General features: G+C 37.1%; 4 protein-coding genes and 1 non-coding gene across 6 annotated transcripts in view; 2 read left to right on the forward strand and 3 right to left on the reverse strand.

Annotated features, from left to right (window-relative positions):
- Positions 1-4813: 4813 nt before the first annotated feature.
- Trnas-cga (transfer RNA serine (anticodon CGA)) lies at positions 4814-4886 on the forward strand. The gene has a single exon. It is a non-coding gene; the product is annotated as a tRNA-Ser (tRNA).
- Positions 4887-5803: 917 nt separating this feature from the next.
- On the forward strand, positions 5804-56584 carry LOC134754622 (potassium voltage-gated channel unc-103). 2 transcript variants are annotated; one of them, XM_063690953.1, is made up of 18 exons: positions 5804-6523; positions 20168-20682; positions 23764-23850; positions 24401-24548; positions 24631-24812; positions 41584-41738; positions 41818-41931; positions 42001-42122; positions 42342-42460; positions 42543-42733; positions 45392-45534; positions 45701-45894; positions 46132-46260; positions 46893-47037; positions 50208-50285; positions 52002-52408; positions 54855-55100; positions 55182-56584. In XM_063690953.1, the coding sequence occupies exons 2-18, from the start codon at positions 20431-20433 to the stop codon at positions 55365-55367; spliced, it is 2898 nt and encodes a 965-aa protein (XP_063547023.1). In that variant the 5' UTR covers positions 5804-6523; positions 20168-20430; the 3' UTR covers positions 55368-56584. The 2 variants fall into 2 exon arrangements, with proteins under 2 accessions (XP_063547023.1, XP_063547024.1); XM_063690954.1 differs by lacking the exon at positions 20168-20682.
- A 24608-nt stretch (positions 56585-81192) lies between these two features.
- Positions 81193-88403, reverse strand: LOC134755050 (bystin). Its single transcript, XM_063691529.1, has 9 exons — positions 88312-88403; positions 88046-88208; positions 87401-87524; positions 86921-87161; positions 84687-84843; positions 84331-84522; positions 84032-84240; positions 83354-83504; positions 81193-81320 (listed from the first exon to the last, which is right to left on the reverse strand). The coding sequence occupies exons 2-9, from the start codon at positions 88178-88180 to the stop codon at positions 81234-81236; spliced, it is 1296 nt and encodes a 431-aa protein (XP_063547599.1). The 5' UTR covers positions 88181-88208; positions 88312-88403; the 3' UTR covers positions 81193-81233.
- A 1700-nt stretch (positions 88404-90103) lies between these two features.
- On the reverse strand, positions 90104-98730 carry LOC134754023 (uncharacterized). The gene is made up of 5 exons (XM_063690085.1): positions 98592-98730; positions 92939-93077; positions 92626-92778; positions 92250-92401; positions 90104-90394 (listed from the first exon to the last, which is right to left on the reverse strand). The coding sequence occupies exons 1-5, from the start codon at positions 98699-98701 to the stop codon at positions 90196-90198; spliced, it is 753 nt and encodes a 250-aa protein (XP_063546155.1). The 5' UTR covers positions 98702-98730; the 3' UTR covers positions 90104-90195.
- Positions 98731-108299: 9569 nt separating this feature from the next.
- The window catches only part of LOC134754647 (very-long-chain (3R)-3-hydroxyacyl-CoA dehydratase hpo-8), a 24277-nt gene continuing 22402 nt past the window's right edge, over positions 108300-110174 (reverse strand). Inside the window, exon 4 of the mRNA XM_063690988.1 lies at positions 108300-109621. Within this exon, the coding sequence (XP_063547058.1) occupies positions 109366-109621 (256 nt within the window). The 3' untranslated portion in view covers positions 108300-109365. The remainder of the gene's footprint in view (positions 109622-110174) is intronic.

Raw genomic sequence — 110174 nt, forward strand, 5'->3', positions numbered from 1 at the left:
GCATATTATGCACACAAATTAGCAGACACTTCATTAATTATCTCAATTCCACCCCGCTTTTTACTTTCTTAAGGGAAGATTTTGGGAATAAAAACTATCCTATGTCCTTCTCAGGGACTCAACCTATCTCTATGCCAAATTTCATCTAAATCGATTCAGCGGTTTAAGCGTGAAGAGGGAACACACAGACAGACAGACAGACTTTCGCGTTTATAATATTAGTATGGATATAAATCTGAGTGTTTGTTATGAAATACCTACATAAAATATTTGATGTGCTTTCTTACCTGAGCCTATTACTTATTCTGTGCCTGACCTGACCTATATAACTCACAATATAATGATTTTAATTGTTACTTGTTTTTATTACAGTTTCTGGTTTCCCACCATGCTTGTTTGTCTGTCAAGTTGTCTTCGACTCTGTAATAATTCAACATCAAAGACTTTTTAAAGTAATTTTTAAGAGCTGGAAAGGGTAATTTTAAAGCATCGTCGGGTAACTTGTTATAAAAATGAATGCATTGCCCAACGAATGACTTTTGGACTTTACGGACACGAAACTTTTGATAGCAAGCTTATTTTTATTTCTAGTGTTATAGTTATGGACATCAGAATTCTTAGTGAATGAGTCTAGATTCTAAACAACATAAATAATACCTACTATCATAGACGTATTGGGAAGCTGCAGTTAAAATATTAATTTCTTTAAAAAATTATCTTAGTGATTCTCGTGTTCTTAAGTTATATATAGAAAGAGTGGCTCTCTTTTGTAAGACAAATATAGTCTGTATGTCAGCTGCTTTGCCCCAAACCAGAATACCATATGACATTATACTATGAAAATAACATTAGTCAGTTGTCTAATTCTCCTAACGGCGTAAGCGGCCGAACTTAATTTGTTAGCTAGTGTTCTTATATGAGGACTCCATTGTAGATTGTTGTGCAATGTTAAACCAAGAAACAGTGCTTTATCTACCATCTCTAAGCATTCATTATTCAAAAGTATCTTGGTATCGACTTGTTTAACATTCGGCAAAGAAAATCGAATGCATTTGGTTTTCTTAGCATTAAGAAGCAAATAAAATTGTTAATACAAGTATACATACCAGTTAAGTACATCAACGAATGTGCTATTAATTACACTGTAAGCAATAGATTTCCGATCAACCTTAAAAAGTAGTGATGTGTCATCAGCAAAACAAACTATTTCACAAAGGTTTCCTAATAACATGGCAAATCATTTATATAAACCAAAAATAGGAATGGACCCAAAATAGAACCTTGTGGTACTCCTAATTGAACTACAGTTCCGCTAGACTGGTTTTTGTTTACAACAACAGTGTGTTCTATTGCTAAGGTAAGAAGACATAAAGAATAGGGCATTTTCTGACAGACCATAATGTTATAATTTCAAAATGAGCGTTCCATGATCCACACAATCAAGTGCTTTGACAACATTGCCTATCACCAAAAACGGCTTAGGGTTTCGGGCTTAAACATTCGAAGCTGACAACCTTCAAATGTTTTACCCAACTGCGTGAGTAAAAGAAGGTAATGTTTGTACACCAAAGTAGCTTTATTAATATACCTATATACTGTGTTTCATTTCTCTCGTTTTCCTTTGTTTAGATGTTTTATCCTTTTGACGTATGAAAAATATAGCAAAATAGTAGATTGTACAACAAGGGCATAAAGCGATCCATTTTTATCCGAGGCAATTTATTGGTCCGAGCTCAGCGAGGACCAATATAGACGAGGATAAAAATTGACATTTATGCCTGAGTTATACACTGCTTTTCACTTCGATTGTGAGTAATGGTCGGGGAGCCCAAGAGGGAATTTTTGGAGTCACTCGAGCGCATCAGATTAAGATATGGGGGATACCTTGCATCCTGTAGATACCTCCACCAAGTATCCGTCCTTGACACCGAGCAAGGAGTCAAGGACAGCCCGTCAGAATAGTTAAAAAAATGGGGATGGTGGATTAATTACTTGTTAAACAGTGCCCATTTCAATAATCTGACGATTTTAGCGATCCGTAAGCGAGTGACAGGGTGACAAAGTTGCAAAACAAATCGCGACCTTGACTTACTCGAGCGCGTTCGATTTCTATTTTATTTTAAAGGGAATAATGCAAGAATAACTAAATAAAAAAATCTGACGATTTGAGTAAGCAGAAGTGTCAAAAATCGTTTATGTAGTTTAGTGCACCCAGATCTTTTTCCCTTTAACTTTTTTGCTATCTCCGACTCCTATTTGTAAATTAAGCTCTTGTATAGATTTTATCTAGGTTAAGTATAACTTACGGGTGTAAAATTTTACTGTTATTAATATTTTTAGTTGTTGCATTTTTTTCCTTTCTTTCTCTCTCACACTGTCCCTATATTAATAATACGCTTTTAACGATATAATTAGGATATAAGGGGAGCCCAAGATGCTACATTTGGAGTAACTCTAGCTTAAAAAAAAATCGTTGTTAACCAACATTTATTTAGAAATCTTCAGACTGTAATATCTCGTGAATCCCATGGTCGATTTTGATCTATGTAGCGGCATTCTCCTCAGTTTTTTAGGAACAAAAAAGGTTACAAATAAAATAAATACATACAACAGGAATTTTTAAAATTGTCTTGAAAAATGAAGTTTTTTTTTTCAAATCGTCAGAATAAGGATACTGCTCCACATTATCGTCAGGTTTTACATAACAGGGACATCAATCTGAACCTGTCTGTATAATAATCTGACACGCTCGAGTATTTCAAGATGGCGGTTTTTTTTAAACTTTGTGACTGCCATTTGCTTACTGCTCGCTGAAATCGTCAGATCGCTGAAATCGTCAGATTATTGAAATAGACGCTTTTGTAGGGTCCTTTTAACAACCCCTTTGAATATCTGACGCGCTCGAGTTACTTTACGGACTTTATTATTCGACTTTATTATTAAGTCAATAAGGGTCGTAATAAATGATTTTACTTTATGCTCTAGAACATAATAAGCGACTTTATTTCGTCTAAGCACGAATTAAAGTTGAATTTTACGAGCATGCGAAGTGAAAATCATATTTTTTTCCATTAAACTATTGTAACACATTTTTTCAATTGTGACAACCCCAACACTTTTGCAAATGCTGTGCTGTGCGACTTGTAAGGAAAAAGAGCAAAATCGGTTAGATAACATTGCATTGCCGACACATTTTGTACAGAAGTTTACGTATTTAACCCTAAGATGTTTAAATCGAACGCCAGCGCTAGGCGCGCTACTAGGCGCCGGCTTATCCTTTATCTTGAAGTGACCCTTTTTTAGGGTTCCGTACCCAAAGTGTATCTCCAGCACCAGGCTGTATCTCATGAAACCCGATAGCTAGACAGTTGAAATTTTCACACGTGTTTATGTTGCCACTATAACAACAAATACTAAAAACAGAATAAAATAAGTATTTAAGGGCTCCTGGGGCTGGGGTGATTTTTTTGCCGTTTTTTGCCGTTTTTACGGAACCCTTCGTGCGCGAGTCCGACTCGCACTTGGTCGGTTTTTCAACATCTTACGAGCTGTATTTCCATACGAAATTGACGTGGACATTGATGAATCACACGCTACGCTCGGAGTTCAATTTTGAAATTGAGTCGCTTGCTCGGGTATCAATATATAAACAACAACTTTGCCCAATTGCCCCCTTGTCAAACCAATAACTACTGTACTGTTCTAATCTCGAATAGAATTTGATGTTTTGGTTATGTATAAGCTATATTGAACCATTTGTACCGTACGCATTTAGGGGTTAAAATGTTCTAGATTCTGACGTCCTGTAAATAATCCTCTGAGTCATATCATAATTTCTTAAAGGCACGTATATTTAACCGGTCAACTAATTAATCGGATATCGGTAGCTTAAAAAAATAGGTACTAAAATTAATACTTTGGCAACTAAAGCGGAGCATCAAATTATTCCAATATGAGTAGTATTTTAATGATATTACATCTTTTGTTTATTTAAAGGCAAGTACCAATTATTTATTTGGCAACTGAATTAGAATATTGAAGACTATTTGTGAAGCACATTTTAACAAGAAAACGACTATATATTAATTAAAAAATGAAGTTCTTTTAAAATATTTAGATAGCAAATTAAGATAAATGCACACTTAAAATTTGTATTTCGACCATCATTACTTGAGCTGTTATTTTAATATAAAAAAGGATCCTCAAAAAGTTATTGTGGGCGTATAAACTTTGACCTATGGGTAGAAAACTGAAGGTGTTTGATTATGTCGTGGTTAAGATAACGTTTATACGTGGTTAATAACGGAATGTTAAAGTGTGTACAAACATCAGTTTTATAATTTTAGTAGGCTATACTATACTACTAGTGCGCCAAGAAAGTTCCAAGCGCGTGAGATACGTAGACTATTAGGTACAGTCGAGTTCATAAATATGTAGGTACCTATACTTTTTTACAAAAATGACGTTTGATTACGTCTTTTTATTACTGTATCAATTAAAGCGGCAAGGATAGTGTAAATCATGCGCGAGATACTGTCTATTTAAGTTTTCTTATTACATATTATTATTTTGTAGGTGTAGGAATAAAAAAAAACAGCACCAATCTTTTATTATTTCTACAGAAAGACTTAATAATATTTATATAATTACAAACTGTAATAGATGTCATATAATAAAGAAAAAGTGACGATATCGTAAGTCTGTAAGGAATTCGTATAGGAGGTGCAAGCGTTACTGCTTGCCCTTAGAGTTGGTCAAAGACGCCAAGTCTTATTAAGATGGCATATAGTCGAGAAATTCAGACGGGTACGGTGGTGGGGTGGCCTAGGGGTTCATGGCGTTAGCCGCGATAGCTAAAGACGCCGGTTCGAATCCGGCCTTCACCACTGGAGGGCTTCGTCACTTTTTCTTTATTATATAACATCTATGACAGTTTATAATTTATATATAGTAGTGTGACTACTTAAAAAAACAAATCAAAATATTTAATAAAATAATTTGATTTGTTCCCAAAATTGAGAATATATATATATATAATTAAAAGACTATAATATTGTTTACATTTATGACATTAAAAAAATATAATTAAGTTTTTTTATAGAAATAGTCTACACCTACAACAAAAATATTAAGAAAACTTAAATAGTATCTCGCGCATGAGTTACACTATCCTTCCTGCTTTAATTGATACAGTAAGAAAAAGACGTAATCAAACGTCATTTTTGTAAAAAAAAAAATATAGGACAATAATAAACCAATACTCATTAAATTTAGCGACTTCCGCAATTTAAATACTACCTAAAACGATGTGCTCAATATGATTACTTAGGTGTAAACAACTATATGGCAACAAATATTAAAAATCATACGCTTTACAATAATAGATGCCAATTTATTTTTTAGTCGCCAAACTATCATTTTAAGATCCCAATTTGATGCCAGTTTTTTTAATAATATGATGCTTAGATTTAGAGCTAATATAAATTTTTAGGCTCTAAAATATTAATGCACGGCCAAATTATGTTATTATATGCGCAATGAAAGTTCCTGTTGTAATAAGCCTTTTTTAAACAATCACATTTTATAAGCTAGCTTGAGTTCCTTAAGTAAAATTACCTAACATGTAATTTTATAAGTATTAAAGATTATTTTATTAATGTGAAATTGTTGTTCAATCTTATCGTGTTTCTACTGCAGTTTTAGCAAGAATCTAGTGTAAATTACACAAATAGAAACAACAAATTTAAGCACTATGCAATCCATTTAATATAATGTACGGATGATAAATATTACCTAGTCAGTTTGACATGGCAACATTAGCTACATGTACCTACTGTCCAAAATATCGGTTGTAGTGCGAGTGCGAATGCGTGAAGCGCGAGTTTGCGCCGTGGCGCGCTCGTTCGGGCGGGCCCGGCGGCGGTCGGCGCCCGTCGCGCCCCCGTCCGCGCCGCGGAAGCGACCTCTTGCGCCAGCTCCACAGTCCTCCCTCCAGTTTACGTCCGGTGACCACGCTGCCGGACTCCGCCGTTTCTTACACTGCCATCCAATTGTTATCAAAAATCGTTCCTGGGCCGGGCGCCTTCAGAGAACTCGGACGCGATCTTTCACCCTAACTACCACGCATTTATACAATTTATTATACATTACGAATTCTAAAGTGAAAACATACCTTAAAATAGTCAAGCGCTTAATCGATCGACCGCATTGAAAAGTAAAACTGTTATTATCGTTTTGCAGACGAGCTTTGCGGTTTTTGTTTCACTGCGATAGGCGTTTAATGCTTTATTTACACACATTGAGATGTGTGCCCGAATCTAAAAAATAAACCAGTGCGTCGTCCCGTGCTTAGTTGACTCAGTGGAAGCTCAGGCTGTGTTCAGTGCGTTAAAGCTCAAGAGAGTGTCGTTGTCGTTTCTTTATTTGCGCGCTTAAGCGATTATTTTTCCCTTTGTATAACCTTTATTTTGATTTGCTTTAATTGTGAAAAACGCGATCCATGCTTGGAGTTATGACTACCATGGTATGGTTTTCTTTGTCTATGTTATGTAGGATTTTTAAACCGTGAGAAATTATTGCACTATCTAGTCATACTTTGTCCTTACGCCATAGAAAATAAAATCTATTTACATTTTATAGGCCTTGTAATTAGCTGTTGACTGCATTTCTCGTCATTTATAAAAATACTGTATTTTGTATAAGTATGTTTATTCTAATGTATCCATATTACATAGTGTGCATTATAGAAACCAAACATTCATTTGCCACAACTCTGCACTTACTTAATATTATTATACATTTATTTTGCCTACTCATTTTTATTCAAATTTTATATACGTATTTAATATTAGGTAGTTACCTATAGATAACTATATGCTATACCTAGGCACGTTATCATGCAGCTTGTTGCTTAGGGGGTGGTCTTAAGTAATTATTTGGATGCACGTGTAGGTTTTTTCTATACTTAGGAGTTACTCAGCCCACAGAACACATCATAGCTCTGCTAAGTTGTATTAAAATTTGCATCCGTTAAAGAATTAGTCCGTTTAGAACACACATGTGTCACATGTGTAACATTCAATTTCGAAACATAAGCAATTCGGTCATTCAGGGCTTTATATCGAAATGGATGCAAGAAATGTACAAGTTAATACGTCTTTTTTAAGTAGAGCTGGCAAGTGTTCAACGGGTAGGTATGTGTCCTCCCCCTCCCCGGGCGTCGCAGCGTCGCCGACGACGCCGACGTCGCGGGGCGCCGAGCTGGCAGACCGACTGGCGGCGTGCGGACGCCGGCCCGGCCTGACATTACGCAATCATACATCACACCCCTACTCCCACCATACAATACATGTTGCCAACATCTTTACATACCTATAGTAGCATTCTTCATACTCCATAATTCATGTTGCCAAAATCTTTATCTCATAAGTCTCATAACTTTATAAAATTGAAGTTATAGGAGCGAGCTACAGTCAGCAGATTCAGCTGAACGAACGAGGAGTTCAAAATTATGTAGGTACACATGCTCTTCATACCTAAGTACTTACTTATGTTCATAATCGTTTTGACCGCCCTAAAGCATAACTACTCGTACTTCAGCTGCTGCTTGTAAATCCACTCAACGATATTAACCCTGAAACTTTATCTAGCAATGTTTACAGAATTATCGCGTACTGCCCTTATTGGTACTTCGAATGATAACTAAACTATTTATCGTATGTTGTTGCAAAGAAACGTAAAACCAAGTTTTCTAAAACTCTGAATCTTAATAGCATTTTGAGTAATATCTATTATAGGGACCGTAAAATGAGGTGAGTAGGGTTCGCGGGGAGAGTTGGGTTATGAATGGGGAGAGAAGGATTGAAAGAGGGGTGAGATGGGTTTTTAAGGCTACTGCTACAAAAATAATGTATTCCAATTTAAAATGGAGCTATAGTAATACTAATAAAAAAAAGATCCAACAATCTTCCAAAATCACCTTTGTATGAAAACCCATCTCACCCCAATTACGAGGGACTACGGGATGAGGTGGGTTTTCCTGTTTATCGTCAAAGCTATGAAATGGAACTACCCAAAATAAAATAAAAACTAAAATACAAACGTCCGGAACACTTATTATACACACCATTCAGTTTGCATATGTAAAAATAACATGTTATCGAGGTTTGACTGTCAGTTTTGCTCCTACTCACCCCATTTTACGGTACATATGATTGAAATTATCTCCACGACCAATCTGGGCTAAAACCGGCTCTGATTGACGGCCCGATTCGAACAATGCTTCTAAGAAGTAACATCGGTACGATACCGTACGATGAATCGACTCTTCGTGATGTTAACTAGGGGTGCGGTTCACTGTATATAACAACTATGGATATATTATCGGTCGAAATAACGTTCAAGGGATATAATTTATAAAACATATACATACTGAAATTTATAATACATATACGTATTGAAAAATAAATAAATTGAAATACTAATGACAGTAGGTAATGACATATTTTATCAGATTTGATATCGAGTGTCGTATCAAGTATGGTATAGATTAAAAAATAGACATGTATCCCCATGTCTAAAGAGGACGGCGGTTCGAGGGGCTCGCATAACAAAGAAGAGCATGTACCTATACAACCGCTATTTTAGGTTGGGTTAGGTTAGGTTCGTTAGTTACCTTTTATCTCTCAGAGCAGAAAAAAGAAGCTCCGCGTAGCGGAGCTTCGTCGATGTGTCACCAAGTCGTATTTGCTATGTTAAAAACCTATATTAGTATGAGATATATACATAGATATTATGATATAGTAAGCTCTCCCCATAAATTTCATAATTTCACACACTACTATAAATAACAAAGGAACATTTTTCTGTGATTTACAAATTGTGGGTGATTCAAGTTTATAGACGAAATATTTAATGTACGAGTAGATATGTAACATCACATATATTATACCGCTAGAAATTATGTCATTAATAACTTTTTCAACACACTTGCTCAAAACGACGTTTTTGTTCCACCAATTTTTGGCTCATAATCCTAGATATTAAACACGCGTGCTTTTTCTGTCGAAGACTGAGTTAAGAAGGTAACTGATTGCTAATAATATGCATGGAAATGGAGCCTTCTTAATTTGGTCGTGATACATTTTTTTTAAACCAACTATTAGGTTTCAAATGTTAGTTCAAAGAGGTATTATCTCACTAAACATAATTTATAGATTAAATTATCTCGTAAATTACATTAATGAATAAACATAAGATTTTATCGATTTCATCTCCATCCATCGGTTATAAATACGAAAATAATAGCTTTTTTACATTTTTTAATTGGCTGTTTGTCGATTTCGTTCGCGCCTTTGCCTTGCGCGCGCATAGGAATCGTGCGTAAAGCGTAAACGAAAAATACCGCCCCAGCCATTTTCCGTATTTGTCATAAAATTGGAATAGTTATGCATGTTTTTACTTTATATATTGACGAAAATGTCATTTAGGCCAGGAAATGAATGCCCAAATAAAGTTGTAGAGAGAAATGCTTGGAACACAATTTTTGACTTCGTAGCTTTGTTTGGACTAGTTAGGAGGTAAATATATCAAAAGTCCCCGGCCGTAATGGTTTGAAGGTTCCATTTTCGGTTTTTCGATTATATCTCGGAAACTATGCGTCTGAGCGACTTGGCCACTTATACAAATTGAAAAGAGATTTAATTTCTTACAAATTTAATTAAGTCAAGTTTTTCGATATCTATTTAGGGCTCTCATTTTTATCTTGGTTATCTACATCAGTGAAGCTGTTAGGCCGGGTTTGGTATCGTTTTCGTATAAATCGGGGGTACTGAATTCATTTATGTTATCAACATTGACGTAAGTAAAAACATATAAACTTTAAACAAATAACTTCTCTTCACGCTTTAACCGCTGAACCGATTTAGTTGAAATTTGGTAAATAGATGTTTTAAGTCCCGTCCCGAGACAGGATATAATATAGATTTTATGAAAAATGATACTTGAAGGTCTCTCCCCCCTCCCCCTCCCCCAGCACCAGGGTTACGGTCGGGGACTTTTGATATGTTCATCTCTTAACTAGTCCAAAGCTACGAAGTCAAAAATTGTGTTCCTAGCATTTCCCTCTATACCTTCTTATTGCTTGGCCTCATTTTCAAGCATTTAAAGTGAAGAACACACAAAATTGACGCTCCCAGTAATAGTAATAGAGGCAAGAGCCTAGAATTAGCCTTTTACCATCAAAATCGGGTGAAAAATAGTTGGCGGCATTTACAATGGAGAATCAGCAAAAACGCCCAGTCTTTTTTGAAAAACGTGTTGGTAACTTACTTCAATGAACTGGCGAATAAGTGCCTACAAACCCAGCACGCTTTGGTGCAATTATTCGACGTTAAAACTGTAAGCCACCATTTTGAGAATTGTTCTTTTACTGTTTTGACAAAAAATTTATAAGTTTTGTTTTTTCCTCGCAAGTGTGTTGAAAAACGTCGTATTAACGCGTGTGCATTGGTCATTAATCGGCTTTTTTATTGCGTAATATCGCCTCGTGTGTGATGACCAACGTAGCACACTGTATCATAATGTACTATTATATCTACACTTAATTATGCCATATAAAATTATTCCTCTTGTTGGTATACACATTGTTGATTATATTACCGTATAATAAATATATCTTTTAAAATTATAGCCTATAAATTAATTTTTAACAAGCTGAAACGTCTGCGAACGATGCTATTAAGCTTAGAATAAATTTAAAAGTGTAAAATGACTGCCTTGGGTGAGACTTGTACTCACCCAAGGCCCATAAAGTGGGAAGAAAAGCTGACTATGGATGAGGTCTTGGTGACTCAGTTGGCAGAGCGCTGGAGTATCTATCCAGAGGCCGTGAGTTCAAATTTCACCCAAGGCAGTAATTTTTCCACTTTTCAATTTAATATACCATATGTTGTTATATCGAATGAAAATAGATCATTTATTGTTATAGCGATCATTACACACCCGTTAAACTGTTTGTCTTCTGACAAAATTGGTTTCCCAGACTTTCTCATTAAAGATAGCTCATTCATATATGAATGTGTTTTTAATGATTAACCAGTCACATTCTACAGAAGTTAATTAATTAATTCTTGATTAAACAAAGTTTCCTCTAAGTAATGTATCGATACAAAATGTCTTTTAAAATAATCGCTAGAATTTTAATAAAATAATTATATGTAGGGAGAGTGGGTAAATAATTTGGAAAATACTAAATCTAAAAGTCTGAAATCATTAGGAACGCAAATAAATATTTATATAACTTATAATTATTATACACAATCTACCTACATAACCTTAAATGTATCTAGAATGTAGGAGACGTAAGCGGCTTCCACTGTTACAGTAACTGAAATTATTAATAATTTTTAAGAAAAAAAACCGACTTCAATGGGGGATGCCGCTGAAAGTTCACTTATTGTTGATGGTGCACTCTTAGATTCCAGACAATGAAATGAAAAAGCATCTTTTGCCTAATTATGTAGAAAGGGAGGTAAAACCACCCACTTTTCTAGTAGCATTTCGTCTTTGTAAGGGTCACAGGACTAACCTAACCTAACCTACTTTTCTGATAGCAGTTCTGTTCTGTGAGAATCGCAGTTATATATATATATATATATATATTTGTTAGAACTGCGATCTAACCTAACCTAACCTACTTTTCTGATAGCAGTTCTGTTCTGTGAGAATCGCAGTTCAAAACCCACCCACCCACCTAACCCACTTTTCTAGTAGCATTTCCGGGTCCGGGTCTGGGTCCGGATCCGAGTCCGGGTCCGTGTCCGGCTGTCCGGGTCCAAGTTTGGGTCAGAGTTCGGTCCGGGTCCGAGTCCGAGTTGGGGTCCATGTCCAGACCCGGGTCCGGCTCCGAGTCTGGGTCCAAGTTTGGGTCTGGGTCCATAAGGAAGAGAACAAATCGCCAAACGTGAACTATGTGTCATTGAAGAGTTCCATTCTGATCATCATCAGCAGTTCCACTTCATCAAATGTCACTTTTTTAAATGTAAATGCTGGATTTGTTGTTGAAAATGCAAAAATCACTATATGTATGCCTTTCACATTTGAGGAGTTCCCTCGGTTCCTCGTGGGTCTCATTATCAGAACTCGAGCTTGACAAAAATATGTCCTAAAAACTTAAGTTAATTAACAATCATAAAGAAGAAGACAAATCGCCAAACGTAAACTATGCGTTATTAAAGAGTTCCATTCTGATCATCAGCAGCAGTTCCACTTCATCGAATGTCACTTTTTAAAATGGAAATGCTGGATTTGTTGATCAAATACAAAAATCACTAAATGTATGCCTTTCACATTTGAGGAGTTCCCTCGATTCCTCATGGATCCCATCATCAGAACTCGAGCTTGACAAAAATGTTTCTTGAAAACCTAACTTGCTTAACAAACATAACGAAGAGAACAAATCGCCAAACGTGAACTATGCGTCATTGAAGAGTTCCGTTCTGATCATCATCAGCAGTTCCACTTCATCAAATGTCACTTTTTTAAATAAAAGTGCTTGATTCATTGATGAAAATACTAAAATCACTATATGTATGCCTTTAACATTTGAGGAGTTCCCTCGATTCCTCATGGATCCCATCATCAGAACTGCTTTTTGACAAAAACGGGACTAATTTGTATGTATATAAATACAATAAAAAAAAGAATTTTCAAAATCGGTCCAGATATGACGGAGTTATGGAGTAACACACATTTAAAAAAAAACAACCGAATTGAGAACCCCCTCCTTTGAAATCTTGAAGTCGGTTAAAAATATGGGAGATTTTTGTCAGCCTCTGTTAGAATATTTTTCAATAAATTCGCCAGCAAAATAGTCATTAAAAACGTACGTATACATTAAAAGATAACTTAGTTACAATTCAATTATTTATTTCGAATCATTTTGATCCATATAGTGTATATAGTGTTAGTAAGTACAACAAAACTTAAAATGAATTACACACACACACACACACACACACACACACACACACACACACACACACACAAAATTTATATTGCAAAATCTAATCGATAATAATCTATATATGAATACGTGTGTCCTGACTGACTGACTGATTCATCATCATCATTCGGCTGACAGCCGAAATTATACAAACGAGAGAAAGTTGAAAATTGCACACCAGGTTGAATTTATAAAGTGTACAAGAGATAAATAACAAGCGATTTTGAGAAATTCAACAAAGGAGGATAAAAAGGGGATGAAAGTTTGTATGGGATGCATGTTTTATTTTAAGCTAGGAATTTAAAAATTTGTAAAAAGGTAAATTATTAAAAAAACAAGAAAATTTCAGCGTTTTTTAAAATTCATCTAAAGTGCATATTATTAGAATACAAGAAAAACAATTTCAGCGTTTTTAAACATTCATAAAGGGTTGAAAGTTTGAATCCATTACACATACTTTTAAACTTCTTAGAAAGGCATAATATAACATTACCATACCAGATCTGGCGTAAGTCAGGGCTCGATACTGGGTCCCTTCTTATTTGGGATAATGATTAACGACTTGGAATCGGTCGTCAAGTATGCAAAATGTTTGCTATATGCCGACGACTTGAAACTTATTTATGAGGTTAAGAGTAGCGTAGACTGTGCCTCTTTGCAAGACGATATTGCTTCGGTGGTCAACTGGAGTATTGCAAACAAGCTTCTTTTTAACACAGCGAAGTGTTGTGTATGTACATTCAGTCGTTCCTCTACCCCTCTTCTTGCCCAGTACACACTGGGGACCGAGACTATTGATAGAGTTTTCTCTGTCAAAGATCTTGGAGTGGTTTTTGATGAGCGCCTTACTTTTCATGAGCATATGCGGACACTCGCTAAAGGTTGTTTTCAAAAACTTGGGTTCGTGATCCGCAATGTCAAGGATTTCCGAGACACTGGGGCCATTGCGATGGTTTTCAACGCCTTAGTGAGGAGCAAGCTTGAGGCTTCATCTATTATTTGGAACCCGTACGAGTCCTCGTACGCCTTACTTCTAGAGAAAATCCAAAAGGCCTTTTTGAGATTTCTGTACAAAAAAAGATATGGGTACTACCCCTTTTTGTACCCAACAAAATTCTTACTAGGCTGCCTTGGATATAATTCTCTAGAGGTAAGGCGCAACAACATCTTGCTGACTACGGCTTGTCGCATATTGCGCGGTGACTCGGACTGCCCGGAACTGGTAGCTGGAGTCTTGAGGTTGTACGTCCCGGATATTCCTCGAGTCTGCTTGAGGCCGCGGACGCGTCCACTATTGTCTGTGCCGGCAGCGCGCACAGTATCGCACAGAAACTCGCCACTCCTCCGCGCGTTATCGCTGCTCAATGCACTCCTGACATCAGCACCAGAGTGCGACTTGTTTGCGTGGAGATGGGCGAATGTGTGCCAGGAGTGCCTGAGGTTTTGTGAGATGAAGGATTATAGGCTTTCCAGCACTTGCATTTGACTTGACTATTTGTATTTTACTTTATATATATTTTGTATTTGTAATTTGTATACCTGTAACTAGTTTAATTATTCGGTGTATTGGCCTATGCTGTGATGCCGTGTAAATAATTTAAATAAATAATAATAATTACAAAAAAATTATTTAACGTTATTGAAAATTCAACCCCTAAAACCCTTAAAAAAGGGATGGAAGACTATGAGATTCAAATTTTATTTTAAGGTAGAAACTTAAAACTTCTTAAAAGGTATTAAAAAAGATGAAGACTCATTTTAGTGTTTTTGAAAATTCATCCCCCAATGAGGTGAAAAAGGGGTTGAAAGTTTGTATGGAGATGAAACATTTTTGTGAGTGCGGGACATGAATCTTTGTATAATGGCATATTTTTAAAATACAAGAAAAGTAATTTTAGCATAATTGTTTGCTCATTATGAGAAAAATATTAGAAAAATTATAACATCGATTTTTTTATGAAAGATCATTGTTAGAAGTTGCATAGGCTAAATCATATGTACGTAAATATATAATTTTCAGTGAGAGATATATGAAAAATCTTACTGCCATCAAGGTACACTTTTGTGATACACCTATGATAAAGTTTTTAAATATAAAATAATTACAAACCCCGAATGAAACATCCAAAATCACATACCTACTAAAAATCATCAAATCCTGGATTTTTTCAAATTTTCGGACATTTTGTCTTAATGCGAATGTAATTTTTATAAATAAAAATATTGAAATAATATATAGGAACAAATAGATTTTATCTAATAAAGTATAAAATTAGATGTTTTTGTTGTGTAGGCTGCATCCATCACTATGCATTTAAGGGTTAACGTTCTTGATAACTCAACAACAGACGAAAACTGATATCACCGTTTTTGAAAATTCATTTCCTAAGTGGGTGGGTATTCCGTGGGTGCAGCCACGGGGGTGAATTTGGCTAGGTTGAAGTCAGTGTCAAGAGTCGAAGCGGGAGCGTGGTTGCAAGGTTTAAATCGTTTTTATTCGCGTAATTTTCTTTCGTAATCGATTTTGTGTTAAAAAGTTACTAGGTAATATGTATTTCTTATGTCAAAAATTTCTTTTCATTAATTTATTAAAATAACTGATTCGAATTACCGAATTCGTTGAAATCTAAATTACTATAAAATAAAAATGTGTCGTCACACCAGGGGGGGGGAGGGGTTTGCCAAATGTGACCAAGTTTGACTTTGACAAGGAGGGGGGGGGGAAGAGTTTTTATTGTACAATAGCTCTCCCCGTGACTTTGTTAACCGTAATAGACATTGATCTGCCATTCATTTGAGTATACATCTTTTCCTTCATACAGTAACAGGAAAATAAATAAAATTATAACTTTATGAAGCAAAAAAAAATTTGTAACATTACTTTAATCCGCTAAATCCAGTTAATATAAAGGTAAAAGCAATACCTACCTAGTTCTATAAGTACATAATTAATCAATTCTCGAAAAGGGCAACATTTCGAAAGTTCACAATGTTAAAAAGTGATGTTTTTGGTTTAAGATAACAAAAAAAACGATTTAACTTGTTTTCAAAGTCAAATACTACGGCGTAGCACTTCGTAGCGAATATGTGCGTGTGGTACGTACCGTAACTGTATATGCGTCGTCGCCTTCAAGTGAATATTTTCATTACAAGTCCTTTAAGTCGGTTAGTAGATATTGTGAGAGATGACGACTGCAAGTCAAACCGCGAAGTGAGCAGCAAAGATCTGCAGCCTCTCAGCGTAGTATTAATCGATTTGTATCTTGCTGTATAAGCCACGACTGGGTGCTGGCAGCTTGCCAACCAGGTTTATAACTGAACATACCTATTTACTATATATATATTATCGTGACATATCTAAAAAACCGGCCAAGTGCGAGTCAGACTCGCGCACGAAGGGTTCCGTACCATTACGGAAAAAACAGCAAAAAAAATCACGTTTGTTGTATGAGAGCCCCATTTAAATACTTATATTATTCTGTTTTTAGTATTTGTTGTTATAGCGGCAACAGAAATACATCATCTGTGAAATTTTCAACTGTCTAGCTATCACGGTTCATGAGATACAGCCTGGTGACAGACAGACCGACGGACAGACGGACGGACAGACGGACAGCGGAGTCTTAGTAATAGGGTCCCGTTTTTACCCATTGGCTACGGAACCCTAAAAATACAACGCATTAATTGTGACACAAATTATTGTAGACCTTAACCTGCCTTACGGCCTGATTCGAACTTTAAGATCGTCAAATATTAGCTACAGATACGATATGGATCGGATATATCATTTATATATATATATATATATATAAATTCGAGTCTACAAGATTGTAATTAGGCCAGTTTTGATGTACGGATGTAAAGCTTGGACGCTGACTCAGAAAGAAGAGAACCGTCCATAACAAAACAAAATATTATCAGTTCTCAAAATCAGCTGTTACGTTATATAGCTTAGAAATATATGTACATACTTGACGACCGGTCTGGCCTAGTGGGTAGTGACCCTGCCTGTGAAGCCGATGGTCCTGGGTTCAAATCCCGGTAAGGGCATTTATTTGTGTGATGAACACAGATATTTGTTCCTGAGTTTTGGGTGTTTTCTAACGTCTACTAAAGTTGAAAAGCCGCTAATACTCGTTTGTCCCTTTCCGACGTATTGGTATGATGGAAAGGGACAAACGATTATTAGCGGCTTGTCAACTTTAGTAGACGTTTATGAATAAGGGGTTATGTATTTATGTATTTGTATATTATATACAGGGCGTCCCAAGACTATGGGACATGATCACATGAAGGAAAAGTACCTTAAATATCGTAGATAGGATATTTTGCTGAAAGAAGAGCATAACTGCATTCAAAGATTTTCTCAAAATTACTTGCTTCGTCTGGGAATCAAACCGACTTAAATGTGAAAAAAACCACCCGTATTTTTATGATGCCAATCGAAAGAATGGACAAAAAATAATAATTCTTCTTAAGTAACATAGTATCTTAAAAGAAAGGAATAACGTAACATACTTGAAAACTTGAAACTGCCGAAGTCAATTGAGTATTTTTTGTAAATTAATTAATTAAACGCTCAAATACTAAGTTTTATCATTTTATCTGCACGTGTACTTATAATAACGAAAACTATGCCAGGAAGTCGTTTAAGTGGGTACTTATTTGCGAATAATCAATGCTATCTATGGAATGATTTTTTCGAACGTCGTCGTCGGCAATAAATAATTATTGTTGAAATTTGAATCAAAAATTTTACGTTATTCCTTTCTTTTAAGATACTATGTTACTGAAGAAGAATAAATATTTTTTGTCCATTCTTTCGATTGGCATCATAAAAATACGGGTGATACTTTTTTTCAGATTTAAGTCGGTTCGTTTCCCAGACGAAGCAAGTAATTTTTAGAAAATCGTTGAATGCAGTATTGCTAACTTGTAAAAATAACATAAAGTCGTCTTTCAGCAAAATATCCTATCTACGATATTTAAGGTACTTTCCCTTCATGTCCCATAGTTTTGCGACTCCCTGTATATCGTTGTCTGAGTACCCATAACACAAGCCTTCTTGAGCTTACTGTGGGACTTAGTCAATCTGTGTAAGAATGTCTTATAATATTTATTTATTTATAGATGCTTTAAAATACAAACAATCTATATATATTGTGTGTGTGATGATGTGTAGTGTGCCTTGATATACTCATAAAACCAGTGGTTCCTATCGAGAAAATTCATTTTTTTGAGTTGCCATGTCACCCAGATATAAATTACTCGTATACACAGATTAGTATATGTTATTTGCTCGTATACACTAGTTACATCAACGAAAATCGGTCGCTTTTATATAAATCAGTTTAAGATTAGCCGCTGGCGCAGATTTAGTTATTATGTTAATTATTTTATCGTATTTCTAGTTACATCATAAAACGTGTATGTCATATATATCACTTCGAATAGTAAACAACAAATCTTTATACAGAGTTACATCTCATTGCTCGTGAGTTTATAATATAGTCTTTTGAAATAATACGTATACATATGTAGATAGTTAAACCGGACAAACGTCCGCAAACAAAGGAGCTTTACGTTGTTTTCCGGTATATAGCCGGTTGTAAGGAGAGACTTACTAAATAGCTCCTTTATTCTTATCGAGGCTCTCTACGACAGGGCAAACTCGCCTCCTTTATGACCTTCGATGAAATATTTGAGCCAATACTAATTCTCCAAATTTTGTTCAAAGTTTTGATTGGTGCGGCAGAGTTACCTAATTCTAACTTATTAATTTCCTCGGGACAGTCAGATTAGGTTTATTCATTTACTAATCAATTTATTTTACAGTGCATATGGTGCTACTTTCTCGCACTAGTGCGTAAAAGAGCACTTTTCGTGCATATGTCGAAAGTTTAAAGGGCCATATGTACTGTAAAACGTTGTACGATACACGTGCGAATAGGTAATTCGCAACTCGTGTCGATTTAAAACACACCCTTCGGTCGTGTTTTAATTTATCGCCACTCGTTTCGAATTTCCTCTTTTCCGCACTTGTATCGTAAATAACTATTTTAGAAAAAAAAAAAAACTATGAAAACGGATTATATCGCGTATATTGAATTTATAATACATCCCGACGTTTCGAACTCTTTACAGCGTTCGTGGTCAACGGGTGACTGAGGAAAAATTACAAATTGCAAAAATACCCACATACTAAAATAATGAACAATCATAGACTACAAACTTTAAGGCTGGTTGTACATGCAAAATCGGTTCATAAGGCTAGTTATACACTATAATTATTTTTCAAGTAAAGATATATATATATATACGCGATAAAAATAAACTATGCCGGCTCCAACCCTACACCACGGACCCGAGAAGATTTAATTCCCTCCTAAATTGTAGGAGGGTATCCCAATATGGGACCGGCAACAAACTCGGCGGGACACATCTTTTCAAAACATCAGAATGTCCAGCATCATCCAACACTACGGTCTCACAGTCTATGTCTCGCTTGCTCCTTTATCAGGTGGACTACAGGATCCCAAGCTGGTGGTAGAGAAAAGCCATCTTCCCTATTAAAGTTTGGATATTTCTTAATCTCAATGGCCTCGCGCAGCATTCTGGGTATGTAACGCTTCTCCTTGGCAAGAACCAGAGGCTTATCAAACTTGATTGAGTGATTGGCTTTATCCATGACATGCTCACAGACAGCAGACCTAGGTCGACGGTGCTTGACATCAAATCTTATCTTGAATTAAATCTTCTCGGGTCCGTGGTGTAGGGTTGGAGCCGGCATAGTTTATTTTTATCGCGTATATATATATATCTTTACTTGAAAAATAATTATAGTGTATAACTAGCCTTATGAACCGATTTTGCATGTACAACCAGCCTTAAAGTTTGTAGTCTATGATTGTTCATTATTTTAGTATGTGGGTATTTTTGCAATTTGTAATTTTTCCTCAGTCACCCGTTGACCACGAACGCTGTAAAGAGTTCGAAACGTCGGGATGTATTATAAATTCAATATACGCGATATAATCCGTTTTCATAGTTTTATTTCATGAGTAACTATCGCGGTAACCGAAGACAATATTATTTTAGAAAAGTTTATACATATATCTAATCACAAAACCATACCATTGTAAACATTCATTTCACTGTTGTCAGAACCAAAAAACTTTAAAACGTATAAAAACAGTTCAGTTTCACCACTGTTCTGATCATTAAGCATTCGAGATTTAATATCCTCAAGAAACTAAAGAACACTTAATTTGTGAGTATTCGGAGAGACGAGTTACGCATCTATGCAAAACTCGGCAATCGCTTTACTGGAGTCGGCCACGGCATTCGAGAGGGCGGTGCTGGAATGTGAGCACCTGGAGGCGTCCGAGCACGGGGGGTTCCGGTGAGAGCGTTGGCGCGGCAGCGGTATGGAAGAGCGCGGGCCCCCCGATGTGCCGCTGATCGTGACGCCGCCGGGCGCGGGCGCCGGCGCGGGCGCCGCGCTCACCACCTCGCGGCGCACCGCATCCGCGCGCGGCTCCCGCGACGACCAGCTGCCCTCCGCTTGGCGCTCCTCAGTCCGTGTGCGCGACACCGGTTTCCGCGGCTCTCGCAAGAGCGTCGTACGTCTTGAACCGCCCTGTAATGGTCTCAACGGGCTACCCACTATCGGCAAGGAGGTAATAGAAATCTCTTTGCTTACCTAATGATACCATAATCGTTATTTAAAATTTAAACAGACGTCTAACATAGGTACTATAAAATATCATTAAAGTTGATAAACGAATCATTCAATACTTATGGCATGAGATGAAGGTAAATATATTGGAAAATAGCAATATCTACATACCTCTTAATTTATACTAGTTGTAGTTGAAAAGGTTTTCGTTTTATGTTAGTCAAGTGTACCTAAGTAGCATAGGCGACAAGTTACCTGGGGTAAACTATCAGGGGCAGCTATATTGTAGGAATATCACCACGGCTGGAGCATTCCATCGTTACGTAATCGACATTAAAAAACGGAACCCTGTCTGTCCGTTTGTCACAGCCTATTTTCTCCGAAACTACTGGACCAATTAAGTCGAAATTTGGTATACTTATGTAAGTTTGTGACCCAAAGATGGACATGTAACGTAAACAAATGAATTTTAAACATGGGGGCCACGTTTGGGGTGTAAATGAGAAAATTAAAAAATAAAGTATTTCAAAATATATCGTGTTACATGTCAAATGAAAGAGCTAATTGTGAGCATCTCAATTTTTTTTAAATATAATTTTATGATGAACAGTTTAGAAGTTATTCAATAAAATAGGCAAAAAATTACCATTCCCCCCTTTATCTCCGAAACTACGGCATCTAAAACTTTGAAAAAAATACACAAAATATTTCTTTATGACAGGAAAACCTATTAAAAAGGTGCAGTCAAGCGTGAGTCGGACTTAATTACTTAGTTTCTGATACGACCCCTACGTATTTTTAAAGACATTTCACTCACGTTAAACATAAAAACCGGGCAAGTGCAAGTCGGACTCGCGCACCGAGGGTTCCGGGTACTGTTTAGTATTTGTTGTTATTGCGGCAACAGAAATACATCATTTGTAAAAATTTCAACTGTCTAGCTATTAGCTATTATTGTTCATGAGATACAGCCAGTAGGCCGAGCACATGATTGGCGCGACAGTATCTCGCCGCGAGATAGACTACCTGTCTTTTACTAACTGTATGAATTAAAGAGGGACGGATAGTCTATATCGCGGCGAGATACTCTCGCGCCAATCATGTGCTAGCCCGGCTGGTGACAGACAGACGGACAGACGGACAGCGGAGTCTTAGTAATAAGGTCCCGTTTTTACCCTTTGGGTACGGAACCCTAAAAATGCATTGTCTAAATTGTGTAATGTACCTTGGAACGCGAGTCCGACTCGCACTTGGCCGGTTTTTTTTTTTACTTTCCAAGCCTGGTACTCTTTTAGCTTGTCTTTTTATCCTGTACCTATTATTAGTATTATCTTAACGCCGCTTGTGTTCTTAAAAAACTTTATAACCTTCTTTTACTAATAATTCATACGTAAGTTGACAAAGAAATTCGGCATTAAAGTAAACGTTACGTAAGCGACTCGTACTCATAATTACGCCAATAATCTGTGAGCTACAATTAGACATTGCTCAAATAATGGATTTTGTTAAAAAAACTAGATGAAAATGTTGCCTTTTTCATGGAATGCTCCAGCTGCGTTAAAATAAGGTGAAAGGTAATAGCTATTTGTGGGGTATATATTTATTTAGCGTGCCAAACAGTACTTAAAGAAACATATACGATAGGTAACTGTTTTCTATTATACGTTTATACTTGATATGTTTTGTTAGGTACCGAGATACTCGTATATGCCATTATCGGGCCACAGCGGGCTTGGCTGATCTTAAGCCCAACCAGCGTCATAGAGGGTTAGTTACAATTTAGCTGTGATTAGCTACAACATATACAGTGTGGAAAGATGAGTTGGGCCCTGGAGGGAAACTACCTTAAATCCTTAAGCTGGCCAGCTTAAGGATTTAAGTCCCGGGCGAGGCAAGCGAGTTTTAGGAAATCTTTGAATACAGTTTTGTTTCTTTTTAAAAATAAAGGAATGTCTCCTTTAAGTAAAATAAGCCAGCTTAAGGATTTAAGGTAGTTTCCCTCCAGGGCCCGACTTATCTTTCCACACTGTATATATACTATGAAAATGGCATTTTATTTTAGTTTGTACTTATACTATATTTTGTTCACCACTATTCACTTACTACATTAGGCATAAAAGGTAACTCGATTGATTCGCGCTATATACTGGTAAGCTTCTAATTTTTCCTCTGAGAATCTTTAAAGTTTCGATTATACATACATATATTTTCTTTTTTATAAGTCTTCAATCTAGCGTAACCCAATAGCTGGGTCTTTCATTTTAATTTTAATGAAAAATTCACGTGAATCTAGCGGACGAAACTTTGTCCAAAATGTTGTACTAGATCGATAAATGATAAATAGATAGATGGCAGTCAAATCTACGCGGTTTACTAAAAAGTATTCTCAGTTCTGAATGGTATAAGTTGAACGTAACTAAATGTTTTAACATAAATATGCTCTAATAAAGAGAATTCATACATTTGAAACTACTCTAAGTACTCTAGGTAAGTGCTTGACTAATGTTACACTGATTGTCACTCCATTTTGTAAAGTGTAATGGTTCACAATCCTACAGCGTAATTTTAAAGTAAACAATAGTTGCAATAAAGTTACGATCATATTTATTATTATACAATAAAACGTGTACATTGTTTATAAAGTTTTGTATATATTATATGAGTCAAAACCTTTATGAATTAGCCTAGGTATCAGATCCGCGTTTTTTAACGTTATATTTTAATAATCTTTAGGGTTTCATTAATGTTTATGAATTTCATTAGTCTCAGAAATTGTATTTAAATTTCTAAGTTTCGCTCCTCGCTACCTAACCATTATTTAGTATACAATAATAAAATCTCAGTAAACATTCTAAGACGAGCATGCTGTAAAAATTGGCGTACCCTGTAGTGTTTTGATTAGAGGAATGTGTTACAGATTTATTTTTCATATTTATATAAAATACATTAACAGAATTTTGATATATAAATAATGTTTCAGCTGCAAGAGCATATATCCTAGTCGTAGATCAATGAGCGTGTACAAGAACACGGTCATACGAGTAAATAATACTTGATGAAGTAGCGATGATATTGTTCGCAGGTACTGTCACTGGGTACGGCGGCCGGCCACAAGGGAACTACTCAGCCTTCTCCCCCCTGTACCATCCTTCACCATTCTCCTTATAAGGTAAAGGTTGCAAGGTTTAACTTCCTCGATTTAGTCGATTTCTTTCGAGGATTTTGACAGTTTTTAGGGTTCCGTACCCAAAGGGTCAAAACGGGACCCTATTACTAAGACTCCTCTGTCCGTCTGTCCGTCGGTCCGACTGACCGTCTGTCTGTCACCGGGGGCCCGTTTCTTAAAAGCTTGTAGCTTGTAATACAAGTGGAAGTCCCTTTCTAACAAAAGCTGTCAAAAAGTGACATCCGCTTGTATTACAAGTTACAAGCTTTTGAGAAACGGGCCCCTGGCTGTATCTCATGAACCGTGATAGCTAGACAGTTAAAATTTTCACAGATGATGTATTTCTGTCGCCGCTATAACAACAAATACTAAAAAGTACGGAACTCTCGGTGCGCAAGTCCGACTCGCACTTGGCCGGTTTTATTTTATTTTAATAGCAAAGCCAATTAACACGCATTCATAGAACTTTGGTAAACCTTATAGAACGGTTGTATCTATCTACTAGTCGATATTTTTGAAATCTATGTGACTTTATTATAATTTTTTATTTCAGGCCGCTTGGGATTGGTTGATCCTAATATTGGTCATCTACACTGCAATATTCACTCCATACGTGGCCGCGTTTCAACTTAATGAGCCTGACTTCGATAAGCGCTCGCGGGGCTTTGGCGAGGATCCTATTGTCATTATTGATATGATCGGTATGATATGATTATTTTCATTTAATTAGTACACCATAAAGTTGATTGGCTTCTATTTAAATGAGTATTAATATGCTTACAGTGGACGTGACCTTCATAATCGACATTTTGATAAACTTTCGCACGACGTATGTGAACGTGGCCGACGAGGTGGAGTCGGACCCGGCCAAGATCGCCATGCACTACCTGCGCGGCTGGTTCCTCATCGACCTGGTGGCCGCCATCCCCTTCGACCTGCTGCTCTTTGGCACGGACACCGATGAAGTGAGCTACATTCCCATCCTTCCACCCATTAAGATATTAACTTCATATCACACACAGAACACACACATTAGAATTAGATGACAGCAACTCACCAGACTGTCATTTGTCCGAAATATTGACGCCTAGGTACACGATGGAGGTCGTAGTTACGTAAACAAGTTTTAAATTATATTGAATACTCCTGCTTAAAAACTGCAGCCATACGAGTAGCAACAAGATTGGAAGGGCAACGCAGCGCGACGCTCGCGATTCACGCGCCGGACGGTGAAATGGGTCGCAAGGCCACAAACTTAAACTAGGTCAAGAAGGTGGCGATTACCTATTGCATTTCTAAATGTTTCAATCGGAATTTTAATTTTGTTGCAATCATTTTAATCTAAATGAAGGCCCAGTAGGTTCGTGTTCTTCTCTCCCTCTCACTAAGCGTAAGCGTGACCGAGATGGATGTGTGTGCTCGGGACCGCGGATATCATGTTTTTGAATTTTAATTTTTATTTTAAAAATAAAAAAGAAATCGCTGAATTTAAGCATATTGTTGCTAATTTTTAGGAAGAATTTTCAGTTTTAGTTTTCATACAAAATTCATTATAAAGGCCCTCCACACTCATGCACGAATCACGGCCCGAAGCCGCGAACGCGAGTCTGGAGTCTAGTTCGCTAAACTGCGAAATCGACTCCACACTCGCGTTCGCGGCTTCGCGCCGCGTAGTCTGGAGCGGGCTTTATAGTTTAAAGTACATTTTAGACCTATGGTCGTGTTTTTTTTTATCGAGCGAAAGTCAAAAACAGGATTCGAATCGCTGAAGTCCCTAGAGAAAGGCCTCAAGATTGCTAATTAAATTTTTGGCAACCGTATTGTGATCTAAAAAAGCGCTACGTATTTTCAAAAACTTCGTTCTCTGAGCCTACTGCACCCTAATAAGCGTTTTCGGACAAACGGAACTCTGGATGTTATGATAATCACGTAGGTATCCGTAGTGAATGCATATTCTGCAACCACCTTGCAAAATCAACTACAATCTAAAAACGAAAGTGATTATAAATCAATCGATATCAGTTTTTCACTTCATACCACTGATTATTGATGGCAATTAAATAATAATATATGAATTCTCAACTATGTATGTAACTTTTTTCACTAGTTTTTCATTAAACAGCAGTGTTTACTTTATTTGTATGCAACATTGTATAATTTGTGTGTAGGTAGTAGTGGACTTTTATTACAAGTAGTCGTCCATTACATAAATACGCCATTTTATTTGATTTGGACGCAGAGATCTGAGTGATGTTTCATGTTACGTGTTAAGCTCGGTGGTGAAACCCAAAGGTGGGTGCGTATTGAATTTGTAATACCATTTCTTGTTACAGCAGGGGCTGGAAAGTGATGAGGTATACCATCTTTGAGAATTATTTTTTTGTTGCTGCCACTCGATTTTCTTACATAAATTTTAGTTGACATTTTATTCATAATCTCCACTAGCCGTTTAAATCCACCAAGCATTTCGTTAATGGAAGATATGGACGCTTCCCTTGAGCAACATGTTTGTACGTTTCCCGTGAGCCGCCAGCGTGGACTGTGCCGCAGCAGCGCTCGGCCGCTCCTGCGCTTACGCCCGCGCTCGGCGGCGCGGCGCACACCTCCCGAACTAAATTATAATTTACCTATGTACTTATTTGACTGCAGTACTGCTCAACTATAATTATATAGTTAGAATGCCTTGTACTCCAACTCACTAGAGTAGCACATACCTAATTAATTAGATAGCGTAGATATGAGTATAAAGTTAAATATCAATGGGCGTGACTCACGTATCTCGTATAAGTTATGAAAGATCATCTCAAACCGAAATTATTAATAAATAATACAAACACGCGCCTGGTTGGTGTAGTAAGTAGGTACCTAATACGTACACGAGTAACACTCGAATAACTTGGACAGCTAAAGTTTGGCCGTGGCGGGGTGGTAACGATCGTCGCGGTCGCAACTGTCGCAAGCAAGGTCACCTTTTCATTTAAATTCACGCATATGTGAATAACAATTTAGTTTCGTGTCAACTCTACACCAACAGAATTACCTACAACATTCTGGAATAGCGATACTAGGAGCCTATGTAGAGCAAATAAGTGCAAGAACCTACTTATTTAATGGATCACCATCGACTGCATCTACGTAACTTGTTAATTTGAAATATGTTATGCAATGAGTTCACATTTTAAACATGAGTTTACCGTTTGGAACATCATCATGGGCTTCTGTTTGTTAAAGTGCCAAGTTCACAAATCGCACTGAGCTTCGTAGCAAATACGCTCACACTTCCCAGACGATCCTTTGTTTGTACAAATCGATACAGTCGCCTGCAGTCACGACATGAAAAAGCACAAGTTATGCGAACAGTGTTTTGCAGAACAATTTCAACCACACGTTTTAATTTAATACCTACCTATCACTCTTTCATGTTTTAGATGTACGCTGACACTATCAATGCTTACTCTGATGCGTTTATAATTCTGTGTATTGAAACTGTCGCCGTGTTAATATCAGAAGGTCAATATCTATCCTGTAGCCTCTCTGTCTATCTTTGTACATGACCCTCAAACTAAAGAATAAAACTTCCTTGAGCTCGGGTTGGACCGGCCGCTCCGGCCTGTGAGCTTCTAGTGGAAGTGGGTATCCCGATAATAACCTACTGGCTCCTGCTATTCGTCAACATTAATTCACGTACCCACCCACCTTCGAAGTGGTATATTATTAAGGTTCTGTAGATGGACATTTTCAGTTAAAAGTGTTACATTTACTTTTTTTCGAAAAACCATCAATTTTTGGGTTACTACTAATCAGAATCAGAAAAAAAACAGTTGATACCTACGCATGTTCACATAGATGCGAACACTTTTTTTCGTTGTTTCAAAAATAGTCGTCGTATTTCTGGAAAAAGTCAAAAGTAAATGCTACACTTTTTTTCTGAGAACCCCCTGATACACTGTAATATGTTTACTTATTATTTTAACTAACATGTTATTTTTGTTTTTTCAATTAGTATTTTCTACTACTGGGATAACATCAGACAAATTTTCGATATGTTGAGAACCTTCCGTTTTTGAGTTCCGTACCCAAAGGGTAAAAACGGGACCCTATTACTAAGACTCCCCTGTCCGTCTGTCAACAGGCTGTATCTCATGAACCGTGATAGCTAGACAGTTGAAATTTTCACAGATGATGTATTTCTGTTGCCGCTATAACAACAAATACTAAAAACAGAATAAAATAAATATTTAAGTGCGGCTCCCATACAACAAACGTGATTTTGCCGTTTTTTGCGTTATGGTACGGAACCGTTCGTGAGCGAGTCCGACTCGCACTTGGCCAGTCTTTTGTTATCATTATTTATACGCACGAAATATATTTATATTTCTTGTTTGTTCTCATTTTATTATAGGCGGATATGGGATCAAATATTTTTTGTTTAAAAGAGCATACTTCACAGCTGGTCTCATCAGGAGCTGATAATGCAAACCTGAAGAATTTTAGGAAACTTCAAATTATCTACCTATAGTAACTACCTATATAGGTAGATAAATTAAGTATAATAAATTAAGTATTGCCTATAGTAAACATCTCTATAATCAACGTGACAGCAACAATGAACGTAGGTATAGTGCGACATAAAATAGTAGAAATTAAATAAAATGAACTTAAAAAAATCCATACTAAACTGTTGCCATGTTTTAAACATTTTACGTCAAGAATATGACAGTTACGTAGGAAATGGCGCCCTCAATAATTTTCTACAATTTCTTATCGGACTATATATCACAAATCCTGTAAAATAAGTATAGTTTGTCAAAGGACTGTCTCAAACATAGACAGAGAGAATCATACTGTTTTTGTCTTACACTAGTACTAGCACCCAAAAGAAAAGGATCGTTTTTTTTTGTTCTTATTTACTGACAATTTGGTTTGACCAACTTTATTTAACATCAGTTTTTGGCAACAGTTTACCAAAAACATAATTTTCATTTGTTAATTATAAATAGGTACGCCGAAAACATAAGACGAATAAGATATTCAACGTTTAACGCGCAAAGCGGGGAGGGGGAGTATGATTTACAAGTGTCGGTGAAATATCAAAAATACTCCAAATGTTCTCTTATATGTCAAAATTATTTGTTTGAATATTTAAAATCAGTGTTGGCTTAATTGCTCCTCCACACTATCGGCGATGATTGTTGATAGCTTCATCGTCTATCATCGGCAAGATCATCGTGCAAACATCCACACTATAGTAGCAACCACCCTTTGATGTGTGCCTGAAAACCGACAACTCACAGGTCGCAGGTGATGATAGACTATGACTGGCGGGGACTGCCGAGTATGCCCTCTACACTATCGTGCCCGCCACAGTCATGGTCTATTATCGCCGATAGTGTAGAGGAGCCATGACGCCACGACAGTATCTCGTCCGCGAGAAAGACTAACCGTCCCTCTAGTTAGTACAGTTGCATACCCTCTCTAATGGCTCCTCTACATTATCGGCGATGATAGACGATGACTGACGGGCACGATAGTGTAGAGGGTATACTCGGCAGTCCCCGCCAGTCATCGTCTATCATCATCAATGATCGCCTGCGACCCGTGAGTTGTCGGTTTTTTGGGCACGCGCACGCATCCAAGGGAATCGCCGGGTGGTTGCGTTGTACAGGCGATCATGTGGATGCTTGAACGATGATCTTGCCGATGATAGACGATGATACTATCAACGAACATCGCCGATAATGTAGAGGAGCCATTAATAATAGATACGTGGTGACGCGCCCCATCGCGCGGCGAACATTTTTTTTCTCATTTCTTTTGACAACATAATAGTCAGTAAACTGAAATAAATGTCATATACGAAGGAAAAAATGACCAAAAAATATTTTCATAGAAAATAATTTAATTTGTTGTTAGAGTATAATAGTCAGTCATTTTCATAGTCACACTGACTGTCAACCAAAATGACGCATTCATGTTAAAAAAAGAGTAGGTACAGTCGCCATCAGATATATCGGAGCGGCCAAGGTGTTCATAATATCTGAACATCACTCACTCTAACACCTTGATAATAGAGGTTTGTGAGCGCCTTGACCGTTCCGAAATATCTGATGGCGACTGTACAATAAAACATTGCACTGCCAGAACTATTATCTATTCCTTTTTTAGCTCCTCGGCTGTTTTTAAAGATTTCAGCAAGCATTACTTACAAATAACACGTCGCTCACTTAGTTTTAACGACTAAGATATTATGAGGTGCAAGAAGAGAGCGGCAGCAATCGATAAAGTCTGCTGTTATCCCAGTACTCGTAATTTAAGTTTCATTTTATTTTTAGTGTCTCCTGGTCTATTTAGTATTATTTAGATTAGATTATTTTAACGAAATAAACGTTTGTTTAAAACTCTTCGATTATTTTACACCTTTCATTTCCTTTTAATTAAAATATCATTTTATTATTGAGTTCGCCGTACATTAACGAATATTATACGAACAACTTTAATTGGGCATATTAAACCAATTTACATATTACTTATACAAAATCAGAATTATTGTGTTAATTTACAGACCGACTCTTTGTCGGGGCGTTTGCTCGACTATGCATGTTCTGGTAGCGTAGTCGCTTATAACTACATAAGTACGTACTCGAACCAAGAAAACTCAAGTACCTACCTACCTACATTACCGTCAGCTGCGGCCGCTTCCAGACCACCATGTATTCATTTAGATGCTTTTGGATGCCTTGGATAGAACAGAATGATATGCATTGTGGCTAGTTGCGGCTTGCGGCGACTGCTGCTGCTGGTATCAAAATAATACAACAGCATGTTTTAGAATCTAAACTACGCAATTAGAGCCTGATTTTATTAGAGCAATAGTATCCTAAAGTAACTTACTGTTAAATACATTACTTAACCCGCAACAAAACATTATATTACAAAATAAACGTTGATTATGGGATTATATACAATACAGATGGACACAAATGTCTCTTGTCTTAAAATAAGCTGAGCTCACTCGCAAGTGCCTAAGTGAAAAATCGTTGTGATCTGATAACCCCCCACATTTAGTGGCTATCGGAACATTTAGTAAATCATCATTAGCAATACGATTTTAATACCTCAAAAAACAAACTTTTTAACAGTGAATATCTGAATGTATTTGTTCATATAATAAGTAGGCTAAGCACGAAACACCACTGTATACGTATACGTATACGAGTATGTGGTATGTATTTATATGTATACGTTGAAAACATCCACTGCTCAGAAAAATATATATTGGGCCCTTCGCACATTTACCCCTTACCGGAATCGCAACCCGAAAGCCTTCGTAGATTTAGGGTCACCCACTTGTACTGGACCCGTAAAATGAATACCATAAAATACCTTTAAGTAAATCATATCATATTAAAATAAAAGTCTCAATATATGTAATTATGTACCTAGTTAAAAGGTTTTCCCTAAATCCGTATGTTCCCAGACAAAAAATATTAACTATTCGAGCTACCTACTCAAAACTAGTTTTCATGTGTTACCTACTGATTTGATAAACGTGTATGAGATACCTGTTGTCTTTATATTACAGTTTTTTTATTACAAACTTGTTACCGGCATATTTTCTATCAAGCTCATTTGAAATATTGTTGCGCATTAGAAAAGGATCGCTTTCGAAGTTTTTTTTTTTAATTCAAATGCCGCTACAGGTAGTGCATGATTGTTTGACATCGTATTTTCACGCAGACGCACGCACGTGTTATGCTATTTCAGTCAGTCTCAGTATTATACAATAAGTACTGAGGTTGACAGAAGTAGCATGACAAATACAAACGTTTCCGAGATAATACGATGGCAAACAATTATGCACTACATCTGTAATAGGATGTATTTGATGGAAAAGAAGAAAATGGCTGACGGGTTGTTAAATTTGCCACCGCTTCATCTCACAGAGTACCTATAAATCTTGAATTTAGATAATAATTAAGTATAGGTCTACGACTTATGTCAGGCGGTGGAAACATGTTGCGTGGTGATTTTCTAGTAGAAAGTAACCTAGCTTTGGGACTAAATCTAGTTTAGGTGTTATAATTTGACTTACTTCACATAATACAAAACAGTTAAATCGCAGTTAGCCATATTAACTTTTTATCAAGCGCGTCTAATACTAATATTCAAAAAGGTAAAACCGGCCAAGAGCATGTCGGGCCATGCTCAGTGTAGGGTTCCGTAGTTACCCTTCCGTGACAATAGGCTAAACTGGAGTTGGTATAGAAGATTGTTAACAAAGGGATGAAATGATGTTTGGTGCCTTTCACCCGAGTTCAATCTACTTTTACTTTTCTACCTTTACAAAAAACAAGACACATTTGCATTATCAGTACCTACTTTATTAAAGTAATAGACGTATAGCCATGATTTTTTCCTTAAAACTTACTTTCAACCGGAGACCTTGCGTGTCTGGTCATAATAATCCATAGCAAAATACAATACAATATTTATGAAAAAAACACATGTATTTTAGGAAACTGCAGTAATTTCAAAATGACTTGTTAATTAAAGTATGAAAATTAGCGATCTTACTTTTAAACTTACTTACTTACTGCCAATAGTCAACGGCATTACTCAGTCAGCCAATGAAACTGTTTGAGATAAATTAAATATTTTAATTTTTTTATTTTTAGGCTTTTAAACTATTATTAAAATTAAGTATAATCTAATTAAATTAAAAACTAATAAAATAAATAAAACATACCCACCTATCTTGAGTCCCCTAAATCTGTCCCCTGCGAAAGGGTGCCCATAAGGCTGGCTACATTCTCAAGAGCAATTTTTATCTTACATTTTACTTTATTTACATAAATAATGCTAAATAACTTTAAAAACCCATTTAATATCGTAATAACTTTTAACTGTGGCTGTACGTGTTTTTTAGGTGAAGGGGAGACTTTTTGCGGTAACTAAAAAACGGGTAAACTGATCATGTTCGTTATAGTTGTCATTTATTGTCTTTCTTAAGCTCTATATTTACGATTTTTTCTATATTTTTTGGACCCATTGTTCAAAAGTTAGAGGGCGCGGGAACACAATTGATTTTTCTTTCGCAGCGATTATTTCCGAATCTATTCACTTTATCAAAAAATGTTAATTGTAGACCCCTATCGTTTTGAAAGACCTATTCAACGATACCCCACACTGTAGGGTTGAAGCGAATAAATTACTCCCCCACTTTACGTTTTATTTTATTTTATTATACGACTTTGTTGGATTTATTGATTTATATATCCATGCCAAATTGCAGCTTTCTAGCACTAACGATTACAGAGCAAAGCATCGGACAGACAGACGGACGGACATGGCGAAACTATAGTTGACTACGGAACCCTAAAAACGAAGCGCAACTTCGACGGCTAGGCCGGGAGGCCAATTCGAAAATACATTTTGATGTCAAAATGATATCTAAATGCTGTCATTTTGCTAACATTCGCGCAAAGAGAATATGTAGGATAGAGGGGTACTGTCATAGTAAATTTTGCAGTCACAGTAAATTTACTGCCATCTATCGACACACGATTAAAACTAAAAATAACAATATCAAAATCATTTTTATTTGTATTTATTATTTTTATATGATTTTGACCCATGTTCTTTCACTAATATGTGTTAAAATTATTAAATAACAAACGAAACCGTCGACGCCATCTAGCCGATAATAGGCCAAAGGTTGGTATTGGTGGTAGCGCCATCTGTGCGAGAATCAAATTTTCATGGTTTATCAGGCACGTTTTTTTCTTACACATTCATCTTATACGGAGTTACATAGGTGTTTGATTCGCGCGTGCAAATGACATCATTTTAACATCAAAATGTAGGTTTGAATTGTCCTCCGGGTGTGAACCGACCGAGAAGGTCAAGGAATACTATGATCGTTAGGAAGGTGTTTTTCTCTTTGGCGGGGTACCTTTTTTTTTTAACGATGTGGTAATGCTGTTACGCATACCCCCTGTGACCTAATGAGGCGTCGGGGGTTATGTGGGACTCCCATCTCCCTTTCCTTTCTCTTAGCGAGAAAAGGGGGAGACATCCTACCCACTAAACCCACATCGGCTTTACCTGCATTGCCGTATAGGAGACGTCATGGGATCGCGAACATTCTGCCATGATGCCCCCGACAGACCAACCAGCTTAGGATGGTTGGTCAACCGCACCAGAACGAAGTTCAGGGACGCTTTACCCGATGAGTTAAGGACACGCTCCGAGGTGCAAAGGGGAACCTTACACCCTATATCGCGCCTCAACCCATCGGCTCTACTGAGGGATCTGGCGCACATCAGCTGCGTACTGTGCTCGCCTTCTCCCCCTCCGTCTACGCCGAAGCGGATGCGCGTCGACGTCGTCCTCGCGCAACCTCTCCGCTGCCTCCTTTTGCGACATTATCGTTTCACAAAAGGAGGCTACTTCGTCCCAGAATCTCTCGTTGCGCAGCATTGCAGTAACAACGTTTCGCAGCGAGAGGTCTCCTCCAGTAATTCTTGCACTATTTACCAGGTGCTGTCGCTCCATTGCCCATCTATTACAGACCTCTAGATGTTGGGCTGTGTCGTCAGGATCTCCGCACTCATGGCAAGCCGGAGTTGGTTCCCGCTTAATATTACACAGGTAATGACCGAAGCAACCGAGCCCGGTCATTACCTGCGTGAGCCTATAAGTAAGAACTCCACGTTTCCTATCTATCCACTTATCTAATGATGGGAGGATTGCCCCTATGGTGCGGACTCCATACGGGGAATCCTCCAGTGACCTTTTCCACCTTCCCCTCAGGCGGTCTGTCGCAAGCCGCTGAGCCCGTTAGTGCTAGAAAGCTGCAATTATGGCATGGATACATAAATCATGCATGGTGACAGAACAGTAAAATAACAACTACGAGTACAAAAAAATTTTTTTAGGGTAACCTAAACAGAAGAGCATTGCATACAACATGTTTTTTTCACTTCAACTCATTGGTATGTGGTATCGTTGGATAGGTCTTCAAAAACGAATACGGGTCTCCGTCAACCATTTTTTGATAAAGTGAGTGATCGGAAAGAATAGCTCCGAAATAAAAAAAATATGAAAAAAATCGAAAAACATAATCTTACTAAATAGTTTCAATGAAAAATAGTGGACATGATCGGTCCAGCCGTTTTTAAGTTATTGCAAAAAGTCTTTTCTTCTTAGTAAAAAAACGTAGGAAGCGCTGCAAAGCCCTAATGCTTGTAATTTACATGATACTTACTAATTCCGTTTAGCCTATTCCGACAGAATGGTAACTACGGAACCCTACACTGAGTATGGCCCGACATGCTCTTTTAAGATTTTTTTGTACAAAACAAACAACCATGGACTTTTTATTAGAAAAACTTTGCAAAAAATGTTACCAGTTTATGTTCCATCTTAGAGAGCACTTAATTAATAAAGCAACAGCAAGCAGATAGTAATATACAATAATAATATAAATCCGTTTATTTAAAGACAACATACCAATAGTAGGACTACAATAGTAGGACTACTTGTCAAATAGGTTACACGCAAACAAAGAATGTGTTTTCGTTTCATAAATTTCAGCAGTAGATATGTGTCATGATTTATTTATGTTTACATGAATACCAGTTGAATAATAATTTTAATGTGGCAATATTATTGCGTTACCCCAATAAATAGAAGGGTAGTTGGGAAAATAACTGGCAACACGGTAGGTAGTGGGACACACGGAACAAGTTGGGCAGGCTCATAAGGCTCGTCTACTTGGATCGAGGCAGTCAAAGAGGACACATCGTGAAGGATCAGTCAGATCAGAGTACCAGCAAGTACCTCCATTGTTCTATTAGTATCCCACACGAGAAGAATCATCACATATGTACATTTATTACTCGCAGTACATCTCACATGTACTGATACATAAGTACGAGCGAGGTGAGCTTCGAATACAATATCAAATTGCTGGTTTACCGCTACATTATAGAAATATGCTGCTACGGGCTCAGGCTTGCTACGCGGCGTAGCACTGGACCTCGAATGTGTTTAATATATTAGAGAAAGTTAGATCCTTATATAAGTCGTTTTCAAGCAAAAGGTACCACATTGTCGCTTGCCATAAGGACGCTCTGACAGGTTATTCTTATAAAGATACAAGCAAATTTCGTCCTTATGGTAAGCGACAATATGGTACCTTTCGTCGTCAAACGTCACATATTATGTACAAACAAAAAAAGATTAGCATCATTTTGTCTCAGATAACCTTCGTATATAAAGCGGACTATAAATACAATGAAATAATATTAAGGTTTAAAAATACTGTTTTAAAATAACAGTTATGGAAAAAAGTAGCTAATAATATATTTGATACTTTTTCGGTTTGGTATAATAAAGAGTGACATTTCTGTCAATTTTATTAATATTATCAAGCTTATATATTTATACCCAATTAAGTTACTAAAATTGTTAGCCAGTAACTATTCCGTATTTATATGTAACACAAGCTAAACATCACAAAGGTATCGTTTCAAGTATGAAATGTAACATCCCAGTACGACATGCAATCTGATAAAGCAAACTTTGGACTAACGGTGATAATCTAGACATTATAACACAGAAATGCGCAGTGTCAGTTCAGTAGATGCTGGTCTCTCTGGTCTGGTACTACAAACAGAAGATTGTTAATAGGACATAAGAGATTATGTAGAGAATACAGTAAGATGTTAAAGATTCGTAAGATACAGCCATTTCCTACTTAAATAATTTATTGCGTTAGGGACAAGAAGCATTTATATTTCTTAAACTATTTTGTTTACAGATATCCAATCAACTGGTTGATCTAAATAATAGTAGATTATACACCGAGGGGATAAAGCACTGTTTTATGTCACGGGCGCGATATTGAATCTTAAAACCGAGTCCTGAGTGCAGCGAGGGATTCAAGCTCGCTCAAGACGAAAACAGCTTTATCCCAATGGAGAATACTCTACATTTCTCACCTTTTGCGAGACATTAAATAGCAAGGCTTATTAGAAACGTTTTATAGAAATTTAAAGTATTACCTTATTTTTAAAAAAACGTACAAATTATAATCTATCGACTTCTACCTCATGCTACGACACTTGCGGCTTTTGTTTTACCTATTTTCTTTGTTTTGCGTATATGGCTTGTAGTGGCCAGTTCGATTTTCAAATAAGTTCTCATTTCGCCGGGTTGTAATAAATCTCATTATAACCCGCCAGGTCATAATATGGTACTGAATCTCATTATAACGCCCACTGGTTAATAATGAGATTTGAATTCGTATGAAAAATTGTTCCATAGAGACCTACAGCGATAATGACTAACTTTAGGTGAGGTTTGCATGATATATAATTGGTGCTGTCGAGCATGTGGTGCGAAAAGTCTTTTAAACTACTGTTTACTGTGAGAATTTGAGAATAAAATTTTCGATTACGATTTTTTTAAATCGTGTTTTCTTATTTTTCTGAAAAAATGGCTGTACAAAAAAAAGCAAGAACACCTATTTTCCGCTGTATGTAAATTCTCTACTTATACAAAGTAGGTATGAAAATTGTATGGTTTATTTATTGAAGAAGACTCGTTATAGAAGATCGTTGATTATGGTGTGAGTTTCAATCGTAATTCATTGTTATTCTAGTTTACAAATTGTAGTGACTGGTGATATTAGTTGTAATAAATCGTTTTATAGTTTAAGTCTAATACTTAATACATATACACGGTGGCTAAAAAATAAGTGCATACCCGTTGCCAGGGAGGTTTTGGAATTATACTGAACAAATTTTACTGTGACCAACCACGAAATCGCAAAAAAAATTTGTCAGTTTCATACATTTTGGCTGGTCCATTTTCTATAGGAGGGTAAATGTTTTTTTTTTTTCGCGATTTTGTGGTTGGTCCCAGAGTAAAAGTTACTCACTATAATCCCAAAACCTCCCTGGCAACGGGAATGCACTTATTTTTTATCCACCCTGTATAATCTAGTATTTTATGCACAATCTTTCTCACGATGGTGAGTTGAAAATTATTAGTTTCCTTGGGCGGCATAGTTGTTTCTCGGCTTGTATATAGTTTTTTTTTTTTATGATGAATAGGCAGGCGTTTGACCACGATCCCACCTGATGGTAAGTGATAATGTGGTCTACGGTGGAGCACGCTTACCTATGAGATACCTATTAACTCTTGCCTTGAAGAGCCCCAAATTGTACTCATGCGGAAACACAGATTCGGGCAGGGCGTTCCACTCCTTGGCAGTTCGCATAAGAAATGTGGAAGCAAAACGCTTCGTGCGTATTTTTGGAGTTCCTACCATGAAGCGATGCCGGAGTGCCGTTTGTCTTGTGGTCCGATGGTAAAAATGGGACGGAGGAATAAGGTTGTGCAGTTCCTCGGCAGTCGGCACACTCTCCGAAATGTATCCTATAAAAGATCGACAAGCTGGCAACCTTGCGACGATGCTCCAGACTTTCGAGTCGAGCATTCGTCAGATTGCTGTCATTGATGCTTCTCTTGGCCCTCCTCTCAACTGACTCGAGCGCCTCAAGCTGGTACTTTGCAGAGCCATCCCACAGATGAGAACAGTATTCTACACACGCTCGGACTTGTGATTGGTAAATGTCGAGCAGCTGCCTAGGTGTAAAATACTGCCTCACCTTGTTGAGGATGCCTAGCTTTTTTGCCGCTAACTGTGCTTTCGACTCGATATGCGGGCCGAAGTTGAGTTTCGAGGTCAGCGAGATTCCGAGCAGCTCAAGATGGTCGGTTAACGGAAGGGATACATCTCGGAAAGTAGGAGTGAGATGGAATGGACTCCGTTTAGCGAAGATAAGACACGCCTGAGTCTTACTTCTAGGTATGCCAGGAGTCGGTTGTTCAGTACACGTTCCATACTCTTACAGAGTATGGATACTCTTACAGAGTATGGACGTGACCGAAATCGGTCTATAGTTGGCAGGGTCAGCTCGGCTACCTTTTTTCGGCACTGGTTGAAAATTAGCAAGCTTCCAAGACTTCGGAACCTGGCCAGTAGCCATAGAGAGGCGGAAGAGGCGCGTCAATATGGGACATAGCTCAGGTGCACAGGTTTTAAGAACTATGGCTGAAATTCCGTCAGGACCACTTGCTTTGTTCACGTCCAGGTTTTGCAGCACTTTGCGAACCTCCGTCTGACGTATGCGTATGTCCGACATAGAAGTCTCGCAAAGTAGTGGACTAGGAGGTTTAGTGCCAGTTACATCTAGACGTGAAGATTCAGCGAAGATAGAAGCAAAATTCGCTTTCTCTTTAGCAGTGTGGGCAAGTGACCCATCCGGTTTCAGCAGTGAGGGTAGTGAGGGGCGGCAGAAGTTCGATTCGACTGCTTTCGCAAGGGTCCAAAACGCTTTACTACCTGTAGGGTGCGCAGCAAGTTTTTCCCAGCCCGGCGTATGTGGTCAAATCGAGCTTTCCGTAGAGCCTTTTTACTGGACTTGGTTGCCCTATTGTAGGCTCTCTTCTTATCTGGTATGTCACTAGCTTTACGGTTTCGAGCATCAGCCCAGGCAAGGAAGGCCTCGTGTTTCAGTGCTTCAGCACGTCGACACTCAGCTCCAAACCAGGGCTGTGCTTTGCTAGATGTGCTCGCATCGGAAAAAGGAATAAAGTATTCCATACCCTGGCGCAGCACATCTGTTATAGCATCCGCACAGACTGAGGGGTCACCCGAAGCGAAGCACAAGGGCCGCCAAGGATAGAGTGCAAAAAACGAGCGCATCCCATCCCAGTCTGCCGACTTATATCGCCATATCCGCCCAGTGCCTGTGGGGCTAAGGTCGGGTGGGCAATATACCGACACAGATTTCACTAGACAGTGGTCAGAGCTACCTAAAGGGGACGACACTGACACTGCGTAGTGATCCGGGTCGGTAGTCAGCAAAAGGTCCAGGCAATTAGCTGTTTGGCCGTTACCTTTAAACCTGCTCAAGACCAACTATAAATATCACTTTTCATCGAAATTGAAGTTTTGTTATCTGCCTCTCTACCGCACGAATATGAAAGAGTGATAGAGAGGCAGATCACGAAATTTCATTTTCCGCGGTAAGGCCTCTGGTGTTGTACCTAACCAATTCAACGACAAAAACGACATGTTTTGGAATATTTTAAAGCGGTAGGTCCGAGAATTTCTCTCCAATTCAATTAATAAACTCCTACAAAAACACAGCTAAATTAGCAACTCGGCCTAAATTCTGTGAGAGCACTGTACCGATGTGTAGTGAAATTAAACAAACGCATAGGTATAGAATACAATATAACCGATATTGATAACTACACTTGATATTAACACTTAAATGCATGATTTTTCCTTTTTGCGCGAAATTAATATATAGTTTGCTAAAGGACGGTCTCATTTCAAACATAGAAAGAGAGAATCATACTATCTTTGTCTTTGCCTAGTACTAGCACCCAAAAGAAAGGGATAAGTATAGTTTTTTGTTCTTATTTACTGCCAATGTGGTTTGACCAACTGAATGTGTCACGTAATTGAATATTGATTACTGATTCTGGGAAAAATTATAAATAAAATTAAAACATCGACTTTCACTGCTAAATCAGTGTTAGAATTTACATAGTGGTAAATCATAATTTATTACACATACAATTATTGGTAAAAGACATATGAAAAATCAGAAATTTACACTATTTGTTATATACCTATAATGTATGAATTTTTACTATCAAAATTATTATAGGTACAGGAACAAATCGACTTTATCTAATAATGCATAAAATATATGTTTTTTGTTGTGTAGGCTGCGCTGCATCCATCACTATGCATTGAAGGGTTAATGATAGTGCATTGCATGGTACAGTAATTAATCGACGGCTTATCATCGTCACTGATCCAGAAAACATTCTGTTAGTCACCTTTATATTTGATAATAAATATCGTAATTGTGTATCTCATCAAATCAACACACAGAACAGACAGAACAGGGTGTATTTCAATAACAAACTAATTGAGCATTAACTAAATATAATGTCTCAGTAGCCGTCATCTTTTGGCCTGACCGCTGTGTATCCACCCTTAATATATGTATGTTTCCTTGCATACGCAACTGTTTGTAATTGTCCCTTATTAGTGCCTATTAAAACACTATAATACTATGTATGTATATCAAAACTAAAGAGGCCCACTGACTATCAGTTCGCCGGACGATATCGGCCTGTCAGTTGTTCGGAACTGTCAAACTTTTGTTCTAACTGACAGGCCGATATCGGCCGGCGGACTGATAGTCAGTGGGCCCCTTTAGTAAAACAGCTTATGATAAACTTCAGTCGCCCCGCCCATACGATCCATATAACTCATACATATCAGAACCCAATACAGAAAACTTTAATCATAATGTTTGTCAAGTACAATACGGTTACATGCACTGCATTCTGTATGAAGCCAGCTCATTTTATAGTTTTGAACTAATCGCTTGTATTACTGCAAAACCTTAAATCTAAGTTTGGTTGAGCTCGAGAAACTCTCGCATAGCATAATCATAGGCAACTTTATAATAATTCTCACCTTGCTTGGTTAGCGTGGTTTTCGCTGCAAAGCCTCGTTGATGCTATTTATAGTAATATACGCAAACGATTCATACAACGCTTGAGTTCGGTTTGCGGCTAAGTTAATTTGCTGGGGGCGCTAGCGCAGGTTCTCAGGTGTGGTTGTGGTGGTTGCAGACGACGACGCTCATCGGTCTGCTGAAGACAGCGCGCCTGCTTCGGCTAGTGAGGGTGGCGCGCAAAATTGACCGGTACTCCGAATATGGCACTGCCGTCCTTCTCCTGCTTATGGCCACTTTTGTGCTTATTGCGCACTGGCTAGCCTGTTTGTGGTGAGATCATTTATCTAAAAAACATATTGTACACCGTTTTCTAGCGCATCGTGTTAATTATGTAATTATTTCACAATAGGTATGCTATAGGCAGCTGGGAGCGTCCTCAGCTTCACGCTCCTATTGGCTGGCTGGATGCTCTCGCTAACGATGTCCAAGCGACTTACGACAATTCTACTGGCCCATCTATGAGGTAATTAATTTAAGGTGTCTTATTTTTGCTTGTGGACAAATAATACATTGAAGGTCTCTATGCTTTCAGATCTCGGTACATAACCGCTCTGTACTTCACTTGTACATCCCTGACGAGTGTCGGTTTTGGCAACGTCGCTCCCAACACCGACATGGAAAAGGGCTTTACAATATTCGTGATGCTGGTTGGATGTTAGTAATTACTCTATAGCGTGCTGCGTATTGTATACATGAAATATTAATTGTTGGTAGTTCTTAATAATTCATAGCAAAGCGATTTCATTGCAAGGGTGTCCTTGACAAAAAGCTTTAACGCATAATCGACTAACGTCGAAGTCGATTGCATTGTATTATTACGAGTGTTTTTTTAGATAATTATCTATCTCTTACTATTGTTGATATGTATTCCAGCTCTTATGTACGCCAGCATATTTGGAAACGTATCAGCGATTATACAGCGACTGTATTCAGGGACTGCTAGATATCATACACAGATATTAAGAGTGAGAGAATTCATTCGATTTCATCAGGTAAAGGCCTATACTTATATTTTAATGAATAAATATTACTAAAACTTGGTGAAACTAATATTTTCTATTACCTTGCAAAAAGATCGCGAATCCACTTCGGCAGAGGTTAGAAGAGTACTTCCAACACGCATGGAGCTACACGAATGGCATCGATACCTCGAGCCTTTTAAAAGGATTCCCGGAGTGCCTTCAAGCTGACATATGCTTGCACCTTAATCGCAATCTACTCGCCAATTGTTCCGCTTTTGACGGTGCTAGTCCCGGTTGTCTAAGGTGTGTTTCTTATTTCTTACCTTAAATCAATCGACTTTGTTCATGGGCAAATTTAAAAGACCAACTCCTCAACTCAAAGGCTAAAATCTATAGAAGAGAAACCATTGCCAGTCTGTAAATAATATAATACCTACTAAGTATTACATCTACATCCTTGACTTACAACTAGGGAATGCAATCTCGATTTCGTAATTTCGAGAGATCTCGCACACATTTTCAAGATTCAATCTCGTTGACAGGAAATCTCGATTTTTGCAATCTCGGTCGAGATCTCAATAAATATTTTCGAGATCTTGACGACGAGATTAAAAGATTGATCCGTGAGAACTACTTTATTTTGAGCAATCTTTCATAATGTAATGTTGTCAGGCAGTGCTATTGTTTGCGGCAGGCTTTAGCTGACGATAAAAGCACTGTGGGGCGCTCTGTGCAAAAGAATCGGGCAAACTTAGCGTACCTACAATGATTTATATGATTTTTGCTCGCTCACCCTACATTCTTTATAAGTTGCTTAGTGCTTGTCAAAAATATCAACTGAGCATGTTAGTGCCTCTGCATCGAAATCATTTTCAAAATACATACGTAGAGAACTAAAATGCAGATTTTTTTACGTCAAATACAATTACAATTATAATCAAAAATAATGGATACCATTTTATTTTACTTACATGCAAATTAAGCTAATTCATTTCTTGTTTATTTATTTTTTAATAAGTTGGTTTTATTCTGTTGATTTAATTATTTTTTTACACACTTTTATTTAGCTTCACTGCGTATATACCTACCTTTGTATATATGTATAGTTCTTCAAATCTTGTAACTAAAATTTAAACCACTTCCCGGTAAATGATTCAGTTGAAATTTGGATTACTGTCGTAATTCCGGTGACAATGCAATAATTTGCTAACATGGAGGTGTTCTGATGATGCAGCCGGTAGGTAGCCAAAGGAACTCCTCGATGGAAAAACACAAAGACATCAAGTTTAGGCTCATTATAAAGGCCAAAATATTTATCAGTACGGTTTTTACTCACTATTATTTTTAGTCGCTTACAACCGCACGACGTACAACCGCCGCGGACACTCGTGCCTGAGGATGGATTCCCAAAGAATCCGAAACATGTCGCCAAAAGCGACTAAAAATAATAGTGAGTAAAAACCGTACTGATAAATATTTTGAAATATGTCTCACGATAGTTTAAGTGCGATCATTATAAAGGTCTCAAGAATTACTCGATAGACATGCAAACGAGAAGAAATACCTACAGTCAGCAATAAAAGTGTGTCACAAAAAAAAATTGACAGTTACTTGTTTATGTTCAAAATATAACATGACGTACCGTAAATAAGTAGTTATCCGGAATTCTTAGAGTTTTTTGATCAAAATAACACATTTATAATTACATACAAATCTCAAAAATAAAAATCTCGTCAAATCTCGATCTCGTCGAGATTAATCTCGATCTCGAAAGTCGGACGGTCGTGATCTCGAAACACCCAATCTTGATTCAGATTTTTCGTGCGAGATCTCGAATCGCCAATCTTGGTGCGAGATTACATTCCCTACTTACAACGGCCTTCGTCGGGGGCTCAGACCGATATAGGTATTACTAGTTGGTAATTTTTTTACAATTTAGAGAAAATTACATACACTGGTACGAGTGCTAATAGTAGTATAATAAGAATTCTAAACTTAAAATGACCTGACAGTTTCATATCTGCATACCACGATCTATTGTTTTTTGTGTACTGTGTGTGTGTGTGTGTCAGATAAGATAATGACTTGAATTTACACAACCCTAAATAGCCGAAAGGGATAGTGCCCATACATTAAATTGTCATATTTGTAAGTGAAACCGATTATTTTATCCTATATTTCATCTATGCCTGGTAACGAAATAATTTTTTGTATTTTTTGTATTAGAAAGGGACAGCATGATTCGTCCCTGAATCGTTGTCAAACTTCCGTTTTGTAGGAAGTGTCCTTTCTGTACGGTAGTACTACTATTTCAAGACGTGAGTGTATGGACGGTATAGCGTGAGTGGATGAACGTGCTATGTATGTAGTAATAACTTTCAGATTCAGATTTTTTGCTATAAATGAATATTTGAAGGCTAAATGAATATTTTTACATTTTCATATTTTGTGTTTTTAAGCCATAAAAGCCTAAAACTTAATAGATGAACATGTTATATACATAAAAAAGTTAAATTCTCCATGGATGAACGTGTTTGTCGCCGTCGCCGCCGTTTCAATCTGGTTCCAATGGAAGAACATGATATGTGAGCACATAGCATGGTCTTCCGTGATCGATATCGTAATACTTTTATTATTTAACTCTTTTGACATGTAACAAGTTGTTACATGTGTTATGTGTCATTAAAAGGGCCTTCATTTATTATGTGCTGGTGCTACATTACAACACTAGGTGCTATAATAAGCACATTACGTAACTACGTCGAAAATTTAAAGGGCCATATGTACTATAAAACGTTGTACGATAGATACATGTGCGAATAGGTAATTCGCAACGAGTGGCGAATTTCCTACTTTTCGCACTTGTGTCGTAAATAACTATACAATACTTATACTGCATACTGGTACCACGCATGCAGTTCTTAAAAAGATATAATAAAGTTACAAATAATCTGTTTTCAGAGCACTGTCCCTGAGGTTTAAAACTACGCACGCACCTCCGGGCGAAACATTAGTTCATCGGGGTGACGTCCTCACCTCTCTTTATTTCATTTCAAGAGGATCTATAGAAATTTTAAAAGATGACATCGTTATGGCTATTTTAGGTAAGAAATAGTTGTTAGCGGGTATCCAAAAATATTGTGTTATTTTAGATTTGTTATTGTTGTTTTGTTACTTCTGAAAATGTACTAGTGCAAATAAACTTGTTTCACCGGTAGCCGGTAGCGATTTGTTAGCGTTGTCGTTAACAACCTTGCTTGTTGGTCGCAGGCAAGGACGACATCTTCGGTGAGAACCCATGCGTGTACCCGACCGTCGGGCGCAGCAACTGCCGCGTGCGCGCGCTCACCTACTGCGACCTGCACCGGGTGCACCGCGACGACCTTCTCGACGTGCTCGACTTCTACCCGGAGTTCCGCGCCTCCTTCGTTACCAATCTCGATATATCCTACATCATGCGTGACGTTAGTACTTTATCACATTATAATATGTTCTTTGACGCCTTCAATATGACAGTTGTACCTACATTCCACACTCTTAAGGCGAGACGATTGATGAAGCCAGTTGTCCATCTTTTCTCAATTTAGACATCCGAGTTCCCTATTCGTCTCGAGAATTCAGACAATAGGCTATTTGTACATTTATGTAAAACTGCCTAAAATCTAAAAAAATATAATTACCTAATGTTGCAACGTTTGCAGGAAGAGTTGAGTGGCATCGAGCCTAGACGGCGCATGCGCTACGAGAACCCATGCGACGCGCGTCTGTTGCGCGAGGCATACGCGCGCAACACTCGACGGCCGCACACCGAGACCTTTGCCGAAAAGGTGGTGCGTTCTGTACGCCACATTTCCATCCTTAGCCAAACAGAAATGGGATTTGTCTCTACGTGAACCATCCCAAATGAGCTCTTAATTTCAGAGTAAAGCCCTCTTCTACATACGTACCTACCTACCTTCCTAAATTAATGACATTAACGAAAAAGGCTTGTGATGTGGGTACCCAGACAACGATATATATTAATATACAAATACTTAAATACATAGAAAACATCCATGACTCCGGAACAAATATCTGTGCTCTCTCATCGCACAAATAAATGCCCTTACCAGGATTTGAACCCAGGACCATCAGCTTCATAGGCAGTGTCACACCCACTAGGCCAGACTGGTCGTCAAAAATATTTATGATAACGATAAGGTTATTTATTTAATTTTTCAAAAGACGCAAAAATGAACTGCAAATACTTTAACAAAAATTATGTTCGGTAATAACTCAATGCATTCGAAGTAAATATAGGCAGTTTCTTGTATAAGCTTACGATAAACCAATTAATAAATGTTTCTAAAAACATACGCTTCAACTGATTCCAAGAATTGGAATTGATTCGTAGAATTGGAAGAAAATTGGCGTCCGGCAGATTAAATGCCGGCGTAAAAGGTATATTAACCTTACTTAACAGGACTCGCAGTGCAGTGACGACGACACGGAGTCGCCGCCGAGTCGCGGCATTCTGGAGTTCTCGGCCGAGAAGGCAGGCCAGGACGTCACCCCGCTCAACTTCAACTTCTCCAAGCAGCGCTCCACCACGCTCAACTCCATCACGGGTGAGACCTCCCGCCCAAACTACTGGAATGAAATCATTTATTTTACAAAAAATATACTTCAATATTGAACTGACACCACTTCCATTCCTTATAATAAATTTGAATAATTATTAACGAACTCCCAGGAATTTGTGGTGTTATTCAATATAATGCGACCCTTCTCATAGAGTAGTTACACATAGACTCAAATATACGATGGCAAACCCTCTTGAAATAAATCCTTTCTATGCGTCCTCTGTTTATATTTTTCAGATTTAATACTTTCTCATTTTCTTGAACAATGTAACCATAAATTACAAAATGATAAATCAAAACGTTCGATCTATTCAAATGTATTTACACAGGTAGAACTTTAAAATAAAATTAAAGACTTGTTTTTTTGTTAATAGTTCGAACTTTTTGCTCATACATTTCAGTAAAGAAATAAAGGGTCTAGCAGGCTAAGCGAACAAGAAGTGCCCCCAACGACGGATTTGGTCATTCTTTCAGATGGTCTACTGGCAGGACCTAAGAACACTCTATGCTTAATATCAGTCCTCGATCTTCTTTTGTTTTCGAGTTATTCAGAATAATGTAAAATAATCAGCGTATCATTGAAAGTGTCATATTTTGTAAACTGTTCAAGTTAGATGAACCAAACAAAATTATATTTGACAATAATAAAATAGACTACAAAATGCATATTTTTAACTTTCATCATGTCCTTATGCTTCATTATAAAAAAAACTTTTTTTTTCTTTTAATTTTTTTATGACTTTTCGCGGAGGGTACACCTACAAAAAAAATATGAATGAGTAGCCACTAATACCCACATACACATATAAAAATATTTGCATAAATCTTCGTGCGTCATGTCAAAAAAAAACATTATCGAACAAGTATAGTTACTAGCAAATATAAATAAAGTACCAGTGCAGTGTGAAGATAAGTTAGTATGTAGGTATACAATCTCGTCTAATAAACCTATTTATAATCATAATGCATCGACGATGACATGTCAACATTGATAACATTTGACAAATAGTATCTGCATTTGTTTTTTGCATTTAAAGCAGCCTCTTGCCCAGTTTTTATGCATTTTTTCTTCCCATCCATATTTTTTAATGTTTTTTTCACAAGACTGACACTTAATGTTATCCATTTTCCAACACAAAATGCAAAAAAACAAATGCAGATTAATATTAAATATATTAATAACGGGTCACTCACGTGTTTTAAGTCGATAACGCTCGACATGTCCCCGTCGACGCAAGCTCCTGATGACGCTCCTCGGTACGGAGTGAAACATGAGCGTTTTCGACTTAAAACACGTGTGACCTGTTATTAATATATTTAATATGTCTGTGTCTCACGGAAGTTTTGCAGATAATATTATGTGTCAAATATTATCAATGTTGACATGTCATCGTCGATGCATTATAAATAAGTTTATTAGAAGAGATTGTATACCTACACACTAACTTATCTTCACACTACACTGGTACTTTATTTATATATGGTAGTAACTATACTATGATTTGTAATTAGATTCCAAAAAACTAACCTCACTTTTTCTCTTTTTCGTATGTTTTAAGAAACTAAACAAAGCTAAAAGGATACATTTATATTTATTTTAAATGCTAGAGTATGCAAAAGGGAAATTTGAGTTTACTTCTTTACATATTTTCCATTATTACGAAAGAAAAAGGATCTGATTGAGGTTAGTTTTTTGGAATCTAATTACAAATCAGAGTTTACAGTTGATCGATAATTTTTTTTTACGAAGATTTATGCAAATATTTTTATATGTGTATGTAGTGGATATTAGTGGCTACTCATGCATTTTTTTTGTAGGTGTACCCTCCGCAAAAAGTAAAAATTATTAAAAGAAAAAAAAATGTTTTTTTTTTATAATGAAGTATAAGGACATGGTGCAAGTTAAAAATATGCATTTTGTAGTCTATTTTATTATTGTCAAATATAATTTTGTTTGGTTCATCTAACTTGAACAGTTTACAAAATATGACACATTCAATGATACGCTGAATATTTTATATTATCCTGAATAACTCGAAAACAAAAGAAGATCGAGGACTGATATTAAGTGTAGTTCTTAGGTCCTGCCAGTACACCACCTGTAAGAATGACCAAATCCGTCGTTGGGGGCACTTCTTATTCGCTTAGCCTGCTAGACCCTTTATATACAATTTTTATTTAAAAAAAATGTGTACATAGCGAGCAATAGAATAATTTTTACAACAATTTAAACAAAAAATAATCTGCATATATAGGTAATATACATGTAAATGAGTTATGTTAAAAACTTATACATACCTACTAATTAATTAAATCTGATATTTAAAAGATTTTTATATTATTAACTCGTAATTTTTTACCGCTGATTACCTACACTGTACCTACAGTTTCACTGACATTCAACTCAGAAGGACTATCATAGTCATAGTCTTTAACAAATAAGAAGTTAATTCACTAAACAGTTTAAAATACCGTCATTTGAACAGGTTTACATCGCAAAATGGTACCTTTTGAGAGCAAATGCGTGTTACTTTAAAGTATATTGAAATCGCTATAGGTATGTCAATAAAGTGAGGAGTTCCCTCGATTTCTTTAGAATCCCGTCATCAGATACTAACTTGATAACAAATAATGGGACTAACTAGAAAGCATACCCTTTCGAATAAAAAAAAATCGAAATTGGTTTAATGTTTAGTCTCCGAGTAATCGGTGAACAGAACATACATTACAAACATTCTGACGAATTGAGAACTTCCTCCTTTCAGTGCAGTCTTCATACATTCATTCTGTTGCTCGTAGTATTATTATTACTCATATCGAATGACCGATTATAATCGCCAGAACATTACTTTTATGGGGTACCTGCTAAAAAATCGAAACCTGTAGTATTATGCAAGTGATTAAAAGAGTACAAATTTTATTGTTATAAAATCTTATTAACTGCAGCATGTTTGAAGCTTATTTCTTACTACTTATTATTTGTTTACTCCTGATTATGGGCAACGTGGGCAAAGAGTAAGCGGAGAGGACTTTGAGCACTGTGTAAATGTGATCCTTTGGTCAATAAAAAGTATAAATACTATCTGTGAGCCAAGTATCCCCCTCTGCCGCGAGCCCTGTCCCGTGCCCGCTCTGAGCGCGGCCCTTGTGTGCAGGCATGCTAGCGCAACTTAAACGGAGCTTCCCAGACCTGTACCACCATAAAACACATCAGCCGCTGCACAACAAGTACTGTAAGTATGCATTACCTGTTAGTGCATGTTTCAGTTCAAATTCACCTTAATGACTTTCGCCTTATATTGATTGCAACCAACCCTTCTTTTCCAAAATTATAGAGGACCGGTTTTTGGTCTAGAAGTCTTCTAGAAATCGATTTTCGCTCAGTTCGTCGCAGACATGGATACATTTGGTACCAGTGCATTCAGTGTGATGTCCTGAACACAAATATATGAGAACAAGCGCGAAAGTGGTGGGGGTAGTTGCTGTGACGTCAAAAAGTCGGCAGTACAAAGATTTTTACTTTTTTTTATCATACCATGTGGGGTACCAAATGAAAGGGTTTTGTGAGTAGATCACAAATATATAACATCCTGTAACATTTTCACTACTTTGTCTAACAAATTATTAGAAAACGTTCAAAAATTTCACAATCTACAGTTGACTTTGAACTGCTCTAAATTGAAAATGACTGAATCGATCATTAGTGCGGCGGTTTTTGGTCTAGAAGCCTTCTAGAAATCGATTTTCGCTCATGTCGTCTCGGACTTGGATATTTGGTATCAGTACATTCAGTGTGATGTCCTGAACACAAATATATGAGATGACAAGCGCGAAAATGGTGGGGGTAGTTGCTGTGACGCCATAAAAGTTGGCAGTACAAAGTTTTTTAGTCTTTTCTTTTAAACATACCATGTGGGGTACCAAATGAAAGGGCTTTGTTAGTATACTGAACTTATATACATACCCACGCTCGAAAAACATAATACCATTTTATACAATTCTTTACTGGAAACGTATTTTTACCCAACTGCATCAGAAGGAGGGTAATGTTTTTCGAGCGTGAGTATGTATTTATTTGGCACGCCCTACAGCTCAGACGATTACACGTTTTTTGACATATGAGATGTGGTTGAATTAGTCAGAATTGTGTTAGTGACATAGGCTATATAAATTCTGAAAATGGCGCCCGCTAACGAAAAAAAGGGGCGGGGGATTGTTTTTTTTTCTTACTATAGCAATATGGGTACCAAATGAAATCTAGTGAAAAGACCATTTCAAAAATTTATGTAAACAGTCTGGTTTTTTGTTTGTTTTAATAATAGTTGCAGTTTAATGTAACAGAAAATTATCCTTTTTTTAACTTGATGTACTTTTCTTATTGTTGGTTATATCTGGGTTATTATTTTTTAACATTATATAGAGGATATTTACAGTCACTTGGTATGTATTTTTGGAATGATCCATTCAGTCATTTTCAATGTAGAGCAGTTCAAAGTAAACTGGATTGTGAAATTTTTGAACGTTTTCCAATAATTTGTTAGACGAAGTAGTGAAAATGTTACAGTAGGTTATATATTTGTGATCTACTCACAAAGCCCTTTCATTTGGTACCCCGCATGGTATGATATGAAAAAAATAAAAAACTTTGTACTGCCGACTTTTTGAGGTCACAGCAACTACCCCCACCACTTTCGCGCTTGTCATCACATATATTTGTGTTCAGGACATCTCACTGTATGCACTGATACTAAATATACCCATGTCTGCGACGACATGAGCGAAAAGTAACCTAAAGCTTGTTCCGCCAAGCTACTATTATATGTGTTTACCAGAGTTATTCAAAATTAATATATTCTTTAAACTGAGATTCACCTTTTTTCATATTGCAACTTATTATCGAGTAACTTATTAGATATTTTACCAATTACCAATTGTATTCACAATTTCAGCCCAATCTACGCCGCAAACTTATAGAAGTAGAGCAGGTGTCAGGCGGCAGTCGTCAGTGGGGCCCCTGAACGACACCTCGCCACTGACTGGCGGGGCGGGAGCGGGTACGGGCGCGGGGGAGGCGGCGGTGAGCACGCCCGCGCATAGCGCCACGCTGCCCGTCTCCAGCCTCAGCACCAACCCCAGCTCCTACTACACGAATGCGTCTCCCAGCCCGCCCGCCGTGCCCGCGCCGCCCGCGCCCGTCCACATCTCCTGTGACGACATCCTCACGCCGGCGGCGCCACCGCCCACTGCACCCACGCCCTCTTCTAGATCTGCGCCTCATTCCGCCCTTAACCTGCATCAAGCCGGACGTCCTACAGCGCTCATCTTCACAGCCGAACGCCAAAACGCCTCTTTACAGGTCAGAGTTAAATTCACAAGCCGATTACCCTCTCTCTGTATATCGGTTAAGGCATATAGATTAAAATTTTATGACATTATGAATGCGATGTTTTAAAACAGATTTCCTATGGCTACCTGGGTAACCCTCATTTATAAGACCTACTTCTTCATATTTGTCCAAGAAAAAACATACCTAACGAAACCTTCATTGTAAACAAATATCCTTAGAGGATCGCACGAAGTTATAAGTGTGTAGACGCGGATGTCGAACTTATACCCGTCGACTAATTACGGCTTGGCGAGGTAAACCTGAAAACAATCACTGACAAGTGTTCAATTAAATACTAAAGTACCTTTAATTCATATTATAGACCAATCACAGTAAGCTCAATAAAGCGTGTGTTGAGAGTACAAGACCAAAGGTAAGTCATGGAGTCAGTTAAGGAGTTCAGGGATTCTTTGGCCTCCTAGTAGTTTTGTTTTGTGTAGTGTTTATTACTCGTAGCACATCGGTGTCTACAGAAAACTTGCCAATCGATTACGCTCCGTAGCGAACGAAACGCAGCGGTCTCTGTCGCACTAATATAGAAGAGTGATAGAGAGAGATGACTACGCTACGCCACGGAGCGTAAGCGATTGGCACGTTGGCTATAGGCACCCAGATGTGCTACGAGTGCTACGCCGTAGATAGATATATGTAGGCCTGTAATGTTTTCCCGTAATGAATCTAAAACTGTTCGTTACAATTTCGTTGACTCATGAGATTGACTCGTGTCGTGACCTAGTAGGTACGTCTAGTCTAGGGTAGACCGAGGGCAATTGAACCACTTTTTGAATAATGGTTCCAAGTTCAGAATTTAAAGGTGCTGAACCAAAACTGTTCGTACATGTCAAATAGTAGGTTATTGGTCTCCGTATTTTTGGGGGTAAATGTTAACTAACGGTAAGAGTATGGGCAGTATGGTTGAAATCCAGTTTTTCGTCAATGCACGTCGTGCACTTGAAATTATAAACATGGACCTTATTGTGGTGTGTATATATCGGCCTACGAACGGTGACATTGACTTATTTTTCTCTAAATTATATCAATTATTTAATCTAAATGTAATATGTAATAATAGTTGGTGATATAAATATAGATTTTCTTACTAAATGTTATCAAACATTCTTTTGATGTACATTTCCCAGTGAGGAAGTGTCCCGTAAAAAGCAGGCCCAGTGTGTGGGCCAATGACACCTTGCGACAATTGCGTAACCGCATTCGTCTTTGTAAACAAAGTCTGTCTATGGGTAATGTCGATACATTTTCGCACTTGCTAGAACTCGAGTCCTGTTATTCCCTGGAACAAAGACAAACCCGAACCAAGTACATAAATAAACAAATAGGATTATGTGACGACATGTGTCGAGGTGTGTGGCGTATTATAGCGTCCGAGACGTGCAATAACAACAAACGCGGGAGCGGAGCGCTAGACGTACTCGTGAGCAGGTCGGACGTAAATAAAACCCACATAATATCTCTATCGTCACTATAATTCTAAAGGTGCGATATAAAGGTTCATTATTGTAGACTTTAACCTTAATTTATCTTCTCAGTTACATCAGTTTTAAGAAGGAGAATGTTTAATAACATTAATTGCTATCAGCACAACACTAACACAACACATACACATTGAACTAACGTTATTATGAATATCTCACTTAGTAACAAAAATATAGTTTAACGATCAAAACCACAGCCGTAAATTACTTACAGTGTTCTAATTCAACATCAATTAATACTAAAAACTAAAAACGAATCGAGTTATTCAACAATCATACTTTCTATACAGTTACTATTGCCCCGTGTTACAATCAAGCCCGCCTCAAAATACTGACATTATAATTTTTACATCAAAAATATTGACATCTGTAACGTGCTCAACTCTTCTGGATTCTCAATCTACAATGATAATGACTACTACTAGTTTTTATGCGCTCTTGCCTAATTGATGCGCCACCCTTTCGTTGTGTATACAAAAAAAAAAATTAAAAAATAGTAAGGGGGTCATTTCTACCGCGGTGTCAATTGTAACGGTACTATTGACCCCGGCTCACATGGCACTAATGCCCCCTAACACCCAAAATTACATAAAGTATTCATATCTCGATTACTTTACCTCAAACTCATCGACATACTGTACCACAAAACAAACTTTGGCACACACTAGGATTACTTAGTTTTGAGCAATAAGACAAAACATTCCTCAAATACATAGTTTGATCACCCGAAAACAAAAATGGTCTCCTAGCACCTCCGTTCGCGTAGCAGCGAGTACTCGAGCAGCTGACTGGTGAGCGGGTTCGGACAAGTATTCCATGGTGTATACCCACACATACATATTTCGTTGTAGTTGTGAAGATAATCGCGATGGTACTATTGCCCCGTATTGCTGTTCGTTACAAATGTTGTTTTTTTATTGCAGGATAGTATTTCACCTCAATATCAGAACGTGGGGACCGCGGCCACGGCCGCGTCGGTAGCGACGGTTCTGACGAGACTGGATGAACTGAGCCGTCGAGTGGCCACACTGGAAAGCGGTCTTACCGCTGACGTGCGTCGGATTCTGCACCTTTTGCAGACACGAGACCAGGCGACGCATCAGAACTCTCAACCAGTGCACACTCCAGCGCAACCGATTCAAAAGACTTCATTGTCCGTGCCACATGATGTAAGTATCATAGAAAAGGAACTTGAAACCGGTAATCAACAAAGTGATCAAGTTACATCGTTTGCGTAATTTTGTGTACAGGATCAATGGGATTGGAATTGGAACGGTGACCGCGAGAAGGGTAGCTTACGGTGCGGTCGCGGCGAGCGCGGCGGGCGAACAGAACGCGAGCGCACGCCGGTGGTGCAGCGGTCGGCGTCTGAGCCGCATGCGCCCGTGCCGCCGGTGCTGCCGCCACCCCCGCACTCGCACTCCTTCTATAGGTAGTGGGAGGCAGGCGAGACGAGCGCTTCCCGCTGCCGGCGCTCGACGCGCTCGCTCGCCGAGTCCGCGTCGTGCGGCTCGTTGGCCGGCCTGCCCGGCGCGCCTGCGCCCCCGCTGCCACGCGCCCGCTTCCACTTCTGCAGGCGCATCATGCGCGCGCGCCATGATGACGCTCGCGGCTTCCTCTGAAGCCCTTCCGGCCCCCACCATGGACCAATTTTGTACTTCCATTACAACTAAATAAACACGTCCTCGCACTGTGCGAGCGGGTGGATACACTCGTACCAAGTCCATTTGTAATAAAGTATATAATAGTACTAATATATCTCAAAAACCGATTAGTACCTAAATTAAAAAAAAACATACAGTGATAATGCTCTGGTGATGGTAGGCACCTAAAAAAATCACGGGCTGGAGCTAATTGAAGAAGCATCTTTGTTATGTGATGTAACAGCAGAAGTGTTACGATTAGTAGTGAATAGGTATTATAGTACCTAAAACTGAGTTTTGTTTATGTTTCGTTGGTTTTTAAATGGCTTATAAGAAAGCTCTTTACAAAATAAAATTAAGTATGCATACTGAAACGAAATGACAATGACATATACAATAGCACTTATTGGACAGTATTATCCGTCGACATGGTAACCATTTATGAGGCTTACTATATACCAGCAAAAAATGTAAAAGTTTCAAATTATTTAAGGTTAGGTAAATACATGTAATAATTTTAGATCTCAGCTGATCAGAATGAGGCTAATAAGACTGAGAGACTACGTAACTACCGTGAACTTTTCCGGAAGCGAGGAACTATAAACGCTTTCTACCCGTCCTTGCTTCTTGCCTTTACATATAGCTAGGTAAAGTCTTCTTCTTTATGGTAATACTTACTTCATTTCGCATTATAACGTATACTCGTATTACTTAACCAAAGATGTCTTCAAAGCTGCTTACATAGTCTAAAATATTATATGAAGATATGCTTTACTTCTAAACTATAATTTAACTGTCTAATCTTAAAACCGTATCATCGGTAGTTATGTTATGAGTTATGATAACTGGTAAAAGGTACGTACAGACTCTAAGAGGCCACACAGACTTTTGCAACGCGCGTTAAAAAAGCGCTTGAATTCGCCCGCACGCTAAATTCGATTTAACGGCCAACGCTTAAAGTCGAAAATCCAACAACGCTTGATAAAAAGCGCCACCGCCATCGTGTGAATATAGTACATTACTACAGAGGCCGGGAAGTAAGGGGTTGCCGGCCGAATGCATATATACGGCCGAACGTAGTGAGGCCGGATAGTTATGAGGCCGACAACCCCTTTTCACGCCGATGTATGTATAGTGCTTTTCTCAAACATGCAATGAAATAAATAAAGAAATCTCCACGAAATCAAAGTTTTAATTCTAAAGAAACTAAAAGTAAACTAGGCACAAAATATAACTACCACCTGTACCTATCTTTATCACACGTGTCGTATATTTTACACATGTAGTTAATCAATTTATTACACAAATGTTCAAAGGTATATTTATGTATCTTTGATTTTTCGCCTTGCATCCTTCTGACTGTAGTTTTAGCCACATAACTAAGATTACATCGTTTTTTATGTTGATATTATGCTTTACATACATCGTTGCCTTAAACATGGAGTATAATTAACAGGTATTCATTTAATATTTTCGTCGGAACTCATATTAAATAACACAATAAACAACGCACAATAAATCCAATAAAATAGAATTACAGATACACAATGAAAAATGTTCAACTTTACCTCCAAAACGATTAAAAAAACACCAACGCGTGTTTGAGTAGACATTTTTACCGCTAATATTTAAATGAAATATAGTTTGTCAAAGAACTGTCTCATTTCAAACATAGACAGAGATAATCATACTATCTTTGTCTTACACTGGTACTAGCACCCAAAAGAAAAGGATGAGTATAGTTTTTTTGTTCTTATTTACTGACAAACTGGTTTGACCAACTATATTTTAAATCTGTATTTGTAGGTAAATTTGCAATTCAATATTATTGGAATTTGTTAATAATGTTTTATTTATATATTTTTTGTAAATTCGATACAAATAAAACTGCAAAATATATTAATTATCGTTTATTGTTTTTTTTTAAGGGGCAGAATGTCATTCCGAACCATAAGCAAATATTGGTTATAGTTTTTTTTTTGGCTGAATGCCATGATGCTGTGTCACAAATATATGTGATGTGGAAATTAAAAAAGAGCCACTTCCCGGCCTAGGCCTGCAACTTTGTATGAAATTTCATTACAGGCCCCTCGTCTAGCCGCGCCGGAGTCGTGATACTTCTCAGCCTAATATAAAGAACGTAATATCAATATTACATAGCATGTTTGAGAAAAATCCATTTGTGTCATTGAAACGCTTTTTTAACGCGCGTCGAAAAAGGGCTCGTGCTAATGAGGCCTTCGACTCCGATGAAATTTAAATCAAAGTGCATTACTTATTTAATTATATTTATAAGGAACTAGATAACCACACTTCCGTTCGGCGGGAAGTAGGAGCAGGCGCTCGCGCCCCTGCGCCTGCGGTGGCAGCTCAACAACACTTATGTTATAATTTAACCTAGTTACGGGTACATTAAGAAATTGCCAATATGTCATATAAGCAATAATAAATCCATCATACTTTAAGGGTTAACACTGTGAATATTACAATCTTATTTAACATCTGTACCTAATAATTTAATTTAAGAAAACAGAACTATTTCTATACCTACATACTACAACTATTACTTAGTTCTTACTACCTACCTACCTACCTATATATTGTTACTAGTAAAATAAAACTTCTAAGTGATATCAACATCAGCTATGTAGACACTAATAACAAATATTTTCAACAAGTAGGTAGGTAGGTACTTGATCTTGAGGCGCATTCTGATTGTAATAAGAGGTTGTCAATTTGATCTGGATTTGTTAGGGATATGATCTGTCAGTATCAAAAGTGACGTTTCTAGTTGAAGATCATCATAATACGCCTCTTGGTACTTAATAAGTTTCACATTAGTTATTTGAGCACGAGCGCTTTGTCAAAAACGTACTACCTACATATTATAAGTAAAAGTGGGAGCAAATTAATTTGTGTTCCTGTCCTACCAAAATGATTTCGTAAAAAATAAATTATCGTTTTCCTTGAAAACTTTAAAAGCTTGGAAAATGATTGTCATATTTTCGGAAGTTAAAGATGAATATGTTCACGGGATTTTTCGGTTTTCGACTTTAACAACAAGATTAATTCAATAAATAAAACCCGCCAAAATAAGCACATGTACAATTAAACAGCCAATTAATCACATAGTTGTATAATATTAAACAGTATGGGAAAGCGGGTAGGAATCGTACAAAAGGGGCATTCTTTCGTACAGTCGTCGTATCTCGACTATCTACCATGAAGAATCGTTCATTAACACGCTTTTTCTCAAAAATGGACGGCAAAGTCGACGTTGTCGGTTAAAAAGTAGGTCGCGAAGTGCGTTGTTTATGGTCAGTCAAAAAATTAAAAAGTTAAAAACATTGCAGTCTCGATTTCGGGACTGCAATGTTGCATACAAATTCCATTATTTGTCGAGTTCCAAACTTTTTAAAAGTTGAAGTTGCCATATCAAATGCAGGCATAGGTCCATTAAACAGCCAAACAGATGATCAGTACTTATTATTATAATGTTGGTACCGCGACTATTTAGGTGTCTCAAATAGGTTGGCGTATTTTCAGCAGAAAAATACAGTTCTATTTTTAATTAAAAAAATAAAACGGCGGCAAAGCAAATCTTACTACTTTTTTCTGTGAAAATATATACATAAAGACGTTGCTTCTGTATAATTTTTCTATTATATTTGTATTTATTGCGCCATTTTTGAGAAAAGCACTATATATGACTCGGCTGGAAGGCTACTTGCTGGCTTCGGATTCGTTTTAAACGGACTCCCAAGGTCGTCCGTTTAAAACGAATCCTCAGCCAGCAAGTAGCTACTTCCGAGCCTCGACAATAATGTACTATTATTAGGTCGACCTGTATGTAACTATGTAATGGAATCTAAGGTAACTAATTTAACCATCTTCCCGGTTTCCGATGAAGCTGAAAATTTGCATACATATGTAAGTCGGGTGACAATGCAATATTATGGTACCATCGAGTTGATCTGATGATGAAGACAGGAGGTGGGCATAGGAACTCTGTAGCTAACTATGTAATGGAATCTAAGGTAACTAATTTAACCATCTTCTCGGATTCCGATGAAGCTAAAAATTTACATACGCATGTAACTCGGGTGACAATGCAATATTATGGTACCATCGAACTGATCTGATGATGAAGACAGGAGGTGGTTATAGGAACTCTGTGATAAAACAACGCAACCTAATTGTGTTTGGGTTTTTAGAATTTTCTCGATGAGTATTAGTTGCCTGTGGAAAAAAGTACAGTCAGCGCTAAAAGCTTGTACCAAAAATGAAATTTTTGCCAAAAACTTATTTTTTATGGGAGATCACCGCTCCTAGGCATTAAGGAGTGATTGTAGTGCGGCAGTATATTTAACAAGAAAAAAATAATACATATATGCTTACGCTGCTCGAAAGTATTTTTTGATTCTCCTTTGAATGCGTTTGTCTTTAAATAGCTTTATTCGCGTAGAAAAAATACTTTAGTATAGTTTCTAAATAGATGCTTGACATTAATATGTAAACCATCCTTTTTGGATAACGTAAACGGATATATTTTATTTTTATTTATTTTTTCTTATTGTTTTGGCTGAGGAATTATCTTCGTCAAGTTAAAAGTCTAATAATAATTTAATACTGTACGAATGTGCCCCATGTACGAGTAAGTTAAAACAATAGTATTTTATACAATCGTGATATAATAGAGAGCTTTTCATTCGAGTACCGTGTTTAAGCAACGAAGCTAATTTGCATTGAATCGAGTCTCCAATATTTTATCGAAATGTATGAAGTTCTATTTTCAATTTTTTTATAATTGACTAAACCGTATCGATAAAATTCTTATGCTTGAGTCGGAAGTGCCATCCAACGTTGAAAAGAGTAAGGTTGTAGTGTTGCATATGAAGTTGTAATACACAGATTATAATCGACGAGTAGAAAATAATATTATAATCACAAATCCAGAGGGCCTACCACGAACCACGTTCGACGTGTTTGTTGCCTCTCTGTCGCACTTGTAAATTCGTACGTAAGTATGACAGGGAGGCAACACGTCGATCGTGGTTCGCGGTAGGCCCTCAGGTCAGTAAGATATGCCAAAAAAGTGACTCATCTGAAAATCCAATGAATCTTAGAAAAAAACGAATAATGTACGAAGCCACCTCACGAACTATCATCTGACAACGTATCAAGTGGGAGGCGATGACTAAATTTTTTTTATAGACTTTATTTGCTGCCATTTCTCAACCCACCAACGGAGCGGACGCTGACGTTCACAAGAGTTAATCATACATAGCCGTTAACCGCTATACGAGTTGTCGCCCGGGAGGCGATGACTGACGAAATTTGCGCCTGGCTCGAGGTCCAGTTCTAGCTAGGCAAAGTTGCTTTGTATTAAAGATGAAATACACTATTACCTATAGGTATTATAGACAGATAAGTGGACGGCTATGTAGCATTCACTTCATTTTGAAATAGCGGTTAGTTTTTTTTTTTACAAGGTTTAGAGTAATAATTTTTAAGAAGAAAAAAACCGACTTCAATGGGGGATGCCGGTGAAAGATTGTTGTTGATGGTGCACTCTTAGATTTCAGACAATGAAATGAAAAAGATAGCATCTTAATAAATAATTATGTAGAAAAGGAGGTAAAACCACCCACTTTTCTCGTAGCATTTCGTTTCTGTGAGGATCGTAGTTCTAACCTAACCCACTTTTCTAGTACAATTTCGTTTCTGTAAGGGTCGCAGTTCTAACCTAACCCACTTTTCTAATAGCAGTTCGGTTCTGTGAGGATCGCAGTTCAAACCTAACCTAACCCACTTTTCTAGTAGCATTTCCGTGTCCGGGTCCGGGTCTGGGTTCGGGTCCGGGTCCTGGGCCGGGTCCGGATCCTGGGCCGGGTCCGGGTCTTAGTCCGAGTCCAGCTTCATGTTTAGATCCAGGACCATGTCCAGATCCGAGTCCGGGTCCGTGTCCGGGTCCAAGTTTGGGTCAGAGTCCGGGTCCGGGTCCGGGGCTGGTTCCAGGTCCAAGTTTGGATCTGGGTCCGTAACGGGGACAAATCGCTAAATGTGAACTATGTGTCGTTGAAGAGTTCAATTCTGAACATCATCAGCAGTTCCACTTCATCAAATATCACTTTTAATAGATATGGAGTAACAAACATTAAAAAAAAAAAAACAAAAAAAAAACATGTAACCGAATTGATAACCTCCTTTTTTTGAGATTTGGAAGTCGGTTAAAAAGTGTACGAATCCTACCTGCTTTCCCCTATAGACACACTGAAAGTTTTTAGAGTGGATAATTTTTGGGAACTCATGGTTCATTTAGCGATGGCATGGCATCAATAGGGAATGCAACATCTTCGAGATCTCGCACGAAAAATCTGAATCGAGATTGGGTGTTTCAAGATCTTGACCGCCAGACTTTCGAGATCGAGATTACTCAAAACGAGATCGAGATATGACAAAGTAATTTAAAATATGTTATTCTGATCAAATATCTCTTAGTATTCCGAAATCATTTTTAAAAAATATATATATATATATCATACTATACTGAACTGAACTGTCACCCTATACATGAAAATAAAAGCGCCCTCTTGTCAATGATCATATATTACTGGTCAGGCTTTAGATAGATAGATAGATGGGCTTTATCTATCTATCTAAAGCCTGACCAGTAATATATGATCATTGTCAAGAGGGCGCTTTTATCGTTAAGGCCTTAACGATCTTCCTTTTAGCTTAGCGATGTCCAAAAATAACATGGAAGACACGTGATTACTAATTGCATATTAATTAGAGACTAACATAGGAGTTGCATATCATCTAATCAGATCTGGGTAGCCCTAGGTTTTGCTTTAGTCAAAAAATAAAATTTCTACGTGAATATTTAGGCGTAGGTAAGAATATTTGATCCCGATGGATATTCCGCAGATGCCATATAAAACCACATTTTAATATTCTAATAGTAGTTTATGTGACTGCTACATAATGAGGCATTAAAACTCGAGTGTGGGTTTATGAAACGAACGTAGAACGTACGTAACGTAGTGAGTGGCGTCTCCGAAATATCTTTATCGCACATTTTACACGAAACTTTTGCTAGAGTTACTTTAAAAACAACAAAACAAATTATTTTTTACTTACAAACTAATTAAAAGATAAACTGCACGTCAAATGGCGGCAAAGAAAACTTTTTTCACGCATGTCACGCATCCGTAGTTTTTTTTTTATTCAGAGACAAACTAGAGTGGGGGTCGATTGCCATATCGTTCGATATAGTTGGTATCGTACCCCACAAGCGAGATTTGTCAAATTTGTATGCAATTAACATTTCATTTCGAATAAAACGTCATCTCGACTGATATTAGAATAGAGGTCAAATCAAATTTCTTTGTTTTTCAGAGACGTTCGAAATTTGAATAATATAATATTATCGAAATCGATGTTATTATTTAGCAATAATAACATTTTCACAGATAAAAAATCTGCTGTAACAAAACACTTAATGTTGGCCATTATTTACGGATTTTGAAGGCATCATAGAGGGTTTATGATATATGTGTGTAGATAAAAGCTTTTATCTACGCACATATCGTTAGTGCTCTAAAATGCGTTCAGAAACCGTAGGAAATGACCAGCATTATTACAACCAATTTTACTATGAGAACTTTCTTATCTGTGGTAGTAGGTAAAATCTGTACTTTAATGTTATTATATCTTATTATAGTTTGTCAAAGGACAATCTCATTTCAAACATAGACAGAGAGAATCATACTATCTTTGTCTTACACTAGTACTAGCACCCAAAAGAAAATGATGAGTATAGTTTTTATTGTTCTTATTTACTGACAAGATTTCCTTGACCAATTATACATTATAGATTTTTGTAAGGTTATGACCTTAAATTTGGAACAGCTGTCCGAACTCAAGTGGGTCTCTATTCTAGTATCCATAGATATTAAAACATTTATCGATACATAACGTCAATTCAGTAATTTTTTTTTTAATATAAACCGCACGACTAAAACGTAGTGGTTATATGAAGGCTACACGTAAAGAACATGTCTAGTCACTTTTTTCGGAAAATGAGATTTTCATCTCAAAATGTAGAGCTCTTAATGAACTTAGTTATATCTTTTGCTACCACTGTATAATATATGTAACACAACTTTTTTTAGTTAAAAATGACCTGGTCACGGAATTACCATATATTTTACATGGTTCCAAATTTTAAAACCGCGATTACTCAAAATGTGACTAAAGTGACTAGACATGTTCTTTCCGTGTACCCTTCATATACTCCTTGCGCACGACATTTGATCTCGAGTGACATGAGAATAGGGACTTCATTCGTTTGCCTATAATTAAAAACAAAAATCGTCTTGACGGACGATCGAATTGCCGCCATTACTGTTGTCATTTGTTTGTTGTTACGAAAGTAGAATTGTGAAAAGTTGTTTGTAATTTACATTTTAGTTGAAAATATGAGTAGTTTGTTTCTGTTTTTGTTCTAATTTATTTTTTATTGCATTATTTTAATATCTATAGTCTATAGATATTTTACAGGTAGTACTAGTAGCAATGCAGGTCATTTCCCTACGGCTTCTGAACCCATCTTAGAGTACTTATAATATGTGTGTAGATAAAGTAGTGTATGCAACTGTACATAACTAGGCCTTAAAACACTCGTGTGATTCTATTATGAAACTCGCAAACGCTCGTTTCATAAAACTACACTTTCAAGGCCTCCCATTACGTATCAGTTGCATAAACTACTATTAGTGTCAGGCTCAAATCACACGATATTATCTATAAACCGGAATGTCTATGGTTATTTGTATAATAAAAAAATCTTAACATTTATACAGTAACCTTAGTTAGAGATTCAGATTATTGATTTAAGATCGGGGCCGTGTTATATAATAAACTACAACTAATACTACAAGCGGAACTCCTTTTCTAATAAGTGGAATTAGAAAAGTAGTTCTGCTTGTAATATTAGTTGTAATTTATTATGCAACACGGCCCGGGCACAGAATAACTAATACGTAGTACTCTACCGTACAGAAAATTCACTCCTTCACAAAAGTCAGATTTAGGTATAAAATTATACCTATGCTCGCCGCCTGCAAGCAAAATTTAAACTTATAACCGCGCACAAACCGTGAATCGTCTTAGCGCGCCGCAGTTTTATGACCGAGCTGCGAGTGTCGGCAGTGTCGGCACGGGGTTGTCACGCCACAAGTTTTTGTACCTATACCTACTGATTTATTATTTTTAAGATAAATATGTAGGAATTACAAACTTTGATTCTGTAAACATAAAAATTTTATCCGGAGATAGTATGACTTGCCTTTCAATATCGTCCGGAATTTAAAAAAATGTTATTTCTGCTTCCTTGTTCTTCCGTTCATCAGACATCCGTAAACAGAACCATATCTTTTATACGGATTAGATCGAGATTAAAGGTTTCGAAGTCATTGTGTATTTTCAATTTTGCGCGAGCGCCACGTGACACGACTATCGTGCGAGCCGAGCGGCAGCCCACTGCCATACGCCTGCCCGGTAGGCGCGCCGGCCAAATGTACCTAAACTGCGTAGTGACACCCCCCTGGCCCGGGTATGATACAAGCCTTACTAGTATGCATGAAAATTATTCCTACTTACTTGTTGTCTTCCTGCGGGATGTTAAAATTACTATATTTGCTCCTGTTTGAATATTATTTATTTACTAGAAAAGTGGGTTAGGTTAGGTTAGAACTGCGACATTCACAGAAACAAACTGCTACTAGAAAAGTGGGTTAGGTTAGATTAGAACTGCGACCTTTACAGAAACCAACTGCTACTAGAAAAGTAGGTTAGGTTAGAACTAATTTTTGCGGATCAGTTAAATTGTAAACCAAAATGAAATAAACCGCTTACCCACTGACTGCTTAGCAAAATTTGATTAATGGTGGATCGCTTACTGCTGATCAAATAATTAATTTGCCAACCAAATCAATTTAGAGCAGCTCATTATGACATTAATTGCGAACTGGTTTTGAAATACTTGCTAACCTTAAGTTGCTGATCAAATACACATTTTGGCTGACCAAATATATATTTTTGTTCATCAAAATAGGATCATCAAATATTTTGCAGATCGATTAAATAACACCCTTTAATTTTTCTTGCAAAACATTAAGTGTAAGAACACCTGTTTTTTTGTAGGTAGGTATATTAATTAGTTTAAGTATATATAAAGGATAATTGGATTAAATAAAATATCTTAGACAGGAAGTACTTGAATCAAAAATAAATGTGGAATACAAGAAATGAATTTCGCGTACCTTCCTACGTTACGTTAGAACTGTGATGTTGCAGTCTGACTCGAGCCAGGGTCACCAGTCACCACACCACACCACACCACCCGCTAGCGGCTAGATTAAAACATATCTTGAATATGAATTTATGAATGCTAAGGGTGTAGTAAGTATGGTTGGAAGCGAATATTCATGATTGCTTAGTGTTTAAGTTGACAATACTAAATTTAATAAAATGTTTGTCTCCACATTGGCTTTTACCTCCGCTTAACAGTGAGTTATAGTTGAAAGATTATAAATATGTAAATAATGTATAAAGTACTAATACTTAAAAAATGATATTAGAGCTATGCTACCCATAAGCATCATATCACCAAACACAACATACAAATAAAGCGATGCCTATTGCTTTATTTATAAATATAAATAATTAAATAATGTATACATATAGGTAGACATTAAAGGTTCGTAAGTTTGTCAATTGCCGTCTCGTCTGTCACCACCATAGTTTTCTCTTTCATTTGACTTATCGTTATTAAACATGAACATAATATAATTGCCAATTAAACAGTGATACGTCGTAAGTACCTAGTTGATTACCCAAAAATGTAGCTAAACATGTTATATATAGCTTTACCAGAGAGGTAAGCATCTGTATCTATTTACTTAGTAAATCCTTGATCACAGCAAGACTGAGTTATACAATACCATTAAAGATTTTGTCACCGTTAAGTACTTCCAGATTTGTATTTTGTTTAGCTAGAAATTAAGAAATATTTATCTTCACATGCGTTACGCAGGACGACAGCAATTTATCAGTCGGTACATGTATACAGTGTGGAAAGATAAGTCGGGCCCTGGAGGGAAACTACCTAAAATCCTTAAGCTGGCTCATTTACAAAGGAGACATTCCTTTATTTTTAAAAAGAAACAAAACTGCATTCAAAGATTTTCTAAAAACTCGCTTGCCTCGCCCGGGACTTTTATCCTGAGATAAATTTTATCCTGAATTACTATCGATTAGTATAATAAATAAAATAGGGAGTGTTTGTTTTTTTAATTTTAGTTCGGTCGAGTCCCGGGCGAGGCAAGCGAGTTTTAGAAAATCTTTGAATGCAGTTTTGATTCTTTTTAAAAATAAAGGAATGTTTCCTTTAAGTAAAATGTGCCAGCTTAAGGATTTAAGGTAGTTTCCCTCCAGGGCCCGACTTATATTTCCAAACTGTATATACCTACCTAAACCTACTTAATAGATTGACAACTAAACATCACCTCTCTTTCTCATTTACCATAGCGTAATTTCGGTTGCACCCTTAGCTACTGCTTCGGTCCAGGATCCGCCAAAACAGTAGTAGGCACATCACCATGGAGACAAAACAAACCTAGAACAGAAAATAAATTAAGTACTGGTGGGAATTTTAATTCAAACTGATTGAAGGCTTTAAAAGCTATTTAATTAATAATTCCACACAAATATTATTTTATTATTTGTATATATACAAATTTCAAATAATAACATAAACATTTTGCTCATTGTTCGTAATTAGGAGCTGGCTTTGTCACACCTAACCTGATTATAAATAAAAGAAGGTAAACTAAGTAAAGCATTTCAAAACGGAGCAGAAACTACAGTGACTCACTGCAGTCACTGTTACTATCTAGGTCACCCACAGGTCATTCATGCGAAATTATGTGGATGTACCTATAATGAGTAAAGTGCAAAGTGCATATCAGTGCAACTCGTTTGCACTAATGGATTAGTGTGGATCTGTGGAACGCCCAGGTATATATCATGTTGGTAAATATCCTACCATACTTTTTTAATTTGAATACGCCTCATATCGTTTCTATGTCAAATTAGTTGATAGTCTGTGATTGCTCCCGCTACAATTGTTTGTTTGAGAGCGCACATCGTTTTGCTCGAAACATGCGCGCTAATCGACGGTGTGTTAAACTCTATAGGGCTCCTAATTCTGAATCACTTCCGTTGATCTGCAAAGTTGTTCTTCTACGTTTAGAACTATATTACATTTTCACAAGCGACAACACGAATTATAATATGTTTTTGATATTGACGATGGAGTAAGGCTGTAGACGGGGTTGTTAATTAGACTGGATGTAACTTTCAAGAATCAAATAGGTGTTATTATTACTATTGCATTTGACTGCTCACGACCACCGAACATGAATGAGTTCATATAGCCTTATTAAATGATAAGCTTACTGCACTCTACATAAAACGAACAACGTTAGTACGTTGCTTAATCCTCTCTTGTCTGCTCACCAATGTGGCGTGGCGTGAGTAGCAGGGCGCGCTCGGCAAGTCGGCAACCAACATTCATTGAAGCTTGGCGAGTAACGCCGATGATTGCCTAACCAAGCTACTGCGCTGCGCTGTCAGTGTTTTAATTTTATAAGTAGGTAATATTATTAATTTTAAGCATAGTTTTTAAAGGAATCATAATTATGTGCAATAATTCTACTAACACCGCTTCTCGTAGAAATTTACTTTTATTAGAAAGTTGGCCAGCACGCAACACTCCCGTGTACACTGAATATATCAACATAGTATCTAATTTTCATGTAAATACTCATCCTATAAAAAGTAGAAACGTTATATACATTGACCCTAAATACAATAAAAGTGCTTAGTAGCGGGCTTATTAATTGAAGAGTCATTCATGTGCATTAGTAGCAATTTTACAAAGGAACGAAATCAGTTACCATTACCACTTAAGGCCCATTTACATGGTGCGAGTTTCTCGCACGTTTTGGGGCGAGAAATCGTATGACATTATCGTATGCAATAATCGCCAGGCGAGTATCGTATAAAAATGTTTACATTCATGCGAGAAATATAAACTCGCCTACGATTATATCATTCGATACTCGCATGGAGATTATCGCCAGGCGAAATAGTTTACACGAGGAGCCGCATTCTAGGGAGATATTTGCTTACGATTTCTCGACTCGTCTAAACTCGTTCTCGTATGACATTTTTTCACGTACGTGCGAGTATCGCACGAATCGGTCCGAACCGATTTTCATACGAGTTTTGCCAGTCAACTTACGTGATTAGTTGCTAATCATTTACCACTAGGTATACGTATACCGTAAATATTCGTAATAATATTTCTTGTTTCTCACAATATTTTTACAAGCTTTTATTTAACTTGTAAATGTTTGTTTGTCCTGGTCAAATCTTGCAAATTTAACCCACTTCCCATTATTTGATTGAGCTTAAAATTCCTATACATATGTGAGTTGGGTGACAATGTAATAATATGCTAGCATTGAACTGGTCTGATTATGGACACAGGAGGTGGCCATGGGAACTCTATAAAACCTAGATGTGTTTGAGTTCGTTAAAATTCTCTCGATGAGTATTAGTTGTCTGTTAAAGAAAAGTACAGTCAGCGATAATATCTTCTATCAGAAATATTTTTTTTTAACAATAACAAATTAATTAATGATTTTAATATAATTTAAGTTGCATTTATTTTAATATTGGCTCTTGGCGGAAAATAGTTAGCTGCATATAAGTACCTATATTCAAAGAATTTGAGAATTTGTTGTGCGTTTTGAAAATGAAAATGTAAAAATAAAATTTAAAACGTATAAAGTACCGACACAATCAGAACAGCCTCTTGCAATGCACTCATGATGACGACTGAAAAGCATATAAACTCGAAATACGATTCTCGCATTTAAGTTTTGTTTACACGGAGACATCCAATCATCAAAGGCGAGGAGATTATCGCCCCTACTTGTACGATATCGTACGTATAGTTTACATGATGCCATATTTTTTCTCGTGCTACGATAATGGCATGGTTGAGGCGAGAAACTCGCACCATGTAAATGGGCCTTTACTATTAAGGTAGCGCATTGATAAAATATAGAGCAGTGTACATAGATAGCACGGAGCGAGTTTGAGCGCGGGCCCCGGGGGAGGTGCGGGCCCCGAGCTCATCTCGGCAGAACGTAGAAGAACATCGCTTGTGAGAAGACATGCTCATTGTCTTGTTTCATCGAATTCTAATGACCTTTCTGTGCTATGAAAATGATTGAATGTTAATATTATAATGTATAAATCTATATAGGTACCTAGTCTTCGCGGTTCTAGCAGGCACTCTTATTTAAACCTATAGGTTTACCTATCTATAAAGTATTCCTTAAGTACTCTTAAAGTTGATATGTATATTAAGTCATAACTGTTAAAGTAAAGTCGCCTATTTCACCTAGCGAAAAGTTATTCGCTTAATAATTTGGAAATTGTTGCCTTGAACTATTTTAGTCACCGAGGACTGGTTGTTTCAGCTTTCAATATTCTCACAATTATAATACTTATTAGAATATTGTAACGGTACGTTAAGTGTTTTATATTTCAACCATATGCGCAAATTTAACGCGTGCATCATTAATTCATTATAAAATGTAATTTTGTCTGTGATCGAAATTTTATATTATTAAGCTGAAGATTAAGCGCACGTTATACCGATTATTGTTTTAATACTTAAGTACTGGAAAAAATTGTATACCTATACCTACATTCTGTGAGCTCCTGGTTGATGCTTAATTTCCGTCTAAGCTAACTTTGCACCGACTCTAACAGAACAAATTTTCATTGAAATTTGACATTACTGATGACATGACATTGCCATAAGTAATTTTGTCATTGCAAATGCCATGCAAAGTTAGCCTTGTCCGATTTCTAATAAGATTTGAGCATAGAGGTAATTCTGGAAGGACTTTACTTTAGCTGACGCGGAGTTCAGGGCACATATTTTTTTTATAGAAAGTACTCATCATAAGGAATCTCCCCGCCAAGTCTTATGGTGCGAAACCCCATAGTTTTCGAGAAAAAAAATGTTTAAGTTCCCATACAAATATCCTTCAACACGGCTCTGGCCTCTGGCGCATTCAGTTGTCAAAACTGATGTTTTTTTTATCACACGTGTATGTCCCAGTTTTCTGGGCGGTTTGCCCTTCGGTATCTAAAGCTACCTAACGAACCTAACCTACCTATCTATCTAAAAAGCGCTCGTGAGTATGAGGCCTAATAGCTGGTTAATGGTGGTCTACAAATCTACTCGACCAATGAGGCCTAACGCGTATGAATTCGCCGCTAGGGGCGCTAGTATGGATGGTGGTCTTCGCAAAGTTCGAAATGTCAAATGTCACTTCAATGACTGACAGCTGTTCTTTAGTCTTTTTGACCACCATCAACAGAGGCGTTAACTGGTGAGCAAAAAAACGATAGCCCTCATTATATTGTCGCATTGCGTATGTTTTGTCTAGGTCTATGGTAGAAACGTATTTAGTTTTGACACTTGACAACTGAATGCGCCAGAGCCGTGTGAAAGGAAATTTGTATGGTAACTTTAACATTTTTTTTCTCGAAAACTATGGGGTTTCGCACCATAAGACTTGGTGGGAAGATTCCTTATGGTGAGTACTTTCTATAAAAAAATATGAGCCCTGAACTCCGCGTCAGCTAAAGTGCAGTTGAGTCATAATCCTCACACTGTAAAAATATGTTACCAACACAATGCCAATCTGTCTATACGCTCCATTAGCACTAAAAGTGTGAAAAATCAGTGATCACTGTGAAAAAGACAGACTCAGATTGATGTCATGTTGGATATTATATTTAAATAAATACCTAGGTACACGTAACAATAAGAGCCCGCGCACACAGAGAACGTTCTGGAGTTCCGCGTTCTGCTGACCGATTGATTTACGAAAGCAATCTTACGTTCCATTTTTAACCAACTTCAGCATCCAGGCCATAAATGATCAAAAAAAGATAACCAACTTCAAAAAAGGTTATCAATTTTACCGTATTTTTTATGTATAGTCAATTCTGAGCCGATTTGGAAAATTATTATTTTAATTTGAAAGTTTATAGGTACTTCCAAATTGGTAAAACCCAGATTGATGATGGGATCATTAAAACGTACCCGAAGCGCCAGACTGTTTGTTTAGTGTTTGGCCAGACAGCAACGAGTCTTGCTGAATGCTGTGTCACTCTTAACAAAAACAAAACTAAAAATGGAAACTTAAATTAATAATACAGATTGATGATGATCACGTTAATTGGTTGTAGCATCAAGTTTGTAAGTAATCAAATCAGTCTGTCTGTTTTCTGGTCTGGTCTTTCATTTGATCTAAAATATATACAGTAAAGCCATTTTTTTTCTATAGGGTAAGGTAAGACTAACATAGTTTATTTTGCTCGGGGCAAGACTAACAGTATGAGGATTTTATACAAGTGACAGTCTTACCCCACCTTACCTTATATCAATCGCGGTTGACATCGCGACGATCTGGCTTTTTTTTATCTTGGCGGGCAAAGAACTCTAGAACGTCAGCGTTCTCTGTTGTCCGTCGTCGTCAACGATGAGTGTCAGGAAAAATATCCGCAATTCACGAATTTTCTCAGGAAATTTGTATGTGGTAACCCTATACGTAGTACTATTATTTATTATGTGATTATAAAATATTTATCAGTACGGTTTTTACTCACTATTATTTTTAGTCGCTTTTGACGACATGTTTCGGATTCTTTGGGAATCCATCCTCAGGCACGAGTGTCCACGGCGGTTGCACGTCGTTTTAAAATATGTCTCACGATAGTTTAAGTGCGGATATGTGATTATAGTTAGGTTCGTCCTACATTGCAATGAACGCAGAACCCTGAACGCGGAATTCCAGCCTTTTCTCTGTGTGTGCTGGCTCTATAGCTTCGGCTAAGTTTGATCACCTCGTCAAGCGTTTGCTAAGCGTGTAGACTATTGTAAGTCAACTCATTACTTGCAGAATGTATATATATCGATTGAATTATTTACTTATCATAGGAGAACAATTTGAATTATTCAATATCTCCACTTAATTATTGTTGTAGCAATAATACAATGTAATATTTTATTATTTACAAAATGTTGCATCGTAGCATGTTGCGTGTTGCTAGTAAACTATTATAATGTTAGTTATAACTGCGTAGTCCAAACTTACCGGGTACTTATATATACTAGTCACGAATTTTACCAAATTTTCAATTTAATTACATCTGTCCAGTATATTATTTGCTCTGGGTAAATAAATGTTTATTTGCACGGCTGCATTGTTAATATTTACATTTAGCATATCGTATCTTTGAATATACAAGTAGGTATGTCAAACAAAGTTGGTAGCCCAGGATTATTTTTTTGTATCCTGGAAACATCGCTTAAATAAGTACTCTCACTCTATAGTGAATACTCTCGTCTACTAAATAATAGATTTGCATGCAGGCTTGTATTACATAGGTATCTATATTGTTTTAATTCAGTGTGTGGTACGTGGTACAGTCGCCATCAGATATATCGGAGCGGCCGAGGTGTTCACAATATCTGAACACGCACTCTAACTCCCTGACAATAGAGGCGTGTTCAGATATTTGTGAGCGCCTTGGCCGCTCCGATATATCTGATGGCGACTGTACATATCTATTAAGCATGTCTCGACTTATAAACATGCTTATATAGGTACCTATGTCATTTTTCCGATAGAATAGCCGTAAGCTAATAGTTTGACACCATTGTGGTATAGGTAGGTACATAATGCAAAACATGTTAATTTCTTTCATCAGGTTGTCGATTTAGGAAGTAATAATATTCCTTGGACTATCAAGTAGTGTAGATTGTGACTTATACTAGTTAACATCACTAGTCTTGTGTGATATGGATTTTGAAACTACTACCTGCCCCTTTCAGTACAACCTTTTACAAGTAACCCGGAAGAGTAGGGTTTTCAGGTATTCGGTCTGCTGTAATTCCCATTAACAAAATATTGGTTACCTACTCATACGCACATACCTACTTAGATGTCAAAAAGTAGTACCTACATGGTGCTGGATTTCATTAAATATAAGGGATTCATCAACGATGCTATTTTACGCTTTCTTATGAGGTAGGTATTTTGTAATTGAGTCGTGGCTACATTAACTGTTCACCTACTTCATTTCACGATTAGGTAGCTCCCTAACGAATAATATTCTGAATTAATTTATCAACTGACTGGAAACGATATTGTAATAGTTTGTTTACGAATAAATCACAACAATCATGCTTTATACTTTTTATACAACATTATTGTTGAACAATTGTTCATTAAATAAATATTGTTATGAGTACCTATACAAGTCGTACATGCTAAACATTTGTATGTTACTACTAGTCATTTTAAACAGAGCACATTACTTAGTCACATAGTTAACTGAAATGTTGCCTTCATTGAACAGCGCAAATATATTGTGGAGTATAAAGTTCAGTGATATTAATAAAAGATCATCACGCACATGCGACATTTGTGTTGTTTTATTTACTTGATGACGAGTACCAAACACCTGCCTTTAATACATATGTTTTCCCCATCAAATGGCCTAGCATTTATGCAAACTTAATACCTACCTACCTCGTCACTTTGAATGACTTTATGCCGTCATATATACCTATACACAAACATAAACATATACAGGATGCCCAGTCATATAATGGCTAACCTACTAACCACCGACAGACTTTAGGCTGCTCCAGAAAAAGCCCTTATTTTTCGAAATAATCGAGCTTTTCTGTCTTTTTTAGGGTTCCGTACCCAAAGTGTAAAAACGGGACCCTATTACTAACACTTCGCTGTCTGTCTGTCTGTCCGTCTGTCACCAGGCTGTATCTCATGAACCGTGATAGCTAGACAGTTGAAATTTTTACGCATGATGTATTTCTGTTGCCGCTATAACAACAAATACTAAAAACAGAATAAAATAAGTATTTAAGTGGGGCTCCCATACAACAAAAGTGATTTTTTTGCCCTTTTTTTGAGTAATGGTACGGAACCTTTCGTGTGCGAGTCCGACTTGGCCGGTTTTTTACCTTGTGGTGGATAAAAAATGTATGAAGTGTAACCTGTGTGATACTACTTTTAATAAAATTTATTTAATGTTGATGTCGACATTTTCTTCATTTTTTTTACGTTACTCGCCGTTTTCGTACCTATAGTTGGTCAAGCAAATCTCGTCAGTAGAAAAAGGCACGAAATTCAAATTTTCTATGGGACGATATCACTTCGCACCTACTTTTTTTTAAATTTGCCGCCTTATTCTACTGACAAGATTTACCTACTTGACCAACTATATTCACTAATACAGGATGATTTTGTGGTAGTATTTGATTAAAAGATACTTTATTAGTTCAATTTTTCTTATTTTTCAAGTAAAATTAATCATTACTAAGTAATCATGGTCACCATGACTATGATATACGCTGTATGGAAAGCGACAAGACGTCACATTGAGTAGTGTGACCAAATTGTATGCAAAATGTTTTTCTTCTACTTGTCATTTTAAAAAAATTCATCATTATTGGTGATAAACAATAAATAACAACATCATTAGAGTCATCTTTAAATTCTGTATGATGTTTTGTTCTCTTGCTACACGACCCCGAAATCATCCTATATACGTTACGAAGAGATGCACGTACATTTATAGGTAAACTGGGCCCATAATCAGTTGTAAATCAAAACGGTAGTTTATGATACACTATAAATAATCTATTAATTTAAATGAAATAATTACCTACACGCCAGTAAGGCCGCGGACTAAACGCACGCGGCGAGCGGCGCGGCAAGCGGCGTCGCAATAAATAATAATAATAATAAATAATCGGGACCCGATGTAGACCTGCTCGCGTCGGTGAACTGGTTACGATTCGGGGACCTCTTCGGAGAAACCGAGGGTTTTGCCTGTGCAATTGCGGACGAAGTTATGATGACGAACAACTATCGGAAATATATCCTGAAGGACGGTACGGTCGACATTTGTCGGGCATGCCGCCGTCCCGGAGAGTCACTCAGGCATATCATTTCCGGTTGTTCTCATCTTGCTAACGGCGAGTACTTGCACAGACATAATCTCGTAGCCAGGATTATTCACCAGCAGCTTGCTCTTCTATACGGCCTTGTGGACTGTGAAGTACCGTACTACAAGTATTTACCTGTGCCAGTTCTCGAGAATGGTCGTGCCACGCTCTATTGGGATCGATCTATCATCACTGACAGGACTATTGTAGCCAATAAGCCTGACATTGTGATAATAGATCGATCGCAGCGCCGGGCCGTGCTCGTCGACATCACCATCCCCCATGATGAGAATCTCGTGAAAGCCGAGAAGGACAAGTCCAGTAAGTACCTAGACTTGGCTCACGAGATAACCGCCATGTGGGATGTTGATTCGACGATCATTGTCCCGATAGTCGTTTCAGCGAACGGTCTCATAGCGAAGAGTCTCGACCAACACCTTGAGAGACTCTCGCTAGGTGGTTGGATCAAGGGTCAGATGCAGAAGGCGGTGATCTTGGACACGGCGCGGATAGTCCGCCGGTTCCTCTCTCTGCGGCCCTGACCACCGGCAGCTTGAGCCCTGCCCCGCTGCTGGCGGCACCCTAGGTTAGGTTTTTTATAATTTGTTTATATGTATTTTGTATTGTTTTGTAAGTGTTTTTATATTTTACTTTTATATGCATATTATAAAAAACCTAACATAAGAAAAAGAATAAATAAAGAGAATAATAAATAATAATAATAGGTACAATTATAAAGGTAAAATTCCACATTTAAATGACGTTCATTGTCCGCGAGGCGGTTCCTCCCACTTCAAGGGCTAAATAAAAACAATTTCTAATTTTAGATTTGTTATATTTTTTGTAATTCAGCACCAGGAACAAACTTTATTTGTTTTTTTTTATTAAAATAAATTGGGTTATATCTTTTCATATGACACATTTCATATTAAAATCAGTGCACTTACTGCGGTTGAAGATTTCTTCTAAATAAATTTATTTGTAAGAGCGTGCATAATTGAACTTAAATATTTCGTGAAAAATGAAAGGTATCGGTCGGTTTTTTTTTAATACTTGTTATTTATTCAGTAATATATACCTATACATGCATTAAACTATTCATGTTCTTAACATTTTTTTTGAGAAATCAAGTAAAAACTATCAATCGAGTAAAAAAAACTTAAGATGCCGTTTTTTGTCGAAATTATTCAGTATATATTTTTTGAGTATTTTTTTATAAGTAACATATATAATGCGCTTCTATTTGAGATATTAAACATTGAAATCGGTCAAATAGTTTTGCGTGTAGAATTTTTTTAAATATATTTTGAAGAAATTTACACTCACATTCAAACTTTCATATTTCGTGAAGTATGAGACGTATCGGTGTCGGTTTTTTTTATAATACTTGTTATTTCTTCAGTAATATATACGTGCATTAACCTATTCATGTTCCGTACATTTTTTTTGAGAAATCAAGTAAAAACTAAGAATCGAGTAAAAAAAAACTTAAGATGCCGTTTTTTGTCGAAAGTATTCAGTATATATTTTTTGAGTATTTTTTTCAAAGTAACGTATATAATGAGCTTTCATTTGAGATATCAAATATTTAAATCGGTTCATTGGTTTAGCTTGTAGAATTTTTTGATTTTTTTTTAAAGAAGTGGCGCCATCTCTGTTCCTAAGGGGTGAAACTTGCGCTGCTGCGGGTCAAATCGCTTAGTTTGGTCCCTAATACTATCACTGTGCAAAGCGGCTTGCTTTTATCATGAAGTGCAGCATCCGGGCAAAAAATGGCCATTACAAGTATGACTACAGTGGTCACAGATAAGATAATGATCTGAATTTTGACAACCCTAAATAGCCGAAAGGGATAGTGCCATATATTAGAAAGGGACATCGTGATTCGACCCTGAACCGCTGTCAAACTTCGGTTTTGTAGGAAGTTTCCTTTCTGTACGGTAGTACTATTATTTATTCTGTGGCGAAATTAATATTTTCTGTGGTAAGTCAACTCTTTGCGCTATGGATGGTATAGAAAGGATGCCAATCTCTTATGGCAGAATTGTTGCAAAAGTGACCGCTTTCAGCTTTAAATAATAGTTCCTAATCTTTCCGGTGGCGCTAGTTAGGCTCTGGGACATGAACCATATAAGGCAACAAATAACCCGACCAAATTACGTTGGTTTTTTTTTGGTAGTATTTCGGTGTATGGTGGCGCCGCCTAATTACTGTTTTTTGATGGACACTTTTCATACATAGAGATTTGGCTCCTTTATATAGTCTCCATGCTTTGCGCCTACTGTTAGCATGTGTTTGTGTTAACGACGTTGCACCACACACACGCATACGACGAGAAACCTGCTTTAAAGCTGTAACGGTGCGGTGCAGTAGTATGTTACGGCTATTATCAACGCTTGCTTGCTTTTTTTTCATTAGACTTTACTTATCTTATACGGAGTTACATAATATATATCTTTTCACATCACCAATTCGAAATAGTAGATTGTGTCACAAGGGAGCAAAATGACATTATTTACGGCGAGGGCGTAAATTGAATCCTGAACGAAGCGAAGGATTCTATAATAGAATCCCAAGAGTATCGAGGGATTCTAAAGTAGAATCCTGAGCATAGTGAGGGATTCAAGTGTGTTACGTCCAAGATGGAAATAATTTTGCTACGTTGTGACACATACTGCTTTTCACATCACCTAAGAGGTAATTATGATTTTTAAAAATATTATTTAAGCTAAAAAAGTAATGTACAAAAAATGTAAAAATAGTGTCCTAGAACAGAAAAGTGTTACTTTGATCCCTGCTAGGAAGCAGGGAAGAAAAGTGCCACTTTGATCCCTCCTAGCAGGGAAGAAAAATCCCTTTTTTGAATTGGTGATGTGAAAAAGGGGTTTTCATCAAAGTAACACTTTTCTGTTTTAGGAAACTATTTTAATTTTTTTTGCACATTATTATTTTAGCTTAAAAAATAAAAATTTTAAACGTCATAATTACCTCATAGGTGATGTGAAAAGCAGTATGTGTCACATGGTAGCAAAATTATTTTCATCTTGGGCGTAACACACTTGAATCCCTCACTACGCTCAGGATTCTACTTTAGAATCCCTCGTTACTCTCGGGATTCTATTATATAATTCTTCGCTTCGTTTAGGATTCAATTCATTCATTTTATTTTAATAAAAAAAGAGTCGTCGATAAAGCAGTCAAACACCGATAGATTATTAATATGTTGTAACTTGACATCACTAGTTTTGATCTCACATAGACAATTTACGCACACACTTGCATTTCATTTTTGATCGCACTTATGGATGGTATAGAAAGGATGCCAATCTCTTATGGCAGAATTGTTGCAAAAGTGACCGCTTTCAGCTTTAAATAATAGTTCCTAATCTCTCCGGTGGCGCTAGTTAGGCTCTGGGACATGAGTATAACATGAACCATATAAGGCAACAAATAACCCGACCAAATTACGTAGGTTGTTTTTGGTAGTATTTCGGTGTATGGTGGCGCCTCCTAATTACTGTTTTTTGATGGACACTTTTCATACATAGAGATTTGGCTCCTTTATATAGTCTCCATGATCGCACTTTTAAAGCCTGACAGTTGTTCTTTGTCATCCTAGTTCTGTGCTCTATCTATGACATGAACCATAGAGGTATAATAATGTAGATATGGATGGTATAGAAAGGATGCCAATCTCTTATGGCAGAATTGTTGCAAAAGTGACCGCTTTCAGCTTTAAACAATAGTTCCTTATCTCTCCGGTGGCGCTAGTTAGGCTCTGGGACATGAGTATAACATGAACCCAACCATATAAGGCAACAAATAACTCGACCAAGTTACGTAGGTTGTTTTTGGTAGTATTTCGGTGTATGGTGGCGCCGCCTAATTAGGTACTGTTTTTTGATGGACACTTTTCATACATAGAGATTTGGCTCCTTTATATAGTCTCCATGAATGTAGAGATGAAATGGGGGAGGGGCAGCAAATAACCCGACCAAATTACGTAGGTTGTTTCTGGTATGTTGTCAGGAATGTTAAACCGTGTTTTTAATTGCGTCGCATTGCGAATGTTCTGTCCCTCGCGGTCGCACGGGTGCACATCTACATAAAATACTAGGTGTATGGTCTAGGTACTTCAGTGTATGGTGGCGACGCTTATTTACAGTTTTTTACGGTCACTTTTTGATATATGATATACTTATTTCCTTACCTCTACCTTCCATAGCGGACACCTCGCGGACAGTATTTGTTCTCGACCGCTTGTCTAGTACGTAATGAAAAGTCTGGTTTTTTTATTCCGTCCGAAAATGACGTTTTATCTGACATGACTTTTCTTAGTATCATTTTAGTCTACGGTATGTCTACGGAATAAAAAAACAGAATACATATAAGGCAGTAGCATGGAGACTATATAAAGGAGCCAAATCTCTATGTATGAAAAGTGTCCATCAAAAAACAGTAATTAGGCGGCGCCACCATACACCGAAATACTACCAAAAAAAAACCTACGTAATTTGGTCGGCTTATTTGTTGCCTTATATGGTTCATGTTATACTCATGTCCCAGAGCCTAACTAGCGCCACCGGAGAGATTAGGAACTATTATTTAAAGCTGAAAGCGGTCACTTTTGCAACAATTCTGCCATAAGAGATTGCGATCCTCTCTATACCATCCATAGGCAGTGGTCTCGAATTGTCAAGATTATTCAATGTTTATTATTATATTGCACAAGCGCTGTAGCACTTGAAATGAAAACTTAGATTGGTCGAACTCTATTAGTTTTTTTAATTCCACTATTGTAGTGCCAAGATTGGTTTACCAGACTATAGAAAATAAATGATGCACAAGGTAGTATGGCTTAGTGCTTTAGCCGGTCCATAGGGACGAAAAATAGTGACGCCACTGACATTTCCGTGTCATACGTCATACAAATATAACCTAAAACTGAACCACAAAAATATTAAAAATAACTTAGTACTAAATACTGAATCCATAGTACTAATGTTATCGTAACAAAAGTGCAACAACAATGAGTAGTCATATTGATATGAAGAACATTTCAATAAAATGTCAGAAATGTCGTCATGTTTTATGTGAAGATGCAAGAGAAACCAACAATGACTTTGCTTGCAGCATCACAAAATGTAACAGTTACAACGTTCAAAACTTCATATATCTGATCGAAGATAAGCTACCAAACTGGATCAAGCTTAAAGTTGAAAGTGAACAATGGACCAAAGGAAAACTACATTGTGTGAATTGTGGCCAAAAAGTGGGGTCTTTTGATTTTATATCTGGACGAAAATGCGAGTGCAAACAGACAGTTCTACCGCCGGTTCATTTCGTTACCAGTCAGATTGATAGACCAATAATAAATCCTAATCCTAACTAAATTTTAATTTTAATAAATAAAGACAATAAAACGTGTTGTATAATTTTATTTGTAAACCATAAATTATCTACTCAACTAACATTGGAACAACAGAGGCAGTATCCTCATTAACTTCAATATCTCTGCATTGTGCTGCTTGAAGTTCCCTTCGAATCTGAAACAACAACAACTCAGTTAAAATGTAAAGTAAAATTCCAATAAATAGATTATTAAATAATTAGTAAATGTATATGTAATGTGAAAATATTATTATACTACTAACAGAATTTATAGACAGACAGCACTGAATTGAATGTCACCAACATGTCACTCTGACCTGCTAGCATGAGTTGTGTTCTCGCGCACGACTCCATACATGTAGCGCGACTTCAAGTATGGACTTGCGCGCGAGAACGCAACTTATGCTAGACCGCCTGGTGTGCAAGCAGGATTTTGCTGTACATATATGGGCATTTTCATTCAACTGTGTACCATTAACAGACATTAGCAATCGTCACAAAACTGATGGTCAATGTCAAACAAAGGGAATGCAAACCGGTTTTTAATTGTATGAAAAAACCAGTTATTAATCGAAATTTCATAGAAATAAAAACCAGTTTGCATTCCCTAGTCAAACCATACTTGCCCATCTTTCAACCGTGAATTATTCTTAGTTGGATCAAAAGTTCTGTCACATTTCAAGGGTCTTTTACTAATAAAGTATACAATAGGTAAACTAATTCTTTGTATAAAGCTTATTTAACAGTTTTCTATTTTATCATGAACAATGAACACAAAATGATTGTCCCTGGTAAAGTTGCCTTTATTCCTTAGTTACTAGTTAGTTGAGTGGGACCAAGCTAACTTAACTTCACAGACAATGCAATGGGACTGACTGTACTTTCCTTTAACTCATATAGGAATTTGTTAAAAATGTTTATTGTGCACTTCTACATTTCCATCACCCCTTAGCGTAGCGCCACTTGCACTATCCCACTAACCCGGGGTTAACTGGTTAAACCGTTAACCCTGTGTCAGATTGTACTGGTAGCCATGGTAACTTCAGGTTTATCCGGTTAACCCCGGGTTAGTTGGATGGTGCAAGTGGCCTTTAATGATTTAACCCTTAAAGGCATGATTTTTTTATTTTTTCCAGAAATTAATATAATTATGTGTTACGCAATTGTTTACTGATTCCGGGAAAAATAGTAAAAAAAATTAAAACATCAATTTTCACTTCTAAATCAGTAAATAATTTCACGGTTTAGACTCACTTGTTTTAGTCACTCGCGCGACATGATTGCGTTTATTGTTAGTATGCCTCACAACAGTTTAAATTCGATTCTAAATCAGTGTTAGAAGTTACATAGGGTAAATCATATTTATGCAAATAAAACAATTATTGGTAAAAGATATATGAAACATCTTACTGCCATCATAAAGATACACTATTTGCGATATACCTATTAATAAGGTATTTAAATATAAAATAACTACAAACCCTAATAAAATATAAAATACCGTCAAATGGGGTGAATAGGGACGATTTTGAACTTTGAGAGAGCTTTAAAGGATTTTTTCCTCGATGGACACAAAGGTTTATAAACTTTTGTCTCATGTTTCAGAATTGATTTATAATAAAATATTTATTAATAATTTCGTTTTAATGTCCTTTTTTTTAACAAAAAACAGGTCAATTTAATTCGAACTGGATCCAAGTGAATAGGGACGACTTAGGTTCGAATAGGGACAAGTGCTTAGGGTTGTCAAAAATATAATAAGTTGACAGATAAGTACCTGGTCTAGATAGTTTATTGTACTTAAATATTACAAGTTAAAACCCGAATAAAACTATGATTAAAATAAACTTTTAATTGTTTGTAGGTAATAAACCGCCGCCTGTTGTTTACCTCTGTCCTCGTGTATTATTTGAGTTTCCATCTACATTTATTCTGGGGTTGTGCAATAAAGAGGTACCTTTTGTTGTAATCTAAATTGTTATTTTATTATTAAGCGGGACTTATTATACGTACGAAATTAACAAAAGTCAGAATAATTAAAAACAGTTACTTAATATATTTATATACCTACCTATATCCCATTCAGAAATTCCGCCTGTTTTAAGTTGGTGTAAGTAAGACAAGTGCCTAGTACTAATTTACCAAAAAACACTAAATAAATAATAACTCATTTTAAAAACAATCTTACTTCAGAAGTAATGTTGGGATGGGAGTGTTTCCGTAGTAGTTCTAGGAGGGCATCTCTCTGTTCTGTAGAGATATCAGACTTATAGCGTTGAACGAATGTCAGCAAAGCCTGGTGCCAGAGGACAGGCAAAGTGCGATGATCCATCTGAAACCTAAAAAGAGAGCATTTCTGTTTGAATTTCAAAATGGCGAAGTCAATTTGAGAATATTGCTCATTCATGTTGTTTAAAGTGTAATATTGGTAGCTTATTATGCAGTGAACTAACGTGGTGTGCAGCTAATGAAGAATTAGTCTTGAAAGGTGTTTAACAATACTTTAAACAACACCCGGCAATCCATCCCGGCTATTTGTAAAGTCCAGCTATCACTTTACCAAAAGTAACAACCGACAAATTTATGTTTGACATTGACAAAATCATCATAAATTTGATGTAAGCCATTTTTGAAAAAAAGATTAGGTAGAACCTAAATATAATATTATACCTACATTAAATTTATCATATGTACATATCAATCAATCACAGCACTGCTTTTTGGTAATAACATATATTTACTGGCAAGTCAATGGAAATGTCTTTTGAAGAGTTCTGCTAATGTGCCAAATGGGTTAATTCATAGCACACATAACAATGGTTTGTTTAAGATCAATTAATATTAAGTGTTCTTACCCTTAACCTACCTGAGAAAATGAAACACTACTGAGTCTACGACTCTGTATGGGAGGGCATATTTCTTGTCAAACAAAATGCGCAGAAAGATAGAATTAGCACCAGTGTAATCCATTTCAGCAATTTTCAAGAGTGCGGCACTGGAATGAAGAACGGGCACCGAATTCCTCGCTAGCACAGAACCCACAATGATGGCTTCACGCAGTGTGCAGTCACCAGCCTGCAACAGGTTACAAAAATATTACATTTCCATTATCAAGTCCTGCACAATAAAGGAAAAGATGCAAAACTATGCTATTTCGTAGTTTACCTCCAGGAGGGGAAGTAAAATGCCCTTCATAAATGCTCCTGGCTTAAAGAGTGATTTACGGAGAGCTTGGTAAAGATGGAAGTTCAGACGTTTGTACTCTTGCAAGTCGTCACGTACACGCGGCAGCAGAACAAGATTGTAAAACCGTTGCGCCATTTTCTCCTTCAGATTAGAGGCGAATATTCTAGTTGCCTGATTAAAAAACAAATACATTTTAATATTTATTTCTCTTACATTTAGGTAACTGGCAATTAGTAACACTCACACACAAACACACTCAGTTAAAAGTGTAGCTGTTAGTAGCTTACATACATGACATTGAGTCTAAATAATAATTAAAGAATAGATTGTATGACCTGATACATAGCAGCAGCAGACCAAGTAGTAGGCTCAGTTAGATATAGTATTTGTTCCCAATTTTGAAGATGTGGTATCATTTTGAAAGCCTTGGGCAGCTTCCCGGAACGATATTTTTTGAGAACATCTCTTACACCCTCATACATAGTCTTGATTCTGGAAATAAGATATAAACAATGATTAAAAAAAACAGTTCCAGTGGTATAATAACATTAATAACTACTCTCTTTGGATATAAACACAATAATTTCCTGCACACTATTGTCGATTAGTTTTATTACTAGCTAAAAACATACATTAAACATTTAATCTGGATGGACAATACAAACTAGATTGTTTGCTCTTTTCCGAGACCACGGGGACAACGCCGTCCTCGAAACGTCGGAAGTAAATTTAAAACTTATTTTACGCAATTAAGTCCCGTCGTTGTGAATAATAAAGATCAGAATTGCAGTGTTCAACACTTACTGTCCGCGCGCGAATTCCGTGCACGGATGAGGAATGTTAGGCGTCATGACCGAGTGGTGTCATTTTGACGTACGGGCGCGGCGCACACCCTCCCACTTCCTCGACCTCCGAATGCACGGAATTGGCGCGCGGACAGTAGATGACAAGCACCCGTAATAGACACCTTATTCTTACACACTTATATCTCGGAAAAAATGCGTCCTAGAGACGTAATCATTATACAAAAAGAAAGTTGATTAAATTTGCTACAAGTTTTATACAGTCAAGTTTTTAGATATCTTGTTTAGTTTTCGAGATATCCGCTCTCGTCAATAATATTTACGGTGCTCACAAGGAACCTGAAAGATTTTAACAGTGTACTCCTGATCATATTTACAGACTAAAATGTCCCATCAACTTTATGTTGCCACTATGCGATGTAGTCTATATAGTCTAGTTGTTCGGAACTGTCAAATTTTTGTTCTAACTGACAGGCTGATAGCGTCCGGCGAACTGATAATCAGTGGGCCCCTTAAGTATAATGAGTATGTCGCTAAGACGCATAGTTTCCGAGATATAAGCAAAAAACCGAAAAATGGGACCTTCAAACCCCCCTCTTCCTCCCGGGTCAAGGGCTACAGCCGGGGACTTTTGATATGTTCACCTTAAGTTTAAGTTAATACGAAGTGAAAAATTGTGTTCCAAGCATTTCCCTCTATACCTTTTTTTGACCATTCGTTGCCTGGCCTAATTTTGAGTTATTTCTTGTTATCATAAGCAAATTTTTTGTCACAATTTGCCGCCCCTAATATCTTGTCGCCCTAGGCCCTACTGGGCCTTAGAACAAATCCGCCACTGCATATGGTCATAAATTGACTGTTGTGAAATAAATACCCTTACTTTCTTTGAACTAAGAATTAAAAGTATCATGGCGTCATTTTTCATTACTGGTGCCATTCGCTTATGGTGTATTACATGCAATGCAAACACATGTTAAAGAAAAAATAATTAAATTTAGTTCTTTTTTTTTAATTCGTGCATTAGAAGCGGTAAGCGATATTGACGTGTCTTTTTATTAAAATTCATTTTTGAAAAATAAGTCGCAGCAAATATGTTACAATTATAAATCATAGACAATCTTTTACATTCTTTTGCTTAACTAATTTTATAAAAGCGTTTTTCAATACTTTTCAATAAGAGACACGTCACGATTGTTTACCTTTGTTCTAATGCTAATAAAACGAACTACAGGTAAGGTCAATGCGGCCAAATCTGTCATAGCCTATCTGCTTTTGCTTGTTGAAACTGAAAGCAATCACTACTTTGTCAATGAAATTATCAATTGTGTACTATTTATTGAACGCAAACGCGCATGTACGAAATGCGCATGTATGAGATTTGGCCGCAATGACCTTACAGCAAAAATATAGTTACATAGAACCATTGAGTTATCATATAACATCATACTATATAAACAGATCTGTAGACTAATTAGTTTGCGTTTTTTAATAAGTTTTTATTTGTGTTTTATTAGATTAAATAAGACAAATTTAAGGAAGAATAAACGGAAAAAGTAACTACATAAAAAGAATTACACATATTAGTTAGCAAAGGAAGGGTAATTATCCTGCCCATCATCACCCAGTGATCAAATATTTTATTACTACAGACAGACACAATTGACCTTATAATAATCTCATTGACATGAATATAATGTAATCTATACCCATTAGCTAACCTAATACCTAAAAAATATTTTCTATTCATTTTTTATTTAACAACGAACCTTGGATCTATATTTTGCAGTTTTAATGTCTCTGCATCAGAAAACTGAGTTTGAAGTTCAGTATGCTTGTCTGTAATCTTGTCCTTGATGATATCAGCCAGTGTCCGAGTTCTTTCTGGCTTGTCTGACATAAACCTTCGTAGTGCCTCCTCATCTTTTTCATTAATAACAATATTATCGTAATATGTGTCTGGTTCTAAATCATCATGATCTGACTCTGTATTATCATCTGAGTCTGCATCTATAAATAATGAAAAATTATATTTACAGTCTCAATGCAAACAATTTTGACGAAATAGGTAATTAGTTTGGTTCCATGAAGTACAATAGTGTAACAAGCTGTTGTATGCTTCGCTAGACTGAACTGATAGATCAATGGAAATATTATCAAAGATTAAAATAAATTGGCACAAAAACATGAGATGAAGAACCTTTATAATATCTTATATTATAGCCGCAGAAGAAAGATATTGGTAATACCTTTAAGTTTAGTTGGGAGCTGTACTTTATTACCAATGGAGGGCCCACTTTCACCTATATCTAGTTCAGCCTGCTGCCTTCTAGCTACTTCTAAGATCTTCTTTGAAAGCTCGGGGTTAACAAACTGCAAAATAAATATAAAAAATGAATAACAAATTCAAAATTAATAGACCTTTTTTTATATACAGAAAGGAAAAAATTAGTGGGCCGAGGGTCAAATGGAAAAAGTTAGCTCATTTTACTTAAAGGAAACATTATTTAGTTTTTTTAAAGAAACAAAGTGCAATCAAAGATTTTTATTTTTTTTCTTCAATTTTGCTTGTCTTAAAATATTCCTGAGTACTAAATATTTGATTTTATGAATATTTTGTACAACAGACGAGTGTAAGACCTAATGTTTCTTGAAGAAATGTTATCATTATCATTAACTGTATCGAATAGTAGAATAAAATAGCAAAATTCTGGAATTTTTAGTCGGTTTGATTCCCGGGCGAGACAAGCTATTTAAAAAAAAACTGAACAGTTTTGTTTCTTTTTAATAATAAAAGAATATTTCCTTCAAGTAAAATGAGCTAACTTAAGGTTTTAAGGCACTTTCCCTCCAGGGCCTATTAATTTTTTCCACAACTGTACATGTCCACTTACATCTTCGTCATCACCGTGTCTGTTTCTTTCTTTATTTCTGTTCTTGCTTTTAACAGAGGTAACTGCCTCAATTTGGTCGGCAAGGGCTATATTCTTGCCCACTTGTGAGGGCTTAAACCTTTTCACTTTTCCCATTGTAAATTCACTTGGTCTACTTTCTTTCCTGGGCAAATTAAGATACACTTAATATTGTTATATAAAAAGACAACTTCTTCAAATAGATTTCCTACAGTAAAATGATCGTAAGGGAATACAAGACAACATACCATGTGGTTTTATCCCTATATTTATTAAAAAGGATTATGATGATTGATGACGTTTCTTTCCTTTACGTTGCCTTATTGCGTATGTGCGTTCCATCCAGACGGGACAATTTTTCGCCAATCATGGCCAATCTGATTAAATTGTCCGATCAAATCAGGCCGTGCAGACGCAGCAAATTTGGCTCGGCGATTTCGACCGCGGATTATGACAGATATTACCGATAAAATGGAGTTGCCGACGCAAGAATACCAATTTGTGACGCTAGTATTTTCGTTTGGGGACATTTTTTTAACTTAAAGGGCTCAAATATCACCATAAATCTAAAATTGGTGATTAAATTGGAGATTAACGACCAATTTCACTTCTGATCAAGCGATTTCAATAGCCCTTCCAATGACGTAAAGCTCTATTTACGACTGGCAATAATTAAAGATCGCTTTCTCGCTCTTACTTATGGATGCGTCGCACAATGACCTTGGTGCGGTGCGATGGTGTGTTATATATCCGGTTAACGCGCGTTGAAAAAGCGCTTGTGATAATGGGGCCTTGGCCTTAAGCTCGCTCCAGACTACGCGGCACGAAGCCGCGAACGCGAGTGGTGTCGATTTCGCTGATTAGCGAACTAGACTCCAGACTCGCGTTCGCGGCTTCGCGCCGTGATTCGCGCATGAGTGTGGAGGGACCTTAGAACGTGACAGGCATGGTGAAGGTGATAAAAATTGCTAGTGCTACCGCCGCAGATTCATCGCCCCATCTACACTCTCCGCGAAGCTACAGGAGTACGAGAGTGTGGACGGTGCGCTCGTGTCCCCTCGTCTCGCCTCGCTGTCGCTCCGCTTGTTGTCGGTTTTTCGGACGCGAGTCTAAAGGGCCCTCCACTCGTGCGCAAATCGCGGCGCGAAGCTTTCGCTAATCAGCGAAATCGACTCCGCGTTCGCGGCGCGTAGTCTGCAGCGGGCAGGACGCGAGGGAGTGAGGCTAGGGAATCATTCACACTCTCGCGCTCGCTCACTTTGTGTTTGCTCGTACGAAGATTTTGCAAACATGTGGAGGACCGTCAGATACTAATACGTGTCACCACAACCACTCATTTGTGCCGTTTTAAGGGTTCCGTAGTCAACTATAAACCAATGTCCGTCTGACCGTCCGTGAAATATTTTTCGTTCAACCCTTTGGTGCGGGCTGTGTTGGATAGGTCTTTCAACACGAATACGAGTCTTCAACAGCAATTTTTTGATAAAGTGACAACATTTTAAGCGCGCTCCAGACTACGCGGCGCGAAGCCGCGAACGCGAGTGTGGAGTCGATTTCGCTGATTAGCGAACTAGACTCCAGACTCGCGTTCGCGGCTTCTTGCCGTGATTCGCGCATGAGTGTGGAGGGCCCTTTAGGAAATAATCGCTTCGAAGAAAAAAAAATGTATATTCTAACTTATGGATGGTATAGAATATATTATACAGTTCTAACTTTTTAACCAAACAAGGTGCATGACATTACTTGGAAGTCTCCTCTCCGTCCGTATAACAGGCGCTTTATAAACTGATTTAGCCCAGTACGTAACTACACGTTGATATCAAGATCATGGGTATAAAATAAAATGGTGTTAGTATATTTTCTAAACATAAAATTTATTTAAATCATAACATAGCATCACTTCAGGATCCACGCCTTACGCCTACGCCTTAGGATCTAGTTACCTACTAGATCATAAGGCGTGGATCCTGATGTGATGCTAGATTCTAGTTGATGAATTATCGGGGATAATACAGAGGCACCCAAAATTGTATTTGAATCGCTTGTATTAATTGTTTAAATCATTTTATATTGGGGTAAATTGGGATAACAATATTGAAAAGGTTAGGAACCACTAATAAAGTTGTTCTAGTCTAGTTGAAAGACTCGAGCACATCGATGACAGCCTTAAGGTTGGAGTTGATGATGCCGATGCCGGTGTGGATGGCGTTGCGGATGTTCACTTCCACCACTTTTATAATGATGGTGTCGAATAATCGCACGAACACGGCGATCGTGGGGTTTATCAACCAGTCGGTTAGGATGTTGCCGGTCAGCCGGACGCGCAGACGACTGAAAACGAAATTTTTGTCACAACTACGATAATTTGTATGTATGTATATGTGAATTCGCGAGCGAAGGCGATTGTTTTACAACAAAATGAGTCTATCACAAAACATTTGACGTGCAACACGTAGCATCCCCTGCATATGGCCCGCACCACCAACCATCACATTAGTTTTTTCCGCGTGCTACTCGTACAAAGAGGCATTACTTTCTGTGTTTATGTGGTTAGGTACATAATTACCTAGTCTAGCCATAAATTCCGTTACAACGTAAATTACACATAACTATTATCATAATATTTAGTACTGACGGACTGGTAATCAGTGGGCCCCTTTACGTCAGAACTCCGTCATTTTTGAACCGATTTGGAATTTTTGTTTTGTTTGAATGTATATATTTTTTTGTTTGTTACGGGTAATGTTAGAAGTTTGATTAAACTTAAGTTTAAAAAAAATTAAACTGTATTCGGGGTTTACCCGTAAAGTAAACACCTAGGTCTACCCAACACTGGCTGGGTAATGGTGTATTTAAAAGTTGATTTAATTTTCGGGCTTTACCCCATGGGTAATACTAATAGGTATACCTAGGTAAACTAAAGTTTACTTAAATTAAGTATACCCATGTTACGGGTAATGCTAGAATATTAAGTAAACTTAGGTTTACCAGGGGTTACTTAGTATTACCCAACCTTTTTGGGTAATAAAGTCCGAATATGAAATAAAAAATACATGTAACGCGCGTGCGATCGAGATAGGAACGAAATTTCTCGTGGTAAGCGTCCTTTCTTTTTACACGGAAGAAGTCGCTGGCCTTGTACTTTGTACTTATTTATTAACTCGATTTAAGCTAGCATGTAAGGGTAAAAAAATCTATTAAATTCTGAATAAAGTTAGATCAAGCTAAGTTAGCAGCGATTTTGATAGCACAAACTGTGCATGTGTTAGCTTAAACATCAATCTTCTATGAAATTATGACGTTTAAAGTAACAGTTGCACAGTCTGTGCTATCAAAATCGCTGCCAACTTAGCTTGGTCTAACTCTTACGCTGCGTCTTAAGCCCCCTAAGTCGATAAGTACTTTTTTATTATCAATACTTTATTGAGTAGACCTACTTAAATAAATAAATAAATATTTGGACACAATCTTACACAGATCGACCTAGCCCCAAAACTAAGCCAAGCTTGTACTATGGGTACTAGGCAACGATATACATACTTATATAGATAAATACATACTTATATACATGGAAAACACCCATGACTCAGGAACAAATATCCGTGCTCATCACATTACCGGGATTCGAACCCGGGACCAGACAGGTTGTCAAATGGTGTACTTAGTAATGTAAAGTTATAGTTATTTGTGCAACAAGAGAGGAAAGTTGGTTTTTCTTGCGAGTGTTTATTTTGAGTCCCGAGAAAGCGAAAAATTCTATAATTGAATCACGAGCGAAGCGAGTGATTCTAAGGTAGAATCTTGAGCGTAGCGAGGGACTCAAAAACACGAGATGTAAAATAACTTTGCTCTCGTGTTGCACTTATAATTTTTCACCTCAGTAGTGAGAACATATTAAAGGTTAAAATGTATTTCGAATTACACAGAAAAAACAGAAAAAAAAAAGTATTATAATATGTACGATACGATAAGATACGATACGATACGAGACGAGACGAGACGAGACCGGACCGGACCGTACCGTACCGTACCGTAGTATGAAGTTCATGGCCTTCACTAAATTAAAAAGCTACATTGTTTCACTCCCTGGAGTGAGGAAAGTCGCACTTTCCTCACTCCAGGGAGTGACGAAAGTAGGCTTGTTCGAGCTGCTGAGGTGAAAAGTACTTAACGTAATTATACTAACCCAACGTCAGTCAAAGAAAATTGTTGGAGATGGATTTCATCGTTGTTGAAATCGATCAAAATGTCAGTGATGACCTTGAAATTATCGAGTGACCCGCGGATACCGCCGGTGGGGCCGATCCTCATCACCTTCAAGAGGTACTTGTAGATAAACTGAAATAAGACAAGTCCATTAAACACTGTTGTTACTGTTCGCAAAACCAAATCCAAATTACTTAACCTTTCACGCTGATTCGAACGTGCACAGATATCAAACGGATATGTCACGTAATACACTTCTCTAAATTAGTTGGAGATATCTCCATACGTGACGGACGCGTCCTTTTCGTTAGGGCCTAGTTTGATGGATGGATGGATTGATGAGATGTGATTATTACTTCAAGGTCGGAGAACTGCAGCACGACGCGCACGCGCAGCATCTTGGCGAAGTAGTTTACGCTCTGATCGCCGGAGCGCTGCACGTTCACCAGCCCCGTCATGTAGCCGTCGTGGATCTTCAGCCACGCGCTGTATGTCAACAGCAGATATCTCTGAAACCACAAGGAAACGCTGACTGCCTAAGGAACCGGCCAAAGTTTACGTGTCGGTTTAAGCAAGTTTCGCAAAAAAATTGTTTCCACCAAGGGTTCGATTTCACTGCCCATCTAGGCAAAATCAAAAATCGTCGACAAAATGATAAATAAAACGAACCACTTCAAAGCCCTCCTCAATGTCGGGCAGTTCCATGGGGTCGAGCCCGAAGTTCTGGATGTGCGGCGCCAGCATGCTGATCGTCTCGTCGACATAGTCGTTCACGGTCGCCGTTATGCCGAGCTCGCTCAATTTCTCCCTGGTACGAACAACGTAACATTTTATAACTAAAAATTATTCAGCGGTCGAGTACCTACAAACAATTTTCATCAAGTCGGAAAGGCTTTTGTACAAGAGTAGAATAGAATAGAATAGAAGTTTATTTCAGAGTGCAAAGTAATTTTATGCAAAATTTGAGTTTCATCATATATGTAGGTATATTAATTAGAAAGGAGTTTTACTCGTAAGTACCTAAATATATAGATTTTGAATGATAAATGTTTAATGCACTAATTTAGATTTGACTTATATTAGTAGAAGACGCGATAGTAAGGCGAAAATATTGTTTCCTCTAGCTGCCGTGGCTTGAAACCCTCGCAACTCACAACGCTAAAATTCCACTTTTTGCATCAAAAAAATATCCCTTTTTTCAGCAGTGACAAGGTACCTTACGATGTCCAAAATTTTATTTAGTTTTTTTTTAGTCTCTATAGGTAGCAATTATTTACGTAAGCAGGTAGGTGTAGGTACCTACTTAATTGCGTGTGTAAATAATGGCTAGGCAGGTAAGTAGAAGAGTTTAGCCATAGAGTAACTTATACTAGAGCGGTACTGTCATAGTAAATTTTGTAACCCCAATAAATTCACTGCCATCTGTCGACACACTTTAAAACTAAAAATGAAGATTTATAAAAATACGATAAAATGTTTTTAAATATAGATTAATGACTTTTTTTTTATTTGCATTAATTATTTTTATGATTTTGACCCATGTTCTTTCACTGATATGCGTTAAAATTGTTAAATAACAAACGAAACCGTCAACGCCATCTATACGACTGTAGGCCAAAACTAGTAGCGCCCTCTGAACGAGAATGAAGTTTTCTTGATTTTCGAGGCACGTTTTTTCCTTAGACTGTATCCATCGATTACGCAGTTATATCTATCTTTGGTTTAGCTTATTGCTTGAGTTTGATACGAGCATATGATTTACGTTATCAAAGCTATTATCTTTGGTAATCGTAATAACAAATTTTGTATTAAACTCTTGTATAAAGGTATTAGTTAGTAGCATTAAAAGGGAACCGCCTTAAAAAAAATTCACCCACTGAAAAGCACAAAATAATTTTTATATAAGGTCAATATGGGTAAGTGTGACATATTTTTGTAAAAGTTAACTTTGAACACATAAATCAACATCATAAACTTGAATTCCGAACTGTGCCCTAAGGTACAATATGGTATGGTTCAAATTTAGCTGAAATCAATGTGTTTTATGTTCGTTTGATGATTTAAAGATGGTATTTAAGGTCTTTAATGAAAGTAGAGTCAGGGTCACACTTCCCCAGCAAAATGAGATGACTACTTTGTTAGTGCACGCTAGACAACAATTTTTTATATTAAAATGCAATAACCATGATACTATACTATGATAATTTAGAAATTTTAATCTATACTATATACTTAGTTAGTTATCATCATTTATGATAAAATATAATCCGGGGTAACTGTGACATATATGTTCCAACCTGGGGTGGAAAACCTTATATAATGAAAAATGCACAGAAAAAACTATTTACGACTGAAAAAAATATGTGAACAAAACAAAAATGACCTTCTATTTATAGGAATAAACACACTTCATAGCGCTGTGGCGCTTGTTGTCCCAGCCGGCGAATTACGGTTATTAGACTTATTAGATGAAGATGAAACATAATACATACCGGTGAGATAAAAAATAAGGTAGGTACCTTAATTAATAATTCCACGCAGACGAAGTCGCGGGCAGAAGCTATTAGTCATTGATGATACAAAAAATGATTGTTTACGATCTCTGATACGGGGGTGAGACATACAGTCACACTTGCCTCAAGTGGGATAGACACACTTATCCAGTCACTCATTGTATGCCACGACTGCCACGTGTAGGCTCTCTAACTCGTATTTAAAAAATTGTGAGATTTCAAAATGACGATAATCTCAAAATTGCTTGACAACGTCACCTTTAGTAATAAATTACAAATTGATAGTTTATTTACTCATGACAAACAGATTATAGCAGTATCAAAATCTCAATTATTTTACGTAATATGAAGGTCAGTTACACTTGCCTCGTAGCTACACTTACCCGTACTAAACCTTACCCCATTCTATCCTTGTCCAGTCCCTATCCCGTCGAAAAGCAAACTTCTGCCAAAAAGTAAATAATACATAATACTTAGTTAATTAATTAGTTTTTGAAGGCGGTGCCAAACCAACAAAAACATATTCTTTGCTGCGAAATTGAAAAAAATACGAGTAGGGTGCTTTGGGGTAAATTCGAAAATGGGGATAAGTCGAAATACACACATTTCTACTAAACTGGGAAAAATTTCTACGCTGGCAACACTTGTCAAGACGCCATGTTAATCCCCCCCCCTTCAGTTCACTTGGCGGCGCTAGTCGTGAGCGCACGTTTGCTGCGGTCTATTAAATAAAAAAAGTGCGATTTAGTGCCTTATGAGTACTTTCGAAATTACCCCATAGCACATAATTCGGAAACCTGATAAGTTAAATCATTGTTCGTTTGTTTTAACGTTAGATTGTCATTTTTGTCGTATTAATGAGTACAGCATAACGGTCTATCGGTAGTTTTAAAAAACCATTCTAATTTAGCCCACGGATGAACTTCGAATGAATGTACTAAATAATCCCAAACTAGGTTTTCAAAGTCCATTATCAGAGGCTGTCAACCCAGGAATTAACATAACGTTACGGTTATCGTGGTCCGAAGTACTCCGAACGCGGTTAAAAAATGTTGACAATCACTGATCTTTACTGATCACAGCGCGGGCGAAATTCGAAAATAAATTGTAATAAAAAACAAACATAAAACATTTTCTTTACCGCGAATCAGCAGGATTTTCAAGGGGGTAAATTGGAACGAAAAAGGAATATGATACTTAACGCATATTGCATAAAAACCATTTCTACAGACCTTCGAAATTACCCCACTTCCTTTCGAAACAACCCGCTCCTTAAAAAATGGTATTCAAAATATTTTATTTTTTTATTTACATTTATTACCAAAATCAAGCGACGTATTAAAACGCTATTTTCACAAACCGTTGACGAATATATCCAATTTTGCAAAGATGTCATTACTGGGAAGGGATAATTCTTAGGTTCTGACTTACGAGCCCAAACCCTAACATTCTCTACACTCGCCTAAAAATATGTCGAATATACCCCAAAGCACCTTAGTAGTAGTTAATAGTTAGTGCAAGAATTAAATTAATGTGTAAACTATGTCTTTTTTATGCAAGTAAGCGCAGCGTTCTTCGTTGTCTAAAATTTTGGTCCTCTAACATTTTGGTTCCCAGTCCCAGACTCAGTCCCAGTCCGACTTCCACTGCCACCCCCACCCCCACTCCCACTATTTCATCTAAATCGGTTTCAGCAAATCAAATTTGACGCTATCGTATACCGATAGCAGCGCTACCTACCTACCTACCGGGTCCAATTGGTTTTTCAAACCATCCATGAATAGTAAAACCTCCAGAATATAACAAACACTTTTCTGAAATCCGCATCAAAATCGGTTTTGCCAAACGCGAGATAATCGCGAACAACCATACATACAAACATACGGGTCAAACTGAGAACCTCCTTTTTTTAAGGTGGTTAATGAAGGCCGATAAAAAAACTTGATCGACCCATCACCTAGTGGAACTCTGCAAGTTGCAGACTGCAACATAGGCACACTACGACGAGTCGGTTAACCAAAACAGTAGGTGCCTATGGTTTACCAAACCTGAGTTCCACTAGGTACAGTCAGGGTTCAGCATCAGCTCTATCTTGGGTACTGCTCTCTCAAGTGCTCATCAAGTGTTGGATGACCATAACAGCTTGTGCCTATGTGCACCAAACCTGAGTTCCACTAGGTACAGCCAAGGTACAGCTCAGCTCAGCTCTATGAATACTAAAACCTTCTCCAGAATATAACACACACTTTTATGAAAACCGCATAAAAAATCGGTTCAGTCAAACGCGAGATAATCGCGGACAAACAAACAAACAAACATACATACATACATACGGGTCAAACTGAGAACCTGCTTTTTTTGAAGGCGGTTAAAATACCGTATAAACAGATTATCAAGTTGTACTTTTAGGTTGTAGCCACTTTATCTACGCCCGTTCGCAATGGGTATTATCATATATCTAATCTATTATCTATGAAAATTAATACTTTCGCAGGTATATATTATAAACTATTACTACTTTATAATTAACTCATAAGACATGATTTAAATAAGTATACTAATGGAGAATGTTAAATAGTAATTGTTTAATTAATCCTGATCCTATCCACTTATAATTTAATTGCTATGAAGATTAATCATAAATAATTTTCAGTATCAAAATTTACTATTTATTTGCGTTTTTGTAAACGGTTCAGTACACATGCTTCGAAATAAAGATATTGAATAAAATAAAATAAGAGGTTTTTCGCCACAGCAGCTCTGAAAAACTGAGAGAAAGTTGCATTTTATATTCTACAAGTGGCAAAGTAATTACTTAGATGTATGTAAATTTTGAGGTCTCTAAGAACAAATTAAATTAAAAAAGCCTGACCAGTATATGATCATTGATCATATTATATGATCATTTTCAAGAGGGCGCTGTTATTCTCATGTATAGGGTGACAGTTCAGTCATAACTATTACTTATTCTGTGGTTCAGTATAGTATGAAAAAAAATAGTTCCAGTGAAATTCCGCAACATGGCGCGTGATCTTCCTGGTCAGGCTTTACTTTCTTATGAAAATATTTTAATTTGTGTTTTACACAAGTAGTCACATCACTATTTAAACTATAAACGAAATAAATATCATATACAAAGGAAAAAAAACCGGCCAAGTGCGAGTCGGACTCGCGCACGAAGGGTTCCGTACCATGACGCAAAAAATGGCATAAAAATCACGTTTGTTGTATGGGAGCCCCACTTAAATATTTATTTTATTCTGTTTTTAGTATTTGCTGTTATAGCGGCAACAGAAATACATCATCTGTGAAAATTTCAACTGTTTAACTATCACGGTTTATGAGATACAGCCTGGTAACAGACAGACAGACAGACGGACAGACGGACAGCGGAGTCTTAGTAATAGGGTCCCGTTTTTACCCTTTGGGTACGGAACCCTAATGACGGAGGAATAAGTGAATGATGATGATGGAGGAATGATGAGGATATGAAAGGAATGAATGATGAGGATAAATGAGGAATGATGATGATAATTTTGAGTTGTTTCCTCATGTTGGCTGGTGGAATTGACTTTTAAGTGATGATTTTGAATGATAAATTGAACTGAATGATGAACTGCTTAAAGGTTTATAACTTTATACGTACTTGTAGTTATGCCTTATATATATTTTTTATTCTACGAGGTGCTCCTAAGCTTTTTTTCTAACAATTTTTTATCAGTCAGGCATTTCGGGCCTAGCTGAATTCTCACCTGTCTCGCGGCACAATTTTAAACTTCTGCTCTGAAACAGACCAAGTTTAAACTTACTGTTGGGCTTGCAGCAGCAGCGGCGCCAACATCTGCTTCGGGGCGGTGCTAGCCTCTGCCGAGAGGACCACCAACGCTAACACCAACGCGGTATACTTCTTGTACATCATTATTACTTACCTACTCTAATGACAACTGCGACACTTATCTTGGATTTTTTTATTTATACGAACCCTTGCAGCGATACAATAGGTTTTATCATAGTTTTAAGTATTAAAAATCAATGCCGATCGTGATTTAGATCTCAACAAATCAATAATATCATAATTAATCGTTTTAATTACCTACCTATGTATATATATATATCTGTTTACTCGTCGTAACGTGGTTTATCTATTGAAATAACGTAAATATCCTTCCACTTCGACTGAAGTTAATCTTATAAAAAAAAACCGGCCTAGTGCGAGTCTGACTCGCGCACCGAGGGTTCCGTACTTTTTAGTATTTGTTGTTATAGCGCCAACAGAAATACATCATCTGTAAAAATTTCAACTGTCTAGCTATCACGGTTCATGAGATACAGCCTGGTGACAGACAGACGGACAGCGGAGTCTTAGTAATAGGGTCCCTTTGTGTACGGAACATATAGCTACCATGCAAAGGCGTCTGTGAAGCCCTATTTGCAGGGCTAGCGAGGGGGAAATAAGTCGAACCCTTTGTAGGGTGCTTTGGGGTAAATTCGAAAATGGGGATAAGTCGAAAATCACACATTTCTACTAAACTGGGAATAATTTCTACGCTGGCAACACTTGTCAAGACGCCATGTTTATCTGCAAAAATATATCCAATTTCGCAAAGATGTCATTACTGGGAAGGGATAATTCTTAGGTTCTGACTTACGAGCCCAAACCCTAACATTCTACACTTGCCTAAAAATATGTCGAATATACCCCAAAGCACCTTATAAGAGATATCCTGTGAAACGGCATTGGAACACAAGAACCTATACTACAGGCAGGTAATGACGATGAAAGTAGTAAGTAGGGTAGGCTACATTTCGCGCCCTATAAATATTAGGAAACTATCTTTGGAAGCGGGAGTGTATTCGCTGCGCCGTGCATCGATCGCGGCGGGTGAGTGGCAAGCCCCCTCCCCTGATTTTTTTTACTTTCAAGCGTGAAACGTATTACGTTTTGGATATTACCTATACATAGGCGCAAAGACCTATAAGGACTATAAGGTAAACCGTCGCCGAGTGCTCGACGCGATACTAGTATATGGCATGCTCACTCTATGTCAAACTTTGACATGGCTTAAACTTGAATGAAGAAAAATCCTCTTAGTTCGAATTTAAGCCATGTCACTTTGACATAGTGCCCATGCCATATACTAGTACCGCGTTGAGCACTCGGACGTTTACCTTATATGTAACTGTAAGGGCGCGAGTACACGGTGCCGCCTACGCGCCGGCACCGCACCGCCGCCGCACCTCCGCGCTATGTACACGAGCCGTAAGATGAATACAGTCTAAGGAAAAAACGTGCCTCGGAAATCAAGAAAATTTGTTTCTCGCACAGATGGCGCTACCACCAATACCAACCTTTGGCCTATTCTCGGTTAGATGGCATTGAGGGTTTCGTTTGTTATTTAACAATTTTATTTTATTTATGGGTCTAAATCATATAAAAAAGAATAATAAATACAAATAAAAAAAACATTTATCCATATATCCATACATTTTTTGATATTTTTATTCGATCGCAGTAAATTTACTGTGACTATATACACAATTTTCTATGACAGTATAGCCCTCTATCCTATGTACATATTCTCTTTGATAGGCGCAACGTGTAACGCGGTGCGAAAACAGTGGAAACTGGATAAGTGGAATCGCAAGTTTATTTCCGCTTATCCAGGTTTTCCATTTATCCAGTTTTCCACTTAACCAGGTTCAAATAAAACGTTTTCTCAATTACAGAGGCTCTCGCTAACAGAGGTTGTATGTGGATGCTAGTAATGTCGCTTATAGAGGTCACGTAAGTATAAATATGGTCAAATAAAAGATCAAGACTTAAATAATCATATTTTATTAAATATGTATGTATATATGTATTAATAAAAAATAGGTTAGTAAACCTGACTTTAAAAAAAGCAATACTGTAAATAATCCACAGTAGGTACTCGTATACAAAAATAATATTTGTCCTTTGTTATGAAGCAACTTATATTTAAACGAAATCACTCCTAATATTTATTTATGCAAGAGAAACCATTATGGTTAAATAAATCAATCCAGGTAGCGAAATGACATCAAATGACGTCATAATGACGTAATAATGCCGTCATTATGACGTCGCTGACGTCATTTTACGTCAATTTGCTACCTGGGTATGTACCGATTGTACTTTAATGAAAAACCACGGCTAAAAGAAGAAGATCGATCAGTTTCGATGTGTGATCTCATACAACATACGTAGTTAAAACATGAACCATAACGTTAACGGAAAAAACTACCCACCTTGTGACGGTTTATTAAAAATACAAATTTTATAACGCCGAGCTATTCCACTCATAGAGGTTTCGGAGACGGCTGCTTCCAGTTACAGAGGTAAAAATAAGAAATTTTCGAAAAATGGGATTCCGCTTATAGAGGTCCCAAAATTCCACTTATAGAGGTAATTCGTTGCCAAGGGACTGGAACCGAGAACTTGGGTCCACTCAAAGCGGTTTTCCACTAGCCCAGGTTCCACTTATCCAGTTTCCATATACAGTTTGTATATATGTAAAGTATTGGATTCCACTATAAGTTTTTTGAAGGTCAAAGAAAGTACAGATGCCTTGGAAAACGTTGCGAAAGCGTGTGTTATCACTTATCAAAGTATGAAGTGTTTTTTTTTATAATTTCAGTTTTTCAAAATTACCTTCCCTTTGTAAGTTACCCGGACATTGGGGTAATAAGCTACAAAACCTTATTAGTTTTAATGGATATATGCTTTTACCGTAGACGTGCATGTATCAGTGATGATATGGATGGTATAGAAAGGATCGCAATCTCTTATGGCAGAATTGTTGTAAAAGTGACCGCGTTAAGCTTTAAATAATAGTTCCTAATCTCTCCGGTGGCGCTAGTTCGGCTCTGGGACATGAGTATAACATGAACCATATAAGGCAACAAATGACCTGACCAAATACGTAGGTTGTTTTTGGTAGTATTTCGGTGTATGGTGGCGCCACCTAATTACTGTTTTTTGATGGACACTTTTCATACATAGAGATTTGGCTCCTTTATACAGTCTCCATGAATGATGACCTAAAAGATTGTCAAAGTCAAAGTCCATGGCTTTTGCATTTAGGTCATGGAGACTATATAAAGGAGCCAAATCTCTATGTATGAAAAGTGTCCATCAAAAAACAGTAATTAGGCGGCGCCACCATACACCGAAATACTACCAAAAACAACCTACGTAATTTGGTCGGGTTATTTGTTGGTTCATGTTATACTCATGTCCCAGAGCCTAACTAGCGCCACCGGAGAGATTAGGAACTATTATTTAAAGCTGAAAGCGGTCACTTTTGCAACAATTCTGCCATAAGAGATTGGCATCCTTTCTATACCATCCATAATTTAGGTAGTGTGGATCTGCTTTTACCGTAGACGTGCATGTATTCTGAACGATGACCTAAAAGATTGTCAAAGTCAAAGTCCACGGTTTTTTGCATTTAGGTAGTGTGGACTGCGAGCCAGGGGATCCATTCAAACTGCTTCTCAAGATGCAGGCAGGCAGCACCAACTGTAAAAGTAAGTCCTTAAAAATAGCTGCAAACCAGTTAAGTCTCAGCGCTCACCCCATACTTAGTACCTTATCGGGAATTTTATTGTCATAAGGTCCATATAAATATTGTAATCTCAATCAAGAGCGGCCCAAGTAGGAATAAAGTACGTACCTGAGCAAAGCCATAATAATACCAACTATACTTACGATGCCTGAGTAAGTATTAGCCTAGTAGGTATTGCCAGAGTTCCCAGGGATGAAATGTGTTGACGAATATAGTAGATTTTGTCACAAGTTCACAACACAAGGGAGCACAGCAAATTGACATTTACGGCGTGGGAGTACATTGAATCCTGAACGAAGCGAAGGATTCTATATAATTGTGACGTTTTCAATGAAAAGGTACCACTTTGTCGCTTACCATAAGAACGAAATTTGCTTGTTTCTTTATACGAATAACCTATCAGAGCGTCCTTATGGCAAGCGACAATGTGGTATCTTTTGCTTGAAAATGACGCAATTGAATCCTGTTCACTAAGTAAGAAAGTCACGCCTAGATTTCAAACGAAATAATTTAGTTCTACTATACTCCCCTAGGTATATTTTGTTATTTTTCTGTTCCTGTAATTAACAAATATTTGTTGGTGTAGCGACAATAACAATAGATACCTACCAAGCTAAAAGTAGATGTAAGTCACACGAGTTGCCAATCCACATTGTTCAGACTATACTGAACTGTTGCCATATAAATGAGAATAATAGCGCCCTCTTGACAATGATCATATATTCCTGGTCAGGCTTATCATTGGATGTAACGATACCAATACCGATATATCATATATCGGCATCGCCGATTTAAATTCATCCAACATCACAGTTAAAAAAGCGCGCGAAACGAACGAAGCTGCTAGTAATTTGAATAAACTTTGTTTCCTTAACAAAAATTGACCTAAAGGGAACTATAATTACTGATTTGGATTTACTTTTGCGTTGATTGCTTGAGGGTTACCTAAATAAATGTTTTCTTTGATTTTGATTTGGCATAATTTTTTTTGTAGTATTTTACACAAAGTTTTTCATAATTGTGTCTATAATGTTATACATAAGTATGTTTTATGCATATTAAGTATATGATTCCTTACCATTTTGTTTTATTAATTAACTAATATGCCATTGATATCGATATCTGTATCGGTATCGCCGATTATTTACTTCAAAAATCGGTATCGATCGGTATCGTATCGGAAAAATCATGTATCCCAGGTATTATTAATACCTACCTATATATAAATCTCAAATTATTTACTTTGGGTATTTTGGAATTTGGGCGATATGAATAAAAGTATTTAATAATTATGATATTCGGCCATTTTAAGAGTCCACGGCAAGCTTGGCCGAATTGCACCTTCCCATACAAACGTAATTCCGCTCTCATTTTAAAACTACGTGTTGGATTGTAATGAAACTTTGCACATACAATGACATGAGGTATATCTAGGTCTTAAATTAGTTTATATAGCTCCAGTTAATAAAACAAACGAAATAGAGCAAAAACAAGTTTTGTATGAAAATTTTAATTTAACTTTTTTTTTATATGGTATCTGAAGCTACATAAACTAATTACAGACATAGATATACCTTATCCTTTTGTAGAAAAGTTTCAGAGCAATCTAGATAGTCGTTTTAAAATGAGAGCGGAACTACGTTTGTATTGAGAATTGAGCTTTTTTTGGCCGGCTAAGAAGAAAACAATATAACATATTATAACATTTAAGCATTTTGGGACTAAGTTGTTTTTAAGTTTAGGATAAAAAAAATGGCATTAAGATATTAAGGTGCAATGAAACCAAGCCAAAAAGTATTAGGTAGGTAAGGTACGTACGTCTTAGGAAGGTAGCACATGTCGACTTTTTGCGGCTTAGGTATTACGATACTAAATCGCGGCTGTATCGATGCTGTACTGCGACTGAGATGCAGAATCGTGTTTCATGTGTGCGAGGGTATTATATGACTAGCGATATATAGCATAGCATCGCTACATTCGCTACTGAATCGCTGCATAAAGTCGCCGTGTGCGTATGCGTATACCTCGAACATTACACAGCTAAAGCATAAATAAAGGGGTATAAAAACCATTGAGTTATTATTAGGTACTGTAGAGACGACATACCAAACAATGAAATTGTCGCAATCACAACCTGTACCACGCGACCAAAACGTCGTAAGCGCCGTAAAACTCATGGCGCTTACGCGTTTATTAGGTCGCGAGATTCACGCTCCGCTTCTATGGTTTGATGCCAAAACGGCAGCAATTCATGGCGCAAAATACTGTTTCTCTGTGTCGGTTCTATACTTAGTAATAATAGTTCAATGATAAAAACAAAACAATTCTTAATAAATTATTAATATACATATATTTATTCCGTATAAGACAAAATTTTTGGCAAAATAAAATGTAAATACTTAACTTACTTACTTTATATCCTAGTTTAACATACAGTAGCACAATGTTTTGTTTATTCATGGATTCATTAACATACGTTATTTGCTACTATTCGTTAATTGTTTAACGGCTTTAAATGTGTAGGTACTTAACTTATTCTAGCACACCTTAGAAAGGTTTTAATTACAATATGCAACTTCACTATTTTGTACATTGTTATGTTGGTATATATCTACTTGGTGTCGCTTTCAGTCTAGAAAATACCAAAGAAACATTTCAATAACTTAAGGGGACTAAGTATAGATATATTTAGTACGGCTCCGAGCCCTAACAAATTAACGCATGGTTCTACTCGCGCAAATTTTAGTACAATCGGATTAAGTCTAACCTCGAAATCCTTCCAAAGTTATGAAATTTGGTATGTATGTTAATTAAAGGTCTCTTTTTCATGTCCACACTATTTGACATTTGGGGACCTCGAGGAATCGCAGCCATCTTGGAAAATGTGTACCATCCTGGAGAAATTTGCGTTTTACTCTAAATATACGTTCTCTATGAAAATATGGTGTAAGGCAACATTAAAGCTTATTAAATTCTACACAAAAAAGTCCTAAATAACTTTGCGGAAAAATACATCTTGTTATAGAAAATAATAGCTGAATCCAGATTTAGCGCTTATACACTTTCAAGGGATATTCTCCTAATAGGAAACTTGGAGGAATATGAATTCCACTTTTGTACGTTACGTTACACGTTTACGTTATACGTTTGTACACGTTCTACCCCAATATCAACATTTTACGCAACTGCGACTTAAACAGAAAATAGGGTTATGGGTTTAAATACTGAAAATCAGTACACCCTGTAGCTCAGGATACTGAACGGATTTTTTAAAATGACATATCGGTAGATTCCTCTTGCCCTTCACAACCTGTTTACACTTATTTTATTAAAGAAAAATCAATACAGCCGCCTTGTGAGGACGCCGAATATTAAATCATATTTTTAATTCTAGCGCCTAAACTATTGAATGGATTTCAATAAAATAGACATCAGTAGATCCATAATTGGTACACGAGTGCTATGCAATTCATATTTACTAAAATAAATGGAGGAAAAATGTTTAGGACTTAAAAATGTGACTGCAAAAACAGAATTTAGGTCTTAAATGGGGTTTAAACAATAGTGACAGTAATGAAATTTGACACCTACAATTTAAGGGATCCCTGTTTGCGTGTTATAAAATTGGAGCTTCGGGGACCACGGGGATCAAACGCCATCTTGAAAAGTATGTCTTTTTGGTTTTTTGTTTTTCTCGGAATATCTGGGTTTAATGTGAATACTGTGTATGGCGAAACAAGCTTATTAAGTTCTACACAAAAAAGGTATAAAACACCATGTCCCTAAAACGGAGCTTTAGGGTAGAACGTGTACAAATGTATAGACAAAAGTTGAATTCATATTCCTCCAAGTTCCATATTAAGAGAATATCCCCTGAAAGGGTATAAGCGCTAAATCTGGATTCAGCTATTATTTTCTATTTTTTTTTAGTAGCCTAATTTAGTGTCCCACTGCTGGGCAAAGGCCTCCCCTCGTTTCCTCCACTCGACCTTTTCTATAACAAGATGTATTTTTTCCGCAAAGATATCTAGGACTGTTTTGTGTAGAATTTAATAAGCTTTAATGTTGCCTTACGCCATATTTTCATAGAGAACGTATCTTTAGAGTAAAACGCAAATTTCTCCAGGATGGTACACATTTTCCAAGATGGCTGCGATTCCTCGAGGTCCCCAAATGTCAAATAGTGTGGACATGAAAAAGAAAACTTTAATTAACATACATACCAAATTTCATAACTTTGGAACGATTTCGAGGTTAGACTTAATCCGATTGTACTATTTAAGCGAACTGTGTTTTTTAGCCGTACAAATCACACAATAGTACGAGGATTATTATACTCTTATTATGAGCGAATTTAGGAAAGATAATATATGTATTTACAAAATATAAGACATTAAATAACACTGTTTATTGTACATTGGATGGATTGGACTATGGTAGTGCAAAGGTGCCTGTAAACACATTATTGTTAGTGTATCATATCATATGTCATATGTCATCTTATAATTTATAAAATTATAAAGCAAGACGAGTGCGGTTTTTTTTATCAGTTTTAGGCAATAACTACTACGCATGGATTTTTTCTTAGTTGATATAATTGGTGTTGTACAAACTTAAAATTTTACGGATTATTTTTACCAACTCAAAAGTGTTCTTGTTTCCTACTAAATAATCTACAATCGACGTTTTAGGTCATTTTTCTTTATAAAAAATACAAGTGGCCCCGGTTCAGAAGTCCCGGTATAATGCGAAGCAAACGCAAAGTAGCAGTAAAGTATCACAGACAAAAAATGCTTAAATGATATTAGATATTGGTTCGCATGTAGATACTAATTACGTTGCTTCACCGACAACACAAAAACACGGAACGGAAGCCGTCCGTGATGTCTTGCGTCAACTGAGTTAATATAAGTGTTTTTAAGGTGTTTTTTTTTATATAAATGTACGTTCGTCATATAGTTCATGTAGTCTAAGATAACACAACAGATGGGAAAATATCAAATCGCAAATAAACTAAATGTCCTGTTTAGACCTCAACAAATATACTTTCTCGGAAAGTGAGTAGATGAACGCTTCGTGTCTTGGTTTTCGTTTAATATGAACTGAATACCAATAATGCCGAATCATTAAACGAAAGCTGTTCCGGGAAGACATGTATTTGAAAGTGCTGTTTGCTTAACAGTCAATACTTATAACGGTCACGCCAACAATTCTGCTGCCGAACTGACGTGACGTCGATCCACTCGAGATGAGCTCTGATGAGAGTAAATAGACAACTCGGAACGTGACGTAACCTCTAGTACCGTTACCGGCAACTGCAACAAGTCAGTCCGTTGTAAGTACGCGCTACGCTCTGCCTACTGCCTACTTTCCAGGTGAATGTTTGCGGCGGGGCTCGTGTACTTACCTACTGCTCTACTACAAACCGGGTACCTAACTACATTATCTATCGCTGCGCAAGCGATCTCCATCACGACTCGGCCACAATTATTTCACTGTCACCATGCAGTCTACTTGCACACATTAAGAACGACCGCTATGTCGGTACGGTAGGCACATACTACGGCAGAAGGCATATCAACCAATTTTATCTTAATAAGTAAAGGTTGCAAATCGCACAGTAACAACGATTTCTAATGACAAAACTGCATATTTATATAATGATCAAGTAAATTTAATAAAGTACATATTAAGAAACACATTAACTTAACGTTGTTACTTAAAAGCAAATTACAATTCCAGAAATGTCGCAGCCCGAAAAATGTTAATTAAGGCATTGTTCGCAGTAATGTAATGAATGAATGAATATTCGCTCATCAGTATTCTAGAATAATTTGACCTCTAATCGGACTCGAATGATAAGTATCCAGATACCCCGGGCCCGGGCCGCAACTAGAATAGCTCACGAACACGATAATGCGTTAACGATCACCGGGACCACCCGACCCGCGCGATACCAAACATAACAACATCGATAGCGAAGTGCAAGTTCATTCAAAACCTCTTAATAACATATATTATATTTAAGTAGTAGTAATAAATTATTATAATGCATAAAACTTTGGTTAAGCTTTTGTTTATGACCATTTTATTGTTAAAAATCACGACTAGATAATTCCCGTGATCTAGTTATAGATTAGTTAGGTACATACAAGATAAGATGTACATCAGGGATTTCTCTGGTATTCTTGCATTTCACAAAAGCGACTAGTATTAAATACAATAGGACTTCAACGAACCTAATTATATTTATAATTGAATGCCTGCCTTTGTTAAATACAAGAAACGTTTGCGCGGGCTGCAGTTCCCCGGAGAGAGTCGTTGCAATATGCTTTCAACAAGAGAAAGTGTAAACCGCCGCGACATACTTCACCTACCTACTAGATAGCGCGGGTGTATCTTTGAGACATTATCCACATGGCAACTGCGCTATAAACTATGCAAATATACCTTAAGCTAACATGCACCCACAATTAAACTAATAATAAAAACCTAGTTACACCAAAAAATTACAACTAAAGAAGTTCTCGTGCTTGTAAAACGCAAAGAATGTTATCAACACACTAGGTAAGTAGGTAGGTACTCGTACGCACTTTAAGCGGAAATATTAATTTTGCTTCTGTTTTGTCAACATTGCAAATGAAAGTGTCGCAGCCATATATTTGCTAATAGCACAGCGAAGTATATTGCGGACATTAGGAATGGATGGCCAAATGAAATGATCTGAAGTAAAGTTTTGAAATCGACTAACGTTTGGCTACAGTGGCGGTAAAGCGCACTAATATTTTTAATCCAATTTTGTCACACAGACAGTACACAATCCTTACATAGAATGGTCACTAACTTGTTAGTAAAATAATACATATCGCAATTCGCAAACGCTTTCTTACAATTAAGGTTCAAAATAATAAATAGGAATTCATATTGCCAACTAATTGATCGCCTCAAGAAATTCCGCTAAAAACAACTACTTATGTAATAAACCCGCATCATTCAATCAATGCGTTTTCTTCGGGTTTTTTCCCAACATTTTTCTTCTTTGGCTCATCATGTGACCGAAAAGTACGGGGAATAGAGGAATATACAGGAACATGTAGAACACTAGGAAGTGGTAGTAGCTGAACACGAAGTTGTAAGCGTTGGGCATCGATACGGACCAGAGCTGCCTCTCGGCGATCTCGTCCAGCGCGTGGTACATGCACAGCAGCTCGCCCGTCACGCCTAGCGGGTAAAGCGCCAGGAACGTGGAATACCTGCAACACGGCGTACACTCAGGCCGCGTCCTGCGTAACTTAAAGAGTAGGTACAATCGATGACATTCCCGAGCCATCTTAAGGACAAAAATCGTTTAAACGTCTTGCAGAAGGTCAGGCGATATCATAAGTGATGACCAATAGCATTGCACTTAAAAATGCAGGTGTTGAGAAAAAAAAGGTTAGCTCACATAACATTTATTACCGTTCAGTGTCTTTGTGACGGCCGGCATTTGCAAACTAAGATAAGAAACCCAAAATGCATCCTAATTGGTCATCTTTATGGGGAGGCGAAGCTTAGCCTAAACAACAACAACAACTAATTAACTGTCCTTACTACCTATAGGTATTGTTTGCCTCGTTACCTGTTTTTACCCTTTTCATTATTAACATAAAGAATCCTAAATGCATCGTAATTGATTATCTCTATGGGAGGCGGAGTTTAGCTCGCTCGTAAGGATCGAGGTATTTTTTTTTCTGAAGTGGTTCACCGGGAGTGTCCCCGATTGTACCTAACGCCCGCTCGCTTGCCGCGACGGCCCGCGAAGCCCGT

Source organism: Cydia strobilella, chromosome Z, assembly GCF_947568885.1.
Source record: "Cydia strobilella chromosome Z, ilCydStro3.1, whole genome shotgun sequence".
NCBI classification, from domain to species: Eukaryota; Metazoa; Arthropoda; class Insecta; order Lepidoptera; family Tortricidae; genus Cydia; species Cydia strobilella.

Excerpts from the sequence above, each read along its gene's own strand:
- LOC134754622 (XM_063690953.1), top strand. The coding sequence starts at position 20,431 with ATGGAAGAGCGCGGGCCCCCCGATGTGCCGCTGATCGTGACGCCGCCG. Across the intron at positions 41,932-42,000 it reads TCTACTGGCCCATCTATGAG|ATCTCGGTACATAACCGCTC; the intron begins GTAATTAATTTA and ends CTATGCTTTCAG. Across the intron at positions 55,101-55,181 it reads CATTGTCCGTGCCACATGAT|GATCAATGGGATTGGAATTG; the intron begins GTAAGTATCATA and ends TTTTGTGTACAG.
- LOC134755050 (XM_063691529.1), bottom strand. The coding sequence starts at position 88,180 with ATGGGAAAAGTGAAAAGGTTTAAGCCCTCACAAGTGGGCAAGAATATA. Across the intron at positions 87,162-87,400 it reads GCTCCCAACTAAACTTAAAG|ATGCAGACTCAGATGATAAT; the intron begins GTATTACCAATA and ends CATTATTTATAG. Across the intron at positions 84,523-84,686 it reads CTGCTGCTGCTATGTATCAG|GCAACTAGAATATTCGCCTC; the intron begins GTCATACAATCT and ends TTTTTTAATCAG.
- LOC134754023 (XM_063690085.1), bottom strand. The coding sequence starts at position 98,701 with ATGATGTACAAGAAGTATACCGCGTTGGTGTTAGCGTTGGTGGTCCTC. Across the intron at positions 93,078-98,591 it reads CTGCTGCTGCAAGCCCAACA|GGAGAAATTGAGCGAGCTCG; the intron begins GTAAGTTTAAAC and ends TGTTCGTACCAG. Across the intron at positions 92,779-92,938 it reads TTGAGGAGGGCTTTGAAGTG|AGATATCTGCTGTTGACATA; the intron begins GTTCGTTTTATT and ends TTGTGGTTTCAG.